The 144,179-nt window shown below is 40.0% G+C and overlaps 2 protein-coding genes across 3 annotated transcripts; one reads left to right on the top strand and one right to left on the bottom strand.

The window, feature by feature from the left end:
• The first annotated feature begins 2,075 nt into the window (after nucleotides 1-2,075).
• On the top strand, nucleotides 2,076-23,609 carry zzz3 (zinc finger, ZZ-type containing 3). 2 transcript variants are annotated; one of them, XM_051952918.1, is made up of 11 exons: nucleotides 2,076-4,098; nucleotides 7,993-8,131; nucleotides 11,048-11,195; nucleotides 11,298-11,410; nucleotides 12,056-12,127; nucleotides 12,882-12,983; nucleotides 14,855-14,950; nucleotides 16,281-16,430; nucleotides 19,469-19,603; nucleotides 20,116-20,216; nucleotides 21,897-23,609. In XM_051952918.1, the coding sequence occupies exons 1-11, from the start codon at nucleotides 2,141-2,143 to the stop codon at nucleotides 22,039-22,041; spliced, it is 3,159 nt and encodes a 1,052-aa protein (XP_051808878.1). In that variant the 5' UTR covers nucleotides 2,076-2,140; the 3' UTR covers nucleotides 22,042-23,609. The 2 variants fall into 2 exon arrangements, with proteins under 2 accessions (XP_051808878.1, XP_051808877.1); XM_051952917.1 differs by having other exon boundaries at nucleotides 11,048-11,201.
• Nucleotides 23,610-27,662: 4,053 nt separating this feature from the next.
• Nucleotides 27,663-141,625, bottom strand: ak5 (adenylate kinase 5). Its single transcript, XM_051952919.1, is given in 15 exon segments — nucleotides 27,663-28,198; nucleotides 30,339-30,512; nucleotides 32,216-32,332; nucleotides 45,288-45,451; nucleotides 56,414-56,458; nucleotides 62,950-62,998; nucleotides 78,666-78,739; nucleotides 85,172-85,262; nucleotides 99,652-99,843; nucleotides 118,608-118,721; nucleotides 125,441-125,613; nucleotides 130,411-130,578; nucleotides 138,213-138,260; nucleotides 138,263-138,398; nucleotides 141,312-141,625. Coding segments are annotated over 15 exon segments (1,680 nt in total). The 5' UTR covers nucleotides 141,372-141,625; the 3' UTR covers nucleotides 27,663-28,123.
• Nucleotides 141,626-144,179: the final 2,554 nt, after the last annotated feature.

The following is a 144,179-nucleotide window of genomic DNA, read 5'->3' as shown; positions in this document are numbered from 1 at the left end:
CTCATCCCACTTGATTTAAGATAAACTCACTGAACAAGTGATGTTACAGCAGATGGAGGGACTTGTTTTAGGACAATGCATCTTAAATAACTTCTGATGTCCACATTTTCAACATTTTTGGGAAATATTTGAACATTTTTTTGGTGGAAAAAAGAAATATTAAACATATTTTTAAGATTTTTTTGGGAAGATTTTTGCTCTTTTTAAAAAAAAAAATATTTACAAGAAATTTCTTGCAAAATTTGGGGGATTTTTTTTAAAATCAAACTTTCAAGGGATTTTTTTCAGGAATTATTGAAATTTTCTTCCTGATGTTTTTGCAATTTTTTCAGAAATTTCAAGATTATTTTTCTGCCAATTTTTGGGGATTTTTTTCAGACAGGGAAACAATATTTTTTGGTGCTCATAAATGAAGACAACAGGAGGGTTAATACATCTTAAATGAGGAGGTTACATGAAAGCAAAAATCTTATTTTGAGGGAAAAACTGCTTTTTTTTTTAAGTGTATCTGACTTATTTTAAGACACCTAAGCTTGACAATCCCGGTAAAATAAAACTTAAAATAAGTTTTCCCAGCTAATTTTAAGATCTCAATATTCTAAATATCACGTCTTATTTCAGGAAGTCTTACCAAGCCATTTTCACTCGTTCTATTGGCAGATTTTTTTTCACTTATTTCAAGGTGAAAGATTTTCTTGTTTTGAGAGGGGCTTTTTTTCCAGTGCTTAATGCAAGTTTGAAATATGAAAGCTGCTTCACTCCATGACCTTTATGCTCTGTGTGCAGAATCTAAATACTGAGAGAAACCAGATTAAGCTGGCTGTGTTTGTGTGTTTCTGCATGTATGTTGATGACTAACCCGGCTCTGGTAATCAAGTTATGGTTGCCTCACTGACAGCCTTAATGCTCTGTGAGTAAAGTAATCTGCTTAAGGTGTTTACATGACACAGCTTTTATTTAAATTTTGCAGTGCATGAAAAACATCTATTATCTGTGAAATGGATAATGGAGTGAATAGCATGGAGATATCCAGTGCTGTCCAGCGTTTAGGTGGTGCTAGTTCTCTTGTGTACACCATAAGGCAAGACTTGGGCTGTAATTCACACTCATGTATGTTCATCTGCAGGACGCCGTGGCGACATGCTGAGCCGGTATTTGGAGGCTTTGTTGTTCCTTGAATGGCATCAGGAAGTTCGTTGTCGGTCCTTCTGTAGACTCCTTGTTCTTGGAGCATTTACATTTTTGTGCGTTCTGATAAGTTTTGTGAGGATTGCAGCCTGTTGGCCCGCTGGCACACCTGTTCTAAAGAGATAAAAGCCTACAGGGTGATGACAAGCCTCTGTCTGCAGCGCTATCTCTGCTGAATTGGATGTAAGAAATACAGTGAGGCTTCTGTGTCAGAAATCAGTGAACCACTAAACCACATTTATTTTACACAGAAAAAGCTGTAATCTCAGCAGGGAGGAGATAGAAAAGTGCCTGGCTGTGGCAGACATACACATCCTGGGTGATGACATTAGAAATGGTTTTCACCTTTTTGAAAATCACCGGCTTGCCTGCTTTAGGGTCTTTTCATGACTTGAAATGCTTCCTGAGCTGTATTCACCTTATCCATCGGGTTACAAAGCACGCACAGAGGAACCTCAAAGCTGTGTCATTTAGGAATATCTGAAGAGAACTGTGATGTGATTGGCTGTTTAGACTTGATAGAAAATCTGACCCCATTGTTTCCTGTTGTGTCTTCCACCTTTTGAATTTATTTCCTTTTGCACAGACCTGCTACAAGACATCTAGTTTTGCCTGTGGACAGAAGAAATCAATACCCCTCCGGTGTGAGCTGAGAAATGACCTAAGCAGTACTTAACAAAGCTTTCGGTCGACGCTTTTGTTTGAAACGCCACAGGATGCTGCTCATGTGTTCATTTTTAGCACAGCCTGCTCGTGACGCCCGTCATACTGATAGCTGTGGCAACGTTCAAGCTGCAGTGTGATCACTGCGCTAGAAATGTTGGCAATTTTCAGGCGATCACGTTGACTTAACGAGGATCGTATGTCTGTATCTGTGTGTCTTTCAGGTGCCCACATTCTGCTGCAGAGGAGAGAGCACCAGGATGAGGAGACTGTAGGCACCCGCCATAGTATGGCCGCCTCCCGGTCCTCACGCGTCACAAGGTCATCAGTGGGGCTCAATGGATTGGATGAGAACTTTTGTGGTCGAACCCTCAGGAACCGCAGCATCGCCCAGCCAGAGGACACCTCCGTGTCTCCGCTACCGAGGGCCCGCTCACCCAAGAAGAAGCAGGAGTCTAAGCAGGAGTCTAAGCAGGAGTCTAAGCAGGAGTCTAAGCAGGAGTCTAAGCAGGAGTCTAAGCAGGAGTCTAAGCAGGAGTCTAAGCAGGACGCCAAGCAGGAGTCTAAGCAGGACGCCAAGCAGGAGTCTAAGCAGGACGCCAAGCAGGAGTCTAAGCAGGACGCCAAGCAGGAGTCTAAGCAGGACGCCAAGCAGGAGTCTAAGCAGGACGCCAAGCAGGAGTCTAAGCAGGAGTCTAAGCAGGAGTCTAAGCAGGAGTCTAAGCAGGAGTCTAAGCAGGAGTCTAAGCAGGAGTCTAAGCAGGAGTCTAAGCAGGAGTCTAAGCAGGAGTCTAAGCAGGACGCCAAGCAGGAGTCTAAGCAGGACGCCAAGCAGGAGTCCAAGCAGGAGTCTAAGCAGGACGCCAAGCAGGACGCCAACCGAGATGTTAAACAGGAGTCACAGCAGGAAGCGAGACAGGACTCGTACGAGGACGAGAAGCCGGTCGTTCACTCGGAAGACGGCCAGCAGCAAGCCTTGTTGTCGGGAAGGGTAACTGACTCCAACGCTTCTCCCGCTGAGGCCGATCAGTGGACTGGCTCCAGGAAACGGGGCGTGTCCTGTTTAGGAAAAGACATTAGCCCAGAGAAGTCGGAGAACTGTGATGGAGGGAAGGGGGTGCGGGATGCCTCTCCTCAAATCAAAAGGGCCAAGCGTTGCTCCCGCTCTGGGGAGTCTCAGGGACAGGAGGAGGACCCTGAGCCTCCCAAACCTGAAAGTCTGGTCTCTGTCCCAGAGCCTAGCAAGGACGGTTGTGAAGAATTACCCAACCAAAACTCTGCTGACACATCTCCTGCCTCACCCCTCCTCGGTAAGCAGGAAGGCGAGCCGGCAGGGGGGAAGGCAGAGGATGGTCGTTTGGAGTGTGACGGAGCTACTCAGCCCCAGAATGCTCACAAGGCATCTAACGGACTCAGAGATAATAAAGCAGAGGAATCTTGCACACTCACTAAAGAGCCTGGTGTGGATCCCTCCTCTGCTACCTTCCCGCTGCTGCTCAACGGCAGCCAGACGGGGGCGCCCTCATCCCCGGACCCCGCTGTGCCTTGTAGAAACTCTGTCCCTGAGCAGACGGAGGCCTCTGGCTCAGGGGAATCAGCCTCATCTGCACCGCCGTTTGAGGGTGCTCTGGAGGATTCTGTACCTGAGCTGATGGTGGCTAAGGAGCAGGAGGTGGAGGAGATGGAGGTGGACGTGGTGGGGGACTCGTTGTGTCTGGCCCATGAGGAGCAGGTGACGGAGAGCGGCGCCAACGGCCGACCGCTAACGCCGGTACACGAAGCTGCTGCCTCCTCCTCCTCCTCCACCACTAACATGAACAGTAGTCCAATCAACAACAGCAACTCAGGAGAAACTACACCCCCACTAACAGCATCCCCCTCCCCCTCTGTACCCAGCACGTCCCCCTCCTTCACAGAGCTCTATGAACACAGATACACCCTGAGGACTTCACCCAGGAGGGCTGGTAGCAAAGCCTCCTCCTCCAAGCCCAGCTCTCCTCCCAGAGACAATGGTCCCTTGAGGGAAGAGGGAGAGGTGGTGGTTGGACTGGAGGAGGACTGTCCCATGGTGGAGGGCCCTGCTCCCTCAGACTTTGTGGGCCCCTCCAGTCAGGAGCCTGACGGCGGCTCTACAGAGGGCAGCAAGGAGCTGAGCCGAAGCCAGGCTGCAGAGGAGGAGGAAGAGGAGGAGGAGCCGGACGTGTATTACTTTGAGTCGGACCACCTGGCTCTGAAACACAACAAAGAGTATGTTCCAGCTCCCAGAGGTTCTGCTCACATGTTAATCAGTGTATCTGGGATAATTTCTGATCTGTGGTTCTGAATGATCCAGAGACGATGTGAAGTTTGTTTTCTGATGTTTGGAAGATGCTGAACACTTTGGACCTCGAGTATTCCTTTTAAGTTTAGTATTAATTTAATATTTGTTACATGAAAACCAGCCTCATCCTGTTTTACTTGTGACTCCTTAACCCTCTTGTTGTCTTCATTTATAGACATCAAAAAAATATTGTTTTCTTGTCTGAAAAAAAATCCAAAAATTCAGCAAAAAAACCTGATTTATGAAAATTTGCAAAACCTTCAAGAAGAAAAATCCAGTAATTATTTAAAAGTTTCCCTTAAAAATGTTATTTGAAAAAAATCCCCCATATTTGGCAAGAAAATTCTTATAAATATATTTTTTTAAAATGAGCAAAATTCTTCCAAAAAAATCCTAAAAATATCTAAAGTGATTACATATTTATCAGTAAAACTTTAAATATTTTTAAAATAACATTCACAAAAAATCAATCAAAATCCAGTAAAATTTCGCTGGATTTTGGTTGATTTTTTTTTTTTTGTGAATATTTGTAAGAAAAATTTTTAAAATTTCTTTTTTTTTCCACCAAAAAATGTTCAAAGATTTCCTGAAAATGTGGACATCAGAAGTTTCACTGTGAAAATATATTTTTTTTTCAAACTTTTAACCGGGCCAGTTTTGACCCACAGGACGACACGAGGGTTAAAATGAAGCATCTCCTCACAGGGTGGATGTCTGACAGCTAAATCAAGTAGTTGTTTTCTCCTATAAACCTCAGATTGTTTCATTTGAATGAATGTTAGTGGAAAGAAGAGGAAAAACTTTCCCAGTTCATCATTAGAAGTCCTCTCAAAGACGAGAGGGAGAAAACATATGAAACGACACTTTTCTTACTGCAAACCCTAAAACAATGATTACAAATGCCTTGTTTTGTCCACAACCCAAAGATGCTCAGTTTGTTGTCATAAGAAAATAACCCACATTTATGAAGCTAGAATCTGAGAATATCTGCTGTTTTTTCTCATAACATTACATTAACCTGTTAAGCTTCAGTGTACCGCCGGCGGTACACCTACTAATTTGCATAGGAATTTAAAGAATGTCCGAAGGCTGCAAACACGATTATACAAACACTATACGCCGATGGAAAGCTTAGATTCTCATGAATCCGCCGGTATAAACCACTTTCAGATGCGATTACCACAGCGGGTGAGAAAAACACATTTGTCCGACAAAAACGAATATCCATCCATCCGTTCTCTATACACGGCTTCAACGTACACAGTGCGACTCACATTTCCAGGTTCATTATTACACACAGATGAAAATATTCCATAATCCAACCGTGGACATCCAGACGAAACAAGCCAGTAAGATATTTTGTCCAAAACATGTCTTGAAGTCGGTATATGATCCACGAATCGGTCGTTTTCAAGGAAATGCACCGCGCAATGCGCGTCCAATACTCCCTGTATTTCTCGTCATATTTTTTATTTACAAATAGAATATTAGCGATTTTTTTTTGTACTGAAAATGGCTGGAATTGACTGCAGCTTAAAGGGTTAAACTAGTCGTGAAAAGAGTCTGCTGGTAATTTAACAGTGCCATACTGTTGCAGCTCTACTTCCAACTGAAGTTTTGTCCTCGCAAACCGTTAATGTTTTGCCAAACTTTTGTCTTTCGTAAACGGCTGGTGTACCTGGATAGCATTTTATGGGGTGACGCTTCACTTTAGAAACTTGAGGAACGACCCCTAATTCTGTTTCTGTCGTGATGTAGGATCAGAGTGCACCGAAACCTGGAGTTACTGGACAGTTTGTGTTAGCCCGGCAGATAACACGAAAGAGCTTCTATCGGGGTGGTTCTCGTGGTTAAATATTCAAGTTCTTGCAGCTGAAAACAGCTTTGAGTCGTTTGTTGGGACGGCGCCGTGCAGCTACCAGAGTTGGATGTAAATCTAAATAAAAAGCACACTGATTGGCCTTTTCCTTCAGCAGAACCGCACAAAAACAAACGTGAGAAGAAGACGACACCGAATTGTCATTAGAAGTCTACTTCTTTGCACCGCCCACACATGCACAGAATGCTTAATTATCTCCGTTATTCTGGGAGTCTTTCCTCGGTAATTGAGGACGTGTTGGTGAGCGTCTAAGTATAGCTCCCGCCTCATTGTTTAGGTTTTACATGTTGCAGCGTTTAATTTCCACCTTCAATCTGCTGCTGTGATTGTGTGTATTAACTCCAAAGCCTGCCTGGGGAGATTGGATGTTAAATTAGTGTCCTGATTGGTTCTGCTATTTCTCCGTTCTGTCAGATGAGTTGTCTGAGGAGCAGGATTAACCTTCGTTTGTCGTTTTGTTGTTAGCCGTCATGCCGGATGGGCTGTTTATGTTGGTGGACGGGTGAACTGCACCCAGGTCTTTTTTGTCTCCCACACCGGTATTGGCGAACGTTTCAACTTTGGATAGCCGCTTTCGAATAAGACTTCACTGCTCTCGTATTCTGAGGTAATTCGATCAAGTTTCTGTGACATGCCAGGGTTTGGTTGTGCTGAGTAAGGAGGATTGTGAAGCCTCCGATCGATGCAGCCAGGAGTCACTTTTATGGAAGCATGACGGCGCATTTTAGAGTTGCTGAATGTGGAGAATTGACACGGACGAGATTGATGTTGTGTGTACAGAACATCTCATATTTGACAAATGTCTCCTTGTCTTTAATACAACAAGCAGTTCTTAATTATCCAGCATTAATGTGGCAGCGCTTTTGTCTTGGCCGGTTTTTATTTGGCACCACGGTTTGCCAGTGAACCTGCGGCCCAGTAGGTGGCAATGGAACACCAGACTTGTCCCCGGACACCTGGAGGGAGTCCAGAGTGTGGAGGAGCAGAGCCAAGGCCTCCTCCTCTCCCCAAAACAGATTAATGCACAGATCATCTGTTCATTCGAGGAAGTTAGCTGCTTGCTGCTTTCCTTTTCAGAGCTCCTGCGTTGAATCGTAATCAGCCCGTAGTACAGGATGTGTGCAGTGGTAGTTTGGTTTCCACTGTTGCAGAGACAGATTTAGTTTGCATGTTACAAACCAATGTTCGGGTCAAAGAGACGATGTGAGACGCAGTCGACTTGTCAGACTTGTTTCGCTTGTAGGACTTTTAAACCGCTGGCAGCTGTCGAATAAATTGTGTCCTGTGCATTGATTTTCATTCATGTTGTGTTAGCAGAGATTGATCCACTCTGCTCCACTGAGCACCTGCATTAGCTTATAGCATGTAGGATGCTGTCACACTCCTGCCGATTCCTCCAGCTCTGCTCACTGTAAGGCCTCTGGGTCAGAACCACATTTAGTCTTTGACAGCTCAGTTTGCAGTTCTCCTGTGGCCCCAGAGTGAGTGAAAAGGTCGGACTTTTACAGAGCTGAGGGATCCTCAAGTGCTGCGAAACCAAAGTGTTTGTTATGCAAAATGTTTTGATATTTACTGTGAAGTACGAGACGTGCACACAGTCACAGATCACAGCGGTGTTTTAGTGTGTTCCTCTTTGTGTAGCTGCCGTCCCTGATGGACTACTTTGGAACAGTAACTCTTAAGTATTTGCTATGCAGCAGGTTTAGGTGAATAAAGAAGACAGTCGTAACACCTGTAAAAGTGTTATTTGCAAAATAGGTGGAAAATGTTGAAAATTGGGTCATGTTTTCTGCAACTGTTTAGGCTCCCAGCACCGTGCTTGAATAATGCATGGCCTGTGGTCTGAAAGTTTGATGCACTGCCGCATTGCAAGTGTCAGGTTAAATAATGTAAGCAGCGCCTCCTCCCTGCTCCTCTCTAACCTTGCTTCCCTGTGTGACAGTTATCAGAGGCTGCTGCAGACCATCGGAGTTCTGGAGGCCCAGCGGACCCAGGCCATCCTGGACCTGGAGACGTTGGCACGACACCAGAGAGAGGCGCTCGCCGATCCCGTCAGCTTTGTTGAGCAGCTGCAGAAAAGGGTAACGGAGATACAGAAGGGCTGTGCACACAGGATGGGAGCGTCCAGAAGAAAAAATACCCTGATTTGAATGGTTTTATTCATGGCAGAGAAGGTTATAAAAGCACTGAGTACAAAACACACCCAGAAAATATCGACTTTCCTTAAGGTCTCTGCACACTGTGTGATTTTCAGCCGTCCCAGACCAAAGATAACAACAGTGAGAGAATGGTGGCAATATCTTTGGGTTAGCTCTAAATAGGTGGTTCTACGTCACACTGTGATACGGGTTCAAAGATGACCTTTGTCATGGCGACTAAAGACAAGCTGCCATAAAATTCTGACTGTCAGAAATTTGGGGTGATTGTCTCACAGTGTGATGCTGCTGGACCTACGACAATTAACTAACCAATAGAAATGCAGGATTGAACGACGTACTGATCAGTAAACACAAATAGATGATTTACAGCGGCAATGGCATCAGAACAGGTATGTTAGAGTTGTGGCAGCAGAAGCCTTTTAGATGTGTCCTTCAGCTCAGACCACAACTGGACGAAACAGGACGAAGCATGGAAGGATTTTTCCGTTTTTTGGGATTTCTCTAGAAATGCATAAATGTCAGCAGAGCGAGGGCTCCGTTCATGTTTGGCTAGTTTCCCTGTGATTGTAGGATTCATGTTTGGCTAGTTTCCCTGTGATTGTAGGATTCATGTTTGGCTAGTTTCCCTGTGATTGTAGGATTCATGTTTGGCTAGTTTCCCTGTGATTGTAGGATTCATGTTTGGCTAGTTTCATTGTGATTGTAGGGTTTATGTTTGGCTACTTTCCCAGTGATTGTAGGACTCATGTTTGACTAGTTTCCCTGTGATTGTAGGGATCATGTTTGGCTAATTTCCCTGTGATTGTAGTGTTCATGTTTGGCTAGTTTCATTGTGATTGTAGGGCTCATGTTTGGCTAGTTTCCCTGTGATTGTAGGGCTCATGTTTGGCTACTTTCCCAGTGATTGTAGGGCTCATGTTTGGCTAGTTTCCCTGTGATTGTAGGGATCATGTTTGGCTACTTTCCCAGTGATTGTAGGGCTCATGTTTGACTAGTTTCCCTGTGATTGTAGGGCTCATGTTAGGCTAGTTTCCCTGTGATTGTAGGGCTCATGTTTGGCGAGTTTCATTGTGATTGTGGGGCTCATGTTTGGCTAGTTTCCCTGTGATTGTAGGGCTCATGTTTGGCTACTTTCCCAGTGATTGTAGGGCTCATGTTTGGCTAGTTTCCCTGTGATTGTGGGGCTCATGTTTGGTTAGTTTCCCTGTGATTGTAGGGCTCCGTTCATGTTTGGTTAGTTTCATTGTGATTGTGGGGCTCATGTTTGGCTAGTTTCCCTGTGATTGTAGGGCTCATGTTTGGCTACTTTCCCAGTGATTGTAGGGCTCATGTTTGACTAGTTTCCCTGTGATTGTAGGGATCGTGTTTGGCTACTTTCCCAGTGATTGTAGGGCTCATGTTTGACTAGTTTCCCTGTGATTGTAGGGCTCGTGTTAGGCTAGTTTCCCTGTGATTGTAGGGTTCATGTTTGGCTAGTTTCATTGTGATTGTGGGGCTCATGTTTGGCTAGTTTCCCTGTGATTGTAGGGCTCATGTTTGGCTACTTTCCCAGTGATTGTAGGGCTCATGTTTGGCTAGTTTCCCTGTGATTGTAGGGATCATGTTTGGCTACTTTCCCAGTGATTGTAGGGCTCATGTTTGACTAGTTTCCCTGTGATTGTAGGGCTCATGTTAGGCTAGTTTCCCTGTGATTGTAGGGTTCATGTTTGGCTAGTTTCCCTGTGATTGTAGGGCTCATGTTAGGCTAGTTTCATTGTGATTGTGGGGCTCATGTTAGGCTAGTTTCCCTGTGATTGTAGGGTTCATGTTTGGCTAGTTTCATTGTGATTGTGGGGCTCATGTTAGGCTAGTTTCTCTGTGATTGTAGGGCTCATGTTTGGCTAGTTTCCCTGTGATTGTAGGGCTCATGTTTGGTTAGTTTCTCTGTGATTGTAGGGTTCATGTTTGGCTAGTTTCCCTGTGATTGTAGGGCTCATGTTTGGCTAGTTTCCCTGTGATTGTAGGGTTCATGTTTGACTAGTTTCCGTGTGATTGTAGGGTTCATGTTAGGCTAGTTTCATTGTGATTGTAGGGCTCATGTTAGGCTAGTTTCCCTGTGATTGTAGGGTTCATGTTAGGCTAGTTTCATTGTGATTGTGGGGCTCATGTTAGGCTAGTTTCCCTGTGATTGTAGGGTTCATGTTTGGCTAGTTTCATTGTGATTGTGGGGCTCATGTTAGGCTAGTTTCTCTGTGATTGTAGGGCTCATGTTTGGCTAGTTTCCCTGTGATTGTAGGGCTCATGTTTGGTTAGTTTCTCTGTGATTGTAGGGTTCATGTTTGGCTAGTTTCCCTGTGATTGTAGGGCTCATGTTTGGCTAGTTTCCCTGTGATTGTAGGGTTCATGTTTGACTAGTTTCCGTGTGATTGTAGGGCTCATGTTTGGCTAGTTTCGCTGTGATTGTAGGGCTCATGTTTGGTTAGTTTCCCTGTGATCGTAGGAGCTCCGTTTATGCTTCGGTTGTTTATTTTCATGGGTGGACGGCGCACGCTTATGACGTTTTATTCTTGCGTGTTCATGTTGACTCACATACATCGTCGTTCTGAAATTCAGCTGCATTTTCATCGTGCAGTCTGCACAGAGCAAACTTCACGTCCTGCCCGAAGATTATTAGATTCACGTGGTAAAGGGTAGCGAGCTGGGAGCTTATTGGACTGTTAAAATCACAGAGTGTGGAGAGGCCTTTAAACTTAAAAGTAGGCCTGACTGATGGACGGTTTCTCTTCCATTGTGACATTCAATACATGATCTTTATTGGCTGGTTAGTGGATTTTAATCCTTGGTTCTGCCGGCCTTCAGGTGAATCTGGGCTTGCCGTGTCCTCAGCGCGTCGTCCAGCTCCCTGACATTGCTTGGGAGCAGTACACCTCAGGCCTTGGCGATTTTGAGAGAGAATTCTGCGACAAGAAACGCAAAACTAGGCGGCTAAAGTTGATCTTCGACAAAGGCACGTGTGAGTTCAGAATTGACGGCGATTTGTGTTTGCCCGTATTTTCTGCGTTGTTCGTAAAAGAAACACCCGTAAGACTCCTCTGTCGCTCCACTTCAGGTTTGCCTCTTAGACCAAAAAGTCCCGTTGAGCCCAAGAAAGAAGGCGAATCCTCCACCATGTACTCCTCTCTACCCACCAGTGACGCCCCAGAGAACGGTGGGCAAACGCAGGTATGTTTTAGCACTGAAACATTCACTACAGCTCTGACATCCATTTCTAACTGTAGCTGGTGAGTCACGATCTCCTGCATGGCGTCCTACAAATCAGCAGGTTATTACCATTTTACACCTCCTCCAACCTCCTCTCTCTCATTCTTAGTTCTCGGCAGAGTTAAGCATGCAGCACATGCGAACACAAAAGATGGTATCTATGGAAACATGAGGAGCACGCCTCTCCCTCCCCTCTGATTATATCTCATCCTCTGTTGTCTGCATCTCCTTTCCCGCCTGGTACCGGCAGTGAGGTTTCACTTTTAATTGATTGCTGGGATTAGACGGTGCAGAGCAGTTAGCACGGAGCAAACCACTCCTTGATTGTTTCTGTTGCCTTCCCTGTTTTTATTGTGTAAGCACATTAGCATTTTCCAGTCTACTCCCTCTGAATTCTAACAGGATTTTGTTTGTCAGTCAAAAAGACTTGCTTGTTTTTCTGCGTCCTCCCATCGACACATCTCCAGTCACGTCTGACAGCGATTCTTTCTCTGTCAAACATTCAGCAGCTTCATGTGTAAAGATCCTCTTCAAACAGCGGCGTGCCCGTTATTCCTGTCTCGTGTCAGTCTTTTAACATGCCTGCCACTTGTGTGCTCCTGACAGATGATCAGAGGGAGGATTTGTCACCCGAACAAGCCTGACACATTTAACCAGCTGTGGACTGTGGAAGAGCAGGTTGGTAGCAGGAGTGCAGGATTCAGCGTCGTGTTTTATGAGCTCGGCGTAATTAGTTGGGGGGGTTGTTTGTTTTGATTGGGTTTTATTGTCATTAAACCATCCACAAGTAACACGATTGTCCTCACACACACATAAGGAGAACAAAATACAAACGGCATTTAAAAGCCAATCATTTCTAGATGCCGTTTCTCATTTTTACTTTCAGAAACTGTTGTTTTTTTCCTTCTATTTTTCTGTATAAACAACCTAAATGTGTGTCGCTCGGTGCTGTAGTGCTGTCCGCCTGTTTTTGAGTGAATCTGTTTTGTTCTAAATCATATTGATCGGTGCAGAGTATTACTAACTGGGGATTGACTTATAATTGGGCTGTCCAATTATTCGACCCAATGTTCATTTATTTTAAAAATTGAATCCGCGGTTTTGAGCGACGTAACACACACAGAGCGCCTTCTGATTGGCTACTATTCCTGTTGTGTAACCAATCAGCATTTAGGTGTAAATATGAGGAAGTTGTATTTTATCTGAAATTGTGAAGCACATACAAAGCAAAATCTTTTATCTTATTTTAAATTTTGACAGGTAGATTTTCATTTTTACTGCATCTATTCTAGATATCGTGTATCTGACTTTCTGATTTCAGATGACCAGTTATGGCTCTGATAAAAACATGTCAATTGATACCTGTTTTCAGTTATGCAGTCACGACGTTTGTCCTTACATGGTTTTCACCTGATGATCTGTGTTTTAATAGAAAAAACTGGAGCAGCTTCTCGTCAAGTTCCCTCCTGAGGAAGTCGAGTCCAGAAGATGGCAGAAAATTGCAGATGAGCTCGGCAATCGAACAGCAAAACAGGTGATGGAGAATTAACATCAACCACAAAAAAATAATACTAGTCTGAGTGTCAGAGCCGCATTTATTACCCACATGGAGGAAGTTCTTGGTTTACGATGTCATCGACCGACGGCGCTTCATCGTTACGTCAGAACTGGTTATGTGGAGCTAGTTGATGAGCGGATGAATACGTCGTCACACGGTGCTATCAGACAGATTTGTTTACATCCTCCAGTTGTACTCCACCTTGGATTGTGCTACATTCACTAAGTTTTTGTCCTTCATTATAGGGCTGGCCCGAATATTCGGATACCAAAATTAATATCTGGATAGTGCCGTAGCGAACGAATTCGGATATTCTGGATATTCGTGTCCAGCCCTACTTCATTATGGCTCCCAGCGTAAGTCAGACTCTTCTGATGCTTCGAAGAAAAGGAAAGCCATCTTCATGGAAGTGAAATTAGACAGAATAAAACGCTGGGAACAAACATGGGTCAAGATGTAAAAACAGGTCAACATATTGTAGCAACCCTCTGTGATGAATGAGTGAGACTTTATCTGGTTCTCTGCTGGTTTATTGAACCTTCTCACAGGATACTGTGGGCCATAGCCAACGCCAGAATAACCAGAAAAACCCATAACTTAGCTCCAGAATAAGTAGAAAAACCTCATAACTTAGCTCCAGAAGGACTAGAAAAACCCCATAACTTAGCTCCAGAAGAACTAGAAAAACTCCATAACTTAGCTCCAGAAGGACTAGAAAAACTCCATAACTTAGCTCCAGAAGAACTAGAAAAACCCCATAACTTAGCTCCAGAAGAACTAGAAAAACCCCATAACTTAGCTCCAGAAGAACTAGAAAAACCCCATAACTTAGCTCCAGAAGAACTAGAAAAACCCCATAACTTAGCTCCAGAAGGACTAGAAAAACCCCATAACTTAGCTCCAGAAGGACTAGAAAAACCCCATAACTTAGCTCCAGAAGAACTAGAAAAACCCCATAACTTAGCTCCAGAAGGACTAGAAAAACTCCATAACTTAGCTCCAGAAGGACTAGAAAAACTCCATAACTTAGCTCCAGAAGAACTAGAAAAACCCCATAACTTAGCTCCAGAAGAACTAGAAAAACCCCATAACTTAGCTCCAGAAGAACTAGAAAAACCCCATAACTTCGCTCCAGAATTAGCTGCCGTTCCAAGCTCTCACTACTGCTGACTCTCAGCCAATCAGAGGTGAGCTAACTAAACATGGCACGTTCACTGACATCAGGTAAATCTGGAACTGAACAATGAACACTGAAACCTCAACATCAACAACATCATCAGTCTGTTACAATATTCTGTTATCTTCTAGTAAAATGATTCATACGTGTATGAAAGTCGCTGGTATTCATGACTTTATGAAGAACTGATCAACGTCGTGATGCACGGAACGGCTTCTGTTTTCACCTGGGTTCCGACTTACGGTGAAAATCATCTTAGGTAGGAACGGAACTGTGGCATAAATCGAGGACCTCCTGTATTTCAGAAAATGTTTTTTAAATCTTAACATTGAAGATTTCACCTCAGAGAATCGGTGATCTTCAGCGTGTTTTACATGTGACTAAATCTAACGTTGATGAAGCCGTGCGATTCCAGCCGACAACATTTTCCAGTTGTGTGTTTTACCGGTTATTCTGCCGTCAGCTCCTTTTTTTTGTGACTCTGCCTTTACTGTGGAAACAAACTGCAGCGAAGCGTTTCACCACGAGCGCGTCCGTGTTAAAAGGCGAACTGATTCGTACAATAACTGCCCCCCCTGGATGATGCATGCGTGTGACCTCAGTTACTCCAAGCAGCTGTTTCTCTGTAGGAAATGATTAACGCTGCCATTTTCCCGCTCAAACATTCCAGGTTGCCAGCAGGGTTCAAAAGTACTTCATCAAACTGACAAAAGCTGGAATCCCCGTGCCTGGAAGAACACCCAACCTTTGCATGTACACTAAAAAGGTAATCCTTAATCACAATGAATGGCTAATCTGGTGTGGAGGTACGGATTTGTTCGTTAATGTTAGAGCTGGGCAGTTAATGTAATATTGTTATACATCAGCTTTCAGATAAATGGTGTTTGTGTCATGATTTATTATAAACACCACCTCGTGGCTAAAGTATTTATTCTGTAAGAAAATGGGATGCTGAAAAAATTGCTTTCTATTGCTCTCAAGTGGACAAATGATGGAATGTCAAGTTTTTCTAATTTTCCTCGAGTTTATCTTTATGATCTCTGTGCTGCCGTGTCTTAAAGCGATGCTGATGTTGTTGTGATTTCCAAAGAATCAGATTGTACTGGTGCAGTACAGAGTCCTTAAGTCTAAATGTTGTGTTGTCATAATAGAAACGTCAAGATTTTCAGCTGTAAAATGCACCAAGCAAAACAGTTTGCTTTCAACAAAGAGTCAGAAAACTTTTGCAACAGCGGCGTAAGGAATAGAGTGAAAAAAAAAAACAAGAAATTAGAGAAAAGTAACATAAATAAAACAAACATGGATAAATATATGTAGAACAAGTAATAAAATAGAATGAAAAGAAAGAAAAAAGCTATTTTTCACAGTTTTCTTTGGCGTGTTTATTACAGCTGAAGTTGCATTACATTAGATAATTATTTGGTTTCTAGTTTTTAATCATTTAGCAGATTGAAAGATCACTTTTTAATCCTCCTGTTGTCCTCATTTACAGCCACTAAAAAATATTGTTTCCTTGTCTGAAAAAAATCCAAAATTTCATCAAAAAATTCCCAAAATTTCTGCAAATTAGCAAAACCTTCAGGAAGAAAATTCCAATAATTCCTTCAAAATTTGATATTTAAAAATCACCCAAATTTGACAAGAAAATTCTTGTAAATATTTTCAAAAAATTAGTAAAAATCCTCCAAAAAAATCCTAAAAATATCTTAAGTGTTTACATATATATCAGTAAAATGTCTGATATTTTCTTTCAGCGAATTTTTGCTGGATTTTGGTTGATTTTTATGTGAATGTTCTTAAACATTTTTAACATTTTTTTTCCACCAAAAAATGTTCAAAGATTTCTCAAAAATGTTAAATGTGGACATCAGAAGTTTCACTGTGAAAATATATTTTTTTTTAAACTTTAAAACGGGTCGAGGACGACATGAGGGTTAGACCAGGACAGCCGGTTATGGAAGGAAAATGAGAGCTGAGCTACCGTACGACGACAGACATGTGTTGAAGTGATCAGGAGTTTTAGCTCAAATGCAGCTTTTGTCAGTAAATAGTTATTGACTGAGGTTGGCTGATGAATGCTCCTGTTTGTCGTCCAGGCATCCAGTAAGAGGCAGCACCACCTGAACAAGCACCTGTACCGGCCGTCCACCTTCCTGACCTCCTACGAGCCTCCGGTCTACATGGACGACGACGACGAGCGCTCGGCTTACTACAACAGCGTTCAGGACCCGTCTGCTGAGGATTCGGTCAGTCACTGTTCACCTCTCACCGTATGAAAGCCGGTCTGGTTATCTATGAGAGCTACTGATCAACCAGATTCTGGTACTTGGCTGTTTTTTTTTTAATTTTCTTTATTTATTTGGACGGGACGTTGCATATTAATGAAAGTACATCTCATAATAGTTTACACCAGATTCAGCACGAGGCTCATTTCCAACACATAAGAGAAAAACATGCAGAGTTACAGATGTGTAAAGCTTGGAAATTGAGATTTCCACAGTAATGAAATGACTGCGAGTTTTTGTCAGTCAGCTTGATGGTTTTTTTCTAAAGCTGTTCACTGAGTTTTAGATCTCAAACACCAGGAAGTGAAGCAGTATTCGATGTGAGAAAGGATCATGCAGTGGAGCGAGGATTTACCAACTTCTGTAGTTATGGAAGGCGGAATTTGTTTAAAGTTTTATTGGTGGCCTTTTTGATGTGTTTTTAACCCTCGTGTCGTCCTGCAGGGCAAAATTGACTTTCAAGTGGGTAAAATGTATGTATTTTCACAGTGAAACTTCTGATGTCCACATTTTCAACATTTTTGGGACATTTTTGAAGATTTTTTTGGTGGGGAAAAAAGAAATGTTAAAAATGCTTCTTGAGAACATTCACAAAAATGTATTTTTTTGTGAATGTTCTTGAAGAGAATATTTTACTGATATATATGTAATCACTTTAGATATTTTTAGGATTTTTTGGAAGAATTTTACTCTATTTTTGAAATATTTTACAAGAATTTTCTTGCCAAATTTGTTTATTTTTTTAAAATAAAACTTTTAAGGAATTATTGGAATTTTCTTCCTGAAGATTTTGCAGATTTTCAGAAATTTGGGGAATGTTTTTTGAGACACAGAAAATATTTTTTGGGTGTCCACAAATGAAGACAACAGGAGGGTAAAAATTGAAGTTGGAGTCCAAAACAACCCCAAGATCCTGGAAGTGAGTTCCCGTCTCCAGTTCTTCCCCGTCTAATAACACAGAGGATCTGCTTTGTGTCGCTGCTGAATTAAACTAATCATTAGCCTGTGTAGCTTCCCTTCTCTCTGTCTCCTGATGCACGCAGTGACCAGTAAAAGCTGTAGGTTCTGTTGTTTATGAGCTTGTTTAGTACCTGACTCCATAAATCCATTTCAGACGGGGCAGAATCACTGCAGCTGTGTTCCAGTCCTGTCACATGCTGCCATCCAGACTGTTCCTCTTAGTTCCACTTCAGTCCCTCTGGGTTACATGAAGCATTTGGCTCTTGATCATCTTTTTTTACCCACTCCAATCATGGCCGACTTGTAGTATTGAAAAAGACTGAAGCAGAGCGGGGACGCCCGGGCAGCCTCGCCTCTCCTTCCGTTTGAACCGTGCGACTCCTGACGCTATCGGAGCGCTGACATTTCTCTCTCCGTTTCCCTTTGATGGCCGTAACCTTTAAGTAAAACCAGGTCGCCGCGCCCTGCTGAGAACACAGGCTGCCGTCTCCATCGGCGCGTTAACAAAACCTCTCACACCGACAGAACCAAGTAAAGTCGTAAAGGTTCTGCCAGCGTGGGCCGCGGTCATTCCTGCTTTCACCAGGTCTGGACCTGTCTGCAGGAAGGAATGAAACGTCTGTTGAGAACTACTTAGCGGGACTCTCACAAAGCTGCTCCCTGTCAAGAACTGGTTCGGTAAAAAATAAATAATAAAATTAAGAAAGTGACTGAAAGTACACTGGAAAAAATGCCCCTGTCAAAACAAGAAAAAAAATTATTTCAAGAAACTTTTACTTTGAAATAAGTAAAAAAAAAAATCTGCTAATAGAAAATGTGAAAATGTCTTGGTAAAATTTCTTGAAATAAGATGTGATATTTAGAATATTGAAATCTCATAATTAGCTGGGAAAACTTATTTTAAGCTCTATTTTACCAGGATTGTCAAGCTTAGGTGTCCTAAAATAACCCAGACATGCTAAAAAAAAAGAAGCAGTTTTTCCCTCAAAAATACATTTTTTTTCTTTCATGTAACCTCCTAATTTGAGATATTTAACCTCCTGTTGTCCTCATTTATGGGCAACAAAAAATATTGTTTCCTGAAAAAAAACCAAAAAATCAGCAAAAATTTCCTCAAATTTCTGAAAATTTGCAAAACTTTCAGGAAGAAAATTACAATAATTCCTTAAAAGTTTTATTTTAAAAAAAATCCCCCAAATTTGGCAAGAAAATTCTTGTAAATATTTTCAAAAAATGAGTAAAAATCTTCCAAAAAATGAGTAAAAATATCTAAAGTGATTACATTTATATCAGTAAAACTTCTAATATTTTCTGAAGAACATTCACATAAAAATCAACCAAAATCCAGCGAATTTCGCTGGATTTTGGTTGATTTTTATGTGAATGTTCTTCATAAACATTTTTTTCCACTTAAATAATGTTCAGAAATTTCCCCAAAATGTTGAAAATGTGGACGTCAGAAGTTTCACTGTGAAAATATAGATTTTTTTCCACATTTTCAAACTTTAAAACGGGTTAATTTGACCCGCAGGACGACATGAAGGTTAAACTTATTTAGAGTTTTCTTGTAAAATTCAACTCAAAGCAAGATAATTTCCAGATTGTTTGACTAAACAAGATATTTAAGATGCGTTGTCTTAGAACAGGTCCTTCCCTCTGCTGAAATGTCACTTTTTAAATGAATTTATCTTAAATCAAGTGAGATGAGACATTTGGACTAAAATAAGACAGACTTGGTAAGATTTGGAGTTTTTGCAGTGCAGCAGACAGTCGGTGCCTTCGTGTAGGACGCCAAGCTTTCCCTTTGGATGAAAGACGATCTGTACTGAGACAAGACAAACAGAAGAAAACCTGTACTGGTGTTTCTGGATATGTTGCTGTGTTCAGCTAAAATTAGACTGATCAATACTGGGTGCAGATTTGTCAGCCGGGTACAAAACATCCAGAGAGTATCGTTATCAGATGGGAGCCGTGTCGGGGTGTTTTGTCTGAGCGTCCTGATGCCTATCAGTCATCTCCTGTTTGTGTGCCTCCTACAGGATGAGGAGAGCGTTCCTGTGGAGCTGAGGAACCTGCCGGAGTACAAAGAGCTTCTGGAGCTGAAGCGGCTGAAAAAACAGAAGCTCCAGGAGATCCAGGAGGATAAGGCCGGGGTGCGGCACGTCGGCTACAAGGTGAGGACTTTGCACCTCAGCACATCAGGACGACAACATTAAAGGCAGACATGAATACAAACACAGGCCCTAAACATGTGTGGAAGAATGAAAACATTTCCTGAGCTCAAAGGGTTTAAAGATTGTCCCTGTTGTGTACAGAACACCAGTTACTACTGCTGAGTAAACAGAGCAAACTCTATTTAAAAAGTGTCCACAAAAATACAGGAGGCAGTGGAAAAAGTTGACTTTAATTGCAGCTTGGAAATCCATAAATAACACACTGAATTATTCTGATTTGTGACATTTTCAAGCATGAAATTGGCCCCAGAGGGTGTAAGTTTGCACCTAGATTAACAACCACGGTAGAGGGTAGTGTAGTGTTTGAGTATCACAGTGTTAGTGCTACACTTTATTCTGGTACTCCTTCATATGAATCAGGAGGTCAGAGATTCATGTGTCAGGAACAGCTGAACACCGTCCTGAAGGCCTCGGTGGTTTGATGTGTTTGTTTGTGTGTTTGTTTGGTGCAGTGTGACGTCTGCGGCGTAGATCCCATCCAGGGAGTTCGGTGGCACTGTCAGGACTGTCCACCAGACAACTCCGTGGATTTCTGCTCCAACTGCTCCGACTGGTGAGTGACTCTCTGAGGATGGAGTTCATTCGGACCGAGGAAGATGAAAACACTGATTTATCATTATATGAGATGTACGTCATGTACTGTATTTTGGTGTATTAAAAGACAAGAAGAGACTAGTAGTAATGTGGTGATCAGCTAGGGCGTCAGTTTGTTTTTAAAAGTGGGGGGGATGGAGACCACAGCGCTTTGAGAAAATGCCGAAGAACGGCGGCAAAATGTCACAAGCTGGACTCGAACTCCCCACCACCGCACTAAAGGCGGAGGATCAAGCTGTTGAGCTATCGGTACATGCAGGTAGAGGGGTCTGTGGGCCGCTATAGTACTAATTCTCCCGGGCCGACATTTTGCCCCTGCACGCCTCTGGTCGGAGCTTCCACTTGGCACAGGCGCAAATTTAGCATCTGCGCGTTTTTTTTTTTTACCTCATGAAGGTGTGCTGCATGTCTGTGCAACTCTCGGCCGAGTGCGGATGGTGCGTTCAGGAGCGTCAGAATTTTCTATACTACTGAAAATAACTGGGTTTACAACGGCTTACATGTGAAGAATTTGAATGTGTTGGAGACAAAATGACCCCTGACAAAAAGTGGGGGGGACACATCCCCACCGTCCCCCCCTAAACTGACGCCTGTGGTGATCAGCGACCATGGAGCATTTATGATATTCAACTACAGGAAGTCCTTGATTTACATCAGAGTTCTGTTCCTACGGATCGATGTAAGTCAGAACTCTGGTGAAAATGTAACAGAAGCCGTTCGTCCATCACAATATCATCAGTTCTTCATAAAGTCATGAACACCAACGACTTTCATGCACGTATGAATCATTTTACTAGAAGATAACAGAATATTGTAACGGACTGATATTGTTGTTGAGGTTTCAGTGTTTATTGTTCAGTTCCAGATTTCCCTAATGTCAGTGAACATGCCATGTTAAATTAGCTCACCTCCGTTTTGTTTCTTGTTTTTGTTGTTTTGGGTCTCGTTTTTGTCGTTTCATGTCTTGTTTTGTTGTTTTGTGCGTCATTAAATTGTAAAGGTGGAACATTTCTAAAAACTTTCTAGAAACGTCTTCCAGAGAAGTCCGTCTGGTTTCTCCTACGATCACCAGGACCTGGATGAGTTTGTTGATGTTTCAGTGTTTATTGTTCAGTTCGAGATTTACCGAATGTCAGTGAACGCGCCATGTTTAGTTAGCTCACCTCTGATTGGCTGAGAGTCAGCAGTAGAGAGAGCTGGGAACGGCGGCTAATTCTGGAGCTAAGTTATGGGGTTTTCTAGTTATTCTGGAGCTAAGTTATGGGTTTTTCTACTTATTCTGGAGCTAAGTTATGGGTTTTTCTACTTATTCTGGAGCTAAGTTATGGGTTTTTCTACTTATTCTGGAGCTAAGTTATGGGGTTTTTCTACTTATTCTGGAGCTAAGTTATGGGGTTTTTCTAGTTGTTCTGGCGTTGGCTACGGCCCACAGTATCCTGTGTGAAGGTTCAATAAACCAGCAGAGAACCAGATAAAGTCTCACTCATTCATCGTTTCTTCCTGTTCCCAGCGTTTTATTTTATTTGATCTAATGTCATGTCTATGGAGACGGCTTTCCTTTTCTTCCAAGCACCAGATGTATAGGATTGTTAAAATCAGTGTGCAGAGGCCTGAAGAGTTTCCTTTCTTTATCTTGCAGCTTGTTCAAGACGGAGACCCACAAGCCGACCCACCACCTGGAGCCGGTCTATCAGCCGGAACCCTTTCTGGACAGGGACTACTGCCTGCCTCAGAGCACGGGCTACAACTACCTGGACCCCAACTACTTCCCGGCCAACAGATGACAGGGTCCCGGGCGGCCCTAGCTCCAGGCTCTCCACGTATCCCACAGGCCACTCTGTGCATGGCTCCATCCTCCAAGTCCAAGATAACCGCTTCACCCGCCGCCGGGCAGGAGGCCGGCAGACGGGCGGCCAGCCGGGGCCTCAGAAGACCTCCCTGCTGCCGGTGGGGGGCCGTTGGTAACTGACCTCCCTGACCTGAGCTGGAAGGGCGGCCATGTTGGCTCCACCTCAGCCAGGTTATTAACGGATCTGTGATTTGAAAACGACACACTATTTTTAAAAGCAAACTAAAAAGAAAACAGAAGGCACACGACATTCCCGAGCTCTGACTCCAGGAGGGCTGTCCCCGTCTCCCCTATTTACCCTTTACCCTCCACCTGCCCTCCTTACCCCTCCACCTGCCCTCCTTACCCCTCCACCTGCCCTCCTTACCCTCCTTACCCCTCCACCTGCCCCTCCTTACCCCTCCACCTGCCCTCCTTACCCTCCTTACCCCTCCACCTGCCCCTCCTTACCCCTCCACCTGCCCTCCTTACCCTCCTTACCCCTCCACCTGCCCCTCCTTACCCCTCCACCTGCCCCTCCTTACCCCTCCACCTGCCCCTCGTTACCCTCCTTACCCCTCCACCTGCCCTCCTTACCCCCCGTGCTGCTTCCAAACTGGATCTCCATCAGTCTGGTGAAGCCGGACGGTCGACCAGCGTGTCCTCTGAGAGACACATCGGTGGTTTGTTTGCGTGTACGTGGTCTCCGTGTTATGCAAGAGTGAAAAATGTCCTAGCTAGGTATCCGTAGACAAGTATTTATGAGCCGCTGCGGAGGCCGTCGTGGTGGAAGCCGGCGCGTTTCTTCAGACTGTAGGAGGTTCTGCAGACGGACCGACGCCACGTCTCCCAGCGTGACGCCGTCCCACCACCGTCTGATGCTGCTCTCCCCTTCACCAACACTCTTTCATCCATTCTCTCCTTCGCTCTCTCCTCTACAACACGTCTAACATGAAGCACTACAGCACGGAGAGCAGCACAAACCCACCAGACTTTTACTTTTCTTTCTCCCCGATGTGTGCCGTCGTTTATCACGTTGAGTGTAAATTTCTATGGTGAACAGTGAAAAGTAGCCAGCGCTAGTTGCTGTGTGCCATTTTATAAAAAAAAAGATAAAAGCTATTTTCTCTTTTTTTGGCGGGGGGAGCGACCCAAACGTGGCCTCTCCCTCCTCCATCGACCCTCATCGTCCTCCATCACTGATCAGCCGTCACGCCTCTAGATCTTTAATTCTGCAGCCCACTTTAAAGGTCCATTTAAAAGATTGTATTTTTATTAATCTATTTAAAAAAGTAAATGATCGAGGTAGTGGTTGGTGCCTCCACAGTTTTATACACATAGGTTTTGTTGTGCTTGAGTAGACACCATTTTGTATGGTTTCCGTCTCCTTCCCTCACCCCTCTGCCCCCGCTTCAATATCTGTGTATAACAGTCTGTTCTTATGTAAAAAAATAATAATAATAATGTAAAAAAAATGCTAGAGGAGAACCGTGGAAATAAAAGTATGTGAAAATAGTGTTTCTACATCTGGTTCCTGGATTATTCTTGTGATTATTTAACTTGAGAATGTGAGGTTCTGCTCGGCTGTGAGGATTTCCATTTTGAGGGTGCAAAGGCTGGAATGCAACGGTTTTTTATTATTATTTTCTGCTCCCAACAAGCACATTTATGAGGGCCTAAACACGCTCAAACCCTCGTGAAAAATTGCAAACTGTGGAGTTTTTCCAGAAAATTCACCGTTTCTCCCAGAAATTGTTGCAATTTCATATGTTTTTGGTATTCATGTGTTTATTTCATAGAAGAAAAAAGCCAAAACTGACATAATTTTACACAAAACTCAACAAATGGGCCGGACTAATTGTCGGAACCCTTTTCAAACTGTGGGTAAATGATTTTATTTCAAACATGTGATGCTTGTTTAAACTCACCTGTTGCAGTAACAGGTGCTGTAATCTAGAAATCACACCTGAAGCCAGTTAGAATGTCTAAAAGTTGACTCAACCTTTGTGTTGTGTGTCTGTGAGTCACACTAAAAGAATAGAGAGGAGAAAGAAGAGCTGAGGAGTGTCTGAGGATTTAAGGAGCAGAACTGTGGGAAAATATGAACAATCTCAACGTTACAGGACCGTCTCCAGAGATCTGGAAGCTCCTTTGTCCACTGTGTGTAAAATAATCAAGAAGTTTATAACCCATGGAGCTGTGGCTGATCTCCATGGATGGAAGAGAAAAACTGATGAAAGAAAGAAACACAGGACAGCTGGAATGGTGGATAAACATCCTCAGTCAACATCTACACTAATCCAGGCTGTTCTGCAGACTCGGATGGTTGGATGGTCGTTTGGTTGGTTGGTTGGATGGATGGTTGGCTGGTTGATTGGATGGATGGTTGGATGGTTAGATGGATGGATGGTTGGCTGGTTGATTGGATGGATGGTTGGATGGTTAGATGGATGGATGGATGGTTGGTTGGATGGAATGATGGTTGGTTAGATGGATGGTTGTATGGATGGATGGATAGATGGTTGGTTGGTTGGTTGTTCGGTCGGATGGATGGATGGTTGGTTGGTCGTTTGGTCGGTTGGGTGGTCGGTTGGTTGGATGGTTAGATGTTGGATGGATGGTTGGTTAGATGGTTGGTTGGTTGGTTGTTCGGTCAGTCGGTCGGTTGGTTGGTTACATGGTCGGATGGATGGATGGTTGTTTGGTTGGTTAGATAGATGGTTGGTTGGTTGGTTGGTTAGATGGATGGTTGGTTAGATGGTTGGTTGGTTGGTTGGTTAGATGGATGGTTGGTTCGATGTTGGATGGATGGTTGGATGGTTGGTTAGATGGATGGTTGGTTGGTTGGTTGGATGGTTGGTTGGTTGGTTAGATGGATGGTTGGTTGGTTGGTTGGTTAGATGGATGGTTGGTTGGTCATTCGGTCGGTCAGCTGGGTGTTTGGCTAAAGAAGCAAAAGTGTCAGCTCAGACCAAACGTGATCGTCTGAATGAGAAGAAGCTCTGTGGCAGGAGACCGAGGAGAACCCCACTGCTGACAAACAGACATAAAAAAACCAGACTGAAGTTTGTAAAAATGTACCAGAATAATCCTCAGTCCTTCTGGGAGAACGTTTGAGACGAAGGTAGAGCTTTCTGGAAAAACACGTCATTCTGCTGTTTACAGAAAACAGAATGAGGTCTACAAGGAAAAGAACTCAGAACCTGCAGTCAGACATGGTGGAGGTTCACAGATGTTCTGAGGTTGTTTTTCTGACGGTGTGAAGGAATCATTCAATCTGGAGACGATCAAAATATTTTGGGCCTGGGTCTGCATCAGAGATCATGGATGTTCCAGCAGGACAATGACCTGAAACATTCCTCAGATAGCACCAAGAAATGGTTGGAGACGAAGTTCTGGAGAGTTCTGAAGTGTCCAGCAGTGAGTCTGGATCTAAATCCCACTGAACACCGATGGAGAGATCTCAGAATTACTGCTGCAAGAAGGAACCCTTCAAACCTGAGAGACCTGGAGCAGTTTGCAGAAGAAGAGTCCAAAACTCCATCTGAGAGGAGGAAGAAGCTTGTTGATGGTTGCAGGAAGCGACTGGTTTCACTTATTTCTTCCAAAGAGGGTGAAACCAAATGCTGAGTTGAGGGTGTCGACAATTTTGTGTAAATTTTGTCTTTTTTCTTCTGCTTTTATGTGTTTTTCCAACGTTCATCAAAGAAATAAACGCATGAATACCAAAAACATCTGTAATTGCAACAATTTCTAGGAGAAACGGTGTATTTTCTGGAAAAATTCCAGGAGTGACAATACTTTCATCCGTGACTGTGTGTCTTTTTTTTAGATATTTTCTGTCAAAGCAGCGTGAGCCTGAACCCCTCCACCATCACCCCGTCTGTTTCTTCAGGTTTTAACTGCCGATTGTCTCCTTTAACTCCTGGAAACTGATCAAAACTTTTCATTCCTGCTTGAATTTTAAAGGTTGAACAAATACTGAGAAGTGCTTTGATCAATACTGGGGGGGGGGAAGTCGCCGCCCGGAAACATTTATCTTTTGTTAGTTGATTAATGTGTAACTTCAACATGCGTTCGTTGTTTTCATTTCAAATATTAGCTGAAGTTTATCGTGCTGCAGCTCCACCTCCTGATTATGATTTTATTTCCCGTTAATGTTTGTCTTGTCCAACAAAGCGCCCAGAATCCATAAAAATCTATTTATTATGATCCTTAAAGGCTGAAATGTAATCTGTGATGAGGAAATGCGACATTCTGTTAATCAGCTCATTAATTCAGCTCTCTAGATAATGAAACGAGACATTTTATGAGCTGTGGAAGTTTAAGAATAAACGACTGTGAGTCAGACTGATTATCACATTCAGTCATTTTAATTAGGGCAGGAAGTAATGATTATAATCATTCTTTATCTGTTTTCTTGATAAATTGACTCGCTGTTTGCTCGATAAAATGTCAAAAAAAATAAAACTTTTAAGGGAAACTTTTCAGGAATCACTGGAATTTCCTTCCTGAAGGTTTTGCAAATTTTCTGAAATTTTGGGAATTTTTTTTGCTGAATTTTTGGATTTTTCCAGACAAGGAAACAATATTTTTTGGTGCCTGTAAGTGAAGACAACAGGAGGGTTAAAGATATTTGTAGAGTCTCAGTCAGGCTTTCTCTGAAATGTGATGTAGAGGTATTTTATGGAAACATTTCTGAGCTGAAAATGTCTTTTCTGAGAAAAACGTCCGGCCGCTTTCCTTTAATAGCAGAGAAGCTCTTTGAACGACTGCTAATCTGTCACCTCTTCCAGCTTTGTGCGAGTGTGTGTGCTTTAAAGATGTTTTTTGTGTGGAGAAAACATCATTTAGAATCTGTACGAGTTGGAGAAAAAACCGCTCCAGTGCTCTATCTTCTAATTCTCTCCTTGGAGACTAAACGTAGGCTGAGAGCTGAAGTCTGGGAGCAGATTCTGTTTTCTTTGCTTCATTCTTCTGTCCAGCAGATGGCGCTGTCAGATCAGCTCAGAAACCAAAAGCACCACAATGAGAACTGCTCGGTTTGAGCAAATGCACTGGAATTTATTGAATGTTAACCCTCCTGTTGTCCTCATTTAAGGGCACCAAAAAATATGGTTCCCTTGTCTGGAAAAAAAAATTTTAAAAATGTAACGGAAAAAAAATCCCCAAATTTATTTTTAAAAAATTGCAAAATGTCCAGGAAGAAAATAAAAAAAATCCTTAAAAGTTTCCCTTAAAAGTTTTATTTAAAAAAATCCCCAAATCTGGCAAGAAATAAAAATAAAGTCAATAATAAAAAAAAATCGCTGGATTTTGGTTGTTTTTTTTGTGTGAATGTTCTTAAAGAAACATTTTAACATTTCTTTTTTTCCCACCAAAAATGTTCAAAAATTTCTCAAAAATGTTGAAAATGTGGACATCAGAAGTTTCACTGTGAATTTTTGAATTTTTTTTCCACATTGTCAAACTTTAAAACGGATCAGTTTGACCTGCAGGACGACACGAGGGTTGAACATCAGACTGGAAACAAACACCTGTACGATGAGCTCATGGGAAAAAAAAATCCAAACATGATCATCTCAATACGCTTTAATTCATTTCTGCTTCTTATTGAACTCACAAAAGGCAGTGTAAGCTTAGAAGTGTAACTCTGGCATGCTTGTTACGACAGAAAGCTCGGTGCTGTGTGAGAGCATGAACACAACGCTGAAGAGAAAAATAATAAAAACCTCCACATTCAGCTCTCGCAGACGGCAGGGAGGCGGTTTCCTCAGCGATCTGCCCCGGCCGGGCAGCAGAGGCAGGTCGACGTGGGACAGAAAGAAGGAGGAAGAGGAGATGCGGGGAAGGAGAAGCAGAACAACCAGGAAGCAGAGAGACTTTCACTGATCGCAGGTGAAAACATGCAAACCACTGGAGCTCAACAGAGACAGTCTGGTGCAGGTTTGAGTCTCCTCAGGGGCAGATGGAGGAAAGAAACGGGCTTCAGGGTTGGAGCTCCTGGACGGCAGAGAGAGGGGAAGGTGTTGAAGGTCTCAGAAGGGGGATGGAGACTCCATGAACTGGCAGATCTGGGCGAAGACTTCATCAGGCGACCGCTCGGCGTCGATCTGCAGAAAGACAGAAGCATCAGTCTGAGTCAGAGGAGTCAAATTTATCTCAGTTCAGGTTCCACATTCAGCCCACTTTGACCTCCAGTGATCCAGACCAGTAAAACCACAGCAGAGTAACCCGTAAACAACCACAAGTCCAAATATTTCCCTTTGTCTTAGTGCAAAAATGTTCACGTTTAAGAAATTATCTTTCTACAAAACATCGTGAAAGACCTGACATTTCTTAAAAATATGTTCAGTTTCAGCAACATTCAGCCTCAGTTCATCATTTCCACATCACAACTTCCAGATCAGAGTGTCGACAAAGGAACACAACATTTAGTCACCTGGAACTGAAGCTCAGAGGATTTTACTTTATGATCAACATGACAAAAGAAAGACAAAAACGGGACACAAAATGACAAAAACATGAGACATACCACAAAATTCAGGCAAAAAACACAAAAACGAGACACAAAATGACAAAAAAAAATAGACGAATCCAAGCGAGACAAAAAGGAAACACAAAATACCAACATCAGAAGTTTCGTATCTTTTCTCAAAAACTTCACCAAAATGCAGCAAGTTTCTTTGGGTTTCAGTGAATTTTTTATGTGAACGTTCTTAAGAAACATTTTTTTTTAAGATTTTTTTTTCCATCAAGAAATGTTCAGAGATTTCCCAGAAATGTTGAAAATGTGGACATCAGAAGTTTCACTGTGAAAATATTTGTTTTTTTCCACATTTTCAAACTTTAAATTTGCAAAACCTTTAGGAAAAAATTCAAAAAAAATCCTTAAAAGTTTGCCTTAAAAGGTTTCTGAAAAAAAAACCTCCCAAATTTCACAGGAAATTCTTGTAAATATTTTCAAAAAATGCGTAAAAACCTTCCCAAAAAATCCTAAAAATGTATTACATATATAAATCAGTAAAACTTTTCTTATTTCTTTAATAACATACACGTAAAAATCAGCTGCAATTTGGTTGATTTTTATGTGAACGTTCTTAAGAAACATTTTTTTTAATATTTCTTTTTCCCGCTAAAATGTGACAAAATGTATTTTATTTTATTTTATTTTATTGTATTGTATTTATTTTACCGTGTGCAGCAGCCTCCTGCGTTGGTAGTGCGCTGCCACTGAGCTTCTTCTTTATTCAATTTAATTTAATTTAATTTATCTTACTTTATTTTATTTTATTTTATTTTATTTATTTTACCGTGTGCAGCAGTCACTGAGCTTCTTCTTCCTTATTTTATTTTATTTTATTTTATTTTACCGTGTGCAGCAGCCTCCTGCGCTGGTAGTGCGCTGCCACTGAGCTTCTTCTTAATTTAATTTAATTTAATTTTTTTTATTTTATTTTTATTTTATTGTATTTATTTTACCATGTGCAGCAGCCTCCTGCGCTGGTAGTGAGCTGCCACTGAGCTTCTTCTTCTTTGTTTATTTTATTTTATTTTATTTTACCGTGTGCAGCTGCCACTGAGCTTCTTCTTCTTTGTTTTATTTTATTTTATTTTATTTTATTTTACCGTGTGCAGCTGCCACTGAGTTTCTTCTTCTTTGTTTTATTTTATTTTATTTTATTTTACCGTGTGCAGCTGCCACTGAGCTTCTTCTTCTTTGTTTTATTTTATTTTATTTTATTTTACCGTGTGCAGCTGCCACTGAGCTTCTTCTTCTTTGTTTTATTTTATTTTATTTTATTTTATTTTATTTTACCGTGTGCAGCTGCCACTGAGCTTCTTCTTCTTTGTTTTATTTTATTTTATTTTATTTTACCGTGTGCAGCTGCCACTGAGCTTCTTCTTCTTTGTTTTATTTTATTTTATTTTATTTTATTTTACCGTGTGCAGCTGCCACTGAGCTTCTTCTTCTTTATTTTATTTTATTTTATTTTATTTTACCGTGTGCAGCTGCCACTGAGCTTCTTCTTCTTTGTTTTATTTTATTTTATTTTATTTTATTTTACCGTGTGCAGCTGCCACTGAGCTTCTTCTTCTTTGTTTTATTTTATTTTATTTTATTTTACCGTGTGCAGCTGCCACTGAGCTTCTTCTTCTTTGTTTTATTTTATTTTATTTTATTTTATTTTATTTTACCGTGTGCAGCTGCCACTGAGCTTCTTCTTCTTTATTTTATTCTTTTTATTTTACCGTCTGCAGCAGCCTCCTGCGCTGGTAGTGCGCTGCCACCGCCTGGCTGTCGCTGCTGAAGCTCTCGGCCCTCCGGTGCAGGACGTCGTCTGTGGATCTGCTGCGGCTCTGCAGGCGGCTGGACATGGAGTCTGGAGAGCAGCTGAGCAGGAACACGGCGCCGGGTTCACCCATCTGATGGAGGCAGAGGAGCAGATGAAGGACCAGACCTCAGGCGTTTACTGTACAACATGAGACGCTCAGCAGCAGGAAAAAAATACGTAGATGTTGTTGATTTTACGGATTAAAAACGTGTTTCATTTCATATTTTACTGTAAAGTTTTAATCTTTCAAGAAATTTTAGTTTTGCACCAAAATTTACATCAAAACATCTTATAAAATAAAGTTTGTGTGATCTGTTAATATCACAGCATTTTTTCATTATCAGCACAACGATTAGTCCATCTGTAACAGAGACTTCTGAGCTCCATGGGATATATCTGCATACAGTTTTATTAAAAATTAAAAAATCTAATGTTTTTATGTTCTTTGTGATCATGTCTTTACAAATTCCATCATTATTTATTATGGAAACAATCATTTATTAATAAAAAATGACTGGATGTCACTAAAATGTCAACTATGAAACAGAAAATCCTACAGTTATATTCTGATCCGTCCAGAATGACATGAAAATGTTTTAATGATCCTTAATTACAGAGAATTAGCCGAGAATGACATGAAATTTGTCCTAAATGACTCAAAAATGATCCCAAAGACACAATAAACACGCTCCGCTTAAAACATCCCCCGCCTTATATATAGTACCTCTAAGTGCAAGAAATAATAATATATAGTGGACGATACACCTACAAAATGATACATCTTCACTACAATAAAAAAACAGTCAGGTCAAGGTCATGCACCCCAAAAGGCACATCTACACTACCAACAGGCTTCGTGTGCGCAATATGAAGGAAATCCCTCACGTAGTTTCTGAGATATGATCCGGAAACCAAAAAATATTTGAAGTGCCTCAGTATGACCTTGAAAATCAGGTCAAGGTCATACACCCCAAAAGGCACATCTATACTACATAGAGATGGCCTGGATGCAATATGAATGAAATCCCTCAAGTAGTTTCAGACATATGCTCCGGAAACGAAATGCGGACGGACGGACGGACGGACGGACGGACGGACGGACGGACGGACGGACGGACGGACGTGCCACGCCAAAACCCCCCCTCCTTGCCTACGGCCGGCGGGGGATAAAATGATCCAAAATGATGAGAAACGATCCAAGCTGACATAAAACTTGTTGAAAATGACAAGAAATTGTTTCACTGTGAAAATATATATATTTTTCCACATTTTCAAACTTTATATTTGCAAAACCTTCAGGAAGAAAATGTTTTGTTGGGGTTCCCGGGTTTTGGGATGAAAAGTAAGAAAATGTTTCCTTCCTTACTGTATTACTTAGAAGATACCGCACTGGTTGCATATATTTACTCTGATGTTGTAATACTGCTTTTCTGTAACTTGCAACATTTTGCTGTGAAGGAATAAATAAATATAATATTGAGGAAGAAAATGCTTTAAGTTCCTTAAATTTTCCTTGAAAGTGTCCAGTGTCTGACCTTTCCTGTGACCTGTGCTGCTCTTTTGTTCCTCCTCATTGATTTGCTTACAGTGATAAATAAACGGTTTTGCAGTTCACACATTTTTGCTGGTTTCTGAGCTTTATTTTTTACGTGTTTATCTCACTTCCTCTAATCTTATTTCCGCCGCCGCATCAACAGTGAGTCACATTAAAGCAGAACAACTCCTTCTCTTTTCTCTCTCTGATGTTTCTGCACTTTTCTGGAGTCTTTTCCGTCTCCTGTTCGTCTTCCTGACCTTGGATTCGTACTCCTCCGCCTGCCTCAGGTCTCTGGGGAAGCCGCTGACCAGCAGACCTTTTCCCTGCCGTAGAGACGACGCCACGGCGTCACACAGCAGCTCCAGCAGAAAGTCCTGCACACCACAAGCACACAAAAACAGCGTTATTTATCACATGCAGCCCTGTTGTCACTTAATACCACTGAGAAGCATTAAAGGAGGGTTAATGCACATATATTGATCTCAAATTGTCACATTTTGAGAGCAGTTTCTGTTCAATCACGTCTGATTTGCCTGAAATATTTACAGCATAAACCACAGATATGCATAAAGATTTTTTTTTTTAAGTTTTAGCAGGATATGTCAATTTTATTCTGAGATAAATAACTTTTAACCCTCCTGCTGTCTTCACTTATGGGCACCAAAAAATATTGTTTCTTTGTCTGAAAAAAAGAAATTCAGCAAAAAAATTCCACAAATTTCTGAAAAATTCCGACAATTCCTTAAAAGTTTTATTTAAAGAAATTCCCCAAATTTGGCAAGAAAATTCTTGAAAATATTTTTCAAAAATGAGTAAAAATATTCCAAAACAAATCTAAAAATATTTTGTGAGTGTTCTTAAGAAACATTTTTAACATTTCTTTTGTTCCACCAAAAATGTTCAAAGATTTCCCAAAAATGTTGAAAAAGCTTTCACTTTGTCCTGGGGGTCAAATCGATCCATTTTAAAGTGTGAAAATGTGAATAAAAAATATATTTTCACAGTGAAACTTCTGATGTCCACGTTTTCAACATTTTTGGGAGACTTTTGAACATTTTTTGGCGGGAAAAAAGAAATGTTAAAAATGTCTCTTTAGAACATTTACAAAAAAAATCAACCAAAAATCCAGTGAAATTCGCTGGATTTTGGACTTTAGATATTTTTAGGATTTTTTGGAAGATTTTTCCTCATTTTTTGAAAATATTTACAAGAATTTTCTTGCCAATTTTGGGGAATTTTTTAAAAAATAAAACGTTTAAGGAATTATTAGAATTTTCTTTCTGAAGGTTGCACTTTTTTTGCTGAATTTTTAGATTTTTTCAGACAAAAAAGAAGTACTTTTTGGTGCCTGTAAATGAGAACGACAGGAGGGTTAAAGGTTGAATCAAACCTCCGTCATCCACAGAGCAACAAGGACTCTTCCGTCTGGTAGTTTAACATTTGAAATATTGAGGATTTTACATAAAACCCAACATTCAGTGAAGTCTTGCAGCACACATGTCACTGACAGGATGTTTCACAGATAATAATAAACCTTCTGCGTTGCCAGGCAACAGAACAGCGACTCTGGAACGCTCCCCGTACGGGTTTTACAGCGTTTTATCCGGCTGTGGGATCAGACCCTTAACTCTGACGTGGGCGGTGCTTTAGTGATGCTGTGAACCTGCAGAGGTGCACTTCACTAATTCCACTGTGGGATTATTCCTCCTCCTGTAAATCACTGCTCCTCTCTCTCTCTCTCTCTCTCCATAGGACTGTCTCAGTGACACAGCACTACAAAAAAAGCATTTTTCAGTGCTTATGCTGGGGAACACATGGGACATGACCTTAATGTGCAGTAAGAAGCTTAGACAGCTGAGCCGTGCTTGAAAGCCGCCGGGTTTCTCCGGCGAGACGACGGAAAGTGAGAGTAAATCTGAGTGTGGGCGTCTTTCTGCGGCCTGCAAATCGCTTCAGTGCAGCACTTTTTAAAAAAGTCTGATAGTTTGATTCTCCTGAGTTAGTGTTTCCTGTTGCTGTATCTATTTAGGAACAGAAAAGAAAGAAACAACATGAAAACAGAACTTCTGTCTGACTGTCAGAGAAAACTAGCCTAGCCGCGCTAGACCCATGTTCTGAAGACGCAAGGGTCTAGGAACACTCGACAGGGAGGGAGGCGGGCTAAAAGGTTGTCTATCAAATCACTCTGCAGCAATTGGGTAGGTATACAACCAATCAGCGCAACGAATAGGCTGACGGAGTTCTTAGAGCGCTGGAAATCAGAGGATGCGGCAGTTCGGTGAAGCCTTATTTATACAGTCAATGGGTGAAGCTCAAGTATATTACAGACATGTTAACAGAAAGATTATTCAGAGTCGGTGCTAATGGAGCTCAACGACTGTTGTCGTTTTGTTGTCGACCCCGGCAGAGAATTAAATTCGTTGCCGTGTGTTGTTTAGCACGGCTAGGCTAGTTGTTTCCGGTTGTTTCTGTCAGAATCGTCGCGCCTCTGTCGTCACTTAGTTACGCCCGCCTTCTGACTCTACACTTCATGGTGATTCGTCCGGCCAGTTTTAGGAGCATCCAACCTCGAGCCTTATGGAGGGTAACTAGACCCACCCTGGCAGAGAATTAAATTCGTTGCCGTGGGTTGTCTAGCGGGGCTAGGCTAAGAGAAAACTAGAGTTGTAGATGCTTTTAGCTATATTTAGCCAAGTTTTTAACGAGGATGGATGGATGGATGATGGATGGATGGATGATAAATAGATGGATGGATGAATGGATGGATGATGGATGGATGAATGGATGAATGGATGGATAGATGGTGGATGGATGGATGGATGGAAGGCTGGATGATGGATGGATGGATGAATGGATGGATGGACGGATGAATGGACGATGGATGGATGGATGGATGAATGGATGATAAATGGATGGATGGATGGATGATGGATGGATGGATGAATGGATGATGGATGGATGGATGGATGAATGGATGATAAATGGATGGAAGGATGGATGGATGATGGATGGATGGATGGATGGATGGATGAATGGATGATAAATGGATGGATGGATGGAAGGATGGATGATGGATGAATGGATGGATGGATGATGAATGGAAGGATGAATGGATGGATGAATGGATGATGGATGGAAGGTTGGATGGATGGATGGATGATGGATGAATGATGGATGATGGTTGGATGGAAGCATGGATGATAAATGGATGGACAGATGAGTGGACTACAGATAGGTAAATAACCCTAAACAACAAAAACAAGACAGAAAACAACAAAAATAAGATAAAACGACAGAAAGCAGGAATGTATTCTGGTGATCAGGTTGTAGAGGTGTCTTTTATATCGGCTTTACAGGGACAGTTTTTCAGACACATGGTGAGTGTAGAGGCAGCATGAGGACGTTGTAGATATACGGGACAGAACTGCCGTCATTCTGGGCTGGTAAACTCTCCTGCATCTTGCTGCCATCGTGGTTGTCACACAGAATAAAAGCGATGCACTAATCACAGGTGTCTCATTTCATCTTTTCTCCCCCAGACATCTGAAATCAATACCCAGTCTCAAAGCTCCACTCAGCTCCTCTCATTACTGGAGCTGGTGTTACTAGAAGAGCAGCAGGAACGGCCGGCAATGTGAAATTAGACACATAATGATGAAAACCAAACACAAAATGACAAAAAATGAAACAAAAAATGACGATAAGGAAAGACAAATTGACAAACACCAGACAGAAAAAGACAAAAGTTAGGCACAAAATGACAAAAAACAAGACAGGAAATAACAAAAATGAGACGCATAACGACAAAAAATGAGACACAAAAAGACAAAAACAAGCAACAAAATGAAAATGAGACAGAAAACAACAAAAACAAAACACAAAATGACAAGACAGAAAACAACAAAAACTAAACACAAAACGACAAAAACAAGACAGAAAACAACAAAGTCTAACCACACCAATCTGGTCTTTCTGCATTGTTTCATTTTCATTCTTCTATGGCAAAAAGCACTCTTTAGATTGTTTGCGTTTCTTCAGAGCAGTTACACTCATTCTGGGCGATGTTTGGCCCAGGATGCAGTGGTGATGCCCCATCACGGAAATGATGACAGTACTAACCTGTTTTGACAGAACTTGACAGAAAAATGAACTTTTTTAGATAAATATTGGGCAAACATGGACGCTGCTGTCAGGCAGTAACTAGAATGGAACAGAATTTAAAGTCACAATCATTTCAGGTGTGGAGGAGACTTTTACAGTTAAATCTGCATCAGACCACCAGCTTCCATCCTGTGGGTTTATTCAGGTTGTTGCTGTAACGGGTTAACATGTAGGCAGAGAAAGGAGACGAGGAGACCAACGGCAGGATCCTGAACAACCGATCTACATGCAGCGCGTTGGTTGGGGACTATTTGTGAAGGCGGATGAATACGCATTCACTGCTCAGGTGTATCATCCTGGCAGCAGGATGGTGTGTGTGGAACAGACTCAGAATAAACCAGAGTCATCGTGTTGACATGACGAAGGAACGTGTCACCCAGCGATGGCGTTGGACTCAAAATGGTGTTTGAACATCTCACTTTAGACACGACTTTTCAAGAGACGATCTGTAAAAAAAGTACCAACCTACCTACCTACCTACCTACCAACCAACCAACCAACCAAACAACCAACCAACCAACCAACCAAACAAACAAACAAACAAACAAACAAACAAACAAGCAAGCAAGCAAGCAACCATCCATCCATCCATCCATCCATCCATCCATCCATCCATCCATCCATCCAATGATCCATCCATCCATCCATCCATCCATCCAATGATCCATCCATCCATCCATCCATCCATCCATCCATCCAATCATCCATCCATCCAACCATCCATCCATCCATCCATCCATCCATCCATCCAGCCATCCATCCATCCATCCATCCATCATCAGACAGACCAGGAAGCTGGACATGAGGATGAACTTTGTGTCACCTCCACCTGTGTCATTTTTCTGTCTAATTTCTGTGTTTTGTGTCTGGTTTTGTCGTTTTGTGTCTCGTTTGTGCCATTTTGCAGCTTGTTTTGTGTTGTGTCTTGTTGGTATTGTTTTGTGTCTACTTTTGTGGGGTTTTTGTCTAATTGTGTTGTCTTGTGTCTCATTTTGTGTCCTTTTGTGCTGTTTTTGTGTTCTGTTGTATTGTTTTGTGTTGTTTTTGTCGTTTAGCGTCTCTTTTGCGTTTTTGAGTTTTGCCATTTTGTGTTTCATTTCTGTCGTTCTGTGTCTGTTCTTTTATTTTTCTGCCTAGTTTTTGTTGTTTTGTCTATTGCTTTGTATTGTTTGTGTCTAATTTTTGTTGTTTTTTTTGGTCTAGTTTGTGTTAAATCACTGAACTCAGCCAGCGTTTTCATCTTTACGCTTCTCTCACATAAACTGCATTTTAGTACATCCAAAATCCCAGTAGAGCTGTTGTAATTTACATATTTTTCTATTTCTGTTGTCCAATGATGAAACAAATATAAAATAGTGACTAAAAGTTAACCAGCAGTCACTTCAGAGCACCGACTAAACTACTGATTTAATAAATGCAGCAGATAAAATAATACAGAAATGAATTAAAAAATACAGCAGTGATTAGTTTATGCAAAATGATTGCTCAGAGAAAAAAACAGAATATAAAGTCCTGGGCTGCTGTTTTGCTCCAAGCTGTCAATCATTAATGCAGAGAGAGTCTTCTTCCTGAAGAGGCGGAGCCAGCAGTAACCGCTTTACTTTTATTTATTTTTACATTGTTGCTTTTTTCTTTCTCATTTTACTGGATTTTCCTGAATGAAATGCCCGTCCTGTGCGATGATGCTAAAACAGGACCTTTTGGGCTCAGATTACTGTTTGTAAAGTCTTCATCTGTTTTAAGCTTTTTCCCACCTGACAGGAAGTGTAGACAGGAAGTGAGGTCATGAAGCAGACACACCTGTGAGCCGCTGCTGACAAAGGAAGCATGGAGGAGGACAGAGTGAGGAGTGGAGAAGCAGGAGATCTCTGGAGGAATAATAATCCACTTTGTTTGCTTTAAAATTGTGACACACGGAAAGTAAACGGAGCAGCTTTGGCTTCAGGAAGAAGCTGGATCTGTGGAAATAAAGAAAAGCTGATGGCGACCAGGTTGGACAGAGTTGTTGAAGCACCTCTTTGGCTGCTTGGTTGGACCCTGGTAAAGGTCAGCCTCCCTTTTTATTTGTTTTTGGGGGATTTTTCCTGATTATTTGGGCTAAGTTTTAGGTGTATTATCCCTCAGATTAGCCTTTAATTTGCCCTCGTTAAGCCTCACAACACATAAACTCACCCCTTATAAAGTGAAGGGCTCTGAAACAAACCAACTAAAACACACTGAGGGAACTTTGCTGAACCTGAGGTTTTTGTTTTTCTAAGTTAAGGAACGCTTTTAAATTATTATGTTTTTGTTATTTTTTAAAACCGGGACGCTGAACAGCATCGTTTGTTTCTGCTTCTGACTTGCAGTTGGGATTCTGCTGAGTTTTTTACTGAGTTTGTGGCTGATTCTCACTGGGGTTGGATAAAACCTCATTTTAATTCTGAACTTTAAATTGGTTCTCTGCTATCTTGTGTGAGTTTGTAGAAAGGGAGTCAGGCTATCTCTCCAGTTAGTTATGCAAATATGTTTTAAAGAACAACTTTGATCCTCCTGTCTGGCACCCAGCTCAGTCTGACTCTTAGGGAAACCCTTTTTTAGAGTTTATCTTCTGGGGAACGTCTTGTTGGCTGGTCCGGAAACGTTTGGGCTCCAGAATGTGTCCGTTCTTCAGCATTCTCTTCAGGAATCTCTCGTGTTTTCGCTCTCCATCCAATCGCAGTCATTTAATCTTTATTACCTGCTGATGCCTGAAACCTTTTTCTTACATAATACCGGCTTTAAGTGCTGTAGATTAGCTGGAGCTTCTGGGTTTTTACTCCAGTCTAATGCTGTAGTGACCAGAGGAGGTTGGAACTCTTTACCTACAGCGATCAGAGAAAGCTCCAGTTTTAACAGACAGTAGAAGACATCAAACATGTGAATATTGAGGAAATCAAGCACTTTAAAAGCACTAACTTTAACTATATGCACTTTAAAAAAAATCAGCGCTCTAGTGTAGGTGAAACCCAGTCAGTGTTCATTTATTGCTGTCTTTGTTTTAATGTACTGTTTTTATACGTCTAACTGCATGTTTTACATTCATGTGTGGGACAACGAATGGAAACCAGCCTTCTGCTAAATGCATCATATTTACTGTGACCTGATGTAAACTATTATCAGATGTATGTTCATTAATATGCACTGTCCCGTCCAGAGGAAATAAAAAGTGTTGGTGAGCAGTGAACAGGAAGTTATCTCGTAAAGGAGCGCCGTGACAAAGTCTTTTCTAAAGCTTAATGGTTTCTGGCCGGTTAGTAAGTACGTTTATAAAACACCTTCATTGGTTATTCTGGTCGTACCAGATAGACGTAGCTGTAAAACCACATCTCTGCTGAGGTGATTTTGTTTGACATTTTATTATTTATGTTCCAAGATTCACATCTGTAAATTAGGACTGGTAGGAAGTAGCAGCTGAGAGAACGCATACAGATGCTAACTGCTGTTTTCTTATTAGTCAGTATATTTTTCATTTTCGTAAATGCTGTTCTTGTCATCGCTGCTCTACATCTGATGTCTGTTTCTCATCTTCCATCTCATGTCATCCATGAACAGAGACGTCTGTGTAGGTTCTCATTCATCCAAGTCATGGTTATCCAAAGTAGTTTAAATCAATCCACTTTAAGAAAGTTTCTTCAGAACTGAAGAAGCCTCTTGGATGAGAGGTGAAACGTCTTCAAGGAACTTTCTTAAAGTCCAGTGGATTGATTTAAACTACTTTGCATGAACAGAGATATTAGAAATGATGAACCTGCTTCAGTGTTTCTTGGTCTACTTCTATGTTAAAGGCCGGGATGACATTTTTCTTTGGAATTACCATTACTTCTGTTTTCTTTTTGTTGAAAGACGGACCAAGTTTTTGGCTCTCTGCATTAATTATGGATACTCTGGTTTGGAAGTTTTATTCACTGTTTGCTCTCAGCACTGTGTCGTCTGCATATCGTATGTTATTTATGTTCTAATGTCTGATATTTTCCTCATGATGTTTTCACTGTAGAGGAGAACAGGTCAGGGTTTAGCACACATCCCTGCATGAGTCCTCGTTTCATTGGTTGCTCTTCACCAGTTTCATTGTTTAATTTCACTGCTGCACTTTGTTCCCAATCCTGGAAAGCTTTCCTTTTAACAAAAATAAAAACATTTGGATTTTACTTCATTCCATTGACGGATGTGAAGATGCTTTGAGCAGATGTTAAAGTGATCCCAACCTCAGGCCCACTGGATTCCTGATGTTTTCTGTCTGACACATCTGTTTACAAGAAGAAAACTCCTTTTGTTGAAACTGATGTTTTTGAAAGCCAATATGCCAAAGCTTGTGTTTTGTCCTTTAGCTTGAAGCAGTGAATGACTTCAGGTGGCTGAATTAGTTCGGCATCTCGTTTTATACGGATTATATGCGTTGATGGAAAGCATGCCGTGTAGTTCTGTTTGACAACATCTTCAGTCTTGTCAGAGTCATTTTTGGTCACGGTTGTTTGAGTCGTCTGAACTCTGAGTCCAGGCTGGAGGCTGGAAAGTAGCGTCCACTGATGCACATGAAGTGTTTAGGGGATTTCTACCCCCCAGCATGAGTAAAATTCTCCATCTGTAAGAAACACTGAGGTTTTATAAAACTGGAACATCCTGCGCTGCTTTTATTGCAAAGAGTTCATCCAAAGCACAGCTGGAATCGAATTGGCAAATTAGCTGCAATAAGCGGAAACCTTTTGTGTACCAGACAGTAAACAAGTTTATTTCTGCTGTAAAGTTAGAAGATATGGGGGTCAAATGTGAGAGCTGCATGTGGGGCATTAATGGGTACTGAACACTACATGTAGGTTTTTTATTTTTGTTTCTATCGGCTGCTGCTTCTTTTGAACATTTCTTTTAGACGTCTCTATGCTGGGTGTATGTTGGTTTTATGCATTGTGTTTTTATTGTTGGAGCCTGTTAAAGAAGAACTGTCACCGTTTGGGACAGACAAAGAATATCCATCCATCCATGCATCTATACATCCATCCATCCATCTATACATCCATCCATCTATACATCCATCCATCCATCTATACATCCATCCATCCATCCATGCATCCATCCATCTATACATCCATCCATCTATACATCCATCCATCCATGCATCTATACATCTATACATCCATCCATCCATCTATACATCCATCCATCCATCCATGCATCTATACATCTATACATCCATCCATCCAGCTATACATCCATCCATCCATCCATCTACACATCCATCCATCCATCCATGCATCTATACATCCATCCATCCATCTATACATCCATCCATCCATCCATCCATCTATACATCCATCCATCCATCTATACATCCATCCATCCATCCATCTATACATCCATCCATCCATCTATACATCTATACATCCATCCATCTATACATCCATCCATCCATCCATCTATACATCCATCCATCTATACATCCATCTATACATCCATCCATCCATCCATCCATCCTCTCTAGCTCTAAACACTGATTAAACTCTCTCAGCATGATTTCTGTTTTCCAAATCCTCTGTGAAAGTCATTGCTTTCTGGTTCTGACGCTTCAGTCGATTCCCCGCCCTCATGATGGGTTTACTTCTGCTCAGTTCCCCTATGAGAGTGTTGGAGATGTTCATAATTTATCTGGTTTACAGTCTGTCAGAACGTTTCTGTCTCCGCTGCAGACAGCTGTCAGGCCTGTCTGCTCCACTCTGGAGAACATCTGCGTGATTTGAAGTGCTCATAACTAGAATGTTTCAGCTTCTCCTCCCTTTTTCTGTGCTGGTGATCAGAAATCTGGCAGGATTATCTGAAGTCCATAGTTTGTCTTACCTTCTAACTGAACTACTTCCTACTTCATAAAATAATCATCTGCTAGATCTTGTTTTTCTGGTTTTATTTGCGGTGTTTTCTCAGTCTCGTGCTCACCGTATGTGAACATGAATGCAGCGTGTCGTTTCAAAAAATGTGTGAATATAAATTCATAAGCGCTGAAAAGATTGAATGATTGGATTTTTTGAGGAAATAATCAAGCCTTTTTTAATTAGAGAGTGCATTTCAAGGCAAAAAATGTTAATCGACATGTGTGTGTGTAAAGCATTTCAAGGGCAGAAACAGGAAAATACGACCATTAAAATGAGAGAAAAGACGAGATCAGACTCTACTGGATCTTTCTTCTTCATCGTGCAGATTTAGCTTTTAATTCATGAATTTAAATGAGTTATCTTTGAGTTCTGGACGATAAAGAAATGTGAAGATGTCACTTTAATATGTGGGAGTTGTGTTTCATTGGAACATTTTTCTGGATCATTTTTCAACAAATTCTCTCACAGAATATTGATTAATAAAAATAAAAGTTGCAGCCTTCAAACGGCCCTAAATAAACCATAAACCAGCACAAAGATGGAGAGCCCACACACATAAAGTCACACAGATAGAAAAACAAAAAGCAGATATTTTTTTTAGCTGGTTTCACTTTTCACATTAAGTTTAACCCTGGTGTCGTCCTGCGGGTCAAATTGATCCGTTTTAAAGTTTGAAAATACGGGAAAAAAAACATATTTTCACAGTGAAACTTCTGATGTCCACATTTTCAACATTTTTCGGAAATCTTTGAACATTTTTTGGTGGAAAAAAATAAATGTCGAAAATGTTTCTTAAAGAACATTCACATAAAAATTATTTTTTGTGAATTTTATTAAGGAAAATATTAGAAATTTTACTCATAAATATGGAATCACTTTAAATTTTCGGGGGGATTTTTTTGGAAGATTTTTTTTTCCTCATTCTTTAAAATATTTACAAGGATTTTCTTGCCAGATTTGCTTTAAAAAAAAAACTCTGAAGAGAAACTTTTAATGAATTATTGGAATTTTCTTCCTGAATTTTTTTGCAAATTTTCAAAAATTTGGGGGATTTTTTTGTCTAATTTTTGGATTTTTTTCAGACAAGGAAACAATATTTTTTTGCTGCAAGTAAATGAGGACAACAGGAGGGTTAAGTGAAGCTGCTTTCAGGTTTTACCTCAGGTTAACTGTATTAAAATTTGCCGTCTGTGTGATTTGAAATGTTCACGACTGCAGAACATTTCGGCTTCTCCTCCCTTTTTTCCGTACTCGTGATCAGGAATCTGGCAGGATTGTCTCATCTTTGAGCAGTTATTCTTACTTTCTACCTGAACTACTTCTTACTTCATAAAATAATCACCTGCTAGATCTTGTTTTTCTGCTTTTTTTTTTTTTGTGCCGTGTTTGCTCCGTTTTGTGCTGTCGGCTTTGGCACATGTCCTCCCACAGATCACCTGTCAGTGTGGGCTGCTCGTCTTTTATTCTTTGATTTTCTGTTCGCTGGCATTTTGCTGTCGCTGCTCGCACTGAAAACCTGCTCTCACATTAATTCCAAACACTCGCGCACACAATCTTCGGCTGCAGTTGGCAGTGAAATGCACTTTTTGTTTCATAAATGGGAAGGAGCTACGCCTCTGAAAAATGGGCGCTCTGTGTTTTTATGCTTCTGTGGATTCTGTCTTTTCTTGCCAGCACTTGCAGAAAGGTGTCCAGAATGAGGGAACCAGATGGCTGGGGCTGTAAATTAGAGATGAATTATTCATTTTAGTGGGGAGTCGGCATTACAGCCACTTCGTTCACTGATGAGCTCCAACAAAAACATCCTGTGGCACAAAAAAAGATTTTTCCAAGACGAGACGGTTGAAGTTCTGCTCTAGATGTGCACATTTCATGCTTGTAAAGGTTGTTTGTTTTTGGTTATTTCTCTGATTGTGAGCATTAGAATGAATCCAATCCGACCCATAGGATGACTTTTAAAACTGTAAATTTAAACAAAATAATTTCTAGAACATGACAAGTTGTTTTGATCATAAAGTAAAATACTAGATTGTTCTTTTGTCATTTTGTGTCTTATTTTTGTAATGTTTTCTCTTGTTTTTGTCATTTTGTGTCATTTTTGTCTTGTTTATGTCATTTTGTGTCTTATTTTTGTAATGTTTTCTCTTGTTTTTGTCGTTTTGTGTCATTTTTGTCTTGTTTTTGTCATTTTGTGTCTTATTTTTGTAATGTTTTCTCTTGTTTTTGTCATTTTGTGTCTTTATTTTTGTAATGTTTTCTCTTGTTTTTGTCATTTTGTGTCTTATTTTTGTCATGTTTTGTCTTGTTTTTATCATTTTGTGTCATTTTTGTCTTGTTTTTGTCATTTTGTGTGTCATTTTTGTAATGTTTTTGTCATTTTGTCTTGTTTTTGTCATTTTGTGTGTCATTTTTGTAATGTTTTTGTCATTTTTGTCTTGTTTTTGTCATTTTGTGCTTCGTTTTTGTCTCCTTGTGTTTTTGTCCTATTTCTGTCATTTTGTGTTTCGCTTTATTCGTTCGTTTTCATCTCATATTTGTCATTTTGTGTCTTTTTTTGTCCTACTTGTGTCGTTTGCTCATTTTTTGTCACTTTGTGTCTAATTTTTGTAATATTTCATCTTGTTGTTGTCATTTGTCTCATGATGATGATGTTTTGTGTTTTCTTTTTGTCTTATTTCTGTCATTTTATGTTTCACTTTATTTGCTCTTTTTTGTCTCATTTTTGTGTCTTTTTTGTCTCACTTGTGTCGTTTGTCCATTTTTTTTGTCACTTTGTGTCTTGTTGTAATATTTTGTGGGGTTTTTTGCCTTTTTTTGGCTGACTTTTGTCATTTTGATCCTCCAGTAAATCCTCTCTGGTTCAGTTCCAGGTGACTAAATGTTGTGTTCCTTTGTAGACACTCTGTGATCTGGAAGTTGTAATGTTTAAATGATAAACTGAGGATGAATGTTGATGAAACTGAACTTATTTTTTAAGAAATGTCAGGTCTCTCATGATGTTTTGTATAAAGATAATTCCTAAAATGTGAACATTTTCAGAACAAACTTTTTTGCACTAAAATAAACGAAAAAATTGGAGTCATTTCTCAGTGATAATGTTCTGATTTTACTGCTGCGGCCCACTGGAGATCAGACTGGGCTGAAGAACTAAAATGACTTTGACAGTCTTCACCTACAACAAGCTGCAGCGCGGGGCTTTCAGGTGCTAACGTTCCCACTAGAAGCCGCTACATCCTCCACACCGGACCTTTAAGTTCTCCGTTCGCTCGCATCGACCCTCACTGACCTCGGGCAGCCGCTCTCCTCTCTCCAGGATGTCCTGCAGGTGGCGCCCTCTGTCGCTGTGAGACTGCAGCTCGTTGCACAGCAGCTCGGCCAGAGTGACGCGACGAAGGCCGAACCTCTCCTCCATCCGCTCACACTGGACGGCCTTACCTGAGCCCGGACCACCTGGAGACACAGACAGAGGCGGGGATCAGTCTGTGAAGGAGAAATCTGCTGTGAGAGAGGAGAGCATGGAGGAACCTGAAGAAGAAGGAGGGAGAATCAGGAGATGGAACGACAGAGAGGGTCTATATGTGGGCCTTAACCCTCCTGTTGTTCTCATTTACAGGCTCCAAAAAATATTGTTTCCTTGTCTGAAAAAAATATAAAAATTCAGCAAAAAAAAAAAAATCCCCAAATTTCTGAAAATTTGCAAAACCTTCAGGAAGAAAATTCCAATAATTCCTTAAAAGTTGTATTTTCAAAAAATCCCCCAAATTTGGCAAGAAAATTCTTATAAATATTTTCAAAAAATGAGGAAAAATCTTCCAAAAAATCCTAAAAATATCTAAAATGATTCCATATATATCAATAAAACTTCTAATATTTTCTTTAAGAACATTCACATAAAAATCAACCAAAACCCAGTGAATTTCACTGGATTTTGGTTGATTTTTTTATGTGAATGTTCTTAGGAAACACTTTTAAGATTTCTTTATTTCCACCAAAAAATGTTCAAAAAGTTCCCAAAAATGTTGGAAATGTGGACATCAGAAGTTTAGCTGTGAAAATATTTATTTTTTCCCACATTTTCAAACTTTAAAAAGGGGTCAGTTTGACCTGCGGGACGACACGAGGGTTAAACATCAAACCGTATGTGGACGTGAATGCAGCGTGTCGTTTCAAAAAACATGAAAACAAACTCAGAAGAGCTGAACAGACTGAATGATTGAGTTTTTTTTAGTCAAAAATCAGGCCCTTTTTAATTAGAGAGTGAATTTCAAAGTCAAAAATGTTAATTGACGTGAACGTAAAGCATTTAAGGAGCAGAAACAGGAAAATGAGAGAAAACACAAGATCAGACTCTCGTGGATCTTCCTTCTTCGTTGTGCAGATTTAGCTTTTAACTAATATGAAATTTAAATGAGTTGTCTTTGAGTTTTGGACGAAGAATAAAGAAATGTGAAGGCGTGACTTTAGTCTGTGGGAGTCGTGCGGAGGAGTGTTTTGTAGGGACGTTTTTCTGGATCATTTTTCAACAAATTGTCTCGCAGAATAATTGCTAATAGAAATAAAAGCTGCAGCCTTCAAACAGCCCTAAATAAGCCATGAACTGGCACAAACATGGAGAGCCCACACACAGATAGAAAACCATAAAGCAGATATCTTTTTAGTAATTACTTTTTAGCTGGTTTCATTTTTCACATTATGAGTATAATATCGCCGTCTGCTCAGCTGCTGTGCTGCTTGCAGGTGTTATCTCAGGTTAACTGTATTAACGGCCGTGAAGCTGTGAGCAGCCGCGATTTATCAGCAGCAGCCTTGAGGACAGTAATAAAACTCCAGGCGCGGTTTCTTATTCATCAATGTTCTCCTTGAATCTGAGCGCCGCTGGCCTCGGCTCACATTCAAAAACAAACGTCCTCGTCACCATTTCTTTACAGGCAGATGCGACTCGCACAGGAGTGACGGGAAAGTCTGTGACAAATCCAGGTGTCAGTCATTCCACGTTCAGCACAGAAGCACTGATTTCATTCAGCCTCAAACTGCTGCACGCCTCCTCACCGGAAGGATTCCTCTGCTGCCAGAAAGTAAAATAATGACCCAGAAAACCCTCAGAGGCTTGTTAGCGAGTCTGCTCTGCACAAACCGGATCTGTGAGTAGAGCCAGCTTCTCAGAAATTTAGATGAACTGAATCCAAATGTCTGAGAGCCTCGTTTGTGCTCGTATTTTCTGTCTGAGTTACTTTTGTTTGAGCGTTTGCAAAAAAAAAAATCAGTGCATTTGACTAAGTATGATGCAGCAGAATGGCCGGGCAATGCTAACACGCTAACACGCAATGCTAACACGCTAACACGCAATGCTAACACGCTAACACGCAATGCTAACACGCATTTTCAACGCTTTAGCAATCCTGATTTGATTTGAAATAAAAAATGTATTACAATCTTGAGTAGGACATCACTTTTACAGCATTTTTTTTTTTTTTTTTTGCTTTGCGGCTGGAAAACCCGGCAGACACCTGATAGCAGCAAGAGTAGCTTTGGGGAACCATGAACGTAAAGACTTCATAACAACCTCCCCAGTAGTTGTTGAAATATTTCAGTTCGGACCAAAGTGGTGGGATGTCTGCCTGATAGAACAGAACTGGTTTAAATTTAGTGGATGTTTACAACTCGCTTGTTTCCTTTGGCTTTTTAAGAAGCTTTATTCTTTTGATTTGTGCTATATTCTCTTTGTTCTCTCTGTGAAGTACTTCATAATTAGCATTTAGAACAGAGCGCTGTACATAGAGCTGGTTTGCTCACTGAAGGATGGGAGTGGTAAACATTCTTCTCCTTTTCATTTTCATGGTCTAAAATCCAAACCTGAATAAAACGAGAAAATAAAGAGAGAAGTGTGCGGCTCTGAAAGCCAGACAGTTTGCTGAGCTTTGGCAGACGTCTGCACCCGACTCCTTGTTCCTCCAGTGAGGTGGAGGCTTAGTTTGGAGAAGCCCCCATCATGTGTGAACAGCGTTGTCACAGCGCCGTCCTCTTCCACAGCCAAAGAGACAGATGGAGGATATTAGAGGGAGATGGAACAGCCGACAGAGATGAAGATGAGACACGAAATAAGGCAAAGAAAGCAGAAAAATTCTCCTTAGTAATTGAGTTTGTGACTCCAGGCCTGTTACGTAATTCTACTTTTCCCCAAAGCCTCAGGAGGTGATACTTTTATGTAAAGCTAAATCTGTGTAAAAGACAAACTGGCTGCAGCAGGCAAAGCTTCTGAGACTCCTCAGATATCTGCAGATGCTGGCGATGATCAGCGGCAGAAAACCGTCTCAGATCAAAACCTCAAAGCTAAATGAAAAAAGGCAACAGATTTTTCAATTCTGACTGTCACTAATCACCAAACACTAGAGACTGATATTACTTTAATCCTCCTGTTGTCCTCATTTACAGGCACCAAAAATATAGTTTCCTTGCCTGAAAAAAATCCAAAAATTCAGAAAAAAAATCCCCCAAATTTCTGAAAATTTGCATAAACTTCAGGAAGAAAATTCCAAAAATTCCTTAAAAGTTTCCCTTAAAAGTGTTATTTTTAAAAAAAATCCTCCAAATTTGGCAAGAAAATTCTTGTGAATACTTTAAAAAAAAGAATAAAAATCTTCCAAAAAAATCCTAAAAATGTCTAAAATGATTCCATATATCAGTAAAACTTCAGAAGAGCTGGAAGGAACATTCACATCAAAATCAACCAAAATCCAGCGAAATTTGCTGGATTTTGGTAGATTTTCTTTGTAAATGTTCTTAAGAAACATTTTTGAACATTTCTTTTTTCCACCAAAAAATGTTCCCAAAAATGTTGAAAATGTGGACATCAGAAGTTTCACTGTGAAAATAGATATATTTTTTTTCACATTTTGAAAAAACCTTCAGGAAGAAAATTCCAATAATTCCTTAAAAGTTTACTTTAAAGGTGTTATTTAAAAAAAAAAAAAAAAACCCAAATTTGGCAAGAAAATTCTTCTAAATATTTTCAAAAGAGTAAAAATTTTCCAAAAAAATCCTAGAAATATCTGAAGTGATTAGATATATTTATTAGTAAAGCTTCAAATATTTTCTTTCAGAACATTCCACCCAAAATTCACCAAAATCCGTCAAATTTTACTGGATTTTGTGTCTACCATCTTTTCAGGTGTTTTTAGTCAAAAGCTCCCGAAGTGTGGCCAACCGGATGGTCTGACAAGCGAACAGTTGAAGCAGTTAGCCAAAATACCTCCAAACACATCCTTCTCCAAGTCTTTCTACCCTGTTATTATTAGTGGCATTATAAGACTGTTTTACACTGTGAGGCTAGAAACACTGACATGCATTACCTGGGCTCCTGTGGTCGCTGCTTATTTTAGCAGCATGGCATTTTACTCCAGACTCCACAGTGGATTGCTATGAAATGTTGTGTACACATCAGTGGTGCCCAGAGGAAGAGTCCTGCTGTGCTTGGAGAGCCTTTGAGCTGACGTGTTCACATAAAACCATGCTAACCTATCTTAGCATCTTAGCTACGTGTAGGCTAATGTCGCTTTGCCTTCTCGTTCTGCAGAACATGATGGTCAGGCTGCACCGCTATTATTCTGGTATGAGGGGGAAAAATACACATTTTGACTTGCTTGTATTTCTTTAAATCGAGGTGTCCAACATGCAGCCTAAACCGACCCTGCAGAGGGTCCAATCCGGCCCTCAAAGTGTTAAAATTCCAAAGAAGACATTAACTGCAGATTGTAAATTTAAAAAACTAGAAATTTAAAATGATTTCTGGACCATGACAAGTAAAAGCATAAAGTAAAATACTAGATTGTTTATTGTTCTTTTGTCGTCTTGTGCCTCATTTTTTATATTTGATCTATTTTTCCATCATGTTTTTTGACAGATTGTCATTTGTCTCATGTTTTTGCTGTTTTGTTTCTCGCTTTTGTTGGTTTGTGTTTCCTTTTTGTCTCATTTTTGTCATGGTGTGTCCTTTTTTTGTATCGTTTGTGTCATTTGTCCACTTTTTTGGTCGCTTTGTGTCTCGTTTTTGTAATATTTTGTCTCATTTTTTCATTTTTGTCAGGTATTGACTACTCACCTGGACAGAAAGCCCTACCCAAAGGTATTTGATTGACAGCTCAGCCCATCAAGTAAAAGCAAAGACAAAAGGAAAAAATCAAAGGGAAAAGCAAAGACAACATTTACCTTTATATTTCCATATTTTTTAATTTATATTTTTTATTTATTTATCTTTTTATTTAAACATTTATTTCCTTTTTTAAAACAGATTTATCCTTCATTATGGCACTCCTGTGATTCCATACCATGTATCTTCATAAAGCATGCTGTTATTGTTGTTATCTCCTCTAAAAGCACTAGCAGACTGACATTTTCCTGTTTTTAGAGAAGTGTCTGTTGGACGGATTGCTTTGACATTTTTGCACAAACACTAATGTCCCCCCTGAGGATCTCGCTATCGTCAGGTGATTTTTCATTTTAATTAGTCGCTGAACCTGTGAAACAAACGCCTGCATGCTTTAAAAGCTTGCAGACTGAACTGAGATGGTCATTAAGTGCTGCGACCTTCCACAACTGCTGCCGTCACTGCCCACTCAGAGTCTGGTTTTGTCTATAAAATGGACACTGGAGGGCTTGTTTGCATTTTTATTTGCTAAATTTCACAAGTTGATTACGTGATTATCTGCGATATCAGGTAATTTTCTGTGGATAACTGAATAATCAACTCAATGTGGAGAAACCCCCACTGAATCCCCCACATGTCTGTAACTGCTGGTTAATTGCATCCTTGAAGTTTTCCAGTTAGGGCCACTAAGTGCTAAATTACCATTGTTGTCTCACGTACCAGCAGCAGGATTTCCATTATTTAAATGTAAGACTGATTACGAGGGTAAAGGGGTAATTTTCTGCAGAGATGGGGAAATAAAATGAGATGGAGGTGAGAGAGCTCAGCAGGATGTAGAGAGAAGACAGAAATGGAGAGAAAATGACAAGTAAAACCTCACATTAGCATTTTCCTTACTGAGGCAGCGCTGCAGAACACGGCTCTAACATTTCCTCCAGTTTTAGAAATGTGCTGGATGGTTAAACCCACTTTACATCCGCTGAAGCTTCTCTCTACCAACTTTTAATTGAAGTAGTTTGAGAACTTCAGTACATATGCAGTCGGGTTTTATCAACTTTAAAATGAGGAGTCAACACAATTCACGACTAACATTTTTAAATTGAATTACCTGCTATAATACTGCCTGTTTTCTTTAGAAACTGTTTCATGCTCGTAAACATGCAAAAAGAAAGTTTACATCCCCACATCATGATGCTGCCATCATCGTGCTTCACATCATGACGCTGCCACCACCATGCTTCACGTCATGAGGCCGCCACCACCGTGTTTCAATCATGATGCCGCCACCACCATGCTTCACGTCATGAGGCCGCCACCACCGTGCTTCACGTCATGATGCCGCCACCACCGTGTTTCAATCATGATGCCGCCACCACCATGCTTCACGTCATGACGCCGCCTCCACCGTGCTTCACGTCATGACGCTGCCACCACCGTGCTTCACGTCATGATGCCGCCTCCACCGTGCTTCACGTCATGACGCCGCCGCCACCGTGCTTCACGTCATGACGCTGCCACCACCGTGCTTCACGTCATGATGCCGCCTCCACCGTGCTTCAATCATGATGCCGCCACCACCATGCTTCACGTCATGAGGCCGCCACCACCGTGCTTCACGTCATAATGCCGCCACCACCGTGTTTCAATCATGATGCCGCCATCACCGTGCTTCACGTCATGATGACGCCACCACCGTGCTTCACGTCATGACGCCGCCGCCACCGTGTTTCAATCATGATGCCGCCACCACCATGCTTCACGTCATGACGCCGCCTCCACCGTGTTTCAATCATGATGCCGCCATCACCGTGCTTCACGTCATGACGCTGCCACCACCATGCTTCACGTCATGAGGCCGCCACCACCGTGTTTCAATCATGATGCCGCCACCACCATGCTTCACGTCATGACGCCGCCTCCACCGTGCTTCACGTCATGACGCCGCCGCCACCGTGCTTCACGTCATGACGCTGCCACCACCGTGCTTCACGTCATGATGACGCCACCACCGTGCTTCACGTCATGACGCCGCCGCCACCGTGTTTCAATCATGATGCCGCCACCACCATGCTTCACGTCATGACGCCGCCTCCACCGTGTTTCAATCATGATGCCGCCATCACCGTGCTTCACGTCATGACGCTGCCACCACCATGCTTCACGTCATGAGGCCGCCACCACCGTGTTTCAATCATGATGCCGCCACCACCATGCTTCACGTCATGACGCCGCCTCCACCGTGCTTCACGTCATGACGCCGCCGCCACCGTGCTTCACGTCATGACGCTGCCACCACCGTGCTTCACGTCATGATGACGCCACCACCGTGCTTCACGTCATGACGCCGCCGCCACCGTGTTTCAATCATGATGCCGCCACCACCATGCTTCACGTCATGATGCCGCCACCACCGTGTTTCAATCATGATGCCGCCACCACCGTGCTTCACGTCATGACGCTGCCACCACCGTGCTTCACGTCATGATGACGCCACCACCGTGCTTCACGTCATGACGCTGCCACCACCATGCTTCACGTCATGAGGCCGCCACCACCGTGTTTCAATCATGATGCCGCCTCCACCGTGCTTCACGTCATGACGCCGCCGCCACCGTGCTTCACGTCATGACGCTGCCACCACCGTGCTTCACGTCATGATGCCGCCTCCGCCGTGCTTCACGTCATGACGCCGCCTCCGCCGTGCTTCACGTCATGACGCCGCCGCCGCCGTGCTTCACGTCATGACGCCGCCGCCGCCGTGCTTCACGTCATGACGCCGCCGCCGCCGTGCTTCACGTCATGACGCCGCCGCCGCCGTGCTTCACGTCATGACGCCGCCGCCACCGTGCTTCACGTCATGATGCCGCCGCCACCGTGCTTATAGTGGACATGGTGTGTTTGTGATGATGTGCAGTGTCTAGTCTGATGACCAAAAACATAAATTTTGGTCTCATCAGACTGAAGAACCTTCTTTCATTTGACTTCAGAGTCTCCCACATACCTTCTGGTCAGTGGTACCAGATCTCACGATTGAAACAAGAAACCATCTCTATGGAAACGAGCCTAAAAAAGCCCAACAGCTGAACTGCCACTTTGTGTAAATGAGAGGTGCCTTGATAACAGAATAAATCTATGATTATATGAGCAATCAACATAAAAAAACTTTAATAAGTCTAAAATTTGTCTCCCGACACCTTGATGATCCTCTGACAGTAATGTTCAGATGTTAAATAGACGTCTTGTAACTGAGTCTGAGCCGTTCTTCACCCGATAAGAGACCAGAGTCTGACAGATAACCTCCCCTGAAGCTGCAGCATCAGTGAGGATGGTTGATAAAACAGCGAGTGGAGGAGACAAGGTTGGCGAGAGGACAGGAACATTATTTATTTAGAAACCAAGAGTCATCGTGCTGAGTCAATAAGATTCCAGTCGGCTGACGAAGAAAGTAAACTCACCGTACAGGACAGATTCACTTTATAGGTACTGGACAAAAACTGTTAACTTCTCCATTATATTGAGTTTTCATGCGTGCAGGTGATTAAAGGTTTGGCAGCAATCAGAGGAGAATGAATTGAGATAAATTTAAACCAGAAGGAATATAATGATGCCACACTGGAGTCTTATCAGCCGAGACAAACACGATGACACACGAAATCTGAACTCCAGCACCCCTTCTGCTGCCGGTAAATCCCACTTCCTGTTGTATTGCACTGACACCACCATCACAAATGATTGAAAACAGAATAAAGTGTTAGCCGGAGTGGCCTTCCTCTCATTATGTGGGATAAAATCTGCTCAGGAGTCCTGGTGACAGTCGTTACAGCGAACATGCTGGTGACATTTTTCTCCAATTATCTGCTGAGGAAAAGCTCGACGCCTGTTCTCCGATATTCAGACAAACTGGTGGAGGCTGAGATCAGGGAGGATTTGTCGTATTAGTCTCCATGAAAAGGGGGTTTAACACTGATACGTGTAACTCACAGGGGTGTGACAGAGTGCTGATTAAATCATCTTTTAATGGCCGCATCTGTAGTGTTTTTCAGTGACTGCAGAGTTAACGATGGCTGATGGAGACTTTCTCGTTAGCCTTATTTTTTCCTGTCTTGTCTCCAGTTAACAGACAGAGCTATGCTGCCTCCTGACTCTCACTGAATACCAATTGAAGACAAAAAAAAATAAGAGAATCTCTTCCTCTAGAGGTCAGATGGAACACCAGTGTTTGTGTTTTTCTACACTGGGAGATGTCTGACTTGAATCCTGTTTGGAAACTGGAAGTTAAAACCATCAAATCTGCTAAAGATGGTAAATATCTCAAAATAATCAGCTTCAATACGACAGAAAAAGGAGGCATCTTTGTCACAAACGGTCCTGTTTGTGATTCTTTTGTACTGAACATGTTTGATTATCTTGATTTCTTTATTTTTGTGTCATGCACACAAAACCAACCCTCAACCCTCATGGGTGTACAAGACACCAAGATAAGAAAAGATTCATCCCGGAGGAAATTATTTTTTCCAGAGTACAACACAATAAACAAAAGTTAGTGGAATATACACAGTTGCACAATGGTTAGTAGTGAAAAACAAATAATAAATCAAAGTGTCTCAGTGTGTTAAGAGTTTAGCAAATTTAAGAATGAAAATAAATAAGAAAAATACAATAAAATAAGGGGCTGCACAGTGGAATTAGTGGTTAGCACTTTGGCCTTGCAGCAAGAAGATCCCCAGTTCGAATCCCGGCCTGGGATCTTTCTGCATGGAGTTTGCATGTTCTCCCTGTGCATGCGTGGGTTTTCTCCGGGTACTCCGGCTTCCTCCCACAGTCCAAAAACATGCTGAGGTTAATTGGTTACTCTAAATTGCCCGTAGGTGTGATTGTGTGTCTGTATATGTAGCCCTGTGACAGACTGGTGACCTGTCCAGGGTGTCCCCTGCCTTCACCTGAATCAGCTGGGATAGACTCCAGCACCCCCCCATGACCCGAGTGAGGATAAAGCGGTGTATAGAGGATGGATGGATGGATGGACAATAAAAAAGAAAACATAACACGAGTACAAGATATAAAGTGTATACTAATATACATGAATGTATGTGATTTCCCCTGGCGTGTGGAGCAATAAAGGATTATCTTATCTAACATTGTAGCAATACATCCAGAACACACAATATTCTGCTGCTCAGTTTTCAAACTAAATACGTTTCCTTCTATCCAGAAATTCTGCCATGAAAACGGTTCCTCGTCTAAAACAGAACTCCAGTTTTTCATGGTCATCCAACCAACAGAAATCAGCTTGAACAGAAGACTTTTAACTGAAACGTACCTCTCTGATATCTTCATATGCAAACAGAAAATTAACCTCATTCTCTACTTCACCTAAATTAAACAGCAAACGGAGTCTCTGGAGCAGCTTTAAACCTCCCGGTCTCTGCAGCTTATGGTTCCTGAGTGGATCCGTGTTTCCCTAAATTCTACTTCGCATCATTTTCCACCCTGTATCTGTCCTTTATAAGACAATAAGTTCCTAATTTTGCTTTATACCAAAAGACCATTTTTCTCTAAACCTAAGAAAGTTTTTCCTCCTCATCTCCTGAATAAAGATTTTCTTTTCTTTTTTATGAGGCATTGGTTATTGTTTGACTGGGATCTTAATGTTTCTCTTTTCTCTCACTTTATGTCCTGTATATATAAAAAAAGAAGCTATAAATTAAATTTGGGGAAAAGAAGACGGCAGAAGACAAATTCTACGTAATAAAATCCAGATTAAAACTGCTAAACGGGTATTCAAACAGTCTGCAGCTACTTCAACAATCAATCAGTTGGACTCATTTTTAGAGCATTTTCAACGCCAAACAGAGAACAATTAATCATTAAAATAAGCAAAGAATAATGAAAACACTTGGTAGTCAGTAAAATGTGTTCCAGCACTGATAAAAAAAGAACCGTTAAAATGTCATGAAACTCAGTCTGAACACCTGTTTTGTAGTTGAAGTTTTGAATGCAGAACTAGAACAGTGAGTTTCACATTTCCCACCACTGCTGTCATCTCCACATAATGAATAAATAAATGTTTCATACGATGACATGAAACGCTCCTGAACACAGACGTTCATCTGCACCGTGAGTCAGTGTTAATATGAATGAGGTCAGTTTAACTAACAGCCTGTTAACACTCAGCAGCTGCTCATTATCAGGCTGTGTGTTTCCAGCTCTTCTTAATGAGCTGTGTGTGTGCGTGTGTGTGTGTGTGATGAAGGTCTGCATGTACGCACCCATCATGAAGATGACCTTTGGCTTCTTCTGTTCTGTGCAATAACCTGTCAAAGAGAAGGAAATTACATGTAAACTCATGGTGTAGCACAGACACTTTTAATTATCACAACTTTCAGGCCTCATTGTGAACCCAAGGCTGACCTAAGACGCCCTTGTGGTAGAAATGTAGTTTTTGGAACTTGTTAACGTGCCCATGTAGTGTTTTTTTTTATATGCTTGAAGACACATCATGAGTAAAATAAATGGCTAACACTATAGCTGAGTATCTCCAGCTCAAAAACACAGATTCAGACTTCCACAGTTTCACACATCACACAATTAAACAAGAAAAAGAGAGAACAGTCCTCCTCCAAGGCTGCTCATTCCTCCATGTGGCATTGTGAGAAACGCAGCATTTGTTAATTAGTTATTGATGATCAGAAATCACAGCAACATAAAATGTGTCTATTTAATATATAAAAGTGACCTTGCTCTGAGCACAGGCGTGTGTTATTAATGTGTACGTTATGTACGGATACTGAATCACGTGACCTAAATATGTAGCGGGCGGCGGGAATTGGTGGGACTCAGAAACACCCCCACAGTTTGATCAGCTGTTCCTTGGATCATTTCTGATGGATAAGTCCTGATAAGTCCTCAGAGGTGGATTTGTAGTAGGATCACAATCAGCTGATGTAGTGTTCACTTGTTGTCATGGTTACAGTGATGCCATCTGGCAGTGATACAGAAATCTTTAACAAATCCATGTTTGTCCAAAATTATTAGAAATTTTCCATAACTTGCTCAATAAATCCTTTTTTCCTGTTCAGTTGGTCCAAAACAAATTCGGCATCTAGGACGGCTTAGAAGGGTTCCAAAAATGACTAAAAACAATAAAACCACGTCCAAAATCACTCCAATTTAAACTCATAAAATAAGTATGTTCTCAAAATGTTGTTAAAATATGTCTAAAATAATCCTAAATATGTGCAAAAATGAATACAAATTACTCAAATTAGTCCAGAACTTGCTCAGAAAATCCTCCTGAACTGTTCAAACCCTGTCCAACAGGAGTTAATTCTCTAGGATGGCTGAGAAGGGTTTAAAAATGACTAAAAATGGGTTCAAAATAACTCTAAGATGTCTTCAAACTATTATAATGTTCAATAATTAGAATAGCAATCCTATATATACAATATGTACACTGACTTCTATGAGTCCTTGAGCTACTTTGAAACTTTCTTTCCTCTGAAGCTGAATGATGTTTGTTCCGTGGAGCCCACAGTGTAATGAATGAGGAGATTTATGTCCTCACAACACGAGTAATACAAACAAACACACGTACACGGAGAAATGATTTACATTCCTTCATCTTTTACAGCCCGACTGTTTACGAGCTGTTTGCGAAATGATTAAATGATTGATATTATTTGTGCAATCTTGCTCTCTCGGGGGAATGAGGAATTTCAGGCATGTTAATGTGCTGCTTGGTGCATAAAAAGAGCTCTAATCTGACTTTACTATTCATTTAAATGACTATGCCGAAATAAAACGGGTCAAGTTAAAAACATGACATCAAGCATGAATTTAAATAAACGTAATTCCTCTTTTAGAACCATAAACAACCCCGATTTGCTTGTTAAGGAAGCTATTTGGTTCTAAAATTGCATTAAGAACATTATCTATCCTGTTAGTTGCTCCTTTCTTTACTGGTCCTCCAGGAGTTTACTGGGAATGAAACTGTGATGTCTGGAATCACAGAATGCCATAACAAAAAGTAAATAAATAAATAAAAGAAATAAATGTGTAAATATAAAGAGGGATAAATAAAATAATAAATAAAAAAATAAATGTTTAAAAAATAAGGAAATAAATGTGTCAATATAAAAATGAATAAATAAAAAATAAATAAATGAATAAAAAAATCTGGAAATATAAAGTTAATTTTTGCACATTTATTTCCTTAATTTTCAGTTTATTCTTTTGTGTATTCCTCTTTATATTTATACATTTATTTAGTTATTTTTCAATAGATTTATTTTTATTTATTCTTTTATTAACTCCTCTTAATATTTATACATGTATTTCTTTATTTTTCAATTTTATTTTTTCTTCTTTATATGTACACCTTTATTTCATTTTTTATATTTTTGCATTTATTCCTCTTTATATTTACACATTTATTGCTTTATTTTTTAAGATTTATTTTTTAAAATTTTTTCCTCTTTATATGTACACATTTATTTCCTTATTTTTGAATATTTTTCTTTTTATTCCTCTTTATATTTACACATTTATTTCCTTAATTTTAAGAGATTTATTTTTTCTGTATTCCCTTTTATATTTACACATCTATGTCCTTTTTTTTTTTTTTTTAAAGGATTTATCTTTTATTATGGCACTCCTGTGATTCCATACCCTACAGCACGTTGCCTACTGACATGTTTCAGGCATGTAAACGGAGCATCATGTCACCACAATCTGTTTCATGCAAAATATTTTCAAATCTATACGGAAATTAAAGCTACGTCTCCATCTGTGTTTTCCTTCTACAACACGACTAAACTCAGTAAAAAACAGATGCCGTTGTTTCATGATGAGCTTACACAAAGGGTTAAAGCTGCACCTCTCAACTTTTCATCTTAATTCACGTCAGTTTGACTCATCCTGTTAACATTTCCCGCTCGGTGTTTCCAGGGAGAAATCCTCTTTTTCCGACAGCAGCACCTGCGGTTTGTTTAGAAGAAACAGAAGCTGCGTCCTTCTTATTTATCACAAAGTAAACACAGATGGCTCGGTTTAAAAGACGGGAGCATAGCCTCTGGATAACTTGTACCGAGCTAGACTGGATCATTTCAACAGGTTTGCATTTGTTTTTGTGAGTTGTTTCATTATGATTGCAGAACATGTTCACCAGCTGTTTAGATGTGTAGTTTTATTGCACTGTTGACCAATTAAAACCTTGTTCTGCCGATTACTGACAAAAACTAAATGCCACAGCTACATTTTTATACCAATAATAGCAGCAGTGATGACAGTTACACCAGTAATAATAACATTAATATGCATTTATTCACTCATTTGTTTGAATCAGAGCAGCAGGTCAGCAGAAAAAAGGACAAAGGCTCAGTTTGTGCATCTGATCCTTGTAGCCTTTTCTACAGCAGATTTGGATGACAAAATGTAAACCGAGAGAGGTACGATTTGACGATCTCACTGCAGACAAACAGGATTTTATGTCATATATGTGGCTCCAGCAAATTTGCAAGCAACACGCATAAAACACGCCTTAAACACGTGAGGTTTGTCGTCCTCTTTGCTGCTGCAGAAACGTTTTACATTTGATAAATATCAGTGAATGAGCACTGTCCCCTGAAATTAACAGTCAGTGCTGTTGATGCAAACCAACGCTGATAACACACACACACACACACACACACACACACACACACACACACACATACACAGACGGGCGCTGCAGGGAGAAGTTCATTCATCTGGTGGATCGCAGCGACACGACGTTTGGCATTTACTGATGGAACCATTTGTGTTTGGATGAAACGCTGAATGGAAGGAGGAAGGCGAGGACACGTGGTGCGTTTTTGTAACATACAAACGGTGGGTCATTATGTTGTTATGTGAGAGCGGTAGTGGAAAAAACAGCAGGGGGATGACTTGCAGAAGGCAATCTCCTGCCAGGAATCAAGTCGGGATTCGCTGCTCAGGACCCATAAATGGCTGCTATCATCACCGATCATTCCCACATACGGGCCAGTAGGGAAATCCTCCGGCTTCTAGTAGCTCAATAAGTCATTATCAGCCCAATTAAAATGCAGCTGATCCTCAATAAGACACTCACAAAGAGACACGAATCAAATTTAGAGACTAAAGGAGTTGGCGGTTGCGTAAGTGAGCAAACCATCTGACTACAGTTTCAGGTCCGTCTTGGTGCTTTATTATTCTAGCATTGATTAAACGTAAGTCTTGCTTTGGTTTTTGCTTTCCACTTCTGTTTTTGTTCATGTGTGTTTTCAGTCTGTCAGGTTAAGTTTGGGTACCAAAACTACTTGGTTGGCATTAGAAAGGATCACGCTTTTGTTAAAAGTAGGGATTTCCAATATCGGCAAAATATTGGCCTAAAAATGTAATATCGGTCAATATCATCATCATAATGCCTGGATTTCACCGGCATTTACCAACTCATAGAGGGAGGGAGAGTGTGAATTGTTGTTTGAGACAATTAAAATTAAAATAAATATGTAATTTTTCCACAACTTAAGTTGAAATATTTTCTTATTTTGCTCAGACAATGTTTCCATCTGAAAGCCTTGTTGCATCTGAGAATGCATCCAATGGAGCATCACAATAAAATGAGGCATGATGTGTTAATTCCACCACAGGAGATATGAGATTTTACCGAGAATTAGTTAAACAGCCCGCAGATATCGGTATCGGGTGATATCGGAATCGGAAATTGAGAGTTGGACAATATCGGCATATCGGTTATCGGCAAAAACACAATATCGGACATCCTTAGGGGCCGTTTACACGAGGACGCTTGCAGGTGAAAACGGCAAAATATTTCAACAAAACACCCTACCGTTTATACGAGGACGGCGTTTTGGGGGCTTGAAAACGCAAAAATTTGAAACCGGCCTCCAGAGTGGAAAAGTAGAAAACGCTCCACCGTTACGTTTCTGTCTAAACAGCAAAACGCAAAACTTTTCCGAGATCTGACCACGTCGCGTACGCGATTACGTCACATACGTGCTTTGGTTTGCCGGCCGGTACAAGGACGTAAACAAAGATGTGTGATTATTTCCATCCTTCCTACCTTCAAGCAACTCTGGCAGCTCTATGTACACTACAGGAGTCGTATCAACAAACGTACAGAATCTGTACAGATTCCATTCATGAACATTTACCGCGGCAGAGATCCGAAAAGGGAGATAGTAAGCATGCGCGTAGACATGGCGGAGTTTTATCACAGCGCCACCCAGCTGCCTGGCATGCATATCCAATCGAATTCCACACACTATAGAGTCACCGTATATACGCAGATTTCCTTCAAAACCGCTCGTCTAAACGTGAAATGACAAGACGCCACTTTTGCGTTTTCTGTTAGGATGGTCCTCGTGTAAACGGCCCCTTAGTTAAGAGACAACCTTCTGCTATGTTCACATGCCACACTTTCCTGATCCCCATCAGCCAGTCAGAACTGAGCAGCCTCTTGGATGAAGGTGAACTGTCTACAAAGACCTAGAAGAGAAGAAGTTGCTTGTTCCTGAAACTCCTATCATCTCCAATATGTATGTTTACACCTGGGGTTTGACTAGATATGGTATCAGGGTCAATTTCTGTTAATCTGTAATCAGAGTGGATCAGGACATGTCCTCTGGTAGAACATTTCCTTACTGGTCAGTATTTATCGGAATAGAGGAGGTCCTTGACTTACATCGGAGTTCCGTTTATGCGGTGGGACGTGAGTTGATTTTAGCCCTAAGTCGGAACTCCGGTGAAAATGTAAACAACTACGTTACGTGCATCACGATATCGATCAGTTTACGTATTTGTATAACTACAGTTACGACAACAGTCATTAGCTCACACTGAAAAACAACTCGGTGGGAAAATACCAGCCAAAGTGTAAACTGTGTGATTTACACCTGTGAGCCATAATGAAGTTGGTGAATGTAACAAAACCCAATGTGGCGGCAAATGTAAAGAAAGCCGTCTTTTAGCGCTGCGTTTCTACTGTGCAAATGGTATTCATCTGCTCTGCTCTCCAACTAGTTCCACTGAGCCAGTTTCGACGTAACGACAAAACACCGTAGGTCGAGGACGTCGTAAATCGAGGACCTCCTGTAATCTACAATGATGACAGCCATTTCATAAGCTAATGACTTCAACACCTGTGATTTATGTGCCCTAAACTACTCAGCTAGCCAGTTTGTTTGCTTTTGACAGTCTATTGGAAGTTCTGATCAGCTGCATGCCCCAGCAGGTTGTTTTCACCTCGTATGTACATGTATTTAATAGATAGAAGCTGCAATATAATGATGGTAGTCATTTAGCATGGAGAAAACCTTGATAATCTGTGCAGATGCATATAAGAAAAGGCGGTATGAGTCAGTGACATATTGTGGCTGAAATAAATGATCAGAATGTGAAATCTGAAAAGAATCTTTGTTCACATTGTTCTGTGTGCCACTGCCCTTGGTTTTTCACATTCAAATCACAACATGTACAGAAAATAAAGATTATATGGAGTTTAAACGGACACAAAGTCAGCAAAGGACGATCACAGACAATGAATGAAGTGACAAAAGACTGTAAGGAGATCTACGTTGAGCGGGTAAAGAGCCTTATTTCAGTTTATGCTTTCTGTGACAGCTATAGTCGACCTTGAGACCAGCTAGTTTTGTTGTAGGCGACTGGAGATCACAGACTCTGCTCCATTTGTCGATTTTCTCCAATGTGTTTTCATCATTTGGTGTTGGAGTAGTCAGATTAGACATTCTCAACACATCGAAAACTGATTGCTCCATCAACTTACTTTCTGTGGTTCCTTCAGCATCTCCGGTTTCTTCTTCTTCTTCTTCAACCTGCAGACAGAAAGGTTAAGATTTTAGTTTCAGCATATGCTCTTATTTACACTTTTCCTCTCCATATTAAACAATTGGTTTCAGGTATTGCACCTGCTTAAGTCTTTAAATTGAAACTTTCGCAAAACACTGCCGTATGTCCAAAAGCATCGTTCAAAAGTTTGGGGTCACTTCGAAATGTCCTGAATTTGGGGATCGAGAAGCACAGGTTTCAACAGTGGAGCTTTAATCTGAATTCATCAAGAATTTCTAGTAGCAGAAATACTGTAACGACTTGCCAAGACTATCAACAGGAGCAGTTCCCCACTGAAAGGGCAGAGTTTCCTAACCGTTGACTCTTTACAGCTAACCCTCATATCTGGATCATTCCTCTATCCGCCACCTGAGGACCCAGCGGATGGGAGCTGTCATTTCCACAAGCCTCCACCTTAACCCAACATCTGAGGAGACACTGGAGCACTAGATGGGTTGAAAAAGTTGACGATTTCCTCGATCTTGGAGGCTACACCAACGCAGCAAATGATGTAGAAACAAAAATATGGGTGTCTCCAGTTAAAACGACACCAAAATGAGAGTGTTCAAGGCGTCAGTGGAATCCATCTCGCTCTATAGAGCCGACTCCTGATCACTAATGAAGACACTCACATAAAGATTTGATGGGACCTATAGCAGAATGTTATGGATGGGGCAAAACATCTCCTGGACATCACACCTCACATCCACGCTGGTCCACCATTATTAGTAGATGTAGACCAGCCCTGGATGGATGTGCAGAGACACAAGGAAGCAGCCGGTCGTTGCTATGGAAACCTGACACGATCAGAAGAGCTGGAAGGAACATTCACAAAAAAATCAACCAAAATCCAGCGAAATTCGCTGGATTTTGGTTGATTTTTTTGTGAATGTTCTTGAAGAAACATTTTTAACATTTGTTTTTTCCACTAAAAAAATGTTCAAAAATTTCCCAAAAATGTTGAAAATGTGGACATCAGAAGTTTCAGTGTTAAAATTAATTTAAAACGGGTCAATTTTGACCCGCAGGACGACACGAGGGTAAAAGGTGTTGGAGAAGGTTGAGCTCTATTTAGACCAGACTAAAAAAAACACAAAAACTGGTTCTTGAAGGAGTTTATGCACGAAGGAATTTGATTCAGTCTCATGTTGAAAGGCTGAATTTTGAAGCATTAAGACTAGAAATATGGCATTTCCACACAGGGTTGGATGGTTGGAGGACTCCCTGATGTCTGTAAATCTGACGTTTAAACCACCTTTGTGTTGTGATTAGCAGCTGTCCGAAGGTGAAAACAGACTTGAGGATTGTTTCTTTTACAAACTATTAGTGACACTTTATAGTAAAATCTTCCTGCATCGACTGTCTGAAAGCATCCTCTGTTATCTCTGTTTTTAACGGATTTAACAGTTAACGCCTCCACCCACGCCGACTTATTGGCTTCTCTCTGCCTCTGAGGGCAGCTGTCTGGATCGACTATAAACACTTGATTTGCGACGTGGTCGGACAGCACGTCTCTCAAAGAAGTTCAGACAGACCATAAACCGGCCCTTAGAGACCAAGACAGTCATGAGGACGCAAAGAGAACCTCCCCTTGAAGAGAGTCAGCCTGAGTGTCGTGTTCATCCTCAGCCTCCTGCAGCAAACACATGGATGGAGCCCGAAAAACTCTCAGCAGCTTCTTCACCCAAATCAAGATTACGGAGCACAAAAGCTGGCTGAAAGATGTTTTCCACTCAAGCACATGAACTGTTTCAGATATTCTGAGAACAGTTTCAGAAGTAATCCCCTCCTCCGAGCCTCCTGGCTGCAGGTTTCCATCATGATCTTCCTCAGCTTCGACCATCTGCATCACTCTGGCACAAACGACCTCCTAACGACTCGAGTGTTTCCACGAGAAGGTCATTAATCCTCGTGATTTAGCAGCCTGGTGAAGGCAGGAACAGGCACGCATGTCGGGGTCTGCATATTTGATGCTCCTAAAGGCTAAAAGTACAAAATTAATGATTTCTCAGAGGTCACGGGTGATGTTTGAAGAATGTGTGTAGAGGAGGATGAGAGCAGAGAGACCTTTACACATTAATTAGTTCGTAGAAGCATGTTTTCTATAAAAAAGGGAGACTGAATTTAGTTGTTTACACTGTGAATCTTTACTATTATTTTACAGATTTTACAACATACTATCCAGTAAAATCACAGAAAAGGAAATATTAGTTTACTCGATGATGTGCAAATAAAACTGAGAAGTTGTGAAATCGTCCAAAGACAGAAAAAAAGCAAACATGGTGCATAAAAACCAGTACGGCACTGGAAAAGGTGGAACTATTACTGACAGAAATGAAGGAGAAATTGAAAAAAAAAAGGCAAATTGAAAAGTTGGGGCCCCAGAACTGACAAAAAACTTCTTTCTAAGGATCTAGAAGTTCGTATCGGCGCATATGACCCCAAAGGTCACAGAAGATCTTGGACTTGCACCATGGAGGCCTCAACAGTAGCATGATATAGATAAATATAAGTATAGGGATGGGAAGATAGTCAACCACAACTCCCTTTTTTAGTTGACTCACCAGGGAATTCAGATAGCAGTATAATTTTCTCACATTTTTAAGGTTAAACTATGAACAAATACAACTTGTAGAATCAGAGCAGCTCACAATGCTTCGCTAACCGTCCACCTCAGCTCCAACCTGAGAGGCTCCAACAGGAACTACAGCTAAGAAATAAATGTGAGCTGTCATGAAAAGCAGTTGGTTAACGCCACATTTTACACTTGTAATTGAGTAGTTTTGATTCTGCAATAAAGTCGATTTGAAAATGAATTGCTTAGATTTGAATTTACTAATTTACCGTCAGAATAACTTGTTGGCTAATTATGTTATCAGGCTGCTTAAAAGTAATCTGTTAAATTTTAAAATCGATCCTAAAACATACTGATAGCCAGTATAAAGAACCTTGCCTCATGTTTGTGTTTAATATTGCTCAGAATGGACTTTTTTTTTAGCTTTGTTTTGGTCTCCACCAGCTACTTGCTAACACCATAGGTTATAATAATGACTTTATTTCTAGATCAGCCTTAAGAACAGCTTTCACAAAGTGCTTTGACAGTTAAAACGTACAACACAGACGATCAAACAAGATACAGGAGACAAGTCAGAGCAGTCAGTTAAAATAAATAGTAAAAATTAAAATAAATGAAAAATTAACTAGATGAGCAAACAACTCAAACAGGAGGACTAGGCAATTTGAAAATTAAAGAACAAGACTAAGGCTTTAAATTAAAAGTTAAAAAAAATAGAGAGGGAGGTTGTGTGAACATGTGCGTGCCAAGATGTGAAATTAGCTTTTTAAGCCACTGACGGATATGCCCAAATACGATTCATTCAATAGTAAATGGTTAAATCTACCAACCACTCCCTGTTAAACCAGTATCTCTCTGCTGCTAACGTCCCACCGTGTTAAACAATTAGTTTAGGAAGAAATGTTGTCAAATAAAACGTTGAAACATGTTCTCAAAGCTGAAAGAATTGCAACTTTTTAGCAACTGTCGCTGTCTCCTGCAATTTCATTGCAACAAATACCCTTAAAATATCACAGCTTACATCGCAGTTTTCTAGAAAAGCTGCTGCGAATTCAGACATTTTAGGGCCACAACAGTCTGGAAAAACACTGTGAAATCCTGGAACGACTGGTTAACCTGGAAATCTATTGTTCTGTCATTTCAATCTACGATGGGTGACAATAAATGCTAACGCTGCTAATAAAGCAGCACCAAAAAGGGAGAAGTTGTGAGCCGGTCAGGTAATTAAAACTCTTGAATATCAGACATTTCTGACCCATTGATTATCTGAGTATTGAAGAGTGCAGCTTTAATTCATCTCCTGTAACTAATTACTTGAATCCTTAGGCTACGTTTATACAAGGACCATCTTAACAGAAAACGCAAAAGTGGCGTGTTGTCTTCACTTTTTATTTCACGTTTAGACGAGCGGTTTTGAAGGAAATCTGCGTATATACGGTGACTCTATAGTGTGTGGAATTCGATTGGATATGCATGCCAGGCAGCTGGGTGGCGCTGTGATAAAACTCTGCCATGTCTACGCGCATGCATACTATCTCCCTTTTCGGATCTCTGCCGCGGTAAATGTCAGATGGCGACTAGTAAGAAGAACTTTGTTTGGACAGACGAAGAGGTCAAACTACTACTTCGAACCACTTTGGACTACAAAGCCACAAAAACCCAAAATGGAATTTGTTTACGTCCTTGTACCGGCCGGCAAACCAAAGCACCGGCGCACGTATGTGACGTAATCGCGTACGCGACGAGGTCAGATCTCAGCAAAGTTTTTTTTTTTCCGGCAAAGTTTTGCGTTTTTGCTGTTTAGACGGAAACGTAACGGCGGAGAACTTTTCCACTCTGGAGGCCGGTTTCAAATTTTTGCGTTTTTAAGCCCCCAAAACGCCGTCCTCGTATAAACGATAGGGTGTTTTGTTGAAATATTTTGACGTTTTTCTAATTGCTCATTTGAAAGAATTCATAACAAATCATTAACCAGTGTTTCTATGTTTACCAGATGTTTAATCCTTTAATCCGGAATCCAAACAAAACTGTCTAGCTGCAAATGAAGGATTAAGCACTAAGCATGCAAATGTCTGAATGAAGATACAGAATAATGAGTGGATGATTTAATCACGGTGCTGAATGTAACATTGATTTGGAACAATCTGAGGGAACAGGACGCCAAGACGCTTAATGGACTCTGCAGTTAGGAGCCGCCTCATTTAAATTCCAATAATTAGCAGACAGAGAGGGCTCAAATTCAAATGTTAATGAATCATTTCAACAAGACACCGAACACATCAGTCATGCAGGCGCCGAGCATCGAGGGAAAGTCAAAACTGCAGATTAGTTTTTCACTGAGCTGCTCCCCAACCGGTCGCTCGGCAGATTATGCAACACGTTTATTAAAATCCCAAACAAGCGACTCTCTCCTCCAAACAATACATTATGTGCCTCATCACCTGCCATGTTTTCTGTCACCTCCCACCAAAAAACAAGTGGATGTGTGAAAACTGAGCATCTGACTTCACATTTCAGAGAAAAAAACGTTTAATATTCGTCCTAATGCAGTGTGAGATGACTGTCGGCCGGCTCAGTGGAGGCACAAATACAGATTGGTGTTACATATTGTTCTCCTACTGAGCTGAGGTCGTTTAACCAACTGGCTTTGTGATATTACATCAGGTGCAGAGGCAAAAACGAGATTAAGAAAAAGGCGTCGGCACACTGAATGGAAAATAGATGCGCTGCAAAATAAGAAAAAAAACAATATTACTGAATACTCCCCAGAGGTTCAGCGGCAAATCAATAGAATATTTAGCATGTATTTGGAAACAGTCCTCCAACGGCTTCAAATGCACCAAAATGTGAAATATTTGTGTAAATTTGCATAATATGATCCAAAGAATGAAATCAGGTTTTAGAGCCAGGACGATGTCGGGGTGGATGGACAGGTCAACAAAACATCTTAAACACAGGAATCAACTGTTTGCTGTTTTAATCACAGTCAGTGTTATTCATTTATTAATAATTCCTCAACTTTAACCACATATAATAACTGATAACTGCACTCTAACTTTATTAAAGAAGTCATTTTGACTTTTGATTTTTACTGACATTGACAGAAATGAGGCAAACGCTGATTCCTCTTAACTCTCCTCTTGTCTTCATTTACGGGAATCAAAATATATTGTTCCTTTCTCTGAAAAAAATCCAAGAATTCTGCAAAAACAATTCCCCAAAATTTATAAAAAATATCAAAATATTCAGGAAAAAAAATTCCAAAAATTCCTTGAAAGTTTTCTTTGAGGGTTCTCTACAAACACATAAATGTCAGCAGGTCAGGCGCTCCGTTCATGTTTGGCTAGTTTCCCTGTGATTGTAGGGCTCCGTTCATGTTTGCCTAGTTTCCCTGTGATTGTAGGGCTCCGTTCATGTTTGGCTAGTTTCCCTGTGATTGTAGGGCTCCCTTCATGTTTGGCTCGTTTCCCTGTGATTGTAGGGCTCCGTTCATGTTTGGCTAGTTTCTCTGTGATTGTAGGGCTCCGTTCATGTTTGGCTAGTTTCCCTGTGATTGTAGGGCTCCGTTCATGTTTGGCTAGTTTCCCTGTGATTGTAGGGCTCCGTTCATGTTTGGCTAGTTTCCCTGTGATTGTAGGGCTCCGTTCATGTTTGGCTAGTTTCTCTGTGATTGCAAGGCTCCGTTCATGTTTGGCTAGTTTCCCTGTGATTGTAGGGCTCCGTTCATGTTTGGCTAGTTTCCCTGTGATTGTAGGGCTCCGTTCATGTTTGGCTAGTTTCCCTGTGATTGTAGGGCTCCGTTCATGTTTGGCTAGTTTCCCTGTGATTGTAGGGCTCCGTTCATGTTTGGCTAGTTTCCCTGTGATTGTAGGGCTCCGTTCATGTTTGGCTAGTTTCCCTGTGATTGTAGGGCTCCGTTCATGTTTGACTAGTTTCCCTGTGATTGCAGGGCTCCGTTCATGTTTGCCTAGTTTCTCTGTGATTGTAGGGCTCCGTTCATGTTTGGCTAGTTTCCCTGTGATTGTAGGGCTCCGTTCATGTTTGGCTAGTTTCTCTGTGATTGCAAGGCTCCGTTCATGTTTGGCTAGTTTCCCTGTGATTGTAGGGCTCCGTTCATGTTTGGCTAGTTTCCCTGTGATTGTAGGGCTCCGTTCATGTTTGGCTAGTTTCCCTGTGATTGTAGGGCTCCGTTCATGTTTGGCTAGTTTCCCTGTGATTGTAGGGCTCCGTTCATGTTTGGCTAGTTTCCCTGTGATTGTAGGGCTCCGTTCATGTTTGGCTAGTGTAGGGCTCTGTTCATGTTTGGCTAGTTTCTCTGTGATTGCAAGGCTCCGTTCATGTTTGGCTAGTTTCCCTGTGATTGTAGGGCTCCGTTCATGTTTGGCTAGTTTCCCTGTGATTGTAGGGCTCCGTTCATGTTTGGCTAGTTTCCCTGTGATTGTAGGGCTCCGTTCATGTTTGGCTAGTTTCCCTGTGATTGTAGGGCTCCGTTCATGTTTGGCCAGTTTCCCTGTGATTGCAGGGCTCCGTTCATGTTTGCCTAGTTTCTCTGTGATTGTAGGGCTCCGTTCATGTTTGGCTAGTTTCCCTGTGATTGTAGGGCTCCGTTCATGTTTGGCTAGTTTCCCTGTGATTGTAGGGCTCCGTTCATGTTTGGCTAGTTTCTCTGTGATTGTAGGGCTCCGTTCATGTTTGGCTCGTTTCCCTGTGATTGTAGGGCTCCGTTCATGTTTGGCTAGTTTCCCTGTGATTGTCGGGCTCCGTTCATGTTTGGCTAGTTTCTCTGTGATTGTAGGGCTCCGTTCATGTTTGGCTAGTTTCCCTGTGATTGTAGGGCTCCGTTCATGTTTGGCTAGTTTCTCTGTGATTGCTGGGCTCCGTTCATGTTTGGCTAGTTTCCCTGTGATTGCAGGGCTCCGTTCATGTTTGCCTAGTTTCTCTGTGATTGTAGGGCTCCGTTCATGTTTGGCTAGTTTCCCTGTGATTGTAGGGCTCCGTTCATATTTGGCTAGTTTCCCTGTGATTGTAGGGCTCCGTTCATGTTTGGCTAGTTTCTCTGTGATTGTTGGGCTCCGTTCATGTTTGGCTAGTTTCCATGTGATTGTAGAAGCTTTGTTCATATTTGGCTAGTTTTCTTGTGATTGTAGGAGCTCTGTTTATGCTTCGGTTTATTTTTCATGGACGGACGGCGCACGCTGATGACGTTTTATTCTTCATTCACGTCGACTCACGTACATCGTAGGCTGAGATTCAGCTGCATTTTCATCGTGCAATCTGCACAGAGCAAACTTCACGTCCTGCCCAAAGATTATTAGATTTATGTCGTACAGCGTAGTGAGCTGGGAGCTTAAAGTATTGTTAAAATCGCACAGTGTGGAAAGAACTTAACTCGTAATTAATGAAAAAAGAGGTGCAGTTTAGGTGGGACTCTCCTCTGAGAGCACACATCCATCACTCAAAGCCATAATGCTCTGAATGAATTTATAATAGAATATAAATAGTTGAGTTATATTAAAATCCACCAAATGTACAGCAGTAATGAATGGGACAATTAGCTACAGAGTGCTGGAACACTGTGTGTTTTCTGTGTTCAACATTTAGCAGGCTGACATATCTATTGTAGTATGAATGGAACTGTGTGTCTCCTGTTTGCATTCAAAGTCACTATTAGTCTGTTCATATATAAACCATGAATTAGCCTTTTGTGTGCATCGACACGAGCATATTTTCCAGTTGAATGCAGCTTGAATCACATAAAGAAAACCTCCTCGAGTAAACATAATGTTCTAATAAATGCTCTGAATTAGTCTCAGCAGGAACGTTTGGAAATAGGATGAGAGTAAAAGCCCCCGGTACACCTGAGTAACCCAGGATAAGAGATCATATTTAGAGTTTAATAAATATCTTCCAGCAGTCTCAGTGCTGGAAGTGATTGTGTGTGAATTTTTTATTCTACAGAGCAGTTTTCAACATGAAGACTCATACAGAGATCCACCTGAAAACATGCTGGAGAATAACTAAGCATCATCTGCAGACGGATGACTAAAGGAAAACAGCCTCGCTTGACATTTCCATCTATCGTCGGCCGCTCTTGACCTCGCTTTGCTCTGATTGTGACGGTGGCAGTTTTTAGATATTTGACTCTTTGCACAGAGGTCAGTGACGTTCTGCTGCAGTCTGGAGGACGGTGTAGAGCAAAGTGAAGCAGAGCTCTGTTAGTGAGAAATAAACGTCGTCAGTGTGGGGGAGTGCTGGGTGTCAACGACGAGCCAGCCTGGCATGTGGGTACACCAACTGGTCCGATGACTCAGACGCAGAAACACATGCACGACACGCACCGCGTCCACGTGATGCAGATGAAACACGGAGATAAACACGTACACAGATGCTCTGTAAAAATTCTTGCAAATTCCCGTGAAGTTGACAGAGCAGGTTGGTGATGAGTGACAGCGAGCAGCACAAACATCAGAAACAACAGCTGAGGAACGCAGCTCTGGTGACGGACGCTGGAGAGACCACTCTTCTTAGATCTGCACTAGTGACACATGGAGTGTGTGTTTCACTTAAAGAAAGTTGTTCTGAAACCTCACATTTGATGTACGGACGCCCATTTCTGCCATTAACCTTTAAACCCGGTTTAAAGTTCAAAAATGTGGAAAAAAAAAAATTCACAGTGAAACTTCTCAGCTGTTGAACACTGGCAGCAATTAACACGTTTTCCTTTTCCTTTGTAATTAGTAACACCTTCTGTCAGCCTTTCTAAGCTAAACAACCTAAATGCATCCATCCGTCGGTCGGTCCGTCCATCCATCCGTCCATCCATCCATCCATCCATCCATCCATCCATCCGTCGGTTCGTCCGTCCGTCCATCCGTCCATCCATCCATCCTTCAATCCACCTCTTAATCATCATTCGGGTCATGGGAAGCTGGAGTCTATCCCAGCTGACTGAGAATGAAGGTTCACCTGGACAGGTAACAGTCTGTCACAGGGCTATACCTGGGCACCAGGTGTTCTCTCTTTTCGTTTCAGAGCTGAAGGAGGGTCGTCAGCTGATTGAGCCACACCTGGGATGAAGTGGCTCAAACTGCATGAAACCTCCCTCACTTCCAGCGTTTGGCTCTCTGACAGGAGCTGTTTCCTCCCTGGGCTCAAGCAGCATGATTCTGAGTTTCAGTCTATGATCTGTAGTGCACTTGTTGGGTTGTTTTGCATACAAATAAACCATTTTTAGTCACCACACAGTCGTTGTCTCTCAGTTTTTGTTACAGCTTTGTAGCCAAGTTGTAACAACACATAGAGACAATCAATCACACTCAAACCTACGGGCAATTTAGAATCACCAGTTAACCTCAGCATGTTTCTGGACTGTTGGAGGAAGCTGGAGAACCCGTAGGAAACCCACACATGTACAGGAGAACGTGGAGATTCCAAGCAGAAAGATCACAGGATCTTCTAGCTGCAAGGAGACAGTGTAAACAGTGTATGTATAGTTTCAGGTTTGGTCGCTGAATTACAAGTATTTTGTGTTCAGATTGCATTTTGCACACTTCTTATTAATGTGTTGCTGTTAAGTTAAAGTAAGCCAACGAGGAAACTGGAATTCTCCTGAAGGTTTAAATCATTTCCTCCCTGTGGTCACATCTCACAATTTTAGTTGATTTTGGTGTTTGAACCTTCTTTGTGTTGTGGGCATTATGGGCCGAAGTTGTAGAACTAAAGGAAAAGACGACCATGAATCGGTCAGTGCAGCAGATTGCGTGGGAAACCGTCCAAACTGTTGTCGAGACTTCAGCTAACTGGTGAACGGTGGGACTTCCATCACAGTGTCTGGATGTCTGAAGCTCCCTCTGAGGTCTAATGGAGCAGGACGATGACCTTGTTGGCAGCAGCAGCACAAGACCCCTCTCAGTCCTGACTTCTGAAAACAATCTGCACATCCAACTCAAGATGAGTCACCCCGTGATCAAATGAAACAAACCGTCGCCCTCGGCTCGTTCCATTGGAGCCTCAGGACCACAATATGGAAGTGTCTTGTCTGGGTCACGGAGACGCTGCGGTCGGCCGAAGAATGCTGGTTATTATCAGAGAGGAAGCTGCAGCGTGACCTCCTGGACATTTATCAGAGACGTTGAAAGCAAAGGACACCTTAAGATGTATTTTGAGCTGTGGTGATTCCTTACATTTCCCACAATGCTTTTAAACGGGTTTGCAGCAGTTTATCAACCAACAAACAACATTTTGCTCATTTTAAATTGGACAAACTGAATAAACTTCTTGGAGATGATGCTTTTTTCGGCATGCATGCAGATTTCCTTTGAATATTGTAACTGGGACACATCAGGCATGAAGGGTTTGGAGAAATTTAGATCATCAAACCCTTATTTTCCTGCCTTGTAGACAATTTTCAGGCACCAATTTGTGATGTTTCTGCATAAAAATTATGCTGGAGATGTCTAATTATTTATGTCCAGGAAAAGTGTAAATTCAGACACCGGTTAATAGTTGAAAATGTGGAATATACATTAAATAATAGTGGAATGTACACAGAATGGCCAAAAAAAAAAAGTCTTCCCCTGGATTTAACTGAGCAAATAAGTCCTTCCACTGGATAATTACTGCAGTGAGAATAATTCATCAGCATCATTCGTTTTGAGTTATGTCTACTTCTAAAGAAATTATGTTCAACCAACAAAATACACTGAATTTGAGCAATTACCTGTTTTTATTAACAGTCTTAATTGTACAGGTATGTTAAGATAAATGAGGAAAAAACTTGATTTAAGTCAGTTTTATTAAGTTTTCTCAATTTAAATTTGGTTTTGAATGAGTTAAAGCAGAAATTTGACTTTAAATTCCACCATATATTAAGCTGAGGCAACATTATGTCAAAACAACTCATTAAAATAATGTTTGCAATGTAAATCAGCAGATTTTTTTTCTTAGTTTTGCATTTAATGAAGCCACGTTTAGGTATTTCATCTAGAATAAATCACTACAAATGAAACACTAAAAAAATCGTATAATCACAAATTAAACTGAATTTGGGCATTTAGCGTTTCCTCCACAATCCAACATATGTTTTTTTAACCGTTTTAATCGTCCAGACATGTTAAGATAAAGGAGCAGGAGGCTTGAAATGCTGAACTCAGATCAAGAAAAATTGTGAAGCCAGTTTTATTAAGTTTTCTCAACTTAAATTTGGTTTTGAATGAGCGAAGGCAGAAATGTCAACTTAAATTACACAAAATATTAAGTTGATGCAACATTGTTATGTCAACACAATACATCAAGTTAATGTAACGATTAGTAAATGAGACTAATTTTTCAAAAATCTTCCAGCCAGACATTTAAATAAAAAATGAAAATAGGTCCCCTGAAATGTTTTTTTAAATGTTTTGTCTCATCATGAATAAATTAGAGGTGATGAAAAGTAAGAAACAGCTGGAGAAAAGCATCTGAGAGATTTTCCATCGTGGATCTAAGATGACCGTCTCTATCCTCTGAACAGAATCCATCCCTGTCTCGTCTCCGAGGCCACAGATCCGTGTAGACACTGTTCCACTGTTGTCCACAGTAAGAGACGCTCAGCGACGAGCTGCTTTGTTTGCTCTCTCCTCATCCTCCAGCTGCTCTGAGGTTTCCTTCTCGAGGATTACCACCGTATTGTTTGGACAGAGCCGCCTCCATCCGATTGCCAGACGCGTCTGACTAATGAGGACTGGGGGACGTCGGTCAATAAGCATCGATCGGCCTCACTGGAAGTTCTCCTTCGTGAGGCACAACAAAGAGGCTTTATGTTGGAATCACAGCCCTGGAGACACCCAGCGGGACGTTAGCTGTTGGGTAACAAAGCCCCAGATAAACTCTGTTTGTGGATCAAACACTGAGATGAACTCCAGATATCTGAAAGGTGGAGTCGCTGTGCAGGATTTCATTTCTCCCTCGATTTCTCAATAGTGTCGTACAGCAAGACTTTTCAGAGTATAGAATATATAGGAATCTTTAATGAAGGTATCCAGATAGATAGATGGTAGATAGGCTGTAGATGGATGGATGGATGGATAGACAGACAGGTAGGTAGATGGATACATGGATGGATGGATGGATAGATAGATAGACTATCGATGGATGGATAGAGGGATGCATGGATAGACTATAGTTAGATAGATAGATATATAGATGAATGGATGGATAGACAGATAGGTAGATAGATAGACTATAGATAGATAGATAGACTATAGTTACAGCCATGGCCATAAGTTTGGACACAAGTACCATGACGCTTGTGAATCTTAGAAAATACCACAAAATTGTCACTTACAATATACTTATGTTTTGTAATAGACATCAAAACAGACATAAGTCATGCTGTGTCCAAACTTATGGCCATGGCTGTAGATAGATAGATATATAGATGAATGGATGGATAGATAGATAGACGATAGATAGACGAATAGATAGAATATAGATAGACTATAGATGATAGACTATAGATGGATGGATGGACAGACTATAGATAGACCTTTTGTGTATTAAAGTTTACTTGCAGTTTAATACCTAAGAGGCTGGATTTCTACAAGTCATTTAGAGTGTCCCAGCACTTCTTTAATTCATTCCATTGTTGTTTGTAGATCGAGATGCTCTGCCGTCCCTGGAGTCTATTCCAGGAAGTAGATTTCTTCACACCAAAACCCCCTCATACACCACACCCAAGAAAATCCAATTTGAGTCTAGAAACAGTGGATTTAGAGGTGCTAGTCCCTGCTGTAATCTAATTTAAGGAGACGGTGTCAGTAAGCAGCACAAGGTTTTATTGTTCCCTTTCTCTGCTGGTTTCTTTGATTAAAGTTCCATCCACGTCCATCTGTTGTGCTGCTTTTATGCCACTTTGTTTTGAACTTTCCCTCATTAAAACGTGTTAAATTTTGGCTCCACCTCGTCCATCTGGTTGTTCTCTGTCAATTCCGCTTTCTGGGACTAACGGAGTATGAGAAGTGTTCTGTGCAACTCGGAGTTTTTCACAAGAGGTCAGTTCTAGACACAACTCAAGGTGATGAAAGCAAACAGGAAGCACCTGACGACAAAGAAGGTACAGATTTTCTCTCGCATTTATGTAGATAAAGTCCATCCATTTCAACGGGGCAATGAGATTTTTTTATGTTTTACTTTTTTTGTAATGCATCCTTTATCTAACCAGGAATATGCTCAGTTTTCTCATAGTTTTCTGTATATTTCCAGCAGATATGGATCGTGGAAGCAGACCAGCCGACTTTGTTGGATTGGATTTTGGTTGATTTTGTTAACTGGCATCCTAAAATAAAATGACACTAAGAAAACCAGTGTATAATACAAGCTAAAACATATTACGACTCAGTCAATTAAAGTTCACGTCTTTGGTTATTAACAGCCATTTCTCGGTGGTATACAAAGGGTGAGGCCATAATCCAACAAAGGTGACAACAAGCATCTTTCTGGCTTTGAAAGATGAGCAAGATTAAATTCTGAAACGAAAATGCTTCCTCTAAAAGCGTTGGTCGGTTGGAGCTCCAGCAGGGATTGGCAGCTCCAACCCTCATCAACCTTCAGATAGAATCCCCTGATGCTGTTCAGGAAAAGCATGGAGGGTGTAATTAAAGACGAATGAGGAGAAGCACACGCATGCAGCACTGTTAAATAAAAGGAGGGGAAATACAGCCAGGAGTGAACAAAACGCCGAAGCTTCTCCACCGCTGAGCGGCCGACGGTAAACGGACTCGGTTTCACGTCCAAGAGTGGATTCAATAGAGGGAATAAATGTGGAGAGGAGCTGCTGCTGAGAGAGTACGGACATGAAGCAACAATAAACAGCCTCCAGAAACCCCTGGAGGTAGAAATGAAACCGAGTGAAAGAACGCTGGAGACAGACGGAGAGACGAAGATTAGTTTGGAGGCTGGAAAATGAGACGGAGGTCAGAGTTCTGGGAATGAAAGTGAAGTCTGAGCCGCTGCCAGGAATTACACAACAGCATGCAGGACGTCTGAATCATCCGGCCTTTCAAACGATGAGCTCACTGTTTGCCATTTTTGAAGGAAGGCAATTTGCAGTTGTCATTTCTGTCGTGTTTTTAAGGGAAACGGTGGAGAGAGAGTGAGAGAGACGAGGGAGGCTCGCTGGTTAGTGGTGTTCAATCAGGATTTTATTTCTCTAAAGGGATGAAGCCGGCCGATGCTGCTGATGATAATGAAGATAAATGAGGTAAAAGGACAGCGTTTGGATTCACAGCAGATGTTGGGATTGAACCTGTGACCACTTTTTTGTCTATTTAGATTTAAATATGCACGATAAATTAGTTTTATTGTGTAAAAAGGATGTTTTCTTTGCTCCAAATGTGAAAGAAACCCATCAGATCGCAATATTTTCCTCATATTCTTCGCTTGTCCTGAAGCTTTTGGTCAAATCTCAGAGCCAAAACCTCAGGAATAGGCAAATATATGAACATTGACTTTACAAATTTAACCCTCATGTCGTCCTGTGGGTCAAAATTGATCCGTTTTAAAGTTTGAAAATGTGGGGAAAAAATATATTTTCACTGTGAAACTTCTGATGTCCACATTTTCAACATTTTTTGGAAATCTTTGAAATATTTTTTTGTGGAAAAAGAAATGTTAAAAATGTTTCTTAAGAACATTCACATAAAAATCAACCAAAATACAGCGATATTAGCTGAATATCAGAAGTTTTACTGATAGTATATGGAATCATTTTAGGCATTTTTAGGATTTTTTTGGAAAATTTTTACTCATTTTTGAAAATATTTACGAGAATTTTCTTGCCAAATTTGGGGATTCTTTTAAAAAAAATAAAACTTTTAAGAGAAACTTTTAAGAAATTATTGGAGTTATCTTCCTGAAAGTTTTGCAATTTTCAGAAATTTGTGGAATTTTTTTGCACAATTTTTGGACTTTTTTCAGAGAAGGAAAACATATTTTTTGGGGCTCGTAAATGAGGACAACAGGAGGGTTAGACAACATATGCAGTATTAAATTCAGAAGCAGAGCTGGAGACTAAACCTTAACGTCTAACAGATGAATCTTACCTCGTCGTACTTGCAGGCAACATCTGCCGGGCTGCTCGTTTCACCCACCAGACTGAGATCCAACTCACTGGGACCTGAAAAAATCCACAAAAAGTCCTGAAGTTAGAATTAAAGAAACAGTTTGACATTCCACACTTCATACGTTTCTTAGTAGATCTCATTAATCTCAACAGAAAGACAAAAGGTGATTCGTCTTGCATAGTTTTTACGTTACGTTCTTCAGTTCACCAACAGGAAATAGATCTAAATCCTCCCTGGTTCCAGTGTTTATGCTAAGCTACGCTAACAGTCTACTTTTTTTTGTTTAAAGTGCACAGACATGAGGGAAATGTATAAATATTCTCATATAAGTCTCATCAACGTTTAATAAATTTAAGAAGAGGAAAACAGAACTTTACTGTATTTTTCTTTAAATTCTGACTCTGAAAGTATTTGAGCTCCACAAACACAGACTTTCCACTAGAGATGCATTCCATGTTTTAAGCTTTTTTATGCAGATTTTTATTTTCCATCTCATTTTAGGTGCAGACGCTGATAAATTCACGTATTTTTTCCACCTAACTGCAGAGAACATCTCTCCTGTAGTGGATTTAACAAGACAAAAAATAATAAGAAGAACTCCTTCAGCCTACCTCCAACACATGCCATGTGCATTTCCATGTAATATTTCCTTCTTGTCTGGCTGTCAAAGCTCATTTTCAGACCTTCTTTCATTACTAACAATGCTGCTGACAGTGTTCTCTTGTAAACCATTAGCATTGCTCCCGTTAGCAGCTGTGTCTCCATACATGTTCCTGTGTACATGCTAGGTAACATGTTCATTTCCCATCTGCAGACATGAAACCAACATCTGCGCTTTGATGATCAGACAGAGCCACACACAGAAAAAGAGCCCAGCAGCACATTAAAGGTAATTTCTGGCTTCATGAACACCTCAACCTGAACTTCTCTCCATCAGAAAGCTGCTGGTAAATTCTAACGTCTTCATCCTCCGTAGAAACGGGTCGTGAATAACACTTCCCCCTTTGGCAGGTTTTCTTTTTTCTCCCTGCACGCCAGCATCCTGATTAGAGAACTGGGTTAGACTCAGCTTCAAATGTTCAGGCGGTTCCTCTGAGATGGAACGAGCCTCAGACTGCAGCAGGAATAAAAACACACCGTCCTCTGTGCTCTCAGCAGTTCGTAACTCGGAGTCAGCAACATGTCGGAGCGCATTTAGCTCCCTGCAAAGCTGACTTCTGCCTGCGTGGAGGTTTTACTTTGGCTGTGTTCAGATCAGTGATACCAGGTGGAGGCTCAGGATTCCTGCAGAGATCAGAGTCCTGATGGACCAGGAGGCAGCTTCTCTTTAAAGCAGGAGAGTCAAAATCACCTTAGGTTAGGTTCCACATTCAGCCCAGTTTGATCTCCGGTGATCTGGACCAGTAAAACCACAGCATGATAACCTAGAAATACCACGACTTCTAATGGTTCCTTTGTTTTAGTGCAAAAAAACAACAGTCAGACAAGAAAAGACAAAAAAACAAGAGAAAATATGACAAAATGAGACACAGAATGACAAAAAATGAGACAGAATGACAAAAATGAGACACAGAACAACAAAAATGAGACACAGAATGACAAAATGAGACAGAATGACAAAAATGAGACACAGAATGACAAAAATGAGACACAGAACAACATACAGAATGACAAAATGAGACAGAATGACAAAATGAGACAGAATGACAAAAATGAGACACAGAACAACATACAGAATGACAAAATGAGACACAGAATGCAAAAATAGACACATAATGACAAAAATAGACACAGAATGACAAAAATGAGACACAGATGACAAAAAATGAGAGAACGACAAAAATGAGGCACAGAACGACAAAAATGAGACAGAATGACAAAATGAGACAGAACGCAAAAAATGAAACAATGACATAAAACAAAACAATAAAAGGGACAGAAAATTTGTCAAAAAACACCAATGGACAAAAAGGAAACACAAAATGACCCAAAATCAGAAACAAAATGACAAAACATGACAGGAAGGGATGAAGATCAGACAAAAAAACCAAGACAAAACATTACAAAAATGAGACGAAAATGATAAAAATTAGAAGACAACACGAAGCAAAAGAAAAAAAGCGACAAAAAGGTACAAAGCGGTAAAAATCAGACAGAAAATTACACAATGACACAAACAAGACGAAAAATGACAAAAACCGAGAAACAAAACGACAAAAAATAGACAAACACAAGCGAGACAAAAAACCCACAAAATGACACAAACGACACACAAAATTGCGAATATAGCAAAACACAAACTGACAAAATAAGACAAAAAAAACACAAACAACAACAACCAGAAGCAAAACGACAAGAAAATGAGACAAACGTCAGACAAAAAAAGACAATAAACAACACAAACGAGACAAAATATTACAAAAATGAGACACCAAAACGACAAAGAACAATCCAGTATTTTATTTCATGATCCAAACAAATGTCATGGTCTAGAAATTATTTTAAATTTATAGTTTTACTAATTTACAATCTGCAGTTAATGTCTTCTCTGTCATTTTTTATACAGACTAGTGAAGGGCCGGATTGGACCCTCTGGAGGACCACTTTTGGCCCACCGGGCCCTCATGTTGGACACCGACCTATTTTTATGGATCACGGGGTACAATTAGATTTTAATCCTGAAAGAGACCAAACCACCAAAAAGCTCCATCCTGTAATCAGTGGGAGTCCTTTAAAAAGCTTCTATGCGGGGGTTTTCTGTTCCTAAAACAACCAGACGGAGATGTTCCTACGGCATTTGAAGCTCACTGTGTGGATTTTACACAATTTATCCAGCCAGAGAGCCTCTGGTTGGTGAAGCAGGAGGCTCTCAGGTGTCCGCGTAGCTGTCCAAGTCAGCAAGAGGCGCAATTCAGAAGTCAGGAATTGTTTGGGAATTTGAGCCACCCAATCACAATATGTGCTCAGCCTTTTACCCACGCTGATGTACCGACCTGCCAGGAAGCAGGCATGTGGCTGGTGTGTCGATCAATTTGTGTTAAATATGAAGTCCTCAAAGCAGGAAAACGCTACGAGCAGCTTTAGAAAAATGACTCAGACGGTTCTTTAGCACCTCGGATGCTGTAATAGCTGAGGCCTGGGCAGCAGCTCTCCTCTGATTAAAATAATGTCATATCTAAGCATGTTTCTGCTCCTGAACGGTTACAAGCTGCCATTTTCCACTTCATGCTGATTGCACAGCTCCTTACGCGGACCTCAAATTGCCCTAAAATTACAAAAGCAGCTTTCCATCGATCGCACCCTTTAGATGAAGATAAACTGTCGGTGTGATTGGTCCGCTGACAGCCAGCGCTTTGATCAGGGAAACCAAACTCATCTTAGTTCAGGGTCCACATTCACCGGACCAGTAAAACCACAGCAGAACAGCCTACAAAACCACAAGTCCTAATGGTTCCTCCGGTTCAGTGCAAAGACATTCACATTTAAGGAATTATCTTTTTACAAAACGTGATCAACAATCTGAAATTTCTGAAGAAAAAGAAATTCAGTTTCAGCAACGTTCAGCCTCAGTTTATCATTTCCACATTACTAATCCGAGTAATCTCTAGCGCTGGCCTGAATAGTGGTTTCTGGCCTCTGAATATTCGGGCCCTATTAAAGACGAATATCCGAATAATCGTTTGCCCCGTAACGTCCGACGGGGGGACGGCGGCGGCTTGTGGCGGAGACGGTCCGAATATTCGATCCATTCGTCTGGTCTCCCAGGTCTAAATTTTGCCTTCGTTTTGTCTTCAGTTAAACTTAAAAATTCCTAAACAGCGGAGGTCTTCAGCATCTTGTCTTGTGTTTATGCAACGAAGTGAAGCGTGACGTCAGAGTCAGCAGCAACCCGGACATTCGGTGGTGGTAAGAAACATGAATGGAGGAGCCGAGATGAGCCGAACACGACGGGATGAGCCAAAATGGGCGAAGGTGAAGGGAAGAGACGAGCTCCGAATATTTACATCTGGGGGGAGGAAGGGGTGATCACATAGACATATGTGTATATGTTTATGTGATCACATGACGGGATGAACCAAAATGGGCTGAAGGCGCAGGGAAGAGATGAGCTCCGAATATTTTTGTCTGGGGGGAGGGGGTGATCACATATAAATATGTGTATATGTTATAGACATATGTGTATATGTTGCGGCGAATATTCAGATACCAAAATTAATATCCAGATACCGCCGTAGCGAACGAATATTCGGATATTCGGGATATTCGGGTCCAGCCCTAGTGATCTCTAATCATTTTACACATATTTAGGGTGATTTTTGACACATTTTGATGACATTTAGAGAACACACTTATTTTATGAGGTCAGATTTGAGTCATTTTGGACGTGTTTTTATGGTTTTAGTCACTTTTGGAACCCTTCTAAGCCATCCTAGACCACTAACTCATTTTGGACAGACTGTGAACAGGAAAAGAGGATTTTTTGAGCAAGTTCTGGACAAATTTCTAATGATTTTGGACAAATGTGGAGATTTGTGAAAGATTTCTGTATCATTGCGAGAACAAGGAACAAAAAAAACTGATTAAATTGTGGGGGTGTTTCTGAGTCCCATCAGTTCCTGCTGCCCGCTACATATTTAGGTCACGTGATCCGGTATCTGTACATAACATACACATGCAGAACACACACCTGTGCTCAGAGCAAGGTCATTTTTTTTAAAGATTTCATCCGTCGGGACTCATACAAGGAGGACAGCTGTGCTTTCTGGGTGCTTTTCTTGTTCTAATTGTGACTGAAGCAGCTCTGAGCTACAGGGAGCAGAAATAGATCAGTTCTTCTCACTCTTTTTAAAATAAAACTGTTTGTATTTTTAATCATTTCACCTGTCAGCTGTTCCAGAAGAGGGTTGGCAGTAAATCTGCTAATTTTAAACCAGTGACCTCGTTGAATGCGCTGCAGAAAACTTTTCTATAATTGGTAGTGAATGCTGTGACTAAACAATCAGCGGTGACATCGTTCAGACTCCTAGCAGACAGGAACTCCATGTGCTACTCTGCAGAGAAATAATTGCCACCCTTCAAAGAAGCAATCTGACCGGAAAATGTAATTTGAACGTCTTTGCTGCGTCACCTAATAAGTGACGGCGTTTAAACTGTCTGCTCATGACTCATATCACACAAATAATCTGCTTTCTGCTGCATTACTGACTGTTCTGCATCTGATGAACACCGGAAAATGAGAAAAAAAGAGAATTATTGGACCAGCTTAACTGAATTAATTCAATTTGTAGCAAGAAATTTAATTAAGTTCATCCAAATTAAGTGAACAAGGTTTAATCATGCCACAGTTTTTTCATTCCTCTGAAATCAGCAGCTCTGCAGTGTATTTTTTAGGACTATTCAAATATTGTGCAGTATTATGTTTTATTTTATTATTTTAAATCGCCATCTTGCACCACATTCTTTGCACTGTTCTTGAACTTCATATTTTATTATTTTTGCTTTTTCAGTAAAGATATTTTCACTGAAGTTTCCAATTTTTCCAACTTAACCCTCGTGTCGTCCTGGGGGTCAAAACTGACCCGTTTTAAAATTTGAAAATGTGGAAAATAAAAATATTTTCACAGTGAAACTTCTGATGTCCACATTTTCAACATTTTTGGGAAATCTTGGAGCATTTTTTGGTGGAAAAAAAGAAATGTTAAAAATTAACATTCGCAAAAAATCAACCATTATCCAGCAAATTTTGGTTGATTTTTTAAAAATGTTCTTAAATAAAATATTAAAAGTTTTACTGATATACATGGAATCACTTTAGATTTTTTTTTTTTTAGATTTTTTTGAGAAGCTTTTTACTCATTTTTTGAAAATAATAAGAATTTTCTTGCCAAATTCCTGAGATTTTTTTGAAATAAACTTTTGGGGGATTTTTTTTTTTTTTTGCTGAATTTTTTTTCATACAAGGAAACAATATTTTTTGGTGCCTGTAAATGAAGACAACAGGAGGGTTAAAAGTTCGATTTATCCCAACGTAAAACAGCATTTTGTCCTCAGAAAGGCAATAATGTTTGTCTTTCTTTTTGGATTTTTGCTAAAAAAAATGGAAGTTGAGTTGCAGCAAAGAGCTTTGAAGAAAAGTAGATGTCAGACGCTCTTAGTTAAAACAGTAAACCCAATTAGAATCCCATTTTAAAGGAACAAAATGGAATTTCAAAGTAAACTGCCAAAAAAAAGAAAGATAAATGACAAGCGAAAATGTCGCCTTTTTTTTATTCCCAATGAGACAAACCTTCTCACAAAGAGAGTCTTTAAGAGCTAAGAGGAATCACAGTCAGGCCCATTTAATGTAATTTGAGGTAATTTACTTAATTAAAACTCCTTTTATGTGAAAATACTGTCTGGGATGATCTAACTGAGGCTGAGGTGTAATTATCTTTGTAAATGCCTGACCATTTCCCTTTAATTTACAAAATAAAAGCTCATCTCACCGGCTGCCGGCTCATTGGAGGGAAACAGTTTGTTGTCCAGAGTCATGCTGATGTCACAGAAGACTTCCTCCTCGTCTCGGTCGGCGTCCAGCTGAAGAAAGGACAAAAACACATCTTTAAACAAGAGTTTTGCAGCACATTTCTGTTATTTTGAGCTAGTTTGAAGCTTGACAGACGACCAAAAGTGGCGACCTGAAAAATGACATCAGCCTTTAATCTGCTGTGACTCAAGGATGAGTCGCGTTACATGAAGAAATATGTTGAGTTTACTGGGAAGAAAAACAGACGAGCTGGTTGGTTTGGTGGTTATATATGAGAAGCTGCTGCTAGTGAAGGATAAAATGAACACAACAACAAACCTGGAGGTTAATCTGGACATTAATGGATGAGAAAAACGTCAATCTTCTCCTTTTCTTGCTCTCAGCAAAAGAGAAAAATGTGAAACTATTTCTTTAGAGTGGGAAATGTTTAATCATGATATGTGTTCATGTGTAAAAAATGAGGGATGATTAGATGTTAAACTCTCAATTATGCTAATTAGAGACGTAAACTACGTAATTACAGAATAAATGAAAAACAAACTGCACATGAAGCATTTCTCTCTCTTCTTTTGAGTTTACTAGAACATGTTTCATTAAAGAGGAAACCAGAGATGTTTCGCCTCCTCTGTCGCCAACCCTGCTTCACCGGTTGCCATGCCAACCCGGTGGTAACCAGGGAGCTGGCAGGTGATGTTTTTGGTTTTGTGGTGGAAATGAAAAGGGTTCTGTGAGTGTGGGTATGCTGGTGCAGAACGTTTCATCACAACTCCAAATGCTGCTTCCACTGAATTTTGTGTGAGCAGAAGAAAAGCCACAAACGGACACAGCTCAACAACTTTACGCTTTTGTCATTTAAAAACCAACTTGTTTAATTACTCCGCCAAGGAACGCGGAGGAGTTATGTGATGATCAACGTATGTCTATTTCTGTTTCTGTTTTTGAGTAGTGTCAGGAACATTACTCAAAAACTAACAACTTTGAATCCATTTTTAGTCATTTTTAACCCATCCTGGACCATTAACTCATTTTAGACAGGTTCTGAACAGTTCAGGAGGTTTTATCGAGCAAGTTCTGACTAATTTGAGCAATTTCTAGACATTTGCACATATTTTGGGTCATTTTGACAAATTTTGACAACATACTTATTTTACGAGTTTAAATTTGAGTCATTTGGACGTGTTTTTATTGTTTTAGTCATTTTTGAACCCTTCTAAGCCGTCCTAGATCTTTAATTCATTTTGGACAGATCGTGACAGGAAAAGAGGAGGTTTTTTTAACAAGTTCTGGACTAATTTCTAATCATTTTGGACAAATGTGGTGATGTGTATCATTGCAGATAGCAGCACAGCATCACTGTAACCATGACAACAAGCGAACACTACATGATCCCATGATTGTGATCCTGGCTACAAATCCACCGCTGAGGACCACAAATGTTTATAAAACTGTAACTGTGAATAATTCCTACTATTTAAGAATAATTTAATGGTTTGAAGACATTTTAAAGTCATTTTGGACCCATTTTAGTATTTTTTCAACCCTTCTCAGCCGTCCTAGACCATTAACTCACGTTGGACAGGGGTTTGAACAGTTCAGGGAGGATTTTTGAGCAAGTTCTGGACAAATTTGAGTGATTTCCAGTCATTTTGCACATATTTTCAAGTCATTTTTGACATATTTTGACAGCATTTGAGAACATACTTATTATATGAAGTCAAATTGGAGTAACTTTAGACGTGTTTCTATTGTTTTTAGTCATTTTCGGACCCTTCAAAGCCATCCTAGATGTTTAACTCATTTTGGACAGGATTGTGAACAGGAAAAGAGGATTTTTGAGTACATTTCTAGTCATTTTGCACATATTTTGGGTGATTTTGGACAAATTTTGAAAAACATTTGGGAACATACTTTATTTTATGACATGACGTTGGAGTAATTCTGCACACGAACCTTTTCTCTCTCTTCTATTGAATTTACTAGAACACGTTCCAGTAAAGAGGAAAACTAGAGATGGGGTTTCAAACACTGACGTTTTTTCCTTCAGCTCCTTTTGAAGCTCGACAGACGCCCGAAAGTCTCGACCTGAACCTGAACCGTGACCCCCCCATCCCCGGTTCAGCCTTTAATCCGCTGCGACATCAACATTGAGGTCGGACGTTAGAAATGACTCCTGATGCTGGGAGCTGCACGCTGCTTAAACAACTCCAGATCAATCATCTTTTCCTCCCGTGTCAGCAGGCCTCTCTGCAGATCGTAGACTTCCTGTCCACCTCCAGAACTGGATCGTGAAGAATGATGATTGGGTTCGTGAGCGAACTGGACGCTGATTGAAGCCGACTGCTCCTCTTCCTCCCTAATCTGCTCTCTGGCTCCTCTCTGCTCTCATCAGCACCGATGACAGGCAGCTGAAAGGCAGAATGAAGGCCGACCTCGAGCCGACAGACGAGTCTAAACACGGCGGACCCGCAACAGCTTCCAGTTCAAGCCTTCAGGTTGGAACCAGGCTCAGCTCAGTCCGGACTAAATAAAGAAATAAGTGAATGTCAGCGGTGGGAGGGGAGGTCAGGAAAGACGAGGACAGACCACCACACCAGCTTCCTCCTGAGGTTACCATGGTAACAACCTTAAAAAAGCTCTGTGTGGGAGGGTCCCTGAGAGTGCGTCCACCTGCAGAAAACCAGAACTCCCCGGACAGAGTGGGATCCAAAAAGCCGTCTTAAAGCTCAGACCTCCAGGAAAGAGTGTCTGCTGTCACACCGAGGAGCCTTCACCACCAGCACAGAGGCTCCGTATAATCCAGCTACACTCCCAACAAGCTCCTCAGGGAAAGCGTCATTTTTCAAGGACAGATTACTGCCTTCATCTTTTTGGGGGTGAAAACTGTCATTTCCAGTGATTCAGTGTCAGAACAGTGATGTCTGTGGGTTCTCAAACTGCCCGGCTGTCGTCGTGTTGGACTGAAACTACAGGAAAATCTCAAACTGCTGCGTCCGCACAACCATTTTTAGACTGAACATCTATTTTTCTTTTATTCTTCATCAGATAGCAAAGCAAACATGGAAACATGCTAATACCGTCAGCTGTGGTACGTCATTGACTATCCTGACGTTCAGAAAGCTGTTCTCTGAATCGGACACAAACGCCCACGTTTTGAAACAAAACCAAAAAGAGTGCTGATTGACAAATTGTTGTATTTATATAGTTACTGTATCTTTACTGTATTTTTACTTTATTTTACAATTTTTACTGTATTGTTACTATATTTTTACTGCATTTTACCATATTTTCTAGTGTTTTTACAATATTTTTATTATGTTTTTACTGTATTTTACTTTGTTTTACAATTTTTCTGTATTGTTTCTATATTTTACTGCATTTTTACCATATTTCTAGTGTTTTACAATATTTTTATTATGTTTTTACTGTATTTTACTTTGTTTTACAATTTTCTGTATTGTTTCTATATTTTTACTGCATTTTTACCATATTTCTAGTGTTTTTATAATATTTTATTATATTTTTACTGTATTTTACTTTATTTGCTGTATTGTTACTATATTTTTACTGCACTTTTACCATATTTCTATTGTGTTTTTATAATATTTTTATTATATTTTACTGTAGTTTACTTTATTTTTACAATTTTTCTGCTGTGTTGTTACTATATTTTACTGCATTTTTACCATCTTCCTATTGTTTTTACAATATTTTTATTATATTTTTATTATATTTACTATATTTTTTTTACTGTACAATATACTTTTTAAATATTTTATTATATTTTTACTGTATTTTTACTATAGTTTTTACTGTATTTTTACTGTGTTTTTAATGTATTGTTTCTATACTTTTACTGCAATTTTATAGATTTTATTGTACATTATTACAAAACGGTCCAAAAAGTAGAGTCACTTAGAAATGTCCTTATTTTTGAAAGAAAGGCATTTTTTTTTCAATGAAGACAACATTAAATGAATGATAGATCCAGTACAGACATGGACAGGTAGAGACAGGTAGAGGGCATTCAGTCAGTTAATCGACAGTTAAAGTGTTGATTTCTTTTTTTTTTTGATTGCTTGAACAGTTGGTGACCACGTCTGAGCAGGTTTCTCTCTTAGTTTTTTAGTTTTAAGCAGCAAATCAATCCACAGTCAGCCTTTGAAATGCTGCAAAACAGAGACGAAAAAGTCCCTTCATGTCTATGGTTGAGTTCTAATTTTAGAACCCATATTTGTGTCTGTAAAATTAATCCACATGAAAACAAACCTCAGTACTAAAATAAATCTTTTGAACCGGATGCGTCTGTCAGAAATGTCCTCAAGGACAGTTTTACTGTCGTGTACTGAACATACAGGAAGTCTAAAAGATGCATCTTTTGATAAAGTTGAGATGAAGCGAAGTAAAAAGCCCTCATCAGTTACCTCAGAAATCTGAGGCGAAGGAGAACATTAAAGGACACGGATGAATCAGAGTCTTAAAGCTTTGAAATGGACTCTGCACCTCTTATTGTAGCTTCACAGCAAACCACCCAACAAAACCACGCTGAGGTCTTCAAGAGTTGGTGCTGAAAAGACTCTCAGGTTTCTTGAAAGCTACTTAAAGCTCAGTGACAGAAGAGATATTTAATGAATACAGACAAACACCAAATAATGGAAGAATATACGCTACTGTTCAAGGGTTTGGGGTCGGTTGTTGCTAGAGGTACAGACCCGTACCCATAGCCTGTGGACTACGGATACGGCCCTTTCCATTTGCCAATCAGATACGCGAGATCTGGTCACGTGACTCCCGGTAGACGCTAGCGGTACGGACCCGTAGCATCGGTACTACAGGTACGGACCCTAACCTGACCCTAACACTAACCCTAACCTTAACCTTTGCTTACCTTTCAACAGTTTGCAGTGGTTAGCAGTTTCTTGACTGGCGAGACTCGCGTACGGGTCCGTATCTGTCTGGCAAATGGAAAGTGCCGTATCCATAGCCCACTGGCTACGGGTATGGGTCTGTATCTGTAGACACTACCTTTGGGGTCATCCAGACAGTTCCATGTTTTCCATGAAAACTCCCATTTTTATCCATGTGCTAAGATAACTGCATAAGGGCTTTCTAACCATCAATGAGCCTTTCAGCACCATTAGCTAACACAATGTAGCATTAGAACACAGGAGTGATGGTTGCTGGAAATGTTCCTCTGTACCCCTATGGAGATATTCCATTAAAAATGTCCACCTAGAATAATCATTTACCACATTAACAATGTCTGCACTGGATTTATCATTCATTTCATGTTATCTTCATTGGAAAAAAACTGATTTTCTTTCAAAAATAAGGACATCTCTAAGAATCTTTTGGACAGCAGTGTACATAAAGAGTGAATCGAGTCTCATCTACTGTGTGAAAAATATCTTAAAATTCAGGCAAGTTCCAGCTTTTTTCCCTGGTTTTATTTCCAGAATGATGAAAGAAAACCACAGAACTTCCCTGGAGAGATTGGTGAGACGGATGGAGGTGTGTTCGGTTTGTTTTTATCAGCGAGGCATCTAGCAGCATGTGGGAAAGAAGCCGGAGACGAACTCACTCAGGGAATGCTTAATTAGATCGGTCCGTTTTCCTAGAACAACAGGACGGCTTTAATCAGGCCAACAATTATCTTCCCCTCGCTGCAATTTCCGGTTCTGGGCTTCAACGTTGGAGGTGTTTGTGTTTAATCAGCTGACTCATTCGACACCAACAAAAACAGACATTTATTCACCAAAATCTAAATGTCATGCTCCAAGACGGAAATTTGTCTGCAGCGAAATGACATCGTCTCAAATGTAGAAAAATCTGATCAAGTGTTCGTCAGAGGCGACAAAAGTTCCCCACAGTGACAGAATTAGGATGAGGTGATTCAGTAAAACATGGAGGACTAATAGACTGGCAGACAAGCTTATTGACAATCCGGTCGATCCAATTCAGCATTGACCGTGTGGAATCATGACTCACTGCGATTGTTATTTTGCAGAGTTATGGTTTCCTACATTGGGGCTGACATTTGAAATGAAAAGATCAGTTCCACACAAAAAGGCTTTTGCTGAGACAAAGCAATTAAACCTCAGAGGTTATTGCAGTCATCAGTCAAGAAAAAAATGGAGTCCTTCACCTGTGATAATTACCTGAAGAGCAGGATGAACGTATCCAATCAGAACGCCATCTGAGTGTGAAACTGAAAGTCATCTCACAAACATCTGCTGTGTTTAGTTCACTGAGGACAGACAGTTGGTGTTTAGACAGAGTGACATAAAGTTGGTACAGTTCATGATTTATTTATACATCCAGCAGTTACAAATCAACATTAAACTTCATTTTGAATCATGTTTGTGTTTTCCTAGTGGGTGTAAGTCTATTATTTACTCTCTTTTTGCTCTGTTTTGGTCTCCACCAGCTGCTGATAGTTGTAGTTCTTCACCAGTTCGTCCAGCTACATCCATCTGCTATTGTGATCATGTACAACGGATTTTTAGGGCTTTCTGTCTGAAAAATCTCTTTTGTTTCTCGCTTTGTGTTTCCTTTTTGTCTCATTTTTCTCATTTTGTGTTTTGCTTTAGTTTTGTGTTTTGTTTCTGTCATTTCGTTTCACGCTTGTGTCTATTTTAGGAGGCTTCATCCATAACTAAAGCAGTTATTAGCTGCAGCTCTGCCTACATGCACCCGAATAACTGAGAAGTCTTAGCAATGACTTACATGAGAACCGTATGATTTTGACAGCTAGATTTCTTCTGTGTATGACCATAAATTAAAGACTTCTCGTGTTAATAATCTGATCTGAACTCAGACTGAAGCCGACAATAACCGTCTTTATTCCGGACAAGTTAATTATGAGTTAGCTTCAGACACATTTGCACTATAAAGGAATCTTGCAGATCTTGTCCTCTGCTGCACTCCGCACTGAAGCAGCCGAATGCATGGGAACAGCTTTGATTTCCTGCTTAACCCAGTTTCTCTCAGCTTTCTCGTTTGCTCGTGCTCTTTCAGCTCAACTGGAAGCAGAATCTCACGGTAGATTCTACAGACTGATTACTAAAAGTCACCAACTCTGAAAGTAGATCAACACAAAAAGGGCAAAATCTGATGCCAAAACTCGCTCTACTTAAGGTGGTATACGACTGATAAGTCCATACGACTCATTCAGTCAGTCCTTTATAACTGAACACGTAGTCTGTTCCAAAACTCGTATCAAATGTCAAAGGGCATAAATCATTGATGAACTGACATAATGAACCTCATCAGCAGCAATGACTTTAACCTTTAATGAACAACACTGTTAATTTGTTCTTTGTGCAAGACCTCTTTGTCCTAATTTCAGCGATCAAAATCCTGAACGCTGGTCAGCTGAGGACTATTAAAAACCTGACCTTTGCGGTTTCATGTGGACAAACACCCATTTCTGTAGTCAGCTAATGAACTCCAAGGCACTGAAAAGGATAAGCTCTGCAATCTCGTTATACACTGTATTGTATAATGACAATAAAGAGTGTTCTGTTCTATTCTATTCTGTTCTATTCTATTCTATTCTAGACCAGCTTCAAAAAGTCCCTTTCCAACTGTCCTTGCTGAACAAGTCCCATTTCTCCACAGTGTTCACTCATTTTTAAGGTCCCTGGAGGTGTGAGGACGATTCTTGACAGGAACAGATGAGTGACGGTCATCTGGTGGTAGAAAGACGTTTCCTGACCAGCTAGCAGTTTGGTAGAACCATGTTGGGCTTCTTTTTTCTTGCTGTAATGAACGGCTGTCTTGGAGATCTTCAATTTTTTCACTACCTGTCTCTCTCTCATGCCAATTTCCAGCAGTGCCAGTTTTAGGAGTTATGTGAGAGCTGACAACTTCTGAGTTGTGCTACGGCTTGAATGTCAGCAGGAAACCACTCTAGACCTTACATGTGCTGCTGATGACATAAATGTCCTCTTATATATCCTGGAATACAATGAAGCTGCAGCATGTCAAATAGGGCATAAAGTATGATGGAATCAGCCTCATTTGATGTTGAAACAGGTACCAGACATTAAAACCAGACATTAAAATGAACCAGGCATTAAACAAATAAGAAACTGAAGAAAACAAAGATGGTCTAATCCTTTTTAAAAACACAGGAGCCATCTCAGTGTTGCCATGAAGTACTTTTTCTTTTCTTGTCTTTAAGAGCACTTCAGACCCTGACAGCTCTTTATTTTCAAGGCATCGAACTTGTGTGATTACAGGGAGCATTTGATGAGATGGAGACACGCTGACAGCAATGCTGCTCATCTGTCGACGCCACAAAGGAAGCGGCAACAGCAATTCACAGGAGGAACAAAGCATCAATAAGCTCACAAAATGTTCAAATCACTTGGGCAGGAACTGCAGACTCCTTCCATTCACAGGTATGGGCAGTGGAAATTGGTTCCACCCGAGGTGTTTTTACAGAAACACAGCATGTCAGATTGCATAAGGACGATGAAGCTGTGGGGAGCCGGGTTGGTTTGGGAGCTCTAAGTGTTTAAATGACAGAAGTCTTTATACACTTTCAAACCTGTATTTGAGCTGCTGAAGTAAGTTCTAGTGACGTTAGTTTACTTTAGTGGATTCTATGAAATTAAAATTACACTTTGTTCATTTAAATTCAGCAAAAGTGCAAAAAATACATTCACTGCTCCTCTAACACGGAGAAACGACCACATTTCTTCAGTTGTTTTTGTTGCTACTCTGTTTTTTTAAGAGACATACTAAGAGACATACTATGCTACTCTTTTTATTTTTATTTTATTTAGCCTTTATTTAAACAGGTAATCTTATTGAGACACTGAGTGTCATTATCAAGAGAGACCTGTCCTTAAATCACATTACAAGACAACACTGAGTCACCTGTCCACTGAGTCACTGAGTCACAAACAACACTAAGGGATCTATACCAGACAATATAACACTGAGTTCCAGACAAACAGGGTCATGACAAAACACAACATAGACATTAAAATGGATGTGCAAAGCGCCAAACAATGAAGTTAAAATGTAAAAACACTAAGAACAAGAACAAGTCCTAAAAGCTGATTTCTCCATAGTGTTTAAAAGACATTTGAGGTTCTCCTCCAGGGGAATCAAGTGGGACAGCTTCAGACTCTACTGAAGTGAGTTCTCTGGGCTGCTGCTCTCCTCCTCTGGTGTTTTCTGGATTCTTCTCAGCTTCATGCCTTCGTCCACCTGGCCTCTGTTGACTCGTCCCGCCTGCCGTCTCTGGAGCTGAAGCTGGACTGGATCAGACCAAAGTACCGTCCAATCACGATGCCAGCTGCCTCTCAAAAGGCTCATTCATCTGGCAGCACTTCTTCTGAGGGGAAGCTGAGCTTCAGCAGAACTTTGGAGATGTGTTCCAGTGGTTGGTGGATGTGTGGGGAGATAGACAGGGACCTTTGAACTGTTCAGAAAGGAAAACAGGAACCCATTGGTAGTTTTAGTTTAGGGTGCTACTGTGGTGTGTTTTTGGGTTTTAAGAGGTGAACAGGAAGAGGTTTTTTTTCTTATTGATGATCTTTTACTTTGTTCCTGGTTGGAATGTCCATCAATGTCAACGTGAAGTTCACTTTTAGTTCTGTTGATTTGTTTTTATTTTACTAACATTCATTTGCTTCTAACCCCCTCACATGTTGTGTTGTTGTAAACTTACTCTTTCAAATAAATACTCGTCTGACCCTCTGGAAACCAGCGTTTGGACTGTTTTTGTGTTGCTGCTCACCTACTTCAGACAGCCGGGACAGAACAACGTTTTTAGAGCGACCTGCTATACTATGGACGTTTTCTGGACCAAAGGACATACTCTGACGTTTGTTGGGCGACACGTTGTATTATAGGCTTTTCTAATTGATATATTTCGATGATGTTTTTTTTGTTTTAGTTTTTTGTTTTGTTTTTTTAGCAACATATAAGAATATGAACAGCTTTAAAAAATACTCTACTTTTACTTGTGCAATGAACTATTATTCTATGGCATTTTTTAGACCACATATTAAACTCTGATGTTTTCTTAAATAACATACTATTTTGACAATAAACTGACTACGACATTTTTGAACCACATATCATACGTTAGAATTTAAGGCAACATCCTACCATTTTGTGCTTTTTGACCCACATAATAATCTATGGTTTATGGTCTATCATTGGTGTCTATGGAGTGTATGGGGACTGTCTGCAAAGCGAAGCTACAAAACTCAGCTAATCTGCGTCAGTAGCACTATAAGGACCATTGTTTTATCAGAACCCTGAAACTGCCATCACATGCACAGACAAAAACAAGTACAGAAAAATGACTTCCAAGCAAAATAATGGACAATTAAATGGTAATAAACACGCTCCGCTTAAAACATCCCCCTGCCTTATATATAGTGCCTCTAAGTGCAAGAAATAATAATATATACTGGATGATACACCTACAAAATGATACATCTTCACTACAATAAAAACAATCAGGTCAAGGTCGTACACCAAAAAAGGCAGATCTACATTATGCACAGGTGGTGTGGGTGCAATATGCATGAAATACTTCAGGTAGTTTCTGACATATGCTCCAGAAACAGAATCAAGAAATATTGGAAGTGCCTCACAATGACCTTGAAAATCAGATCAAGGTCATACACCCCAAAAGGCACATCTATACTATATAGAGATGGCCTGGGTGCAATATGAATGAAATTCCTCAACTAGTTTCTGAGATATGCTCCGGAAACAAAATGTGGACGTACGTACGGACATGCGTATGGATGGACATACGGACGGACGGACGTGCCCACGCCAATATTCCCCTCTGTGCCTACGGCCGGCGGGGGATAAAAAATTCTGTGAGAAAGTCTATCTTTCAGCTGTTTTAGGCTGACGGCATAAAAACGATGATTAGTTTTAGGAAAACATGTTGAATGTTATATTTAATGTTATATTAATGTTATGCTGTTTATCTCCTTGTTCCCTGGCGGCTTGTGGTGGAGACGGCCCAAATATTCAGATCCCTTCGTCTGGTCTCCCGGGTCCAAATTTTGTTTTGTCTTCAGTTAAACTGAAGAATTCCCAAACAGCGGAGGTCTTCAGCATCTTGTCTTGTGTTTATGCAACGAAGTGAAGCGTGACGTCAGAGTCGGCAGCAACCCGGACATTCGGGTGGTGGTAAGAAACAGGAATGGAGGAGCCGAGATGAGCCGAACACGACGGGATGAGGCGATGTGTGCCGAAGACTCAGGGAAGAGATGAGCTCCGAATATTTTTAATATGGAACTTCATTGTGCCAAGTGTAAATATGAATATAATTAATATCCGGATACCGCCGTAGCGAACGAATATTTGGATATTCGGGATATTTGGGTCCAGCCCTAATAAATACCAGTGAAATTAATCTGAACAAATAGGACAACACTGCCTAAAATATTAAGTTAATGACAATTAAAATAATTTACTACAAACCTGTGACACCTTAGTAGCAGTCAGCACTCTAACACTAAACTTAAGCCTAAAAGTCAGAGAAAATCTGTGGAAATCCAAACTAAAATCTCCCAAAACATCACCAACTAACTTCAGTTTGTAGTGGAAAGAATGTATTCTGCACACGATGCAGCCGTCGTCAGTTTTTACTGAGGCTGCACCTGAACAACACACTGCACACAGGAGACCGCCAGAAGCCATTTCAGTATTCATAAACACCAGAACCTGCTCCACTTTTCCACCTGGAATCCAGACAAATGCAGGTTAGATGAGAAACTGGAGGCGTGAAACTGACAAACAGCCTCTTTGCATTCTGAATGAGCAGAGACTGGAAATTACTGGACGGAAGAACGAGTGTACAGCAGGAAACATGGCAGATCAAAATGAGATTCAAGAACCGTGAAGAAAGACAGAGGAGGGGAAGAAACTGAGCTCCACTGACACGAAGACAACCAGCAGAATGTGAAAAATAATGTAAAGAAATGGAGAAGAAAAACAGTCAGAGAGAGCAGTCCTCCTCCAAGGCTGCTCAGTCATTGGATCATTTCCGATGGATGAAATCTTTAATAAAATATGACCTTGTTCTGTGCACAGGCGTGTGTTCTGCATGTGTACGTTATGTACGGATACCGAATCACACGACCTAAATATGTAGCAGACGGCGGGAATTGATGGGATTCAGAAACACCCCACAATTTAATCATATGTTCTTTGCATGACTTCCAACTGATAAGTCCTCAGCGGTGGATTTGTAGTGGGACCACAATCAGCTGATGTAGTGTTGTCATGGTTACAGTGACACCGTGCTGCTATCTGGCAATGCCACAGAAATCTTTAACAAATCTCCACATTTGTCCAAAATCATTAGAAATTTGTCCAGAACTTGCTCAAAAAATATTTTTTTCCTGTTCACAATCTGTCCACAATGAGTTAAACATCTAGGATGGCTTAGAAGGGTTCCAAAAAAGATTAAAAACAATAAAAACACGTCCAAAATTACTCCAATTTAAACTTGTAAAATAAGTGTGTTCTCTAAATGTCGTCAAATTTTTTTCAAAAATCACCCTAAATATGTGCAAAATGACTGGAAATTACTCAAATTTGTCCAGAACTGGCACAAAAAAATCCTCCTTAACTGTTCAAACCCTGTCCAAAATGAGTTAATGGTCTAGAATGGCTGAGAAGGGTTAAAAAAAAAAAAGGGTCCAAAATTACTCTAAGATGTCTTAAAACTATTATAATGATCTTTAAAAAGAAGGAATTATTCACAGTTACAGGTTCATAAACACTGGTGGTCCTCAGAGGTGGATTTGTCGTAGGATCACAATCAGCTGATGTAGTGTTCACTTGTTGTCATGGTTACAGTGACCCCATGCCGCTATCTGGAAACGATACAGAAATCTTTAACAAATCCTTGGATCCAGACTATAAGCCGCATCACTGCCAAAATCTAATCACTTGGTCCTTGTGTCATTTCTGACCTTCCCTGAAAATTTAAGCCAAATCCATGAGTCTGTTTTTGAGTAATGTTGCTGACAGACAGACAGACAGACAGACAGATGTATGCCAATCGTCACAGAACTCCGCCGTTCCTTGGCAGAGCAATAAAAGGAGACTAAAGTATCACCTCCAGCCTCCCAGACTTATTAAATGCTGTTCACTTGTGTTTTCTTTGCTGCTCTTAAAGCTTCAGCGGAAGAGAAGTTGATGCATCGACTCCTGATTCAGTCTCCATTTTGTACCGTTGATGTGACTTTAAGCAGCCCCGAGACAGCAATCTAAACCCATGCAAACAAGGTCTTCTTCCCACAGCAATCAGAGTTTTCCAGTATTCCCTCTGCTGGGAGGACGGCGCTGCGCTGAGGCCCAGATAAGACTCCCACCAGAAGAGTGGGCTGCCGACGTCTCTATTAGCACCCGACTCGCACACAACCGGAGGCTCCTCAGCACCAAACCACAGCATCTAATGAAGATCCCAGAGGCCTCCAGTCGACACCGAGTTGTGCGCTCCAACAGCAGCAGCCTGCATTTCACCCCCGAAGCGTCGGGAGACAAACATATACTTGTGGACTGTGTCTGCTGCCTCTGCTGTGCTGTGTGTGTTTGGAATGATAATGAGTCTCTTAACATGATTACGGTCAACACAACCATCAGGATGCAGGAACTCTGATGGTCAGACAGGAGGAGAACACTCACCTGTTATCCCGTTAAATCCGATTTTAGCCTTTGATTCAGATTTAAATCCTGCAACTCTGCAACTGTCCGATGGGTGCCTAAGTTCAGCAGACGTTCGTGGTCTACAGAGGATCAATCCTAGGACTCTGGTGATACTTTGATGCCAACGTTTTACTCAGATTCTCACATGGATTGCCATGAAATTTGGTCCAAAAATTCCCCTTAAGGTTGTCAAGAAAGTTAATTGACTTTTTCCTCACGCGATTATAAGGTTTAAATTTGAATTTGCTCATTTCTTCAGGAGGAGGACTGAGCAGCCTTGGTGGAGGACTGAGCAGCCTTGGAGGAGGATTGAGCAGCCTTGGTGGAGGACTGAGCAGCCTTGGAGGAGGATTGAGCAGCCTTGGTGGAGGACTGAGCAGCCTTGGAGGAGGATCGAGCAGCCTTGGAGGAGGACCGAGCAGTCTTGGAGGAGGACCGAGCAGTCTTGGAGGAGGACCGAGCAGCCTTGGAGGAGGACTGAGCAGCCTTGGAGGAGGTCCGAGCAGCCTTGGAGGAGGACTGAGCAGCCTTGGAGGAGGACTGCGCTCTCTGAGGGCTTTTTCTTGTTGTTGATCTGTGACTCAATATAAATCTTCTGTCTGGAAGCAGTGCATACCTGTCCACCACCCTGAGCTCCACATCATTGCTTTCAACTACATAAACTCATCGAAAAATGGAGCATAATCACTTTTCTTTCTTATTTTTTCATCCATAAACAGATTTTTCCAGGGACCTTACCGTCACAATGAGCCCCCTCTCCTGGAAGTATTTGACCAGAGGGATGGTGTTCTGTTTGAAGTTGGTGAGCCGGCGGTCGATGGCCTTGGGGTTGTCGTCCGGTCGTCCCTGCTGCTCGGCTCGCTTCTGCAGCCTCTCCTTCAAACGGTGGTTAGTGCAGGCCAGGAACACCACCAGGTCAGGAGAGCAGATCTGCAGGAGAAGAAAGCAGCATTACAGAACATTCTGCACCGCTACGACAAACCTCCATTCGTACGAGAGCCGGAGGCGCTGGGGTCAATCTCATGATAAATCCTGTCCATTCAACGACAATTCTCGCAAATAGAAAGACTTAATCTCTGTGGAAACTTTGAATAAATGGAGACTGTTAACCAGGGGTGTCCAACATGCGGCCCGCGGGCCAAAAGTGGTCCTCCAGAGGGTCCAGTCCGGCCCTCAAAGTGTAAAAATTACAGAGAAGACATTAACTGCAGATTGTAAATTAGTAAAACTATAAATTTAAAATCATTTCTAGATCATGACAAGTTGTTTTGATCATAAAGTAAAATACTAGATTGTTCTTTGTTCTTTTGTCATTGGAATATTTTGTGCTGTTTTTTTTGTCTGACTTTTGTCGTTTTGTTTCTGGTTGTTGTTTTGTGTTTCCTTTTTGTTCTGCTTGTGTTTTTCATCATATTTTTGTCATTTTATGTGTTGCCTGTTTTTTGTATTGTTTTTTGCATTTTGTGTTTTTTGTCTCAGTTGTGTTGTTTGTCGCTTTGTTTCTCGCTTTTGTCATTTTTTGTCCTGTTCATGTCGTTTGTGCAATTTTTTTGTCTCATTTTTGTCGTTTAACTTTTTTTTTTTTTGCTTTGTAACTTTTTTGTCAAACTTGTCTCTTTTTTGTTTTGTTTTGTTTGTCTAATTTTTTGGTCATTTTATGTCTCATTTTTTTTGCTTTATTTGTTCTTTTGTGCATATTTTCTGTCGTTCTGTGTTTTTTGTCTTGTTTCTGTCATTTGCCCATTTTTTGTCGCTTTGTAACTTTTTACTAACGTTTTGTCTCTTTTTTGTTTTGTTTCGAGTCATTTGTCCCGTTTTTGTCATTTTTTTCTCGTTCTTGTTTTTTTTGTCACATTTCTGTAATATTTTGTTTTTGGTGTTTTTGTTGTTTTGATCATAAGATAAAATACTATATTGTTCAGTTCCAGATACCTGTGATTGTAATTCGTAGTTGTGGTTATTTATAGATTATTCTGTTGTCATTTAACTGGTCCGGTCCATGTGAGATCAAATTATACTGAATATAAATGTATAAATGTCACCCACAGTCCTGAGTTTCCCTGGATTGAATCCTAAAGATTGAAGCCTTGAAAATAGCTGCAAGTTGGGTCCAGCAAAGATGCAATTTTAACACAGGAGGGAATTAAATGAGTGAGACAGGAGAGACTGTCCAATCCCCAATGGAGATGAGAACATAACCTGCCACACAGACGGACTGTCTTTCTATTATTACTTTCATTTGGTGAACAGAAGAGAATGAAACTGCAGATAGTTCCAGAAAAGTACACGAGCATCACTTGTTTTCTTGGTTGAAATTAGAAGCAGCAGATGAAGCTATAGGTGTGATCACACTTTGCAGAAGCTTTTAGACACATTTAGAGTTGAAAACAAACAGAGGCGGCAGATATAAAGTGTAATACAACAGCTCATGTACGAACAACACTCTCATTACTGTGTTTTTGTTGTTGGCAGTTACCTGTTGTTTGCACACTTTTCTTTCTTTTTCCTTTTTTTTTTTGTATGTTTGTTTGAGAACCAACTTTTTCTTTTAGATTCTGAGACCAGCAGCTGATAAACACCACCTGTCCAAAAAAAAAGTCTCCACCTGGATTTAACTCAGCTAATAGTTAAGATCCTTCCACTGGATCTTAACTATTAGCCACCGTCTTGCTTCTGAATTCAGGGTGCTTCCATCTAGATGTAGGACAGGCAGATTTAAAAAATCATGGGTCCCATTGGCCTTCTTAATAATGAACGTTTTTTAACACCTTTATAATTCACTCTGCTTTGTGGTCATTTTAGCTTCCCTTGGGTTTTTTCTTTATCTTTGTATCTTATTGCATTTTAATTGATTACTGTTATTGTTGTTGTTTCTGTTGTGTATTTTACTGTTGCGTATCATTGTGTTTGTTGTTTTTGCTGCTGGCTGCACCAAAAATTGCCCCGTGGGGACAATAAAGATTTCTTGACTTGACTGGACTTAGATAATTACTGCAGTGATGGAACAACTTCTTTAACCCTGGCTGATGCAGTGAGGAGCTTCTCATTTCTTAAATGTTGGAAGACAAATCCTGTGGTCACGGAAAGGATGTTAATCTGTCTCAGAAGGGTCAAATTATCGGCCTGCATCAAGCGAAGACAACAACTTAGGAGATGAAACGACTAAAATCAGGATTAGAACCGTCCAACATGTCATTAAAACCTGAAGGATAGTGGAGAACATCATCTTCAGGAACAAACTCTGAGATGATCGTAGGAACCCAACAGTAGAACTCACGGTTATGTTTAATAGTGAAAGTAAAAGGGAACTCAAAGAATTGGGCCTAAACAGCTGTAGCTCTAAGAAAACCTCTGATCAGTGAGGATGATCAGGAAAAAAAGCTTCAGTTTGCTGTGGAGCATTAAGATTGGACTCTGGATCAATGGAAGGTCATGAGGTCTGATGGGCCTCATGTTGGACACCCCTGTATTCGAGCGTGACTTTTTTTTTATCTGTTCTTTTATTTTAGATTCTCTGAAGCTACAAGTTTGAGTGTTTTTCACTATTGTGCACCTCTGATCAGATAAACAGCTGTTTTATCCAGAAACGGCTGATAAATCGCACAGCAAACTGCTCCTGACGTCGTGTGTGGATCCTTGGATTCATCATCAGTAACCACAGCGGACAGAAAACCCACGCCAGTGTTTACACCTCCTCCTCTCCGTGGTAATTGTTCTTTCTTTCCCTCTCTCTGGGAACAGTCTGGCTGTAATGAGAGCTCATATTGTGGTCGCTGTCGTCTCTCGGTCCACTCTGTCTGATTCCACTCACGGCCTGAGAGCTTCCCACGGACGCAAAACGAGAAAAAGCGAGAGGATGTGTGGCGGAGAGACGGATCTCTAACCAGACAATAGCCACAGAATCACACACTCCCCTGTGTTTGGTAACTGAGCTATTACTGAGGTTATTATCAGCAGCTCCAGCCGTTTGGAACACCGAGATGTGATTAAACTCAGATTCTCTCAGCGTCTGCACAGCAGCTCAGGGTGGAAACGAGGAAAACAAACAGACAGTCGGCGGCAAAATGAACTCATATTTCCACATTCACCAAGCTGGGAAGCCTCGTAATTAAAAAGTTGCCCCATTTCTCGTTTTATAATTTGATAGCAGATAATCTCAGAAATCGAATTCAGCCGAATGGACTTTCTTTATCGTCGCGATCTGATTTGAGTTATTTCGTAAAAGGGTTGACGGCGGTCCGTAAATGGACCCGGGGGTCGGATGAGGATCAGAGGAAGTTCACGGCAGATGACATCTCACAGATAACACAAGCATGAGGCGGTGTTTACGACCGTGTCCCGGCAACCGCTCAGAAACAGCTCAGGAGGTGGCCGGTGATTGGACGGGAGACGACCACACAGATCAGCAGCTCTGGGATTTACAATCGAATAAAGTGACAGCTGGTTATTAAAGGACACAACTCCGCTGTGCTCCGACAAACCCAGAGACCAGGCGCTGCCCAGACGAGACGACCTGAGAGTTCACAAAAACTCAAAAACTCGCTTCAAGAGGATTTCACATCAGAGTTTGGCTCCGTGATGAACTTATCTTTACTTATCTGAGCATAAAGCGCACGTCGACTGCACTGTGAAACGACTTTTAGCAGATTTCAAAATTCTTTAAGAAAAGAATTTACAGGTTTTTGGGACAGAAACCTTTTTTATGAGTTTTAAATTTTTTTTTAAATTTACATCTTTTTACAGATTCATTCTACTTTGTTAAAATATAAACATCTAATAAAACCAAAAATGCAAAATCTGTGCATACTCTCTACAGCGGAAGTTAGTATTTTTCCAAATCCTGACTGTTTTACAGCCATAAAATGACACTGTTTAATTATTATTTAATTTTTATTTAAATGAACAATTTTTATATCATATTTTACTGCACTGTAAAACATTTAAAACATTTTTAAAATTCTTTTTAAAAATACTGATTTTTTACAGAAACATTTTTAACAGTTTTAAACATTTTTAATTTTTTTTGTTTTTTTACAAATTCCTTCTACTTTGCTAAAATATCAACATCTACTAAAATCAAAATGCAGAAACTGCACATAATGTCTACAGCAGAAGTGAGTATTTTCCCAAATCCTAACCAAGTGTTTCATGATGTGTGAGCATAAAATTACAGTTTAACTACTGATTTGTTTAATTACACAGTTTTATTATTTTTTATTTTGCAGCACTGTAATTTTAAAAAACACATCTTAACATTTTTTAAAAATAATTTACAGTTTTGCTTTTGCAAATTCCATCAAATTTGTTATAATACAGATAAAATCATAATAAAATCATAAATAAAAATAATAAACTCATGAATAAAGTGTTAATTTACATATTTCCTGTTTTTTTTTTTAAAGGCAAAAACTGCTCATAATCTCGACAGCAGAAGTTTGTATTTTTTCTCAATTTTAAGTGTTTTATAGCTATAAAATGGGGAAATGTTTCAACAGTTTTTGATGAAAACATTTTTTAAAAATGTTTCTTTAAGAAAACACTGATATATATAATCACTTTAAATATTTTTAGTATTTTTCTGAAGATTTTTACTCATGTTTTGAAAAGCATTACAAGAATTTTCTTTCCAAATTTGGGGGATTTTTTTTTAAATAAAACTTTTCGGGGAAACTTTTAAGGAATTATTGGAATTTTCTTCCTGAGAGTTTTGCAAATTTTCTGAAATTTGAGGAATTTTTTTTGCTGAATTTTTGATTTTTTCCAGACAACGAAACAATATTTTGATGCCCATAAATGAGGACAACAGGAGGGTTAAATCTTGTACTTAGGTGTGAGCTTGACTTTTGGACAGACTCTGGCTAGCAGTTTCCCTCCACTTCCAGTCTTTATGCTAAGCTACGCTAATGACCTCCTAACTCCAGCCTCATCTGCCGACATGAGAATGTCTCACAATCATAATTTAATCATCTGACTGCTTCAAGAAAGCAACTAAACAGACGTCCTTCTGCGTAAGTCACAAACTGCAACCATCTGAACTCTGTTTTCATGTTTGGTTCTGGCAGAGCTGTGAGAACTCTGCCATTTTATTACTGGATTTTTTTCTTCACACTGACAGAAACGAAGAACAAAGCTTCTCTTCACATCCTCCCAAGAGAGAATTTCTGTAGTTCCTAGTTGCTAAGAAACATTTTGTGTGTCCTTTCAGCATCCAGTGTCACGTCAGACGCTGGAGTCGGCCTTATTTAACAGCTCCACGTCCAATCAGCTGTCAGATCAGAGCTAAATTAAATCTCATGCAAATCCACGTCTCCTCCAGCCGGAAATGTCAGACCAACAACCAAATGTTTAGAATGATGAAACGGAGTACAGAGATGTGTTTAAATAATCACTGCATGGATGTTTACTGCTGTCCTGTCATTCCACACATAGATAAAGAGGCTTCATTTTTTAAATAAAATATCTATATTTAACATTAAATTGAGGCATTTCTACTTAAAAGAATCAGTTTTTTTATAATTTTGCATAGAGATAAGAAGGTTTACCACAGAGAAACTAGAAGTGAACGTACAGAAAAGGAGATAGTTTGAATAATTATATATTGAATATTCTTTATTTTAGTTTTATACATAGTTGTTGCTGCAACCAATGTTTCCTTAATCTGGTCAGAACTTTATCGTTCATTTAATGAATGATTTAGGGCAAAAATGTCAAAATAGTAGTGAAATAAAACACGTACTGGAATTGCTTGTTTTTAAAACTTAAAGATTTTCATCATTCTCATCATCTAATTCAAACTACTGCAGGAAATCTTCACATTTCAGATGCTGGAACCAGAACTTTTTGATGCATTTCTGCCTTAAAGACGAGTTCAAACCATTTTATTGCCAGCTTGGGCTGGACCCAAATATCCTGAGTATCCGAATATTCGTTCGCTACAGCGGTATACGGATATTAATTTTGGTATCCGAATATTCAATCTTTAATAGGGCCTGAGTATCCGGAGACCAGAAACCACTATTCGGGCCAGCCCTATTGCCAGCTGACAAATAAGTCCACTTTACACCACAATTAAATGTGTTTTCCCCTCAGCCAGCTCTGCAACAACCACACGAATCTAACTGCTACTGCGTTAGTACTGCATTGGAGCTTTCTTCTGGCTGTCAACAAACACGTGGAACAGCTGGAACTGTAGGCTACTGCTGTCTCAGTGCTGTATGACTGGATATCCAAACATCTCTGACCTTAATCATGCATAACTTTAAGTCTGAATACAAAAGGGATAGTTAGGTTCTATAAAAACTCACCCTGTACAGCTGGCATGAATGGAACATGAGCTACAGATATCCAAAACCATTTTCATACGAGGCTGTAATCACGTTTATTTCAGCTGTAAAGTTGAACATTTTAAAATGGATCTCTATGGGGACCGACTCGCTTTTGGAGTCAGCCTCTAGTGGACATTTTTAGGAACTGCAGCTCCATGTTGGTGTCATTTTTTATCCTCACAGGTTGTTGCTTGATTGTTCCTCGTTGACCATTTCCCGTGCTTAGTGTCACAGATTGTTGACTTGTTGGAGTATTGAACATTTGCTTGTCTCTATAGCCTCTATGGCGGCTGAATTCCCATAATCCTTCACTCAGAGAGCCAGAAAGAACATCACTGAACCATAAATCTGCCTTTAATTGGCTTTGCAGAGCACTGAGTTGATGGATTTTTTTGTTCCCTGGAACTTTAATGGTGAATAATGTGCAAAAACAGTCAGTATGTTTTATAGCACAGTCTTTCTGAACAGATGTGTAAAACCTTAAGGCTCTTTTAGTTTGCTGTGTTCTCCTGCAGGTTGTATTTATTCATCAGTATGTGACTATATAATGTATTTGGACATGATATAAAACAACTATAACATAACTAACAGCTCATTTTCTGTGAAGCTAACTGTTTATTGCCCATAGTGTGCATGTTTATTGTCTCCTGTAGGACCCTAATGATCTGTTACAGGTCATATTTACAGCAGTTCTTTCCTGCCACAGACAGTCTAATCTAATCTCACGGTTAGTCAGAATTTCATTCATTCTTACAGTCAGTTTCCTGTAATAATTCTTTCAAATTCCTCTCTCTTTTTTTTTTTAACCTTCGTGTCGTCCTGCAGGTCAAAATTAACTCATTTTAAAGTTTGGAAATGTAGAAATATATAAATTTTTTCACATTTTCAACATTTTTGGGAAATCCTTGAACATTTTTTGGTGGAAAAAAGAAATGTTTAAAATGTTTCTTAAGAACATTCACATAAAAATCATCCAAAATCCAGGTTGGTTGATTTTTTATGTGAATGTTCTGAAAGAAAAAAGCTTTACTGATATTTATGTAATCATTTTAGATATTTTTAGGATTTTTTTTGGGAAGATTTCTTGAAAAATTTTCTTGCCAAATTTGAAGATTTTTTTTTAAAAAATATATATTTTTAAGGGAAATTTTTAGGGAATTATTGTAATTTTCTTTCTGAAGGTTCTGCAAATTTTCAGAAATTTGGGGAATTTCTTTGCTGATCTTTTGGATTTTTTTCAGACAAGGAAACAACATTTTTTGGTGCCTAAAGTGATTATATATTTATAAGAAAAACTTCTCACATTATTTTTCAGAACATTCACATAAAAATCAACCAAAATCCAGCAAATTTCGCTGGATTTTGATTGATTTTTGTTAACGTTCTTAAGAAACATTTCTTTTTTTCCACCAAAAAAATGTTAAGAAATTTTCCAAACATGTAGAAAATGTGACATCAGAAGTTTCACTGTGAAAATATATTTTTTTCCATATTTTCAAACTTCAAAACGGGTCAATTTTGACCCACAGGACGACACGAGGGTTAAATAAAGGTAAATAAATAAATATTAAATAAATGTCTGCACAGGCCGTTTATGAAGGCTTAAACCAGCCACATCAAACCGAATTAACACGACAATTCTGGAGAAACCTGCATTTGTGTTTTGAGTCTCTTTGTATGAAAGTTCAACAAAATCTAACTGAGCAAATGACTTCTTGTAAAGAGCTTTGGTCCACTAAACAAGCTGAATGCAGAGACCTTTAAAGGGCTAAACCGAGTCCTCGCTGCTTTACGCGTCGTATCATTCGTGTTCTGAAAGGTTCAGTGCTTTATTTCTGATCCCGTATTCCCCGGCGGCGTGTGAGCTCAGAGACGACTGAGTGATCCTCTGAGGACCTGCAGCATCCATTTTCATCGCTCACCCCATGCTGCTGCTTTGCCCTTTCCAGCATCACAGCAGCCATTCATGAGCTGCCCCTGTGGGCCGCCACCGCCGTCCTGCTGCCTTTATGCAGACCGTCCAGCCCTTCATCCTCCTTTCAAGCCTTTTCACAAACACTTCTGTTGACTGTGGAAGTGTCAGGTCGTCTCTTCATCCCTGTCAGTCTGCCTGTGGGGGAGCCGAAATCGACAAAACGCATCTATCTGTCAGTGTCGCTAATTGAATAGTCGCACAATGTTGTTGTTTTTTATGCAGGAAAAAATGTGCCCTGTCATAAAACAAGCAGTTTTCAAAATCAAACTGCGACTGATTTTGAAAACGATCCTGAGGTTGTGGCTGGTCATTGGTCAGTGGATCTGCCACCTCGTTTTCTAAATACAAACTCATTATTTTATAAAGAAAAATGAGCAGCAGCTACTTGGCTGCACGACGATGATTTCAATGTGGAGGTCGAGGAAGAAAATAGCACATCTTTGGCTACAGACACCTTCTAGTGTCCTTCATTCCATTTTCCAAAGTTCTTATCCATCTATCCAAAGTTGTTTAAATCAATCCACTGGACTTTCAGAAAGTTCCTTGAAGATGTTTCACCTCTCATCCAAGAGGCTTCTTCAGTTCTGGTGGTGGTTGGTGTTGCCTCAGCTTTTAAACCTCTGTGAGGTGTGTCCAGGGCTATTATTCCAACAACCGATATCAAAACTCATCTGACTACTCAACAATGGTCGTTGTGAGTATCGGTGGGGGTCAATGAAATGCGTCACTGAGCCCTCGTGTGCTAATGGTGGTCATTAGCCTGAGACTGCTGAGTAGTTCTTTTGGGGAGTTTTGAAAGGACCTGATTGTAGATTGGCGAAAGATGATGTCGCAGACCACCTCGTTCAGAGATGGCTTCTATACTTTGACATGGATGGCTTCTTTCACTCCTCTCTCAAACCATCTGTCCTCCCTGTCCAAAATTTGAACATTGGTGTCCTGAAACGAGTGTTCTTCTTCCTTAAGGTGAAGGATGACTGCCGAATCCTGTCCTGAGGAACTGGCTCTTCTGTGTTGAGCCATGCGCTTGTTAAGTCGCTGTTTGGTTTCCTCTATGTAGAAATCTGAGCATTCCTCGCTGCATTTAACTGCATACACCAGGTTGCTCTTCTGGCTGTGTGGTGTGGGGTCTTTTGGGTGGACCAGTCTTTGCCTGAGGGTGTTATTTGGCTTAAAAAAGACAGGGATCTGGTGTTTGCTGGACCACCACCAGAACTGAAGAAACGTCTTGGATGAGAGGTGAAACGTCTTCAAGGAACTTTCTTAAAGTACAGTGGATTGATTTAACCTACTTTGGATATCCATGACCTGGATGAATGAGAACCTACACATCTGTCTATCTATCTATCTATCTATCTATCTATCTATCGTTTTGAGGTTGTTTTCTTTTCCTCCTCTGGATGAACGTGTCCAATAATCACGTCCGGTCCGATCTGATCAGAGCAGCATCTTCCGTTCTTTTGTAAATAAGCTGAAAATAATCTTTAAAAAAACACAACCAGGACTTTCAAAAGTTCCGATTCGCTTTGCATTTCTCTGACAAAACCACTTGGAGGAAATCAGAACTAAAAGGAGGAGAGTTCAGTCGTTCTGTCCGTTTACAGGTTTCACATTTAAACATTTCATGAATTTATCAGCCTTCTCTGTCACTGATTAGCAACCAAATTAACCACTATTCTCCCTCATATTTACATACGGTCTCCTTCTTTACTCTCTGACTATCCCTATTAAATGTGGACTTTCCAAATGTTCTGGATCTTCTTCCCTTCACAGATTCATGCTCTGTGTTGGTAAGAATACCAGTAAACACCCCACTACAGCAAACTTTGAAAAACTAAGAGGGAAACTTCTTCAACGGTGTCATAACTCTGCTGCACATCAGCGACAAATTCAGCATTACGCTCTGAGAAGAATGAATTACTTCCACCTGCTTCAGGGGAAGTTGCAAAAACAGTAGCGTTGCGTAATTGTTCTTTTAGCAAGCTAGCAAAGCTCTCCAGCTCAGCGTTCTGTGAAGTTCCGTGTGGATCCGTGTCCACCAGGAGCATGCCAGTGAAGTGGGAGGGTGACATTAACGGGATCGGTTAAAGACGGAGGTTTGTTCTTCTGTTGGCGTCAGACAATGCCTCGTTTCTCTGGGCACGTTGGAACAAAATTTCAATTTGTTGGACAAAACGAGACATTTCCAAACATCTCATCCTGTATTGTCAGCATTTAATGAAATAATCAAGAAAATAACTGCAAGATAATTAATAATGACAATAAATCTGCAACAGCTTTTATCTTAAAAACCTGTTTTCAAGTATTTTTCAAAGCAAAAATGCCAAATGCAATTATGCAGCTTTTCTTTGCTAAAGGAAAGAATTGGGTTGAAAGTAAGACTGAAATGGGAGCATACTAGTCTGATGTGAATAACTGGGTCAGCATCTACAACACCTAGAAAAACTATCAAAAAACATGTGAATACTTTAACCCTCCTGTTGTCCTCATTTACGGGCACCAAAAAATAATGTTTCCTGGTCTGAAAAAAATCCAAAAATTCTGCAAAAAAATTCCTCAAATGTCTAGCCTAGCTGCGCTAGACCCAGGTCTGAAGACACAAGGGTCTAGGAACTCTCGACAGGGAGGGAGGCGGGCTAAAAGGTTGTCTTTCAAATCACTCTGCAGCAATTGGGTAGGTATACAACCAATCAGAGCAACGAATAGGCTGATGTAGTTCCAAGAGTGCCGGAAATCAGAGTATGCGGGAGTTCGATGAAGCCTTATTTATCTTTCTTATCCTTTGTTTATCTTTCAAGTTGAATTTTAGCTTCAAATCTTTAAGGGCTGTGGCCAAAGCCGAGTCGAAAGATAACTGTTTATTGTGTGCAGCCATCTTCTTGTCTATCCTTGTTTCTATGGTTGTTTCCGGTTGTTTCTGTCAGAATCGTCACGCCTTTGTCGTCACTGCCCGCCTTCTGACTCTACACTTCATGGTGATTGGTCGGCCAGTTTTAGGAGCATCCAACCTCGAGGCTGACCGAGGGTAACTAGACCCACCCTGGCAGAGAATTAAATTCGTTGCTGTGGGTTGTCTAGCGCGGCTAGGCTATCAAATTTCTGAAAATTTGCAAAACCTTCAGGAAGAAAATTTCAAGAATTCCTTAAAAGTTTCCCTTATAAGTTTTTTTTTTTAAATCCCCCAAATGTGGCAAGAAAATTCTTGTAAATATTTTCAAAAAATGAGTAAAAATCTTCAAAAAAATCCTAAAAATACCTAATGTGATTCCATATATATCAGTAAAACTTCTAATATTTTATTGAAGAACATTCACATAAAAATCAACCAAAATCCAGGGAAATTTGCTGGATTTTGGTTGATTTTTTTCTGAATGTTCTTAAGAAACATTTTTAATATTTTTTTTCCACCAAAAATGTTCAAAAATTTCCCAAAAATGTTGAAAATGTGGACATCAGAAGTTTCACTGTGAAAATATATTTTTTTCCACATTTTCAAACTTTAAAACGGGTCAGTTTTGACCTGCAGGACGACACGAGGGTTAAGAAAAGTTGATGTTTCATAGTCTAGAGATGGTTAACTCCTATTTGTTGTGTCTGAAGTCAGAATAACGCCACTGAAAGCTCCTTCAGATGTCTAAGATTAGAAATCGGCGTCTTTCCATGAGAACCGCGGGATGCCGGATGGAGAGGAAACGACTCCCGAACGCTGAGGTTTATGTTGACAGATGGAGATGTCTGATAGTCTGCAGCTACAAATGAAATGAAGCGAGGACAAACACAGCTCTGGACTGATGCCTTTTTTCAGCTGTTTCTATGTTCACTGCAGCTTTAACTGGTACCGATGCTGCAGAAGGTCCATTTGTTGCTTTAGAACAACCTGACAAAAGGATTCAGGAACATAAAACCTGCTGAACATCGTAAACCTGACAGCTTCAGGATCAACCACCGTCAGGAAAGATTCCCTCTGCAGCTCAACAGAAGCTGCTGGATTTAGCCGAACATCCCTAAAAGGGTCTTAGCTGTGGCATACGACGCAGCGCTCAGGTCAACATCTGCCATCTTCTTCACCTTATTGGAGGAAGTCCATCACGTGCTCGCCGGCCTTTAAGCCACAGAGATAGCATCACTGCTGGCAATAAAACACTCTAGCAAGCACACAGAGGGTGACAAATTACAGGAAAAATCAACGTGGGGAGGTGTTTGGACAGTGATGGGTCTCCATGTGCAGCCAGGACAGTTTTAGTGCTTCTTGGAGTTGATTGTCCAAGTCTCTGGAACGTCATTGGAACATCATTCTTCCAAATGTTTGTTAGGAAAATGATCGTATTTTATGATTAAATGTTCTTATTCGCTGTTATACTACATGACTGTGTGGTGTGTAATACATATGAAGCTGTGCTCAGTAATTTTCCATTGGTGGACCAAAGGATTGGATCTAGGGTTAGAGTTAGGGTTAGAGTTAGGGTTAGGGTTAGTCTGGTCAAAATGTGGTCAAGGACAGATTCAACTACTGTACGGGTTATTTCTTGTCTCAAATAGTTTCAAAAATATTTTTCCGTGAAGTGATTTTGAAAGTAAAGAACAAAACAGAGAAACAAAATGACAAAAGCATGAGAGGAAAGACAAAAATCAGACAAAAAACAACAAAAACTAGAGAAAATATTATAACAATGTGACAAAAGTTTGACACAAAATGACAAAAAATGAGACAAATACAAAAGAAAACAAAAAAGAGTCAAAAAATTGGACGCAAAAGTTACATAGCGACAAAAACGAGACAGAAAACTACACAAATTACACAAAGGAGACCAAAAATGACAAAAGCAAGAAACAAAACAACAAAAAAGTAGACTAACAACACAAGCAACACAAAAAAACACATAACGAGACAAATGATACACAAAACAACGAATAAAGCAAAACACAAAATGACAAAAACAAGACAAAAACACAAGCGAGAGAAAAAGAAAACACAAAACGACAAAAACCAGAAACAAAGCTACAAAAACAAGACAAAATATTACAAACACGAGGCACAAGACGACAAAAGCGAAAAACAAAACGACAAAAACATGAGACAAACAAAAATCGGACAAAAAAAACAAAAACAAGACAAAATATCACAAAAATGAAACACAAAACGACAAAAATGAGAAACACAAGAACAAAAACGTGAGACAAATGACAAAAATCAGACAACAAAATCAAGACAAAATGTCACAAAGTTTGAGACACAAATTGACAAAAGAACAATCTATTATTTCACTTTATGGTCAAAACAACTTGTCATGGTCTAGAAATTATTTCAACTTTATAGTTTTACTAATTTACAATCTGCAGTTAATGTCTTCTCTCTAATTTTTAAACTCTGAGGGCCAGATTGGACCCTCTGGAGGACCACTTTTGGCCCACCGTCCTCATGTTGGACACCCCTGCTGTAGTGGATCCGTGTTTTTCCTTTAATTTGTCCCCTGTGTGTAGGTCTCATTATCCTCTGCTCTGATTTCTCAACACAAACCGCTCCAGTTTCCGAGTGTCGCTCCACATCGGCGACACAAACCACAGAAGGAAAACAAGCGCACATGTGTGGTCGCCATGGAAACTGAAACTTTGATTTTTCAAGACTGAAAACTGAGTGTGGTCGACATGCGCCTCAAAGAACAGCCCCGTCGGAGCTATTTTCAGCTCTGGCGACGCGCCGGGTTAAACGTGGACTCTGGAGTGTTCATCATGAGCATTTCATCGACAGGAACACAAACAGGAGGAAGCGTGAACAGTAATAAACCGACGCTTTTTATAGAAGATGGTGGAGATGAAGAGGACTCAACCTTTCCAGGAGCATAGAAACCAAGCGGCTTCCCTTCGCTGGAGCTTTGCATTAGTGAGATAACGGCGTCCTTCACTGGCCTTTAAATGCTCGACACACACGGCGCTTCTTAGCTACTCAGGAATGTCTTTGTGTCTTTTGTCTTTGTGCTGGACTTTGTGAAGCTCAAATTAAATGTGTATTACTCAGGCCTGAGTTGGTGCTGCTGCTGACTTTTTCTTCTTTTAACCCTCCTGTTGTTCTCATTCATGGGCACCAAAAAATATTATTTCCTTGTCTGAAAAAAATCCAAAAATTCATCAAAAAAAATTCCCAAATTTCTAAAAATTTGCAAAACCTTCAGGAAGAAAATTCCAATAATTCCTTAAAAGTTTTATTTAAAAAATTCCCCAAAATTTGGCAAGAAAATTCTTGTAAATATTTTCAAAAAATTAGTAAAAATCTTCCCAAAAAATCCTAAAAATATCTAAAGTGATTCCATATATATCAGTAAAACTTCTAATATTTTCTTTAAGAACATTCACAAAAAAATCAACCAAAATATAGCGACAAAAACAAGACAAAAGATGACAAAAGCATAAAACAAAATGACAAAGCCGCTACACAAAGCAAGGAATAAAGCAAAGCACAAAATGACGAAAATTCGATAAAAAACATAAGTGAGACAGAAAGGAAACACAAAACGACAGAAACGAGAAACAGAACGACCAAAGCGAGAAACAAAATGCGAAAAACAACACAAAATTAGACAAAAAAGAGTCAAAAAATGACAGAAAGTGACAAAAAAAATGACGAAAGCGAGAAACAAAACAACAAAAAAAATAGACAAGCAACACAAGCGAGACCAAAAAACCTCCACAAACTGACACACCAAAGAATGAATAAAGCAAAACACAAAATGACAAGAATAAGGCAAAAACACAATGGAGTGGAATGACAAAAAGTATAAAAAAACAACAAAAGCAAGATACAAAACAGCAAAAGCGAGAAACAAAATGAGACAAAATTAAACAAAAAGAGACAAAAAATGACAAAAGAACAATCTAGCATTTTACTTTATGATCCAAACAACTTGCCATGGTCTGGAAATGATTTTAAATTTATAGTTTTACTAATTTACAATCTGCACTTAATGTCTTCTGTTGACTTTTTACACTTTGAGGGCCGATTGGACCCTCTGGAGGACCACTTTTGGCCTGCAGGCCGCATGTTGGACACCCCTGATTTACAAAAATAAAATACAAAGTCATCTCACTGAACCCACTGCAGCAGATACAGAACCGTCCCATCGTGGCTGATATTTCCAGGCTACGTTTGCTGCATATCCACGTCTAGAATCCTCTCCTGAAGGGATCCTACTGTTCCTCTCTGCTGCTACAGTCTCTACTTGTCTGCTGATAACACATCAGAATCCGCTACTCTCTGTTCTCCAACACTTAAACCTGTAACAAATTATTTTCTGGTCACTTGGCAACAGAAGGAATCATCCGTGAATCACATTTTCCAACATGGTGCACAAAAAAGTGAGCAGGGCTGAAAAAGCTCCTGAAAAACAGCACTGTGGATAATGCTGAGTTATGAATCAACAGGTGAAGAAATACTGAGTGGTTTCTGACTGTTTCCTCACAGATTCATGATTATCTGACATTAATTTGTGTTTTCTGATCCCTGAATGAGGCATCATCATTCACAGCTAACCAGCAGTGGTTTCAGCTTCTTAATAACAATCCTCAAATAGCACAAAAACTGGAACTAATGAGGAAGATATTAGAAGAGAATTAGTCACTACTAGCGTATGTCAGTTTATCTCATCATATCTCATCTCATCTCATCTCACCGTATCTCATTTCATCTAATTGTATTCCATCTCATTGTATTGTATCTCATCTCATTGTATCTCATTTAATTGCATCATATCTCATCTCATCGCATCTCATCTCATCGTATTATATCATATCATATCTCATCTCATCGTATCTCATTTCATCGTATCTCATCTTATTGTAACATATCATCTCATGTCATCGAATCTCATCGCATTGTATCGTATCGTATTGTATCATATCTCATTTCATCTCACCTCATCGTATCTCATCTCATCGTATTGTATCTCATCACATCTCACCTCATCGTATCTCATCGTATTGTATCTTATCTCATCTCATATCATTGACATTGACACACTGACATGTTAGATTGTGTTTTTAAATTATAATTATGCTACCCAGTGAGTTGGTGGAACTCTAAAGTTAGCTTCACCTACATGATGTGGGAAAACATTGGGTTTAAATCTGCATTTTACCCTTGATGGGGTTTTTTAATTGCTCTTTTGCCATTTGTTTAATTGTTTTATGAGCCATGAGAAGTATGGCAGGTAGGTTTGGATAGATTTTTTTCCCTTAAAACATTAAATCATCATTTAAAAACTGCATTTTGTGTTTACTTTGTCTAATATTTAAGTCAGTTTGATGATCTTAAACATTTAATTGGGGGAAATAGTCAAAAAAAAAAAAAGAATTGCTGAAGGGGGCAAATACTTTTTCACAGCACTGTAAGTGAATGTGTTCACATTTCCATTTGTCTCAGTGTGTCTGTGCAGTAATTGGTGTGAAATCAGAGACAAACTGCCAGAGACATAAATTGCTTTTTGCTCCATTTGTTAACAGACTGAAGCAGACGGAGTCCATACAGCTCTAATTGGCTTCGGCTGTCTGTATTAACAAACCATTTCTATGCGCTCACTGAGCGATGATGGGATAAAGCAGCAAACCGCCGTTCAACAAACATCCAGAAGAGGCCCATTTGGCTTCCCCTGCAGCGCCCACAAACACCTATTTAATCAGTTTAACATTTACGTTCTTTAAGCGACACATCAACAGAAATGCGACTGACAGCAGAGATGGAACCGTCCTGGTGGAAGAGCTTCAGAGCTGCAGCTAAAAATGGAAGTGCAGGTCGAGTTGTGTCCAGAGGCTCCGACAGACTGACATGCACACATCAGATCACACACGGAAACCACTGATCTGCGGAGAAACTCACAATATGGTGACCGTGCAACCCTGGATCCCAGATGGTACGCTCTGAAGCCATGACACTGAAATCTCATTTTGGTGGAAACAAAGCTCTCTATACATGTATACACACTACTGCTGAAAACTTTGGATTCACACACAGTTCCATGTTTTCCATGAAAACTCCCACTTTTATCCATGTGCTAACATAACTGCACAGGGGTTTTCTAATCATCAATGAGTCTTTCAGCACCATTAGCTAACACAATGTAGCATTAGAACACAGGAGTGATGGTTGCTGGAAATGTTCCTCTGTACCCCTATGGAGATATTCCACTAAAAATCAGCCGTTGAAAATAGCCTGGGGCTCACGGGGTTAACAGTAAATACCTGCTTTCTGAGAAATGCCCTCATTTGTAGCTGACCACCTCCTGAAATATGGCAGCAGCTAAAATAAAATCTGGAACAAGGAGTTTAGCAGCTGTGGGAAAAGACCAACATTCACCCCCTCCTGGAACATGAATCCTTTCCAAATAGAACATCTTTCCATTTTGTTCCTCTGTAATGCAGCTAAAATTACCAGATTATAAGGTCGGACTTCTCCCGCTGTGACCCAGATAAATCCCCTGAACGTCACCATTTAAGAGCTAATAAACGTTAAGTGAGTTTAAATGCAATTAAAAGCGTCAATTCCTCTAAAAGGAATCGACCGTTTGGTGTCACAGTTGACCAATCAGCTGCAAAGCTCCTCTTTTCCATCACAGGCCTCCAGCTCAGACAAACACTCGTATCCAACAGAAACCAGCTTCTGCACTGAAGGAGGAACGTTTTCTCCTTTATCATCCTCATGCAGCTCATTTACGTTGACTTTTGTGACTCGTCTTTCCTGTATCTCAGTTTACGAAATAACATCATGCTACAATAACGAAGACTTGAAGCTAGAGTTTGAGACCATAAACTCATTAGGAAAATGTTTACAGAGGCATCTAATCAGCTGAGAAGTAGCATTATTTTCTCATAGACTTGTATTTGCAACCGGAGGAGTCGCCTCCTGGTGGCCATTAGAAATAATGCAGGTTTCCAGCTGGAGGCTACGTCCCTTTTATACACAGTCTACAGTCCTTTCATTCATGTAGATGTAGAACATCAATCTCGTCCTTCTATTGCCAGATAATGCACCCCGTCACTTTGCAAAAGCTGCTCAGGATTGTCTAGAGAACCTCGACAAAGAGCTCAACACGTTGACCTGGATCTGATCTGATCAAACATCTGAGCTGTAACAAGACTCCATCCCACAACCAGCAGGACCTAAAGGATCCAAACAGCACAGGACCACACCAGAGTTCACGACTTCATGTCCTCAATCCCTTTGGAAGCACAAAGGAAACAGCGGGTTGGTTCTGAGGCTGATTGCTGCAGATTTACCACAATAGATGACACGATCGACTGCCAGTTCTGTGAGATTTATCTGCACAAAGACAACCCTGCAGTCGTGAGTCATCCCATCAGTGAATGAAAACAGCTTCAGAGGTTCAGGAAGCCGGTTAGAGACTCACCTGGTCTTCAAAGGACAGGGCCTGTCCGACGTCACGAGGGAACCCATCGATGACGATACCGTTAGCATCTGGGATCTTCATAATCTTCTGTTTTATCTCAGTTATTGTGGTCTCCTGGAAAACATTGAGGGCATCATGAGTCATAATTATCTCCACTCGCTGCCTCAGTTTGTGTGTAAATGTCAAAAGAGCACGAGGCAAGATTTCTGCTGCCCCACAGCAAGCAGCTACAGATCTGTTGGGGCTTCTGTGGATGTTAGAACTATATAAAGAACTTAGCAGTCAGACAGCATTGGGCTTTCTGGCTTCCAAACACACATAATTTGTCACACAAACAATAGAAGCAGTTAAAACCCCCTGAAAATGATCAATGAGTGGCAGATCTGGAGAAATAAATAAGCTGGAAACCATGGCAGCACACTGAACATCTCTACGATAGAATTCATCTGTTTGTCCAATGATTGTTTCATATTTCTGAATGCGGCTGAATAACTCTGGAGCTCTGGAGGCCGCAGCATGCCGGCTCCTGTTAGCATCACTTCCTTCCTCATGGCTGGCGGTGGTCAACATGTTGGAGCGCATTTCTCCGGGCAGAATGCATCATGAGATACGGCAGAGATGCATGATCTAAAAATAACGCAGACGGTTTAATTTGCCTCTGACCACAGAATGAGCAGCGGCCCGGCAGAGAATAAACCTGATCTAGATTCCATCAAACAGATTAACGTATTTTGTGTCAGATAAAATGAGAAAAGCTAATCTAAGAAAAGCCCGATGATCCAGTGAATGACTCGCTGGTTATTCCTCTCAGGAACGCACCAAACCTCTATTCCTAACTGAAGTGCACAATCACACATTCATTATTAACCATCTAGCTAACAGACGCATGGTAGTTCTCTCTATGCCGAGCAATAAATTCAGATTTCACCCACTTCATAATAATAGTTTTGCGTCATCGCCAGCAGCTGCAGGGTTGTGTAATTATAATTTTCACATCCATCAAATGTGACACGCTGCATTAAGGTGGTATTATAACGTCCAGACACTGATTTATTTCTGTGGTTCGGGCTCAAGGTTGAAGGTTTGACGTCTGCTGAGGCCTTTATGCATTGGATGAATGAGAGTCGCGTTATGAAGATTTGGTACGCTCTAGCGACGCTGACAATCAATATATCAATAAATCAATTAGAGTTTATTTCTTTAGCCCTTGACAACAGTCCAAAGGGTGACCTAAGAGCTTCACAATAAAAAAAACAAAACAAGAAAATAACTTTAAAAAATACAGTAACTTAAAACAGGACAAACAATCACACTCACACCTACGGACAATTTAGAATAATCGATTAACTTCTGCGTGTTTTTGGACTGTCAGCACTAAAGTCAGTACAAATAAAATGTGCTATTCTTATAATTTATCATCGATATTATAAATTTTATACTGTGGCATTTTGCATCAGAGGTGATCTCTAATCTCAATGGGACTTCCTGGTTAAATAAAGGTAAACAAATAAATAATTGTATTGTACTCTGGCAAAGCTATTTCCTCTGGGATGAATAATGTTGATCTCATCATATTGTATTATATCTCATCTTATCTGATCTTATATAATGTTAGCTCATCCTATCTTATCTTATCTCAACGTATCATATCGTATCTCATCTCATATCTTATCTTATCTCATCATATCTCATCTCATATCTTATCTCATCTTACCGCATTTCATCTCAACATCTTGTATCCCATTTCATCTCATCATATCGTATCTCATCTCCTCATATCATATCTTATCTTATCATATCTCATCTCATCATATCGCATCATATCTTATCTTATCGTACCATATCTCATCTCATCTCATCTCATCGTATCTTATCTCATCTCATCATATCTTATCTCATCTTATCATATCGCATCGTATCATATCGTATCTCATCATATCTTATCTTATCGTACCGTATCTCATCTCATCGTATCTTATCTCATCTCATATCTTATCTCATCATATCACATTGTATCATATCATATCTCATCATATCTTATCTTATCACACCGTATCACATCTCATCTCATCATATCTTATCTCATCGTATCTGATCTTATCGTATCTTATCTCAACAGTCGTATCGCATCGTATTGTACTGTATCATATCTCATCTCATTTCAAAGTATCTTATCTCACCAATCGTATTGTATTGTACTGTGTTGTATTGTATCTCATCTCATCTCATCTTAGTAAAAGCAGCATGATATAAATTGCTATTTACATTGAGGAAAGCTTCCCAAAACGTATCCGAAAAATGGGAGGAAAGATCCCCTCTAAAGGATCAGACAGCGTGAGTGAGTCTAAAACAGCCCTGGATTCTGCTGAGCCTCTTTAGATAAAAGAAGTCTTTGCTATCTAAGATTAAACTGCTTTTAGTGTTTATTTCTACAGCAGACTGACGGACATCTAACAGCCTCTTCTGAGGCGACCTGTGGGCTTCCAGCAGGAATGAGCTGACCCTGCAGGGAGCTTCAGACAAACAGCATCTGGATGTCGGCTGATACCAGGAGCTTTCAGTGTTTTTAATCATCTATGGTCTACCAGAGGAAGTACACAAAGACCCCAGTTTAATCTGCTTTAAGAGAGAAATGCAGCTTCTAATGAAGACTCTGGCATTTTGGGGAATTTACTTGTTTGTCTTTATGGTAAAATTCAATAATGCTGAGTGTAAGCAGTCTGTAGCTTCAAATGTAACAAAGAAACAAGAGCAGGCTCATCTTCTCATCTAATTTTCAGTCTGAAAGCAAAGGCATGTATTCCCAAGACGCTACTTTATCTTTAATGCTTTATGAGCAACTCTCGAACAAACATTCTACCGTGGATCTTCTATTGACTTTTAAACGATCCAAATTACAGCAAATTTTTCATTTCATGTTATTCTCACACCAAATCAGCCATAAAGCAGCTGTTTAAATGGATAATTAATAAATCTGCCGTTGAACAAAAGTGCACAAAACCTCAGGCTCCACTAAAGAGCAGCTGGAATCAGTAATATTTACAAGAGCATCATCAGGGCTCCTCCAGCAGCATTCTGGCTCATCGTCTCATCATCGCTGCACAAACCAAACTCTAATCTGCTCCACTAAACTAATTTTAGAAGGAAATTAAACGCCAAACAGCCACGGGTCGCTTTATCATATCGAACATGTCCGCCTGGCTGTTTTTTAGTTAGACGTCTGGCTGAGCGACGGAACGCCGGCATGCAGGAGGGGATGATGAACGATGAGCCGAGCAGAGGATGAAGGACAAGAGTGGAGACGTACGAGTCATGAAGCAGACGAGGACGAGGACGAGGACACCACCGTCTCAGGTGTTTTTGTTCTGTAAATCCAGATAAATCCAGACAGGCACGATCACTCAGGCTGTGGAGTATACAGCAGCTATGAAAGCTTTCCTTTTTAGTTCATTCCGGCTTTAATTTAGCACCAAAAATTCATCAATAAAGTGAAAACACTTTCTTACAAAGTCATGTCAATTAACCCTTACAAGGCCATGTTTCTGGAGAAGTACATATACTAAAACATATACTAAAACCACCCAATCCATAAAAATATCGATCAAGTCTTGCGAGGTCGCATTGTCGTAGACGCTCGCCAAATTGAATTTCGGCCGGTACGTGGCCCCGATAAGAGCTTCGTAATTGCGGCTTCGTTATAACGGCTCATACGGCTTTATCGTTTGAAATAAGCAAATTCGGGGCCAATGTTTATATCGACTTAAACCTACGGGTGTGTGCATATTTAATGTTAATTAGCAATCATAAACAAGTCACACGTGTTGAGCCGAGAATGTTCGGTCTCGGCTGTTTGTACGAGTAAGCGGGAACTAGGATACTCGGTCGCAGCTTTTTATGGGGTTAACTAAAGATATAAACTGTAAAATAAGTCGCTACATTTAGACCGGGGGTGTCCAACATATGACCCACGAGCCAATACCAGCCGTCCTTTTAAAATGAAATATTAAGGTGCTTTAATCTGCTTTACGTACGTCATTCATCACATCAGATTCATGATCGGGATCCTTTTGTCTTCATTTCTGTCTCCCTCGCTGTGTGTAAACATCTAAAAAATCTCTGCTGATGGTGAATATGATGGACAAAAGGCCACGCTTTCCATCAACTTGTCAGGAAATTAAACCTGAAGCAGAACAAAGAGACTTTCTCAGCAGTTTCACGTCAACACGTTGTCTGGCATCATCAGGCAGCGATCCACTCGCTGTTTGTGGCTAAATATGCTAAACTAAAGGTTCATTTTCAAGCATTGTCCTGCACTTTTGACCGTATCTTAAGGCATTCTTCAGCAAATGAAGCTGGTCTGTTGAAATCAGTTCTTCACACCGCCGTGCTGCATCGCAGTAAATAAACACTAGACGGATAATCTCATCCAAATTTCTGCCTGTGGCGCTCTGCTTTCAATTAGCTCACTAAAAGAATCTACACCAAATTCTCACATTTTAAACATCTTTTATCCTGTAATGGGTGATTATAGATCCGTCCTTGAATTTAAATACCTCCGACTAAAGGATTTCAGTGGAAAAATTCAGTTTAATGAGCTACGAACTGAGCTCTGAAATGCTACGACGGTTGTGTTCTGTACAGCTGTGGGACTCTCTCAGGACAACAGAAGTTAACAATAAAGCTGCATTGTGTTTCATGAAGTCACATGATGACGGTGTTTGACTGTAGATGGAGATGAGGAACTTCTAATGCCACTAAACATGTTATTGAGCCAGGCGTACTTCCAAGCACTGCTATATTCTATTTTTTTGTTTTATTTTGTTATTCGTGATAAAAACCTGTTTAGAATTTACACACACACACACACCGAGATGAATCGTCCTGGAAAGTTAACCTTTTTTTTAAAAAAAAAAAAAATTAAAAACGAAACATTTGTAGCTTACTTTTTTTCCCACTAAAGAATGTGAAGATGCTTTGAGCAGATGTTAAAGTGATACCCACCTCAGGCCCACTGGATTGCAGATGTTTTCTGCCTGACACATTTGTTAACACAAGATTATGAAAAGAAAACTCCTTTGTTGACATTGATGTTTTTCAAGGAGAATATTCCTGAACTTATGTCGTATGTTGTCCTTTAGCTTGAAGTAGTGAATGACTTTAGGTGGCTGAATTCGTAAGGCATCTCGTTTTACATATAAAAAATGCGTTGATTGGATGTTTTCAAGTTCAAAAATATGTCATGCATTTTGTAGTAACCACACAAGTCATGGGAAAATGCCAGTTTGTCACGTGTAGATGCCCTCTTCACTGACCTGACATGAGACCTTTTGAAAATGACGCTTGGTTGCATTTTAATCTAACAGACACGTTCTGGTGCCGGCTCAGAGACCTCAAGGGTCCAAATTCCTTGAAAATACATAATAAATAGCCGATTGTGAGTCATAGATGAGCAGAACGGGAAACTATGGCAGCGCGTTGAACAATTTCATAATAAAAATTCATGTGCGTCTGAACAAGCGGAGCTGGGAACTGTGAGAACATGGCATGCATTTTCTATATGACGCTTGAAAGAGTGGAGCACAAACAACCACAGGGGGTCTGAGCTGATGTTCCTCCCAGGCGGAGTCATTATGTTGCCGAGATCGATGCTAACAGGACGGATAATCATCACTGTCTGCAGCAGCGTGTGAGCTGGATGCTGCTAATTAGCCCCTGGTTACATGAACGCTGTGATAATAACGACCTCCCTGCCCCTCCATCCACCCCCAGCTCCTCTTCTGCAGTGGAAAAAATTAAGAAACAAGAAAAAAAATTATTTCAAGGAACTTTTACCTTGAAATAAGTGAAAAAAAATCTGCCAATAGAACAAGTGAAAAATGGCTTGGTAAGATTTTTGAAATAAGAAAATTACCTGGAAAACTCTTTTTAAGCTCTATTTTACCAGGATTGTCAAGCTTAGGTCTCCTAAAATAAGCTAGACATGCTAAAAAATAATAGTTTTTCATTTAAAAATAGAGTTTTGCTTTCATGTAACCTCCTAATTTGAGATGTTTAACCCTCCTGTTGTCCTCATTTATGGGCACCAAAGAATATTGCTTCCCTGTCTGAAAAAAATCCCCAAAAATCTTCAAAAAAATTCCCCAAACTTCTAAAAATTTCTAAAAACCTTCAGGAAAAAAAATTCAATAATTCCTTAAAGTTTTTCTTAAAAGTTTTATTTTAAAAATGCCCCAAATATGGTAAGAAAATTCTTGTTACTATTTTCAAAGTAAAAATCTTCTAATAAAGTATAGTAAGAATATCTAAAGTGATTCCATATATATCAGTAAAACTTCTAGTATTTTATTTAAGAACATTCACATAAAAATCAACCAAAATCCAGTGAAATTTTAATGGATTTTGGTTGATGTTTTTGTGAATGTTCTTAAGAAACATTTTTAACATTTCTTTTCTCCACCAAAAAATGATCAAAGATTTCCCAAAAACGTTGAAAATGTGGACATCAGAAGTTTCACTGTGAAAATATATTTTTTTTCCCACATTTTCAAACTTTAAAATGGGTCAGTTTGAACCACAGGACGACACGAGGGTTAAACTTATTTTTTATTTTTCTTGTAAAATTCAACTCAAAGCAAGATCATTTCAAGATTGTTTGACTTAACAAGATATTTAAGATGCGTTCTCTTCAAAAAAAGTCCTTCCATCTGCTGAAATGTCACTTGTTCAGTGAATTTATCTTAAATCAAGTGGGATGATACATTTAGACTACTGTAAATATAAGACAAATAGACTTGGTAAGATTTTGAGTTTTTGCAGCGTGTTTGCTCGGCTACCTGTGGCGCCAGCTCTCCGTTGGTGATGATTTTGGCGATCAGGCTCCACTTCCTGTTGCTGGTGGCGTTGTGGATCATCTTCTTCCTCAGCAGCTCACCCACCGACACGTACTGGAAGCCGTAGCGCTCGGCGATCTTCAGGCTCTGCGTTCCTTTGCCGCTGCCGGGGCCACCTGGACAGCAGAGGGAGAGGGGTGATGTTTGGGAGGGAATTTTGTTTAGTGCAAGTGTGAAACATGGTGGGTGTGTGTGTGTGTGTGTGTGTGTGTGTGCACGGTGGGGTGTTTGTGTCAGGGTTGTGTATCTGTCTTCGTGACTGCGTGTTTTACAGGTGGGTGATGAGACGAACAGATATGTGAGAACCTCCTACGTTTGCTAACAGATGGTCTGTTTTTCAACGGGAGAGGGATGTGCAGAGGATTGGAAGGATGTTGACGCATTTTAGCACGTTTGCGTGACACAGTTTTACGCACAAAATGCTCAGAGTTCAGCAAAAGCAGACAACATATATTGGAGAAATAGGAAGGGCTTTCTACGTGTGATAGCTTGTGATGACGTGTTGATGACGTGTCGTTTTTATCAGGTGAACGATCTGACAGATCATTCAAAATCTGTCAGGTCTGGCCACGCCCCCTATCGTCCTACGGTCTCAGGAGGATGGAGTCCAGGCGTTAGAAGGTGTAGCTCCTCGTCCTGCTTCATGGAATATATCATCACACATCATCAACATGTCATCACATGTCATCACATGTCATCACAGGTTCAACATGATCAACACATGATCACGTCATTATGCGTCAAATGCCATCAACACGTTATCAACATGTCATCACAGGTTATCACAAGTCATCACATGCCATCAACATGTTATCACGTCATCAACATGCCATCACAGGTTATCACAAGTCATCACATGCCATCAACATGTCCTCACGTCATCACAGGTCATCAACATATCATCACAGGTTATCGCAAGTCATCATAGGTCATCAACATGTCATCACAGGTCATCACAGGTTCAACATGATCAACATATGATTACATCATTATGCGTCATGTGCCATCAACACGTTATCAACATGTCATCACAGGTTATCACAAGTCATCACATGCCATCAACATGTCATCACGTCATCACAGGTCATCAACATGTCATCATGTAATCACAGGTCATGAACATGTCATCACGTCATCACAGGTCAGCAACATGTAATCACACATGATCACATGCCATCACGCATCATCAACCACCTTCAACACGTCATCACACACCATCAACATGTCATCACAGGTTATCACATGTCATCACAGGTCATCAAAACGTCATCAACATGTCATCACATGTCAACAGCACCTCATCATATGTCATCAACACGTCATCAGAGGTTATCACGTAATCAACATGTCATCACACGTCAGGTCATCAAAACGTCATCACACGTCATCAACATGTCATCACACGTCAGGTCATCAAAACGTCATCACACGTCATCAACATGTCATCACATGTCACTTCAGGCTATCACATATCATCAACACGTCATCACACGCCAGGTGATGCTCTGATCAACACTGCAGATGTAGTCAAAGCATGTCAGAAAGTAAAAAATCACCCTTACTGTCGAATAAAAAGAATTACTAATCAAATATGAGAAAAGGACAAAATGAACATAATCAGTCTCACATGTTCACATTTCTAGACTGACTTTAAATACCAGCTCTCAGTTCTAAAATGAGCCTGTAAAATCCACCTGAAAACCTGAATGCAGCTTTTCTGTGGGACGACTGTGGCTTCGTTGCGTGATTTCAGATTTGCCACCGTTACCATAGAAATGTCAACTGTTCCCAATTTGCTCCTGGTTGAAAGCCAGACAGAGTGAGATGAAATTAGTCAGAGATCAAGCTGCATTGCGTTCATAATTTATTCCATCACCAGTGTCACCTTTTTCTGAGGATGAGAAGAAGAGTGGGCACGAGGTTGAAGAACGTCTGCGATGGATAATATATGATGTGGTTGGATTCAGGAGAAACCAATTCTGAAGAAAAATTACGATACTGAAAGCCGCACACGGCGAGCTGACACGATTAGCTCCTTTAATTAGCTTTGAAACCCTAAAAATCTGTGTTTTCAAGACTGTCACTGTCACTCTGAAACTACCTCAGATGGTCACTGATCCACCCCCATGTTTTACTGTAGGGGCAGACAGTCTGGTCTGTAGCTTCTCCAGACTTCCTCCTGACCAGTATTTGGCTGGAGTGGACCTTTGAAACAGAGCTATGATATCAGTTTCCCTCTATTTACAGCCTCATATCATGTCGGCCTGAAAGTGGATCAATTTCAAATCAAAATGCAATCAGTGAGATGCAAATGCTGCGATTTAGAAAATACAAAGTGTGACTCTTCAATGATGCTGTAGTTAAAGGGAATAATTTGATGAGATTCAGGGATTGTTTACGTTGATCAGCGTGTACGATGTGGTTCAGGCATGAATGCCGTGCTTTGACTGCCTCATTTCAGATGCTTTTTCATGTGATAATGCTCCATCACCTTTTAAACTTTAATATATATCACAAATCAAATCACATTGTCTGTTCAGCAAAGTTTAAATTCAATACATTCTCCAAATTTTTGAGCCCTGTTCTCAGGTCAGAGAGCAAAGCGAGTGCATGTCCCAAAAATGTCTCCTATAAAATATTCACACATTCATTTCCTGCTTAACTTGGTTCAAAGCTGTGGTTTGACTTTTTTTCCATGCAGGTATACGATGGAAATGAAGAGAACACATTATTTCCCTGGCAGGTAGTTTGAATGTCACAGCAACAAAAGCACAAATGTCCCAGGACAAGTCCAACTGGAACACCCAAATAGCATTCAGTCGTTATTCACGATACCAAACGGACACGTCTTAGGATAAGATCACCCGTGTTTTTTTCAATTTCTTGTTCATTTTAACGCCTGGTACCACTAAAGGTGGAACAGGGCAAAGGCAATTGTGTGAAACGACAAAACCAAGGCAGAAAATGACAAAAACGAGACACAAAACAATAAAAAACGAGACACAAAAACACAAAAACAAGACACAAAATGACAAAAAAGGAGACAGAAGATGACAAAGTGAGACACAAAATGACAAAAACACATTTTCAACATTTTGGGGATTTTTTTTAACATGTTTTGGTGGAAAAAAAGAAATATTTAAGATGTTTGTTTAAGAACATTCACACAAAAAAATCAACCAAAATCCATTGAAATTCGCTGGATTTTGGTTGATTTTTTTTGTGAATGTTCTTTAAGAAAATATTAGAAGCTTTACTGATAAATACATGTAATCACTTCAGATATTTTTAGGATTTTTTTGGAAGATTTTTACTCATTTTTCAAGGAATTTGTGGAATTTTTCTACTTAAGGTTTTGGAAATTTAAAGTTTGAAAATGTGGAAAAATTATATATTTTCACAGTGAAACTTCTGACGTCCACATTTTCAACATTTTATCACATTTTGGTGGAAAAAAAGAAATATATATATCTTTAAGAATATTCACAAAAAAAATCAATGCTGTGTTTGTGAATGTTCTTAAAGAAAAGATCAGAAGTTTTACTGATATATATGCAATCACTTTAGATATTTTTAGGATTTTTTGGAGGATTTTTCCTCATTTTTTGAACATATTTACAAGAACTTTCTTGCCAAATTTTGGGGATTTTTAAAAATAAAACTTTTAAGTAATTATTGGAATTTTCTTCATGAAAGTTTTGCAAGTTGTCAGAAATTTGGGGAATTTTTTTGCTGAATTTTTGGATTTTTGTCCAGACAAGGAAACGATATTTTTTGATGACCATGAATGAGACAACGGGAGAGTTAAACTGTAAGATTAATGAATATATCTGACGGGTTAATGGAGGTCCATCAAGGAAATGAGATTAGGAGAGCGTGACCGTCGAGCACAGTGAGCGACATGCAACAAGATCTACCCGCTGACAGCAACCTACCAGGAAAAACACACGAACACACACCCAACTGGTAGATTCCCATCCAGACCGTGCATTTTTAGACCTCCAGCAAAGCAAATATGACCTTAGGACTATTGTGGAGTCTCTAACATGTTTGGAAACAGCTGACATCAGTGCTGCACAGGAAGCATCTCTGCTGCTGGTTATCTAACAAGAAGTCAGCAGGAAAACAGATGAAAGAACAGCAATGCTGCCTTTGAGGTTTTGCTGGTTAATGCTCACATCTAATCAGACAATCACATGCAGCTCCTAGACACGTAGGGTTAATCTGTAACTGAGGGACTTTTGAAGTCCATGGGATATATCTGTATGCATTTCTGTTAAAAGTAAAAAACTAATGTTGTTTATGTTCATTATGATCATGTCTTTACAAATTCCATAACTATTTATTATGGAAACAATCACTTATTAATAAAAAAATGACTGGGTATCACTAAAATGTCAACTACAACACAAAAAGTCCTGTAATTATATTCTGACCGGTCCAGAATAACTTGAAAATGATCCTTAATTACAGAAAATTAGTCCAGAATGACATTAAATTTGTCCTAAATGACTCAAAAATGATCCAACATGATGAGAAATGATCCAAATTGGCATAAAACTTGTTTAAAATGACAAGAAAATTGTCCAAAATTACAGAAATTTAGACCAGAATGACATGAAATTTGTCCTAAATCACTCAAAAACTAGGCTTACTGCAATATCTTTATAAATAGCTTCCACTTTTACCCAGTTGTCCAAATAATATTGAGAAGAATCTTTCTCTAAAATGCCATGTGGTGTTTGGTTACAGGCGGCCATGTTGGTTTTAGTCCACTAAAACGTCGACTATGATGCTAAAAGTCCTGCAGTTATGGAGCCGGCTCATGAAGCGGCTGCTGAGTGTGCTTGCTTGTGTGTGTTTATTGGTTTGTGTGTGTTTATTGGTTTGTGTGTGTTGCGTCGGTCCGTTACCGATGACGAGGATGACTTTGGGTCTCGGCCTGGACGGGTCGAACACCTCGTACTCCTCGATGAGCTCCGCCGTCTCCGACAGGTCCGAGTCGCTCTCGATGGAGAACTGGCTGATGGGAGGCAGGCGGTCGTAGCGTCTGTAGGGGAAGTTGGGGCTGTCGGGCAAAACTGTCGCACAAAAACACACAAAGTCAGAACCGAGCAGAACAGGGCGGCATTTTTACAGACTAATGAGCAGGGACCGTGAGACGGTTAAAAATCCAAACGAATGTGTGACGAGCAAGAAGATCCCCGGTTCAAATCCCGGGGTGAGATCTTTCTGCATGGAGTTTGCATGTTCTCCCTGTGCATGCGTGGGTTTTCTCCAGGTACTCCGGCTTCCTCCCACAGTCCAAAAATATGCTGAGGTTAATTGGTTACTCTAAATTGTCCGTAGGTGTGAATGTGAGTGTGATTGTGTGTCTGTATATGTAGCCCTGTGACAGACTGGTGACCTGTCCAGGGTGTCCCCTGCCTTCACCCGAGTCAGCTGGGATAGACTCCAGCACCCCCCATGACCCTAATGAGGATAAAGTGGTATATAGAGAATGGATGGATAAGAGAAAATATAAGTTACTTTTTAATAAACTCAATATGTATCTGTTTTTAAAAGCGTATTCATTGCATAGTTTGTGTTTTGTTACACCCTACCTCAGAAATGTGTTTTTTCTTAGTGGTGGGACGTGATTAAAATAATTAATCTAATTAATCACATGCTTTGTAATTGACCCTCCTGTTGTCCTCATTTCTGGACACCAAAAAATATTGTTTCCTTGTCTGAAAAAAATAAAAAAAATTCAACAAAAAAATTCCCCAAACTTTTGAAAATTTGCAAAAACCTTCAGGAAGAAAATTCCAATAATTCCTTAAAAGTTTTATTTTAAAAAAATCACCCAAATTTGGCAATAAAATTAATAAAAATATTTTTAAAAATGAGTAAAAATCTTCCAAAAACCCTAAAAATATCTAAAGTGTTTACATACATATCAGTAAAACTTCTAGTATTTTCTTTAAGAACATGCACATAAAAATCAACCAAAATCCAGCGAATTTTGGTTGATTTTTTTTGTGAATGTTCTTAAGAAACATTTTTGACATTTTCTTATTTCACCAAAAAATGTTCAAGGATTTCCCAAAAATGTTCAAAATGTGGACATCAAAGGTTTCACTGTGAAATTATACTTTCTTCCCCATTTTTTCGAACTTTAAAAGGGTCCATTTTGACCAGCAGAACGACATGAGGGTTAATTAATCACGATTAATCACACTTTTGCCAAAAAGCAATATTTGCTACAATAAGTAAAGATTGTCAATTCAAATCACTTTTGGTTGACGGTTTCATAGACAGATACAGGTTGATCATTTTACATTTAAATGACTAAAATTAATATAATTTTAAAATGAGAGCGATATTGATGATTTAAAAGTCTAGATTTCGTTGTTTTTTCCACTGTATGGCTACAACATAACAGCATAATTTCTCCTGAAGCTGAAGCTCATCACTGGGTGAAATCATTCCTGTTTTCAGATTTTGCTGTCGACCTCTTCACGGGTCGCTGTCACATCAACTCCCACTGCAGCTCCCGTTTCAGCACGTAAAAAACAACAAAAAGTCACGTCTGTTTCAACAATAAAACAGCAAATTGGAGGTGAAGCCGTCGGAGCGCTGAATTCTGAGCAGCTTCACTCGTTTTGGTGATTCTGCTGCCGTCTCTGAAAGCATCGATTCTGCAGCTTTACCCACAATGACAGACACCAAAGATAGAAATCCTCACTCTGAGCCACTCCACGGGAAATGAAAGCTGCTAAAATTCACATGTATGGTTGGCATTATCTCTGTACTCCATGTTTTCTCTCTGAGGCAGCAAAAACACACAGACGACTCTTTTTAAGATGAAAACGATTCAACAAAACACACAGAAGATTACAAATCACTACGAATGCAGTCTCCAGACGTATTTTTGCCTCCGCTGACGTTAATCAAATCGAGAACAGGACGTCTTTTGTGTGTTTTTTAAAAACACGGCGGATTTGAGCTCTCAGCTTTCGGTAGGAGCAGAAATCAGGACGGATTCTCACAGCAGAAGATTACAAAAGGAGAAGAAAAGTCTGCAGCTGTGAAAGCAGGAATCCGTCCTAAAAGCTTCTTAACCCTCCCAACCTCAAAACCCAGCGCTGAGTTTCAAAGAAAAGGAAAAATGACAGCATTTAGCAGAGCTGTAGCGACTTAGAGACAGAGAATGACTGGATTTCCAGCTTTCCTGCCCTTCTTCTGAGCCTGTGCACGGTGCAAACGACCAATGCGGTCGTATGAATTGGAGGACTTGTTGCTTCTTCTACCTCCTCAGACCCGAGCTTTGGTTGGGCTGCATTTTAGATTTCTGCTTGTGGATGCTGAGGAGTTAAACTCATCTTAGTTCAGGTTCCACATTCAGCTCAATTTGATCTGAAGTGACCAGTAAAATCACAGCACAATAACCTAACCACAACTCCAAATGGTTCCTTGATTTTAGTGCAAAAATGTTCTCATTTAAGGAATTATCTTTTTACAAAACATCCTGAACAACCTGAAATTTCTTTAGAAAGAGACAAAAAAATGACAAAAAGCGAGAAACAAAATGACAAAAAATTAGACAAATGGCACAAAACAAAACAAAAAAGAAACAAAAAATAGACAAAAAAGACACAACACAACAGAAACGAGACAAAAAAGACAAAAGCGAGAGAAAACGACAAAAACGACACGAAACAAAACGAATAAGAGACAAAAAATAGACAAAAACAACAAAAAAATGAGACAAAAATGACAAAAGCGAGAGAAAACAACAAAAACAACACAAAACAACAAAAACAAACAAAAAGACAGTGGGAAACAAAATGACAAAAAAAGAGACAAACAACAAAACAAAACAAAATAGAGACAAAAAGACAACAAAAACAAGACAAAAAAGACAAAAGCGAGAGAAAATGACAAAAACATGAAACAAATGACAAATGTCAGACAAAAAACAAGAACAAAACAATATAAAAATGAGACACAAAATGACAAAAGTAAAACAAAAAAACACAAGCGATACAAAAAGGAAACGCAAAATGACAAACACACGAGACAAAAGCCAAATGTCAGACAAAAACGAAAAAAATAGCACAAACAAGACAAAATATTACAAAAATGAGACACGAAATGGCAAAAGCGAGAATCAAAATGACAAAAAAAAATCGACAAACGACACAAAACAACAAAAACGAGACAAAAAATGACGAAAGCGAGAAACAAAGCGACAAAAATATGACAAAAGTCAGACAATAAACAACAAAAACAAAGCAAAATATTACAAAAATGAGACACAAAATGACAAAAGCATAATGAAAAATCCAGCATTTTACTTTCTGATCCAAACAACTTGTCATGGTCTAGAAATGATTTTAAATTTATAGTTTTACTAATTTACAATCTGCAGTTAATGTCTTCTGTGGAGTTTTTTAAATCTCTTCGGTGGTTCTGTGTTCTGCTGTAAAGGACCATAGAAGTAAACTTTGATTGATTTAGTCCGTTCTGCTGCACATAAAGGACGTTTCTGAGTAATTTCTACTTTTAGCTGTGATTGTAGGTTTTGAAAAATGAGCCCACAGTGAGTAAAAACCCAGAAACAGCTGGAGTTTAAAGGGTTAACTCATCCTCCATACGATCTCTGCTCGTCCGTGCAGCTTCACGGTCACACGCTGATCTTTATCTTCCAGTGGTCGGCCGCTGTGTGAACGCTGAATCCAACAAAGAGGAGAGTGTTGCTCAACTTTGTTTTGCAAATTCTAAGTAAAGTTTGCATCCTCGTGACTGTCGGTGGAATCAATAACTGATGAATGCTGAGGCCTTCGGTGTCTCTGCTCGGGTGAATAATTAACCAGACGTGTTCACGGTCGAACGGCTCAGTGAAGGCGACGCTCTGATCAGAATACTGGAGGCCGAGCTGCAGGTTTTTGCCTTGAAAATCTGTTTTTCAGCCGCGGTGTGTTTGTGGGAATCGGTCAAGTCAGACAAAGAGCAACGAAAACGAGACAAAGTATTACAAAAAATGAGACATGAAACAGCAAAAAATGAGACACAAAATGAAAAAAAATAGATAAATGACAAAAACTTTGACAAAAAAGCTACAAAAGCAACAAAAAATGGACAAAAACGAGGCAAAAAATGACAAAAGCAAGAAACAAAACAACAAAAATGTGAGAAAAACGACAAAAGTTAGACAAAATAAAAACCAAAACCAAGACAAAATATTACAAAAATGAGACACAAAATGACAAAAGCCAGAAACAAAATGACTAAAAAGAGACAACACGAAACAAAATAATAAGTGACAAAATGACAAAAAATGGACGAATAACAAAAGAGAAATAAAATATTACAAAAATGAGACAAAAAAGAAAAAAGCGAGAAACAAAATGACAAAAGTCAGACAAAAAAGACAAAAAAACAACAAAAACGAGACAAAATATTACAAAAATTAGACACAAAATGAAAAAAGCGAGAAACAAAATGACAAAAGTCAGACAAAAAAAGACAAAAAAGCAACAAAAATGAGACACAATATTACAAAAATTAGACACAAAATGAAAAAAGCGAGAAACAAAATGACAGAAAAAGACAAAAACAACAAAAATGAGATAAAATATTACAAAAATTAGACACATAATGACAAAATTAGACAAATGACAACAAACGAAACAAAATGGAGAGACGAAAACTTTGCCAAAAGTTACAAAAATGACAAAAAATGAACAAAAATGAGACCAAAAAATGACAAAAGCAAGAAACAAAACAACAAAAATGTGAGACAAATGACAAAAGTCAGTCAAAAAACAAAACCAAGACAAAATATTATAAAATGAGACACAAAACGACAAAAGCCAGAAACAAAATGACTAAAACAGAGAGAAACAACACAAAACAAAACAATAAAAGAGACAAAACGACAAAAAATTGGACAAATGACATAAAACAACAAAAACGAGACAAAATATTACATAAATGAGACAAAATGAAAAAATAAGACAAATGACAACAAACAAAACAAAACGGAGAGACAAAAACTTTGCCAAAAAGTGACAAAAATGACAAAAAATGAACAAAAACGAGACCAAAAAATGACAAAAGCAAGAAACAAAACAACAAAAATGTGGGACAAACAACAAAAATAAGACAAAACACAACAAAAACAAGACAAAATATTACAAAAATGAGACACAAAACAACACGTGTTTGTGGGACAGGCTGTCTGAGCTTCAGAGGAGGAAAGAATCTCAGCGCTCTCAGACGGTCTTCTCTACAGTTTGAACAAACAGCAGCTTCCTCCTCCTGTTCAAACGCTGCACACTGAGGAGGAGAGCTGCTGTCAGCTGTCGTATAAACAGGCCGAGTGCCAAAAATATTGATGCTGGCAGCGTTCTCTTTGCACCAAGAACACGAGCCAGAAATAAAATGAGCCGAACTCGGTGGAATTAGACGGGATTGAGAACTCGATAAAGTGTCAGAGCCCGCATGTTTGTGGTCTACATTCATCAAGCAGGAGACAGTTAAGGTGCAGGAAGCAGATACTTTGGCTTTAGCCTTTTATCGATCCAAAAAATCAATGAACCCCTCGATTCCCACAATGGTTGAGACCCAGAATGCATCTGTGATGTGTTCAGATTCAAACCCAGCAGGGCTCTGAGATCAAAGGACTCAGCTGGTCCAGGTCAGAGTCCGGACTAAACATGGAGAAGCAGCTTTTAGATGTTCTGCTGCAAACAAGTGGAACAAACTGACAGTGGAGATGAAACTTTCATCGAATGCAGACGCTTTTAAATCCAGGTTAACCCTCGTTGTGTCCTGCGGGTCAAAACTGACCCGTTTTAAAGTTTGAAAAAGTGGAAAAAAAACCAGTGAAACTTCTGATGTCCACATTTTCAACATTTGTCACATTTTGGTGGAAAAAAAGAAACGTATAAAAAAAGTTTTTTTAGGAATAGTCACAAAAAAATCAACCAAAATCCAGTGAAATTGATTTTTATGCGAATGTTCCCAAATAAAATATCAGAAGTTTTACTGATATATATGGAATCACTTTAGGGTTTTTTTTGGAAGATTTTTACTCATTTTTTGAAAACATTTACAAGAATTTTCTTGCCAAATTTGTGGGATTTAAAAAAAACTTTTCAGGGAAACGTTTCAGGAATTATTGGAATTTTCTTCCTGAAGGTTTTGCAAATTTTCATAAATTTGGGGAATTTTTTTGCAGAAGTTTTGGACTTTTCTCAGACAAGGAAACAATATTTTTTGGTGCCTTTAAATGAAGACAACAGGAGGGTTAAAAATGTTTCTTTTCTCGTGCGCCTATGCCTGAAATCTGCACGGTATCGTTTACCTGCACCTCACTCTATCGCTGTCATGTTTCTGTAAAGTCCTTTGAATTGTGTTGGACATGAAGGGTTCTACAGGGTCGGCTTCCATACAGAGCAAAATGTATAATTTATTATTACACCGCCAAGGAACGGACGAGTTATGTAACGATCAGCGTACGTTTGTCTGTGAATCTGTTTGTCAGTCCGTGTGAAACATTACTCAATGACAGAATAACAGATTTGGTTGAAATTTTCAGAGGAAGTCAGAAATGACACGAGGACCAGCTCATTAAATTTTCACAGTGATGCTGCTTATAGTCTGGATCCACGGATTTGTTAAAGATTTCCCATTTCCAGACACAGCTGCCGGCTCTGTAACCATGACAACAAGTGAACACTGTGTCAGTTTCCTGCTGACCATCACTGTGATCCTGCTACAAAATGATGGTGACTTATGAGTTTGGAAATCATACCAGGAACCAATGATTAAACTGTGGGCTGTTTCTGAGTCCTGCTACATGTTTAGGTCACGTATGAAGCAAACCCCAGCCAGACAACGGTGAAGCTCCTGATGTTTCACAAAGCCTTTATTTACGTTCAGCCTTCAGCCTTATTTTGAACACAAATTCACCTTTCTGTCCTTCACTGCTTTCTTCAGGAAACACCGTCAGAGCTTCCCTCCATTCCAGCTGCTTCTAAGTTTAAACACATCCTTTGCTCGACAGCAACAGATGGAACCGTTTCCTGTCATCTTTACCTGAATATTAGGACTTTTTGTCTTCGTCATGTCAAGAAACCGCTTCTTAGATAAACACTTCCGCTGGAATGGTGACAAAATAAAAGCCTGTACCACTAAAAATACGCCTTCAAAATAAAAGCATGGAGGGAACAGTTATTTTAACACTAGCAAAACAAAGGCTTGACAAAAGTGATGAACTGATCAACAGACCTTTATAAGAGTAATTTACACGTGATTTACACATAACATGCACACGCATGTCAGACGCCTGTGCTCAGCAGAAGGTCATTTTTTACATCAACTGAGCAGCCTTTGCCTCTCTGAGCGCTTTTCTAGTTTTTTTATGTTTCAGATACCCCAGAAGATGTGTTTGACGCTATCTGTGGGGGAACTTGAAGGCCGTGGTGTATCAGGTGAAGATGCCAGACATAAATCATCTCCAGGAGCGGATCACCAACACCATCACAAGCAGAACTTCAGCCGATTGTCATGTATTAACGTGTGTTTTCCAGACAATGGTAATCCTGCAGAGCACATTAAGTAAATAAAAACGGCCGTCCAACATAAAATCTCGTGTCCCACCCTGATAAAATGAACTTGCCTTGCCTAATCATCAGAGCTGTGATGTGTTCTGCTGCATCCTCACCGTTCCTGAAGAGGGACCGGCGGGACTGGCCTCCGTTCAGGGGGGGAGGGGCTTCTTCTCCTGGCCTACGAAGGTGTCCCACCGCACCTTGTCCGGCCCGCCCAGCTCCCTGGCTTTCTTCAGGCAGCCCTCCAGGTAGTCGATGGGGTCATCGGGCCGGTAGTACATCAGACCCGTCAGCAGGCTCTGTGGGGAACAGTCAGGAGGAGATGAGGAGATGTTTGCTGCGTGTTGTTGTTGTGATGAGCAGCAGCCTTAGTGAAGTGAGGACCTGGACTGGAGCTCCACCAGGAGAGCAGCTCATGAAGCACAGAAGACTGAACCCTCGTGTCGTCCTGCAGGTCAGAACTGACCCGTTTTAAAGTTTGAAAACGTGGGAAAAAATATATTTTCACAGTGAAACTTCTGATGTCCACATTTTCAACATTTTGGGAAATCTTTGAACATTTTTTGGCGGGAAAAAAGAAATGTTAAAAATGTTTCTTAAGAACATTCACATAAAAATCAACCAAATATTGCTGGACTTTGGTTGATTTTTATGTGAATGTTCTTAAAGAAAATATTAGAGGTTTTACTGACATATATGTGTTATCACTTTAGATATTTTTAGGATTTTTTTTTGGAAGATTTTTATTGATTTTTTGAAAATATTTACAATTGTTCCATTTTTTTTATTTCTTGTCAAATTTGGGGATTTATAAAAAAAACTTTATAGATTATAAACACTATAAAAAAATTTGAAAATTTTTGCTCATTTTTCAAGGAATTTTTGAAATTTTTCTACTTAAGGTTTTGCACATTTAAAGTTTGAAAATGTGGGGGAAAAATATATATTTATTTCCACTGTGAAATTTCTGATGTCCACATTTTCAACATTTGGTCACATTTTGGTGGGAAAAAAATGAAATATATGAAAAATGTTTCTTTAAGAACATTCACAAAAAATCAACCAAAATCCAGCGAAATTCGCTGGATTTTGGTTGATTTTTTTTGTGAATGTTCTTAAAGAAAATATTAGAGGTTTTACTCATATATTTGTAATGATTTTACACATTTTTAGGATTTTTTTTGAGAGATTTTAACTCATTTTTTAAGTACTTCCAGAATTTTCTTGCCAAATTTGGGGGATTTTTTAAAATAAAATTTTTAAGGTAAACTTTTCAGGAATTATTGGAATTTTCTTCCTGAAGTTTTTGCAAATTTTCAGAAATCTGGGAATTTTTTGCTGAATTTTTGGATTTTTTTTTCAGACAAGGAAACAATATTTTTTGTGCCTGTAAATGAGGACAACAGGAGGGTTAAAACAGCTGCCAATACCGAGCAGAAACAAGCTGCTCCACTGTGTGTTTCTGTGACATTTGTCTGGAATTTTTCAAAACAGCACCTTCCTGTTGGACTTCCTCCTTCACCTCCACCCTCCCCTCCAACGTCTCCCACCGCCTGCAGCCTGAAACACGTCGTAAAACCCCGTCTTTGTTGAGCGTCCTCATCCTCTCAGACTGAACACACTCGCGTACGAGCGGTGATAAATCAGAAGTGCAGCTCTGACGATGTGCCACTTCGCTGCAATTTGAAGCGACTGTAAATAAACAGTGATTGCTTGCATGCATTAGCTGAGACGCTCTGAGTCTAATTAAGAAGATGAGTCAGTTTACGCTCCCCTCAGGAAAACAAATATCACATCTGCTGATTAAACTCCTGGAAGATCTGATCTGTGTGCAGAAAGGGGCTGATGATGTTTTATTATTTGCATTTTGTGGCTTTTATTTACCCTCTCTGATCATCTGTGGATTCCATATTTACATTCCTGCAGAATCTTCCTTCACAGTTTATTTTCTCTGAGTTTCTGCGTCTGCAGCCAGTTTATCACCAACACGCTTCAGTTTAACCCTCCTGTTGTCTTCATTTACGGACACCAAAAAATATGGTTTCCTTGTCTGGAAATAATCCCCAAAAAAAATCAGCAAAAAAATTCCACAAATTTCTGAAAATTTGCAAAACATTTCAAGAAGAAAATTCCAACAATTCCTTAAATGTTTCCCGTAAAAGTTTTGTTTTAAAAAAAATTCCCCAAATTTGGCAAGAAAATTCTTGTATTTTCAAAAATGGGGAAAAATATTTTTAAAAAAATCTGAAGTGATTCCGTTTATATCAGTAAAATGTCTAATACACTCTTAAGAACGTTCACAAAAAATCAACCAAAATCCAGCAAAATTTGCTGGATTTTGGTTGATTTTTATGTGAAAGTTCTTAAGAAACATTTTTATTACATTTCTTTTCTTTTCCATCAAAATGTGACAAAGTGTTGATGTGGATGAAATGTGGACATCACAAGTTTCACTGTGAAAATACATTTTATTTTCCACATTTTTAAAATTCCCCAAACTTCTGAAAATTTGAAAAACCTTCAGGAAGAAAATTCCAATAATTCCTTAAAAGTTTTCCTTAAAAATTTTATTTAAAAAAATCCCCCAAATTTGGCAAAAAAATCTTGTAAATAATTTCAAAAATGATTAAAAACCTCCCAGAAAAATCCTAAAAATATCTAAAGTGATTAAATATATATGTCAGTAAAACTTCCATTTTCTTTAAGAACATTCACATTAAAAGCTTTTTAAAAAAAAAACAAAAAAAAAACATTTTTAACGTTTCTTTTTTCCATCAAAAAATGTTCAAGGATTTCCCAAAAATGTTGAAAATGTGGACATCAGAAGTTTCACTGTGAAAACGTTTCTTTTCCCCCACATTTTCAAACTTTAAAACGGGTCAGTTTTGTCCTACAGGACAACACAAGTGCATTAAAACTCTTTTTCATCACCTGATTTCATCCTGTACTCCACAGATTAGACCATGGAGAGGTGGGATTAGGCTCTGTTTGGTCTTATTTGGATTCAGCGCTGCTCTAAAAGCTCATTTTCAGGAAGCAGCTCCTGACACTGAGGTTCTTCTGAGCTTCTGTCTCCTCCGTCAAACGGCAGAAAGAGAAACGGATCTCCACCGCGGCTCTCTCACGCACCGTGCACGTAAAACCCCTCCGATATGAATCTCGGTGTAAATAAATGCAGATGCTTTCACATCTGCACATGAAGCGCGCCTCACCTCGAACAGCTGAGGGATCTCCCGCCGTGCCAGGTACTCCTTGGCATCGTTGGTGTTCATCTCCTCTTTTTTCAAATCACAACTTGTCCAGAGCGGTTTTATTTTTGTTTCCTTCTTCTTCTGGTCTTCAGATGTGTCAGCGCTGTGAGCTGATCTTTGGTTATCCGCCGAGCTTCTTCCCCCTTTCAGCGCATTTTTCCTCCGGTGTGGACTTGAGCGGATTCCTGCAGGCGATGCCACCACGATGCGATGCTCTCCCCTCCTACAGCGCTCTGCTTCCAGCGCCGTGTGTCTCTACGCTGTGTGTGTGCGTGTACGTGTGCGTGCGTGCGTGCGTGCGTGCGTGCGTGCGTGTGTGTGTGTGTGTTGACGTTGGCACAGAGGTTGCGCGCTCCGATGTGCCAAATTACGCACGAACCGCCTCTACGTGGCGCTTTTCTCACTCAGAGCTGAAACTTGTGGATGTGGGATTAACTGGGCGTAAAAACGGAGCAGGGATGGGAAGCAAATAGGCAAATGACTTTCAAATGAAGAGATTTCCATTTCAAAACATTTAATCATGTGGAACCGAGTGGTGTAGTATTTTTAATGTAACAAAACAACAAAAATGAGTCAAAATATTTCAAAAATGAGACACAAAACAGCAAAAATGAGACAAATGGCATGAAACAAAACAAAAAAGAGACAAAAAATTGGACAAATGACAAAAACAAGAGTGGAAAAAATACACAAACGATGCACAAAACAACAAATGAAGCACAACACAAAATGACAAAAGTAAAATGAAAACACAAACAAGACAAAAAGGAAACAAAAAACGAGAAACAAAACGACAAAAGCATGAGACAAACGACAAAAGTCAGTCAAAAAAGACAAAGAACGACAAAAACAAGACAAAATAGTACAAAAATGAGACACAAAATGACAAAAGCATGAGACAAGCGATAAAAGTCAGACAAAAATAGACAAAAAACGACACAAACAAGACAAAATATTACAAAAATGAGACACAAAATGACAAAAGCATGAGACAAACCATAAAAGTCAGACAAAAAAAGACACAAACAAGACAAAATATTACAAAATGAGACGCAAAATGACAAAAAAATGAGATAAAGAACATAAAACAAAACAAAAAAGAGACAATAAACTTGATTAAAAAGTTACAAAGTGACAAAAAAAATGGACAACAACAAGAAAAAAATGACTCAAATGACACAAACGAGGCAAAAAACGACCAATACAGCACAACACAAAATGACAAAAATAAGGCAAAAACACAAGTGAGATGAAAATAAAACACAAAATGAAAACACATCAGATAAATGACAAAAGTCAGCCAAAAAACAACAGCAAGACAAAATACTACAAAAAATGAGAAACAAAACAACAAAAATGAGAGACAAACGACAAGAGTCAGACAATAAAAGTTAAAAAAAACAACAAAAAAGGCAAAATATTACAAAATGAGACATAAAATGACAAGAAATGAGACAAACGACATGAAACAAAACAAAAAAGAGACAAAAAATTTGATTAAAATGTTACAAAGCGACAAAAATGGACGACAACAAGACAAAAAGAATCAAAACAGGCAAAAGCAAAACAAAAAAAACTAAAAATTGGACAAACAACAAAAACAAGACAAAAAAATGACACAAATGACAAAAAGAATGAATTTTTGGACGTTTTTCAGACAAGAAAACAATTTATTTATACATTTACGGCACCAAAAAATATTGTTGCCTTGTCTGAAAAAAATCCAACAATTCAGCAAAAAAATTCCCCAAATTTAAACAAAAAATTGCATCATCTTCATGAAGAAAACTCCTTAAAAGTTTCTCTTAAAAGTTTTTTTTAAAAAATCCCCAAATTTGACAAGAAATAAAAATGTAAACAATAAAAATATGCAACAATTGTAAATATTTTCAAAAAATCAATAAAAATCTGTATCCTAAAAATATCGAACATGATTCCATATTTATCAGTAAAGTTCTGATGTTTTCTTTAAGAACATTCGGGGGAAAAAATCAACCAAAATCCAGCGAAATTCGCTGGATTTTGGTTGATTTTCCCCCCGAATGTTCTTAAAGAAACATTTATTTTAAACATTTCTTTTTTTCCACCAAAAAATGTTCAAAAATTTCCCAAAAATGTTGAAAATGTGGACGTTTTCCCTGTGAATTATTATTTTCTTTCCACACTTTCAAACGTAAAACGGGTCAATTTGACCTGCAGGACGACACGGGGGCTAAAACGAGATTATTTCAAGATTGTTTTTATCTTAAATCAAGTGGGATGAGACATTTAGACTAAAAAATAAGACAAACAGACTTGGTAAGATTTAGAATTTTTCCTTTTTCTTCCTTTCTGTCCTCAAACGGCAGTTTTTTTGACTTCAGTCCCTTCAGCACAATAAAATCAGAGAATATTCCACTGACTGGATCCCACACCGGGAAATAAAAATGCAACTGAAGCCTGGAGAGCAGCTCGTCTTGCATAAGTAAGTATATTTTTATTTTGGAGAGGCTGGAAAAGTCCAGTTCAGCAGAAGGTGAGTTCGACTGGTCACACAATCGAGCTTTTTTTAGGCAAGAGGCCGCTCTGATCTGCGGGTTCGTCCTCCAGGATTTGATTCTTATAGACCGCTAATCCTCTGGACAACTGGACGACTGAGTGAGCCTCCTTGTTGGTTATATCACAGAACAGCAGCAGATTAGTGAATAACGTTTCATGTGTGGCCGTGGAGGACGACGCGGCCCAACGGTGAAATGCTAACGTACGGACAGTGAATGGAAAAATGATGAGATTAAAGCTGCAGAGAGGTGTTCAGCTGGTTTTATTTCATAACGGGATTCAGGTTGAACT

This window comes from Acanthochromis polyacanthus, chromosome 9, assembly GCF_021347895.1.
Source record: "Acanthochromis polyacanthus isolate Apoly-LR-REF ecotype Palm Island chromosome 9, KAUST_Apoly_ChrSc, whole genome shotgun sequence".
Taxonomy (NCBI): Eukaryota; Metazoa; Chordata; class Actinopteri; family Pomacentridae; genus Acanthochromis; species Acanthochromis polyacanthus.
The sequence above is the reverse complement of the archived record's forward strand: the minus strand, read 5'-3'. Positions and strand labels throughout refer to the sequence as shown.

What these genes read in the sequence shown, in the direction of transcription:
- zzz3 (XM_051952917.1), top strand. Translation starts at nt 2,141, where the DNA reads ATGGCCGCCTCCCGGTCCTCACGCGTCACAAGGTCATCAGTGGGGCTC. An exon ending in GCTCTGAAACACAACAAAGA is followed by an intron (nt 4,099 to 7,992) that starts GTATGTTCCAGC and finishes CCTGTGTGACAG; the next exon opens with TTATCAGAGGCTGCTGCAGA. An exon ending in TGCTCCAACTGCTCCGACTG is followed by an intron (nt 20,217 to 21,896) that starts GTGAGTGACTCT and finishes TTTATCTTGCAG; the next exon opens with CTTGTTCAAGACGGAGACCC.